Source organism: Acomys russatus, chromosome 26 (genome assembly GCF_903995435.1).
Source record: "Acomys russatus chromosome 26, mAcoRus1.1, whole genome shotgun sequence".
In the NCBI taxonomy this organism is placed as follows: Eukaryota; Metazoa; Chordata; class Mammalia; order Rodentia; family Muridae; genus Acomys; species Acomys russatus.
The window spans coordinates 5,836,618-5,975,107 of NC_067162.1; the positions used below are offsets into that span (position 1 = coordinate 5,836,618).

Consider the following 138,490-nt stretch of genomic DNA (forward strand, 5'->3'; position numbering starts at 1 on the left):
CCATGTAGACAAGGCTGGTCTCAAACAGAGATCTGCCTGCCTCTGCCTCCCCAGTGCTGGGATCAAAGGTGTTGGACACCATGCCTGGTTTTAACTATCATTTAAAAAAATATTGTGCCGAGTGTGGTGGTGCACATCTTTAATACCAGCACTCTGGAAGCAGAGGCAGGTGGATCTCTGTGAGTTCAAGGCCAGGCTGGGCTACAAAGGGAGTTCCAGGACAGCCAGGGCTACACCGAGAAACCCTGTCTCGGAAAACTAAAATAAAATATATATTTTTTTATAGTTAGTTTAAGATTGATGCTCCAGTTTAAACTGATCGTTTTATGTGGTGCTCATCTTAGCAAGCATTAAAGCTTGCTTCAGATAGTAACACCACATTAGGGTGCTAAATATGTTGGTAGGCATCAGCGAGGAGGGGTTCATCTTTAGAATTCATTATTGGTGAAAGCCTCTTTTGGGAGACATAGTCTCCTTTAAAGTTTCCCAATGAAAACAATATATAGCTATTGTTAGTTTTTTGTTTTGTTTTGTTTTTTGGGTTTTCAAGACAGGGTCCCTCTGTGTAGCCTTGGCTGTCCTGGAGCTCACTATTTAGACCAGGCTGGCCTTGAACTCACAGAGATCCACCTGCCTCTGCTTCCGGAGTGCTGGGATTAAAGGTGTGTGCCACCACCACTGTTATCATTTTTTTAAAAAAGGAGTTGTACCCAAACGTAGCCCCCGATGACTCTCTTTAACACCCCATAGACGTTTAAGTTATTCCTGTCAACTTATAGCACGCCATTTTAATGTTCTGCGTCTTCAGTATGACTCCCCCTTTTTTGATGAAAACGTCTATTTAAAAATTGGTAGGAAAATATTTAACATAATATGATGATCAGTCAAAAGGTTTTTTTTTTTTAGTTCAAAAGGGAAGATGTAGTTTAAATAATGCACCTTTTTATTTTTTAGCTCTGACTCATGACATATAATGTATTCCACCAAGTTCAAAGTTTCCTCTTACAAAGAGTTTTATGAAACAGCTCTTCTTCAGGCCAATTTTTTTACTTCAATTATAGTAGCAGATTTTGGAGTTTTAAATCATTAACAAGCTCCCAGTGAACTTCTATCCACATGGCTTACTGTAAGAGAGGGAGAGCTGCTCTCCTCACTGGGTACCTTTTGTGTGGAGACGCATCCTTTTCTGTTTTTCCTCTTTATGTGTCTCTTTGAAGCAAGATGTGTGATTTCTAAAGTAATGAAAGTATACGGCTTAATGAAAACTGCTGTATGAGCTCAAACTGCCCACTGGAATTCCTTCAGGGTAAACCTCAGCTACCTGTGTTCTAGGAGGGGTGGGGGCGGGGGAGTCAAGATGCTATGTGAATTGCAGGACTATCACCTTGGCAGTTAACCCTCAGGAGTGACCTAATCTTATTTTCCCTTTTTTCTCAAGGGTCTGTAATTTTCATTTGTGCTGAGTTTTCAAGTGTTAACTCCACCGGGACCCTCCAAAATTGGGCATTCATCCCACTCAGTTACTGATCTTGAAGGTGCTATCTTTTAATTTTTAGAAAAAAAAATATTTATTTTTCATTGGACTGTTTTAAGAGAGTGTGTGAGACTCTGTAACCTCTAGACTCAAGGTGATGGGGTGAAAGAGTGAATCTTCCAGTGACAAAAGCCTGGAGAATTTTATACAGAACCAAATGCAGTTTAATACACAAAAGAAAGTGGCTAGTGCAACCTATTTCCTTAAAAAATCCGTAAAATAATGTTCCAAGGGGGGGCACTTTTTCACACACCCCCTTGATTGGGTGACTAGTGGGATAAATTCGAAGAAGTCCATCCCAGCCCCCCCCCCCCCGCACGCGCGGCCCCCATTCTTTCCAGACGGAGCAGTTGTAAAAGCAAAGCCGAGTCCGCCCTGAGAGCCTTAGGGCACCTTCCTCTTTGCTCTGTGTGTGTGTGTGTGTGTGTGTGTGTGTGTGTGTGTGTGTGTGTGTGTGTGTGTGTGTGTGTGTGTGTGAGCGCGCGCGCGCGCTCGCGTGTCTAGCTCTTGCTCTTTCCCTCAGTCTCTGTATGTGTGTGTGTGTGTGTGTGTATGTGTGTGTGTGTGTGTGACAGAGAGAGAGCGCGAGAGGAGAGCGAGAGAGCGAGCTGCGAGCTGTGCTGCCGCCGCCGCTGCCCTTTGATCCCGACATTAGTGTTAGGGGCTCGGAGACACAGCGCGCGGCCATAGACACCGCCGCACCGGCGCTCATTTATTTATACCTCCCATTACACGCGAGCACAGGACACACACACACTCACACCTATTAGATCCGTTTCCATTGAAGAATATTACGCTCGGGGACAAGCCAGGTGCACGACCAAAAAATTAAAAAAAAAAAAAAAAAAAAAAAAAAAAAAAGGAAAGAAAGAAAGGAAAGAAAAGAAGAAAACCCCTCTTCTGGCTCCAGGAAACAAGCTTCAACCCGTTGCACACACCGGAGAGAAGGGGTTTCCCCCTGCCCGCCCCCCAACTACCTCCCCGCTCCTGCCAGTGTCTGCCTGTCGGCCCCCACGGGGGTTTATTTGATCTCACATTAACCAAGGAGGAGAATGTGAGAAAAGGGGGAAAATGCCCAGGAGGAAGCAGGAGCAGCCCAAGCGCCTTCCCTCACGTAAGTCATCCCTTCTCCACCTCCTCTCGTGCCATTTTCTCGCCCTCCCTCTCCTCTTTCCCCTCCGCAGCCTCCGCCGTTGTTTTCTGCATTAGTTTAGGGTTACAGAGGTGAAACTGACAAAGACACAGCCCGGGTTACTCCTCGTTTAGGTCTATGCCGAGGCAGCCATGTTGGTGATGATCAGCCCCGTGCCCTTTCTATTCTCTCTCTCTCTTTTTCTTTCTTTCTGTCGCCCCCCTCTTTTTTTTTCCTTGAGATCGGGCTTTTCTCCCCTTTCCCTCCCCCTCCTCACTCCGGGTTGCGGGGGAGGGGGCGAGAGGAGGGAGGAGGGGAGTAGTGTGGATGCCGGGTTTTTGTCGCGGGGGGGGGGAGGTGGGAGAGGTTGCAATCTTGGGCGAAAAAAAAAAAAAAGAAAGAAATTCCGTGTGGATCCCGGCGCCCGAGGGTACGGGGTCGGGGCGCGCGCCGGACCGGGGCTGTGACATGGCGATTGGGGGTGTCGGGGCGAGGGCGCGCGGCCGCCCGCCGGGCTGGGGACCGGAGAGGTCGGTCTCCGGCTAAAGGTTGCGCCGGGGTGGGTCGGCCCCGGAGCCGCGGGCGGCTGGAGCTGGAGGCGGAGGTGGAGGCGGCAGCGGAGGGGGAGCCGGGGGCGGTCAAGGAGGGTGTGGGGGGGCGCGGGTGGCCGATCGGGGGGCGAGGCCGGGCAGCCGGGCGGATGTGGGGTGCGGGAGCCGCGCCGAGGCTGAGGCGAGGCAGCCAGGGCGGCGCGCGGCGCGCGAGGTCCCTGCAGAGCCGAGGGGAGGGCGGAGCAGGGCTCCCGGCCGCAATAAAATGCGGGGTCAGGCGGAGCAGACGGAGCCGGGGCGACGCGGGCTCGCAGACCCCCCTCCCCGGCCAGCCCGAGCAGAGTCCGCGACTAAAGTGCATCCCAGCCCTCCTGGCCGTAGCCACACACGCCAACTGGAGACTCGCGCCGGGCTGCGCGGCCGGGTCCCGGTCCCCTCCTCCACCCGCGCCTCGGGTCCCTCTGCGCCGCCCTCCCGCTTTTCTTTGCGAGACTCTTAACTTTTCCCCCACTCCCTCTCGGGCTCCCCCCTCGTCCGCCCCCCCACCCCAAGCTCTCTCCGCTCGGAGTGTTCCGAGATGCTGCTGAAGCTAAAAGTGAAGGAGAAAGAAGCAACTAAAAATATCCCCCCGGGGCCGCCGGGCTCCTTGAATGCAGGGGAGAGGGGGCAGGGGAGAAGGCGTGGGGCGGGGTGGCGGGAGGAGGGGACGCGGGAGGCGCCGGAGGGAGGGGTCGGGGGAGACGGAGGGTCAGTTTCTCCTCTTTCCCCCCTCTCCGTGCCCCCCCCTCCTGTTCCCCTCTCCTGGGCGGCTTGGCGCTGCGCGGAGCCCGTTCCTGCAAAACCCGGGCTGGGGGCGGGAGCGGAGCCGGAGCGCCCGCCCGCGCGGGTGTCAGGCCGACGTGGTCGGTCACCTGAAGTTCACGGAGGGTGGGGGAAGGGTTAAGGTTATGGTGTCTCGGGTTGTGTGTGAGCGTGTGTGTTTCCGCCGCAGACGGGGCGAGCGCGATCGATCTCCCCCGCGCGAAATCTCCGCGGCGGTGCCCACGCGAGGGGGCTGCTGTGGCCCGGGAGGGCGCGGTGGCACCCGGGCCGCGGCCGGAGTGGCGAGGAGGGCACGAGCGGGCAGTCCGCTCCGCAAACATTCCTCTTTTCTTCCCCCTTCCCGGTACGCAAGGAGTCGACGCACAGGGCTCGGGTTGTGCTCTTTTTTTCCCCCTTCCTTTAGGGGGAAAAAAAATGCCCCCGTGCAGTTCTTTCTTCGCCTGCCCGCTAGAGGTTCTGAGGATAATATCACATATGTAATATATATGCACATAAAATCACTAGCAGGCGGCTGCGAGTGTAGGAAAATTTTGTGCGAGGAGGAGGAGAAGGCGGCGCAGTCGGGGCGGGAGGCTCCGCGCTGCGATTCACAGAAAACTCGCAGCAGTTGGTGGAAGTGTTCGTGCACATGGCCCGGCCGGGCGCCCCTCTGCTCGGACGCGCGTGGGCAGGCACGGGGAGGCTGGTGTCCCGGGCGGGCGCCACCGCGGGAGGCTGGCCCTGCTCGCACAAAATGGGCTTCAGTGTTCTCTGCGAACTTGCCCTTAGATGGCAACTTCGGGAGCTGATGAGCTCGTGTGCGAAAACCAGGGCGGTGAGGTTACTTGGTCATTTCCCTTTCTTCTCCTTGCTTAAAAAAAAAAAAAAAAAAAAAAATGTTGGCGGGGTTAGAGGGAGGGTGGGAGAGGAGAAGGGATTTATCTGTTTCGGCTGAGACGGCTGGAACGCCGCCCCTCCCGGGTGTGCAGTGCAGTCGGGCAGCTGCAGCCTGCCCTGCCGGTGACCTTGACCCTGACCTCCTGCGACTACCCTCTTGTCTGAGAGGAAATTCAGGCTCCATTTTAGCTCCGGTGTCTGGTGGGCCTCTCCCGCGGCTTGCTGCCTGTTGATGAAGTTTTATTTTGAGAGTGGGCTTCCTCCTCGTTCTCTGATTGAGTACTGTTATCTACTCATTTAAAAATATATATATATATATCGCTCCCCTCTTGCAGTTACATCAAGCCACTTTTTACCTAAGTAAGAAGCAATTTACTTTGGGAAGCACAGAAAACCGTCCTGCCGTCACCCCTCCCCCCTTCTTTTTAAGGGAAGCCTTAATTTGTAAAGCGTTTCCACCTCTTTTTGCATTGAATGGACTTTTTTTGTGCGTGTGCTTGTGTGCTGCCTTTTCTAAGCGGGGTTTACACGTGTTTTATAAGCAATTTACATTTTGACTAAGAGCAATTTCTGGGCAAATGGTGTATTTTGCAAGTCAGCCATAGTAACCTAGGGCTTGCTGGGAGCCCAGTGACGATCCCAGAAACTTGAAAATGATACGTAGACACAAGGCTTAACAACTTGGGTTAAAAAAAAAAAAAAAAGAACGTTAATTTCTATTTAGTACAGAATATAGTTGTAGATCGACGGCCTAGTTTTCAATACTGAACTATTTTTTATTTATGTGTGAGAAAAAGGCTCCTTCCCTGGGGGAATTACGCTCCATCAAGGTTAAAACGCAGCTGAGTCTGGGGGTTAAAGGAGCCTGGTTGAAGCCATCTTGGAGTTTTAAGAAGTTATATAGGGACAGATCTAGAAGTTGCCACCACCCCACCACACCCCCCACTTCTTCCCCAAAAGAGTGATCTATCCTGTAGGTGAGGCAAGGAGGTGATTAAAGGAATGAACCGGGGAAATTTAAATTGCTTTTAAAGTCAAAGCAGAAGTGATTAAAGCCACTATTGATATGTTGATGTAAGAATTGATAGAGCCTGTAAACATTTAAGAAGTGTGGCTCGCGCGCACACACACACACACACGCACACACACACACACACACACACACTTTCTGTTTGAATTTGTAGAACAGTTGAAATGCTTTCCACGTCTGCCAGCACTCTGCTTTTGCACCCCCGGCAATGGGACTGAGTTTTACAGCACACACTGTTGCCACATGCAGATGGTTTCTGTGAGTGGGGTCTATTTCTCACAGCAAACAATACTATCCAAGAACAGTCTGGCCCTGCAAAGCCCACTGTCTTCCCCCTGGACAGTACAGACACCAGGGAACCTGGACGGTCCATCCTAGAGTGGATTAGTCCTGGAAATCCAGGCGAGCACTTGGTATTATCTGATACCAAGTCTGGGGTGAGCCTTGGCTCCTGGCACGGAGCACTAGCAATTCCCCAGGCTGGGCTCCGGCCTGCTAGGGTTTCCTAGCGCCTTCTGTTCAGCTAGACACCCCTGGGACTGTTCAGAACCGAATTAGCTTTGGAGATGGGCGAGCCTTTAACCTGACACTACTAACCTTAGCCTTGGGTTTCTGATTTAAAATTCTACAGTCATTTCCTCCTGGGTCTCAAAAGTAAGTGTGTGTGTGTGTGTGTGTGTGTGTGTGTGTGTGTGTGTGTGGTTGAGCAAGCACCTGGGCATATGATGTGTGTATATTTGTTTATGTTACATGGGCCTCCTCATGCATACTCAGGAAAAAAAAAGTGGTGTATTCTATGGAGGTGAAGTGTTCCTTTCAGCTACACCCCATAGGGAAGTCCTGTAGTAACTTTTGGAGGCCCCACCCAGCCAAGAGTGTTAAGCCTATATTATATTTGAGGGATCAGTTAAACATTCAAAATAAAGACGTCTATTTCTTGCCTTAACGCAGTAAATTTCATTTTGGGATTTAAAAGTTGACTCAACTTCTGGTGATGGCTCTCTCACAAAAGTTAATTCGTTACTAAAGTGCAATGCCATGTTCAAAAGACTGGCCTAGATGTCCTTAGAGCTGTGCCAGGCACTTATCTTCATCAGAATCCCAAACAGTGTAACTTCAGAAGGCCTATCAGCCTAAGGAGGATGTGAGGGACCCTGGGGTGGACCAGGGACCTTTTGAGCATTATCACCCTTTGGGATCTTGAGGCCAAGAGGGATGGGCTCAGGAAGGTGGCTTGGATGCACGTTACCATGGTAACCAACACTTCACAATTTTACCATTAGCATCAGTTTACATGCCACCCCCCCCCAACACGTATGAGTTTACACCCTATTACACTTATTATTGGGAATTGGCCTGTGGTACCTACTCCCCTGGGGGAGCACGGAGGAGAAGTTAACAAAGCAGTGGGCCTACTATCCCAGTGTTTCACTGTAAATCAGTTGTGGGTCAAGACCGGAACAAGTTATTGTGTTCTGCACTAACATAACTTTAGCAAACTTCGCTCTCTAGTAAAAACAGAGAAGCAAGATGACTGAAAAACAACCTTAGGTTTTTATGTCTGTCTGTCTGTCTGTCTGTTCCCTACCTCCCCTCCACCCCACCCCCCGCGCTCTGTGTGTGTGTGTGTGTTCAAAGAAAAGCATTTTAACTCTGCTTTTATTTCTTACTAACTCTTGCAATGACCAGGCACTATGTCCTGACTAACCCATGGGGAAACATCTCAGTCTGAAGTGGCAGAGCGTTTTACAGCTCTTGCCAGGCAGGCCTAATGATTCTGAGGATCTTTGCTGTCTGTTCCCAAAAAGAGCATCCTTGCATTCCTGGGACAGCAAGGGGACCCATTGCAGGGGCTTCCTGCTAAAATGCAGAGGACGGCTTAAAAATCACATCCCCTCTAATGCTTCAAAATAGTTTCTAATAAAAAAATTGATTTTTAATTTATCTGTGCTGCCATCTCGCTCTCGAGACGACACAGCTGGTGTGAGTTGACAAGTCTCTCGCACAAAGTGTTAATAAATCATGCTGGAGAAGTCTAAATTGGACAGCTTTCTGCTCGCGTGAATGCTGCTGCACATTTCGTAGTTGAATGATCTCTGTCAGAGGGTTTTGGGGAAAGTTTCGAGACAATCTCTGCTTGGGGAGATGTGCAGAAGGCACCCATGGCTGTCGTGTGTGAGTTGGGATACCCAGGCAGGGTCCTGGGATCACAAGTTGCTTTACAATCTAAGAAGTCATATTAGTTACTGTCCACATGGATTTATAGATAAAGCTATATTAGAAATAATTTGTGATGCTGGCCTTGGTCGGCAAAGCAGTAGTTTGGATTCAGATTGGGTCTGGACACATAAGGTTTTACAGGAGGGAAAACACTCTGTCATCTGCTGCTACCAGCTCTGTCCACTCACATGTAAACTGGCTGAGCCAGTGCCCTAGTTGGTTGAGGTTGCTCTTACAGGATGCCTTTGCTCCGGTACTTTATTAAACAACACATAGTTTTTCTCCTTATAGTAGTTGAGGCTGAGAACTTTGAAGTCAAGGTAACCACAGATTCAGTGTTATGTGACAAATAGTCCCATCTGCCCTCAAATAGTGAGATTTTTTTTTTTTTTTTTTTTTTTTTTTTTTTTTTTTGGTGTTTTCACATAGTGGAAGGGTTAGCTAAGTTGCCTGGGGCCTCTTAGACCCAAGGATTGGCCATGTGCAAAGACCTTCCTCCTGACACTTATCACAGCGGGGATGAAGTTCCAACGTAGAAATTGCTTGGGGAGGTGGATTTAAAGATTCAGACTATGGCCCAAGATCTTCAGGAAAGGATGGAGGTGCCCACATTGCTGCGCTGGGACAGGCTTGCTTAGTGCCCATGATGGGTTGCCAAGGCCCTCAGCGGAGGCCAAATGGCGCCACCGTGCTGCGATGAGATTAATATATCCCTTAGCCGTAATCTGGAGCAGCCCTTTGTGGTCTCTTCTTCATTTTCAGATCTCTGGTGGAGCATGAAGGTTTGAGATGCAAAAAGAAAACAGGACAGCCTGGTGTTGATCTTCCTATTCCGAGTGATGTATTAGTAATCTTCTCTAATTTAATCAGACTGGTCGTGGACCAAGATAATGAGAGTATGACCTACAAAATGGGACTTTAGGGTATTTTAAAGGATTTCTAGCACAAGAGTTTACAAGGCTGTGGGCTTTGCGATAAAGCAATAGCTTTTGAGTTTTTACTGACTGGAAAGACATCCAGACAGGGCCTAGTTCTAGCAAGATGTGTTTGCGCGTGGTTGTGCACACATGTGAGTGTGCATGCATTCCTTTGACTTAATTTTGGCCTCGGTAATGTACCCTTAAAGTCCCATTTTTGGGGTTCAGCCTCGTGAGTGCTGCCACTGCCCTCCTGGGCTCACTCTTTCGTGCCCACTCCTTTGGAAGGCGTGGCTTAGTAATTCACACCATCTGGGGCTAAGGACACAGAACACTCTAGGTTCATAGTAGCTGAGGTGTCTTCTCTCATATTTTATAAGAAAATAATGGTGCAAGGCACAGACCTTGGGAACAGCCGAGAGTGTTCTCTGCTGCTGTCTCCCTTCAGTGGAAAAGTGAGTTTGGTATTTCCGCCCTCTGCCTGAATTATGTTTTCTGTGGTACTGGAGAACAGTGTATGAGGAGATGCTGAAGCAGGGGTCCTGTCGGATGGCTCCTGTCATCCGTTTACAGACCCGCCTTGGGTAGAGCCGATGCAGATGCAAAGGAGGTTCATAGATGTAAGACAGACTTTTGCTCGATGCTAATGCTAAATCAGGTGTTTGTGTTTTAAAAGTTGGCCTCATGGTACACACACACACACACACACACATACAAACACACACACACACACACACACACACACGCATATATTGTACTATGGCTAACTATGAAATGCACAGTGATACCCACCCATAGTCTGAGGTCAGAATGTGGCCATTAGCAGTTTTGCTTTTCAAATAAGGTGACCTGGGGTTATATTAAATGCAAGTGGAGTCTTTGTGTGTACAGAGGATATTTTCTTCAACTGTTTAGTCTTCCTAATTAACAACAACAAGAACAACAAGACAGCCTTTTCCACCAAAATTCTGTGTCTGTGTTTCTTACACGACCAAGTGCTCTTTGTCCCTATTTTAAAGAAAATCCAGGCATTGAAAGACGTAGTTCAGTAGTGGAGAGCCTGCCTGGCATGCGTGAGGACCTGGGTTCCGTTCCCGGTGCTGGAGCGGGAAACCAAACTCAGGCAAGTTCTCTCTACCATCAAGGAACCAGAGCCACAGGCCTCTGAGCTTGAGAAACCAAAGCCTAATAATTTCTGTCTTTTTCTGCTAATTTCTACATAGGTCAGAAAAGTGGTTAGACCTCATTAGAAGCAGGGTGTGAGGGTACAAAAGAAAGGTGAGAGAGCGGTGTGGATCTAGGGGTGAATTGTTTTGAGTTCTCTGAGGAAGTTGGCCTTCAAAGGGGCCCGAGGAAGGCCAAGAGAAAATGGTCTTTCACGTGATTGACCAGCAGGACCCAACTCATCTGAGCCTTTGAAACAAGCTACCGTACTCGTGGAGGGTGATAGATTTTTCTCAAGTTACAGAGTCTGGTGGTGGGTTTTTAAAAAGCTCTTGTTTTGTAATGAGAGAGAGAGAAAGAGAGAGAAAATCTCCTCTGTGACTTTGGCCTGCTTTCCTTTTGCTGTATACTGAGTGAGTAAAGTTAAAAACAAAGGGCTCATGCTCTTTTGAAGTACACAGGGGCTTAGCGATCAGGTGCACAAGCTCTCCTGCTGCGTCCTTCAGATCCCAGCCTGGCTACTGGCTAGCTGTGTGACCTTGGGCAAACGACTCACCCTCTCTGCCACCCATGCTCATCTTTAGAGATAACAGTGCCTATATCTTCAGAGCCATCATTAGGATCCCTGAAGTCCATGTAAATAGTATCTGCATGTACAAAGCCGCGCCAGATCGGTGCCCAAGACATAGAAAGAGTAAAGTAACTAAGCTCTGTATATGAAACATGCTTCTTTGTTTCGACTGTGATTGGAGCAGCGTGGTGATCTCGAACTTTATGGTGGCTTCAATGCTTTTCATTTTTTGTTCTTTTTTTTTTCTTCATAGATCTCATTAGTGGGGTGAGTAATAACAATAAAATACAGTAAAGTTCATTTACGAGGCTTGACTAACATGTATTCTATAGGCCAACAATGTTATAATAGGCCATTGCCAAAGGAATGAGTTCCTTTGTGATTTGGCCGAAATTGTATTTAAGTTGTGTAACAACCGTATGAATCCTGACCGGATTTTCCTCGAAGGGAGGGACAGTGTGTCCTCTCACGCTGACCTATGATGAGGTGACAGGAGGCTAGGTATTTAGTGAAGGTTTGTCAGTCAGTCATTCAGTCAACAGGCCATCTACAGAGTGAAATGGCTGAGAGGAAATTGATACTGGGTTTTCCATATGTTGTACGGGTCATAGTTCACACTTGGCGCAAATTGGAGTAGGGAACCAGTCTGAGGGAACATATCCCATGGATCTTAAACAAAGTCCTGAGGGGTGTATGTATGTTGCGTGATCACTCATGTCGAAGGTCACAGACAGGTGTCACACTGGTATGTTCCGCCCCACACAGTATGTTTAAAAACTTCAGACAGAATTTTGGATATTGGAGATTTTACACACACACACACACACACACACACACACACACACACACACAGAGAGAGAGAGAGAGAGAGAGAGAGAGAGAGAGAGAAAGCCACATTTCCAGCTTCTTTTGAACACTTAGAAGAGCAGGCAGCACTGGCCTACCTCCCCACATGGCTGCAATCTGCTCTAGTCAGTGGCGGCTGTCTCCTTCCCCGGGCATGTGCTCTGTCAGTCTGCCACAGTCCCTGCCACCCGGCCACCATGTCCCCATATGCATGCACACCTGCCCACCTCCCCCATGTCTCTTCCCCAGGCCATCCCTGAAGGCATTTGGATTAGAAACTGTCCCCCATTCTCAAGCATTTTCTGATCTTTTAATTTAGCACCGTGTCAAAGGTTCTGTGAACCATATTGCAGGGTGGAGTCCAAGCAGCACTACAAGGCAGGGGTTTGAATCCTGGCTATGGCACACTTTAGCTGTTACAGTAGCAAATGGCTCTTGTCTGTTTTTCTCACCTGTAAAATGGTTGAAAGCAAGCCAGGCATGATGGTGCATGCAGGGGCCCTCGGGAGGCAGAGGTAGGTGGGTCCCTGTGAGTTTGAGGCTAGCCTGGTCTACAAAGCGAGTCTAGGACAGCCAAGGCTACACAGAGAAACCCTTTCTCAGAAAACCATACACTGCTTGGATAGTCTTATTGTCCTCCGGGTTCTGACCACTGTCAGGAAGCTCCGTAATTCTCATCCATGGCTGCACATTAGATGTGGGTGTCTACAAGACAAGACACCCCCATGCTTCATTCAGTCAGCTTGGAGGGAACCTTTTTAAAAATTAGATTCCCAGACACCTGAGTGAATAGCCAGAGTTGAGGATCCCTGAATTTAGCCAGGACTATGCCACTCTGGGGTGATGTCATGTCAGCCACCAAGACCTGAGATACTGAGCCCAGACAGGTTAGAGACCCGTACTTTGTTAGATGCTAAAACTGGGGCTTGAGTAACCAGCTCCAACTTGTCCAGGCTGGAAAACAAAGGTCGGTGGAAGGATCTGTGCTGGTCAGAAGAATGGATTCTTGTGTCCTCCCTCATGAGTGCCTATCTCCACTCCTAGACCAGAGGCGTCTCACTGTTTCTCTCCATCAAAACTTCTCATGGGCTCTGCAGCCTTGGGAAAGTCATTAAACTTCTGCATTGCTTAAGTAAGTCTGCACTGTAAAGTGGCTAATACTGTGTTACCTTAACGTTTTCTTTATGCTGTGCTCTGGTTCCTGAAGCCACTTTGATGCTATCCTCTGCATATAAAGCAGGGGGATGAGAGAAGTTTCTTCCGGTGATTGGCAGAAAGGGGGAAACTGAGTCAGAGAGAGGTTAACTGCCTCTGTGCAGCCAAGGATGGGACACTGATGGGCCCAGAGCGGCGGAGGGCCATGAGAGTTCCCTGGGTCTCACTGTTTGAAGGAATCATCTTGGCACCATCACACCAGCCCAGAAACCATGCCCTGTGTGGTCCTCAGGTGCCGATAGAACACTCCGCAGCGGATTTGCATGATTCATGAAAATTGTCACCGACACCATTTCTTTCCTTGAAGATTCTCGAGATGGGCTTTTGCCATTTCACAAAGTGGTGTATGGTGCATTTCAGGGGCCCGATCTGTGTGCTTCCTAGAACATGTGTCACTTCTGGGATGGGCTAGAATTGGGCTCTCTTCAGCCCTTGTTTGGCCCTCCCCACTGTCCAGCAGGCCTCTTGAGAACAGGAACCACAGCACTATGTGGGAGGGAACACTGTTAGGGAGACACCACGCTCCAGAAAATGCTACTGAACTGTGCCCCTTGAGTCTCCCCCTAGAAGAAAGTGAACTTCAAGTAAGAACTCAGTGAGTTTTAATCTGACCCTTGGAAGAGAGAGATCAGCTTATAGTTACTTGCTTTCTGGTGATTGTGGGAGGAGAAATTTCACAGTTCCAAAGTAATGTTTAGGGTTGGTTAGACTGCTGGATTATAGAAGTGGCTCGGGCATGTGGGCTGTTTGATTGGTTTTGCTTTTGAGATACTGGCTGGCTCATATAGTCCGGACTGACTGACCTTGAACTCACTACATTATTCTGGCCTTGAACTCATGAGCTGCCTGCTTTAACTCCCCTAGTGCTGGGACCCTGCGTGTGCCCCACCATGCCCAGTTTACAAGAGATCTAGATAGGAATCCCATGGTCTTGATAAAACTGGCACCAGAGAACTCTTTGACAATATGAGGACCTGTTGAATATGAGGACCTGTTGAGTGAATCAGTCAATCAATCAAACAAAAAGCAACCCAGCTCTGACACAGGAGCTCTCATAAGTGTGAGGAAGCTGGTTCAGCCGCCTGCCATGGGCAATTGCCTAGAAATGTCCAGTAATTGAGAGTGGGATGGGAAGAAGTGTAGACTTAAAGGCTTTTAATAACTGTATTGGCTTTTGAGGGGTTGGTGCTGGAGGTAGAGCCCAGCGTCTCGTGTACCCCAGGCCTGTGTTCTGTCACTGAACTCCATCCCTTCATACCCACTATTTTGAAGATATATTTAATGGGTATGAATGCTTTGTCCTCATGTATATGTGTATGTATGTGCACAAAGGATGACCCATAGAGGTCAAAAGAAGGCCTTAGGTCCCCTGGAAGAGGAATTACAAATGGTTGGTTGTGAGCCACCATGTAGATGCTGGGAATTGAAGCTAAGTTTTCTGTAAAAGCAACAAGTATATTTAACTGCTGCACTATGTCTCTGGCCCATTATATTGGCTTTTAATGAAAAGTAGCACATGCTTAATATAATTAGTTAACACTAGATATAAATATTTTAAATATTTTTAGTTCCCTTCTTCCAACTTCTATCCCCTCTGTAATCAAGAAATAATATTTAAATTTTAGCCTTTTTTTGAAATGTAATGCATTTGCACATAGTTTGCCTTATTTAAGGACTGCATTCAAAACAAAGGCAGCTTCATCACTCTTGTAAATGGTTGGACTCATAGCTGTAATCCTGAATCCAGAGTGGGTAGTCTGATTTAAAGCTGAAATTGGTAAACCACTCACCAGATGGGAGGCAAAAAGATTGTTGTAGACTCTTGAAGTCATCACCCGAGGAATTAGTTTTTGAGGCAGTTGGGAGTGCCTTATCTGGAGAGAGGAGTGGGGATGGCTCAAAATCATGTCTGGCATCTACAGCATGAAGTTCTCTTGGCTCCAAAGGGAGTGACATTCTCTGAGTTGTCATCTGTATTCAGTTGTCCGCTCAGATGATAACTGATGCTCTTCTTGTACAGTGCTTCCTTTGGTCCACCAGTAGGAAGGCAATATTTGTGTCAGGGACTTTGTAAAGTTTATTTTGTAGTGTGGGGTACCTGGTCTTAAGAGCCAAGTGGATAGAGAAGAAGATGGGGAAATTTTTCTCCAATTCAGCTTGAATATTGTTTTCATAAGCAAAGGATCAGGAAAAAAAATGTTCCAAGACCAATAAAATGGAAATTACCAAAGAAGATACTTTTTATTTGATTAGATGAAAAGCGTATTGAAGCTAGGTGGTGGGGCAGTGGAGGCAGGGCATGCCTTTAACCCTAGCACTGGGCGGGGTGTGGGTCCAGAGGCAGGCAGATCTCTGAGTTTGAGGCCAGCCTGCTCTACAGAGAGAGAGTTCCAGGACAGCCAGGGCAACATACAGTGACTCTGCCTCAGAAAGCAACAGAGACAGAGATGGAGTGTGTGTGTGTGTGTGTGTGTATGTGTGTGTGTGTGTGTGTGTGTGTGTGTGTATGTGTGTGTGTGTGACAAGTGTATTGAAAACAAAAAACAAAACAAACAACATAACCCCTGTTCCAGTGGGTGTGATAACATGGAAATATGTCTGTAATCCGGGGCTCGAGAGTGTGAGGCAGGAGGGTTATGAGTTCAAGTCAGCCCGTTAGTCAGTCAATTATTATGCAAGACAAAACCAAAACCTGCCTCCTCCCAAAGCCCCAGCAACTCTCCAACATTGAAATAAATCCTGTGTGTATGGAGAAGTTGACTTACCTTGTCTGCCAGGCATGGATTTCTAAGGGCTTCTGTTAGTTTGGGGCATAGTGGTCAGAAGCATTGACGTCTCAAATAATCTTGCTTTATGACAAAGATTCCTATAAAGCACATGCTTCTCTGCTGCCATCCTAGAATTCGTTCTTTCCTTGGGGACTTCTCCTTCAAGAACTGAACTGTTAGCTCTTAGGAGTTTGGATGAATGGCGCCTGACACAAGGTAGCAATGTAGTGGGTTTGAGACCCAGTTGGAGCTGAGTCCCTGCCTTCAGCTGACTACTTACCGTTAAGGCATGGCCTTAAACACAGATGTGCGCCCTGCCACAGTTCTTTCATATGTTGAAAGCATGCAATCAGCAGACATACAAATAGACATTTTAGCAAACGTGGGGTGGTGTTCTGTGACTTTGAGGTGTAGATATTTGTGGGGGCAGAGAGTCTAAGAGGGACGGATAAAAGACTCCTGTGATGTAACATCAGAAGGGCCCACAGGACGTGGTTGGTACCTTTTTAAAGCGGAGCGATCTCTGTAGAAAATGCTACTCGGATGAACGGCTGTGGGTGCCACCACTGGTGGGATCTAGGCCAGAGCCCTGTCGCAGGAGAGGGCTAACATCTTTCCTTGCCCCCTTTTGCCTCTGCCACATGTGGCCAGAAACTTCAGAGTGCAGACCTAGGACGATGGCTCAGTGGATGTACTGCGTGGCATTTAAGCTCGAGCACCCGGCATTCAGCTCCCCAGCACCCACATACAAGCTGGGCAGGCGCACTTTGGGAGACTGGACCTTCTAGGCAAGCTGCTTAGCTAAAGGAGCCATGTTTGTGAGCGCCAGCTTCAGCAAGGGACCCTGCCTCAGTGGATAAGGTGATAGAGCAGCAGGAGACACTTGGCGTCAACTTTTGGCTTCCGCATGCATGTATATATGTGTGTATATGTACCTGTACATGCATGCTTACACATGTGGGGAAACAGACTTCTAGTGTAGTGCCTTCTACACGAGACGACAGGTCTAACTTACACGTATGTAATGAAGCAATGAAAGCAGACTGCCCGTAAGCCTAGTGGAACAAGTGTCAGTGCAGTGAGCCTGCCTGGGAGCATCTGACCTGTTGTTACCCACTGCAACAGTTCGTTCTACCCTAGTTTGAGCTTCCTGCCTTCCTGCATTCCTCCTCTCTGTGGAATCTGTAAACGTGGCAGCGTTAGGACAGCTTGCCTTCTGCACCTCGGTGCCCTGGTTCCACGACTGCCTTGCTAAGACAAATCCAAGTTGGTGGATGTATTGGGCTACATTTTCTTTTCAAGGCTCTAATAGAACACTGTAGAAACATACCAGGGGCCTGGCTTTGTTTCCACTCTTTGCTGTTCTGAACAGTGCTTCTGTGGACCTGCATGTACAGATCATTATGGCCCAGGTGCTAACATTGCTGAGACACTAGTCACAGGATTTTCCTTTTCCTTTTTTTATTTACTGAAAATAGGTTTTGTTTTGTTTTTTTTTTTTTTCTTTCATGGTCTCAGGTTCTTTCTAAACCCCCTGGAAGTTAATGAGTGCCCCAAAGAGCTTTTATATATCATCATATTAAGAGATGCTAAATATATTTATTGCTAAAAATAACAAATCTAACCCTGCATATGTTAATTATAAACAGCATATTTTTAATGGGGAAAAATGTATTTTTCCAAAAGAGAGTTGAGTAAAGTAAGTGGTGTATTTTTGTATGTTTCTGAAAATCTGTGCTATCTGGCTTCCTGGAGAACAACTAGAGTCCCGGTTGTTGGTGCACTCACTCTGTCCCATCAGGCCCGGGAGACAATCTTCCTTCATGCAGATAGGTCATCAGCTTGGCAGGCAACTGTGGTAGTCTCTGAACTACACCACGATCTGGAAGGTTATTTGCAGTGTTGACTCAAAACATTTCAATAGGTTTTTCATGTCTGCTACATTCAAATCTACAGAGCTGGCTGGCATGCTGACCAGATCAGCATGCACTAGGCATCTGTACTGGACGTTTTGGGAATATTGACTTGCCGAGTTCCATAGATCTAAGAAATGTTGGTATATCTCATTGTAAACGTACAACAGTGTTTATATCTGTAGGAATGCTATCTGAAAAAGCCTTTAAGTACGGTATTGGGAATCTGTCAAATTCATAGTGTAGTGAGCAAGTTTTCCAAAATTTTAATGGTTGCTTGAAAGCATGAATCTTATCACTGGCTAGAAATACTGTCAGCCTTTCCTTGAAGTATCAACTTGACTTTGCTCATTTCCAAGAAATAGTCTGCCAAAGGCTCACATTTGAGTAGCCATAATTTGTCAGTTATCCTTTCAATTAAGAGTAATACGCCATGAAAAAGTGGCTGGTTGGGCTCCTAAGCAAACAGTAATATCTGTCCTTTTCTTAGCATAGCCACATACTGCAGCAGTGGCAGAAAACCCGCTATTGCGTTCAATATTACATCACTGACAACATCAAAAAGTTATTCCAGGATCAATTTTCAATAAAATGAATATTTTTTACTGCATTGCCAGATATTCTTAAGTGAAACCAGCCCAGATTTTCTGCTCCATCTTATTTATTTTATTTATTTACTTAATTATTTAAATTATCTCATCAGTTAAATTACCTTTCTTCTATAAATACAGATGTAATATTGTTGGTCTGTGAAGATGTGTCATATTTAGCCAATGACTTCCCAGCTCCTCTGCTGGAGGTGAACGCTACTGTCCTGGTTAGGTTTTTTTGTTTTGTTTTGTTTTGTTTTTTGTTTTTGTCAACTTGGTGGAAGCTAGAGTCATTTGAGAAGAAGGACACTTGACTGAGAAAATGCCTTTTTTTTTTGAGACAAGGTTTCTCTCTGTAGCCCTGGCTGAACTATCTTTGTAGACCAGGCTGGCCTTGAACTCACAGAGATCCACCTGCCTCTGCCTCCCAAGCGTTGGGATTAAAGGCATGCGCCACCACGCCTGGCGAAAGCCTCTTGTTGATTGAGCTGTGGGGCATTTTCTTGATTCATGAATTGAGACTTGGGAGGGCCCATGCCATTGTGGGTTATGTTGCCTCTGGGAAGGTGGTCCTGCGTGGTTTAAGAGCGCAGGCTGTGGGAGCCGGGAGAGGCAGTTCAGCACGCAGCACTCCTCCATGCTTCTGTCCTTGCCTCCAGCTTCCTGCCTCAACTTCCCTCAGTGGAATCAGACTCAGGGTATAGAAGCAAAGTTAGCCCTTTCCTCCTGCAGCTGCTTTTGGTCATGGCCACGCCACCCAGCCAGCTCATGTACCTTAGAGTCTTCCTGGTTACGTAGAAGAGATGGCTAAGCTCGGTCCTGTATGGAAACCAAGAACACATCTGGCTTCCTTTCATCATCTTCCCTCCCGGGTTGCTGTCCTCACAATTCAGATGCACCCTCCCATCTCACCACCCACCAGGCTTTCTGGCTCTACTTCCGGAATAGTTATGGAAGCCCTGTTCGTACCGCCTGCCGCTGCTATAGTGCGTACTCTTATTTTTTTTCCAGGTAAATTGAAGTAGTTGCCCCTCCCATATATTTTTATTTACCCTCACTCTTACCGCCCCCTATTTCAACATTTATAACCCACCCTTCATGCGGCCACCACAGGTAGCCTTTAGCCCTTTTAGGCTTCCACATGAAAATGAAATTTGAACGTCTAAACCCTGAAGATCCGGTACCGGTTTCTTGTGTAACGAGTGATCTCCCATCACCTTGGCATATTCATGTTCCTTTTGCCCGTTTTTAGCATGACTGGGTGACTGCTTGGCCTGACAACGCGTGCCTTTGCCTTCACATTTCAGAGAGGCTCTTGGTTTTCTCCATGGTTTCCTCAGCTTGGCAGATTCAGGCGACTGCTTCCTTGTTCACGGAGTGTTGTTTGCTTGTTGATGTCTTCAGTGACTGGACTTTTTATGAACGTGGATCGCGTGTTCATTTAAAAAAAAAAACATGTTTCTGTATGTAACAGTGCCTGGTCTATAGCAGGTGGGTGGTAAATAAATGAATCAAAGGAAGGGTTAAACCAGTCACAGTCAGTCTGGTTTGCAAAGTGAGTTCCAGGACAGCTAGGACTATTACACAGAGAAACCCTGTCTCAAAACCCTACGTGCCCCCTCAAAAGAAAAACAAAGTCAAAGAGATAGAAAATAATGAGTAAAATTGTTGAAAAATAAAAAGAAGCCAGACAGTGGAGGAGCACGCCTTTCATCCCAGCACTCGGGAGGCAGAGGCAGGAGGATCGCTGTGAGTTCAAGGCCAGCCTGGTCTACAGAGTGAGTCCAGGACGGCCAAGGCTACACAGAGAGACTTTGTCTCTTGGGGGGAAAGAAAGAAAGAAAGAAAGAAAAATGAAAAAGAAAGAAAGAAATAGGGAAGGAAGGGTGTGGGAGGAGAGGAGAAAAGAAGGAAGGGAGGGAGGGACAGAGGGAGGGAGGGAGAATAGAAAGCCACAAACACAAACATAGAAAGTGTTTTATAATGATTTTTTGAAGAAGTTATTGTACAGCTGAGTTGGGAATGAGGTGACAAATAATGCCATGTATACTCTTCTATGTACTTCCATGTTACTCCCATGTATACTCCCATGTATACTCTCATGTATGCTCCCATGTATGCTCCCATGTATGCCCCCAGCCATACTCTCATGAACATGGCCTAGAGATCCCTGGAAAAAGTCGCGCGCTTCAGGAGGAAGCTAGGACAGAAGAGCTGAGGCCATGGCCCACAGCACAGGACCACTGAGGTCTCCGTGCAGGAGGGCACGCCTGTGGTTGGGAGCCTCTGGCAGTCTGAGTTGTACATCTCCCTCCACTGTAGGCTGCTCCTGCCCCTTGGTCCTCCAGATGTGCAGGACTGTGAGACTTCCCTGATGACTGGGCACATTTGGCATCTGGATCCGTTGGTTGCTAACAACCAACGTTTCCTGCCTCCTTTGGTTGATATGACCATGACATAGTGCAGGGAGCAGCATCAGCTGCTGGAAGCCCAGCGCTCTGACAGAACGTACACTCAGATGCCTGGGTGCCTGGGAAAGGGAATTCTCACAGGATCAAGTGAGTCTGATACCCAGCAAGCTGGGATTCGATGGAGAACCTCCGGGTTTTGTTCGTGGGGCACTCTTTTTCATACTCTGTGGGCGCTTTTAAAGCTATATAAAACTTTTTGTATGCCTACTTGGTCATTTCTTGAAGTTGTGTGTGTGTTTTATTTTATTTATTTATTTATTATTTACTGAGGAAAATCTGCAATTGTCCATTGAATGTTATTTGTCCTGTTTTGGGGGCTCCTTTTTCCTAACTCTAGGGCCAATGTGGATGGAGGGCAACCCAGGTCACCTGTACACTCTGAGGCCTCTCATGGGCCTGGTGCTTGCAGTTTTAACAGTTTATTCAGGGCTGAGAATGTAGCTTGGTGGATAGAAGGAGTGGACGCACATAAAACAGGTGTGCTGACATGTGCCTTGAAACCCAGCACTGAGGAGGGAGGCGAGAGGATTGTGAGTTCAAGGTCACCCTTGACTCCTTATTGATGCCAGCTTGGGGTGTGTGAGACCATCTCAGGGGAAAAGGGTATTTTGTCTTGTTTTTTTTAATTTGTTTTAATATTAACAACAATGACAAATGGAATATGGAAAGAATGGCTGCTCCTGGAAGCCTATATAGTAAACTTGCTTATCTTGATCTGAATGCATAAACATCCAAAACAGAACAAGCCTTCTGCCCAGGAACTCTAAAATGTGCATATTTAAAACAAAGCCTGATCAGGTGAATGTATTAGTGTTGAATGGCTTTTTTTTTTTTTTCAACTCTGAAGAGTGACCACCCTCTGTCCAGTGCTTACGGCCTTCTTTTCAAATGTCAGTTCTTCATGGTGTATAAACTGGCCAGCCTGAATCCGACGCAACCCCTAGGCAGTGCAGTTGGAGGATTGCAGGCAGTTCTAAGTTCTGCGAGACGAAAAAGAGATGAGGTGTGCTTCTCCCCACACAAAACAAGGGTATTTTATAGATTCTCCAAAGGTAGTGAAGAGAAGAAATTGACATGGGCATAATATGGGTGTTTACCATGTGCTGCACACACATGTACACACACACACACACACACACACACACACACCAGAGGATGCTCTGGTTTGCTTTTGGAACATCTGCGCTGTGGCTGAAGCTTATCTAAGGCAGCAATAAAGCTCACTCCCCAATCTCCAGTCCCCCTTGGTACATTTCCAGAAGCATCAAGCTTTGTTGGGAAACAGAATAAATGCCCCTCCCCCAACATCATGGCCAACGTCAGTGAACTTGAGAACAGTTTCAGCTTTCTATCGGGTGCATACAGCAGAGCTGTCTCAGTGAACACGCCAAGTTCTAGCTGGCCTGGAGCTCACTATGTAGACCAGGATGGCCTTGAACTCACAGAGACCCGCCTGTTTCAAGATGTGGACTCCTATACCCAACCTCCCTAGACTTCTTGAGAGGATGAGTCAGATAAAGTCGTTGGGCCTAGATGTGCCAGCACAGCTGCAGGACCTCCTGGCCCTCGCAATCACCTCAGCTTGTCGCCTGGTTGTAACTTTTGTTGATTTTCATGGGCTTTTGGCCTTTCATCCTTGACGCCACTGTGTGTGCCAGGAGGTGAGTGGAGAAAATAAAAGCAAACCATGAGTTAAGAATCCATTTGATTGCTTGATAGTGGCACTGGCTCTGAGCCTGGCCTGAGTAAAGGTTAAAATTGTTGGCCTACCTCATTGCTTACAGTCAGGTTTGCATTAGATGTCCTTGTGATCCGTTGCCCGGTGCCATGGATTTTTTTTTTTTTTTTTTTTTTTTTTTTTTTTTTTTGTGCCCAACCAGTAAAAATATTTTCCCACAATCAATGGTACTGGTATATTTTCAGGCTGGTGTAGGTGGTATGCTGTCTCCTTTGAGTCTTGTCTTTGTCTTAGGTTGTGTTTGTTTATTTATTTATTTATTTATTTATTTATTTATTTAGGTTTTTCGAGACAGGGTCTCTCTGTGTAGCTCTGGCTGTCCTAGACTCACTTTGTATACCAGGTTGGCTTCGAACTCACAGCGATCCACCTGCCTCTGCCTCCCGAGTGCTGGGACGTGCGTGTTTTTAAATGCAAAGTACAAAGCAATGTTATCTCTTCTCTCTTGCTAAGCTGCTTGTCCCCTGTGGTCCTTTCTGTTTTGAATGCATGTATATCTTTAGGAAAGAAAGGTGTAGAGTGTGATGGGTCCCTTCACTGGACTGAAGGGCTGGGAGCGTGTTTCCATATAAGGTGCGTCAGGCCCCTACTGTTGGGACACGTCCTGCAAACAACTCGGTCATTTTATGCATAAGCTGACTTCAGTGCTGACCCACTGAGCTATCTATGGGATGATATTTCTTAGGCTATGGAGTGCTTGATTTTGTTACTAGGGTATTTTCCTTCTGGTTAAGTTCTCTATCTTTTTTTTGATCTATTAAGAATTTCCTGGTGATTTCAGTCATTTTGTAATTTATAGCTCATCTTATACCAGGTATTGGTAATATTAGGATGGAAACATTTATACAAGATGAAATAAAAGTCAAGGAAGCAGGTAATTGACCGATTTATCAGCCTTAGCAGACACTGTTTCTGATAGCAACATGGCAGCCATGGTAAATTTATTCCTGATTGCTTAAGGGGACAGATTCTATATGCTTTTTGTGCATAGAGGCGCACGGGAGGGCAAAGGAGAGAGCAGTCTATCTGTGGATTAATCAGATCGGTTGGGTTTCTGGACCAGCCTTTTGGTGAGTGGATTCACACGGTGTTCTAAAAGATCCCTCAGGTACATGTTTGCTACAGTCTATGTCAGCCTGAGTTCACTTTCTGTTGTTGCTGGTAACACTTACTGGTAGCAGGAGGCGTCGCGTGGGAACGTCTTTTTTCTAGATCCTTCACTTGGGTGATATTTGTGTGTGGAGGGTGCTGTTCATCTGTCCACATCATTGACTTTCTGGTGTCAGTGGTTCAGTTCCAGGCAAAATAGCCACCTTAGCAGAAGATGACATTATTTATTAAGCATGAAGGTTTGCTTTAATTGGCACCTTGACACAATCTGAGATCACGTGGGAAGGGAGTCTCAGAGGGGTTGTCCAGATTAGGTTGGTCTGTGGCTGTACCCCAGAAGGATTTTGTTATTTGTGTCAATGAGGGTGGGAGACCCCACCTGAATGTGGGGAGGCTGGATCTGCCCTGAAGGGAAGATGGGGGTGGGGGTGGGGGAGGCGGCAGGTGAGCGCCAGCAGCCATGCGTCCTTGACTGTGTGTGTGTGACGTGACAGCTGTTTCAAGTTCCTGCCACCTTGACCTCTCCACAGTGAAGGACCATAACCTGGGATTATGAGTCAAATAAACAATCTTCCGCGAGTTGTATCTTCCGTGAGTTGTATTTGTCGGGGGATTTTATCACCGCAATAGGAGGCAAAACGGAGACCCTGAGGGTACAGCTTAGATTCAGAAGTGAAAAAAAAAATCAACAGGAACATCTATTTTTAAAAAAGATTTATTTATTTCTGTGTGCACGAGTGTTTTGTTTGTATGTACCTATGTGCAACATATACATGTCTGATGCTTGCACATTGTATCTGGAACCGAAGTTACAGACAGTTGTGAGCTGCCACCTGGATATTGGGAACTGAACTTAGGTCCTCTGGAAGAGCAGCACGTGCTCTTAACTGCTGAACTGTCTCTCCAGCACCCAGAGGAACGCCATAAAAGTGTCCGTTTTCTAGGGCTGTCATAAACAGGGAATCACAAACTGGTTGCTTAACTTTCAACTTTAAAAAAATTTGTATTTTATTTATGAGTGTGTGTGTGTATGTGTGTGTGTTTTAAGTGTATTCATAAGCACACACATGCATTGGCATGTGTGTAGAGGTCAGGACAGCTCTCAGGACTTCATTCTTTCCTTCCACCCTGCAGGTCTGGGGGAATTAACCTCTGATCACCAAGCTTGGCAGCAAGCTCCTTTGTCTACAGAACCACCGCGTCAAACCGAACTAGTGTTTTACACAATAAAAAGAGATAAATTGTCTTCCAGTTAAGGAAGTTGAGCGTCCACGCTCAGGGAGTCAGCAGGGCCGTGTGCATTCTGAAGCCTGTGAAAAAGCTGCTTCTTCATGATTGTCCTCAAGATTCTGGGGGCTTCTGTGGCTTGTGAGAGCCTATTTACAGCCTCTACGTGGTGTCTTCCTGCGCACAAGACTGCCTCAGTGTCCAGACTTTCTGTTTTTAGGCGGGCCTCAGTCATTTTAGATCTGGGGGTCACCCTGATGACTTCACCTTAACTTGATCATGTGAAAAGCCCTGGTCATGTGCACTGGGGTTGGTGAAGTGCCTAAAACATCCTTTGAACACAGTCTAGCCTGTGACATTAGGTCTTTATCCCTGGTTTGCACTCAGTTTAATTTTTTATTACAGTGAATTTATTTATTGTGCGTATGTTGTGTGTGGGGAGGATACGTGTACCTTGGCATGTCTATAGAGGTCAGAGGACAACTTTTGGGAGTCGATTCTTTCCTTCCGCTAAGTGGGTCCCAAGGATCAAACTGAGGGCAGCAGGCTTGGTGGCAGGCTCCATTACCCCCTGTGTCATCTTGCTGTGTCTATGATTGTCATCTGTTTCTCAAAGACAATGACTACACACGTAGAAGAAAGGGCTTCTGCATTGGATGTATAGATGACCCCCAAGTCTTCAAAACGACTATTTTTTTTATTTTTATTTATTGTATATGAGTACTTTATCATCAGATCACATTATTGACGGTTGTGAGCCACCATGTGGTTGCTGGGAATTGAACTCAGGACCTCTGGAAGAGCAGACGGTGCTCTTAACCACTGAGCCATCTCTCCAGCCCCCAAAAACGACTATTAAAGTATGAATCGTAACTTGAAATCCACAGGTGGGGGGCTGGGGAGATGGCTCAGTGAACAATGCACTTGCTGCACAAACATGAGGCCCTGAGTTTGAATCCTCAGCGCCCACATAAAAGCCACAATGGTGCTTGCTTGTAGCCTTGGTGCTGGGCGCCAGGGGAGGGACACAAGAGCGTCCCTAGAATGCCCTTGTCAACAAGCTTAGCCAAAGCACCGCCCAGCTCCAGATTTAGTAAGAGAAACTTGTCTGGAAGAATGAGATGGGCGGTGAGGGAGGAAGCTGCTCATTGTCACGCTGTGGCTTCCACGCCTGCGTGCCTGGCCGTGCGAGCACACATGCACACCTACCTGCCTCCAGCCCCCACAAGCCCACAAGTGCTCAAAGCCAACTCATTAAGATAGGGCCAAGACGATGATAATCTAAGCAGCTCCCAACAAGGCACACCTGTGCATCAGAGACACAGCAATAATCTCAACCTGTTAATGCTTCTGCTTGTAGCGTGCACATTCTAAAATCCCGCCTAAGTGAAATGTGAAAAATACTGTCTAATTGATGATCTCCTGGTAGTTTTTCAGCTCCTGAAAAAACTTATTTTTTGCCACGGTGCTCGTGAGGTTTTGTTTTTCTACTTGGCTTTGTCGCTCAGTAAGAGTGCCATGTGTTAAGCTGTTACGGTTTTGGAACCTTGGTTGCCTGTGAAATTTGCTGACAAATATCAAATGTTTACCATGGCAGCAGGAGTATCTTCAGGCCTCTATTCATTCACTCAATGGGTCTTTATTGGGAGTGTGCTGTGTGCCAGGACTTGTTCTAGAATCCACCCAGTCACTTAAAAATGATGGAAAGGCACCGTGTTGTAATGTGATATGAGTTTGGTGGGGACGCCGGAGCTCCTGTCTTGGCTTTGCTGGTCTGCTGTGGGATCTCAGGTACACCAATGGCCATCTCTGGTTCTTGCCATTAGAACTGGGTTTCCACAATCATAAACAAAATTTGAACTCACAGATTGTTTCTGAAGTTATACTGGACAAGCCTGGAAGCTTCTCTGTGCTTTAGCTTTGGTCTCTGAAGGTGGTGGTCACAGGGCTGGCTGGCAGCTGTCTACTTTCTGGCTGAGAACAACAGTGGGAGTGACGTCATCTTCACTGAACGTGCGACTCTCTGCTGTGTGTTTCCCTATGTTCTCGGCTGCTGTTCTGTGTTTGAGATAGTGTTTTAAGCAGCAGGCTGGCCTGGTACCCTTGTCTCCACCTCCCGAGTGCTGGGACCACAGGCTCACACCACACTCAGCATTTTCTATGTTCTTGTTTTTCCAGGCAGGTGGGCGTCCACAGACACATGTGGCATCCCGAGAGGGTGTTTTCCTTGGTGGTTGTGGCAAACACCCAGTATTACCAAGGAAAGAGACAGAGCTCTGTCTAGGAGGCAGAATTTGTAGAAATGCTAAGTAAAGACATTTAGGGTTTCCACAGAGGCCTTCCATGTCAGTTCTTGGACCGCCTGGGATCGGGGTGCTGGGCTGGGACCTCCTGGGCCTGGGATGCTGGGCTGGGACCTCCTGAGGATGGGGTGCTGGGCTGGGACCTCCTGAGGATGGGGTGCTGGGCTGCCTTCTCTTGACTGGGAAGGAAACTTGGGTGGAAAGTATGGAAAATAAGTTCTTTTCTTTGTTCCATGTTTGACTTACATGAGGAAACCAGTATTGTGGATTCTAATTTTGAAAGTGGTTTTAATTTTTGTTATCTATAGTTATGTCTCTAATCTTAAGGCCATTCTTCCTTTCCACTCATGCCTTTGAGAAATAATAATTGAAGGCCTACTTTGTACTTGGCACTGAGCCAAAAGATGGGGTTGGGGGAGACACAGCTACAAATGAAACAAAGACCTGTTTTCCCAATTTTTCTTTGAGGGGTTACCTGAAGACGTGAGGACGTCGGATGTCTGAGTACTTGGGAGGTAAAGTGTTTCTGACAAAGACACAAATGGTCACAGAGGCCACATGGCAGAGCGTACATCTTTAGACTGAGTGAGTGGTTGGAAATGGCTTCGCGGAAGGGCAGGTCACACCGGGCTTTGTGGTCCGGGATTGCAGCCTGACGGGCACAAGCAGCCTGTGGAGCCTTTGTGGGTGGGAATGGTGGAGTATGACATATTGTTGAAAACGTTATTCTGGCTGTTGTTGAGACTTCCAGCTAGAACAGACTGCTTCTGCGGCCCGGGCAAGGAATAGAGGTGATGCCCACCAAGGCGGTCTTGGCAGATGAAGATAGCCAAGGTGGGGGCCTGTGCACACAAGAAAGAACCAATGAAATCTGTGCATGAATGAGATGCGTGATACGAACAGGGGGGCCCGGTGGAGGCCCTAAGCCATTGTGTTGGAGAGATGGAGGGGTGGCCGTTTCTGTCGTGATGGGTGTTTTGACGGAGGAGCTGTCTGATTCCTTGGCGATGGGAAGATGTGCCCGCGCTCTTTATCTGAGAACGCTGGACCTGGTTTACGAGCTGAGTTGGAATTCATTGCAAAGACAAGGAGTGATGTTTTCGGGTTTCCGTTACCTCTTTTCACCATGCCCTGGCCAAGGGCTCCCCCCTTTCAGGGCCGCTTGGCTGGGGAATGTCCTAAGGCTCTCGGGCCACAAAGGGACAATTTAAACTTTGGCAGACGAAGGCAGCCCAATTGCAGATGTGCTTTGTGCTCACGTCATAAAACTAGTGGCCAGCAGTTCTTGCTCTACTGTAGCCTATACATGCTAGGGTTCGACTCGGGCAGGTGGATTCGGAGAACATTCCCTTATGTAGTTCTTGTGCTAAATCAGTATTAGTAGGGACTTGGCTGTCTGTAGAGTGTCCCCCACTTTAGTCCACATGAAGCCCCAGTTCCATCCTCAGTACCACAAACTGGGTAGGATGACTAACATCTGTAATCCCAGCACCCTAAAAGCGGAGGCAGGAAGAGGTCATTTTTGGCTACCTAGCAAGTGTTCTACTTTCATTTCTCTGATAAGATACCCTGATCAAAACCAGCTTAAGGGAGAAAGGGCGTATTCCAGTCACAGTCCCATGTTCTAGGCCGCTGTTGCAGGGAAGCCACAGTGCACATGCTTGAGACAGTTGTCAGTCATGTTCACAGTCAAGGTCAGAGAGAATGAGGGAAGGCAGACATGTTTACTTGCTCTCAGCACGACTTCCCCACTGACACACAGTTCTCTGAACCCTCTGCTAGGGAATGATGACGCCCATAGTGGGCTGGTTCTCGCATATCAATTAACTTGATTAAAACCACTCCTGTAGACATGTCCACAGACCGGCAAATCCATGTAGACAAATCCTCACTGAGACTGTCTGTGCAGGTGATTCCAGGCTGTGTGGAGTGGACAGCTAAGCCTAATCATTGCGGTGGATTTGAGGTCAGCCCTGAGTGCCTGAGAGCCTGTCTTAAACAAACAAACAAAAATCCCTAAAAATTAGCATTGGCATTGGTTTTGCCAATAGCTTTTGAGTATGGCATCTTCAACTTTGCACATCACTTTTGTGTAATGTTTCATGTAAAAAAAAAAAAAAAACAACTGGCTGTTTGATTTACAGCAAGTATTACAGGTAGAGTGGATGGTGCTGATAGAGGCGTGTAACCTTGAAATGCAGGTCTAGTATTTACCTCAGCTGTGTATTAGGTAGGGACTTGGATGGTCTTTATAGGGAAGTGAGCTAGTTGGTAGGCAGAGGTGAACAGACCTGTGTGTTACAGAGACATTCACTAATGGCCGGTCAACCTCTGATAGTCCTAAGAGGCTGGTGGATCCCTGTGTCTGGACCCCTAATGGGAACGAGAGAGAACTAGATTGAGAAACGGAGCTTGCAGGTTCCTATCTGCCCTTGCTTTACCCTAACTCAAAAGGATGGAAACTAATAGGGAGTTTGTATCTATTGTTTGTCCATCTGCACCCCGTTCTTCTAAGTGAGGGTGTCCTGAGTTGAATGTCAGCCCAACTAAATGCATCTGATGAAGACTTTCCGACTTTGAGAGGGTGAGGTGCGGAGACAGTCTCTTCTGAGGACACCGAAGGGTGCTGGATATCAGCTTACCCGATTGCTGCTTGAGGACTAAATTATAAATAAATGTGAGAGGTGCTGGAAGTTTGTTTTGTTTTACTCAAGAATTAAGTACTCACAAGGTAGAAAGAAAAACATATTTGGTGTTCTTTCACTCTGTAATTTCACTATTTTTTCTTAATTCTTTGAATTTCTGATTTTTAGAGGGAACATGCGCGCACGTGTGCGCGAGCACGCGCGCGCGCGCGCGCACACACACACACACACGCGCGTGCCCACACACTTGCGTAAATCAGACAAGAAACAGTACAAACCTCACAGTCTAGTCAGAGATTGCTGAAAGAATAATACTGGAAACATCCTTTTTTTTCCCCTTGGAGGTTAAAAATAATGTGTTTACCAGAGTTATTTGCATTGGCCATTTAGAGGCTTCCCCAGGATGCCTTGGTTAAGAAAGCTGTGAAAGCCACAGGAAGCCTTGCCAGGACCTTGTGCTGCTCTGCGATTTCCTAGGCTGATTTCATGCTGGTTGACGGACAAGAAGATGGAGATGTCTTGCTGCCGGGGGCCTTGTTGGATTCCGAGAAGTGAAAGTCAGGAATTACATGTCCTGTACTTTGTGGCATCCAGCGGGTCCCTCTTCTAGACTGCAGTGGCACAGTGTGACATGCCTGCCAGTGGGAGTCTGTCCTTATGGTGACCAGGACAGAAGTTCCTGCAGCTGGACCAGCACAGTCTCCACGAACCCATGTGAAAATTGAGAGGAGCTTGCAAACAAAATCATAAATGATAACAATTTATATTTGTGGGGGAAACCACCCATAGTCTTATAAACAGAAAGTGCGTTTTCATTTTCTCCAACCTCTTTACATCCTCACGTCTTATATTTATGTTTCTAAAGGCTTCCTGTACTTCTCATTTAACGTCAAGGATGTCAGAATAATTTTAGCCATTTTTCCTCTCAAATATCTGTTCTTTATCTTTTGAGGGCATGTGTTCAAATTCTCTGGTTGTTTGAATAGCTCAGACTTCAGAACTGTCCGGGGAAGTTGGTTGTGTTGTAGGACTCAGTTCTCAAGGGGGAACAGAACCAACATAATGGTTGAATATCACATAGGTGACTTATTAGATGTCTTGCATGGCACTTCCTGGGAAGTTCAGCAATGGCTGTCTTCATATAGGACAGGCTGAGAAACCAGCAGATGGTCAGTACACAAGGCTGGACATCCCAGCAGTCCCCGTCTGTCACTGAAGGCCTGAAGGACTCTAGGAGCATGGAGCATCACAAGTTTTTGCTCCATACTAAAAGGCTAAAGAAGCTAGGGCCCATCACCAGCCAAGGATGGCAGCAGCAGTAGCAGCAACAAGGTCAATGCAGCCACCAGCAAGGGTGAAGGCAGGCAGGCAAAACCAGCCCTGCTTTTCCCTCAGGCCTCTTCCATGAAATACTCTCACAGACAGCCCCCACCCCCAAACCCAGAGGTGTATCTCTTAGTTTATCCTAGACTTACTCAAGTTAATGGCAAAGATTGGCTATCACAGTGATTAATAGAGTGCTATGATCTTTGTATCCCAGCTTTTGGATAGTTCAGAGGACCACGGATCTCCGTGACGGCATCTGCGCATCTGCTGGGAATGGGGATTGGAAGCTTGAGAAACACACAGGCACTGAGGGGCATACAACACTGTGAAGTTCTTTGTTCGCTTGTAACATTGTTTGGGGTCACGCTTTGGCAAAATTGGGAGGATGGCCTTATGTGGAGATAAATATTAGCTGTGCGTCTCATGTCTCATTTGAGAGTCTTTGATGTTGTCTTCACTGTTTGAGAGGATTAGTCTGATTGTTTAACTCCCTCAGCTTCTGGCCTGCCCACCTGCTCCAGGAGGGATATTCCACCACCCTGAGGATGTGGAGGGGTTTAGGAAACATCCCACGCTTTGGCCCCTTGCCACTAGATGCACTAAATTCCTTAGGTCATTGGGTCAACTTCTGCCTGCTGTTAAAAAAAAAAAAAAAAAAGAGTTTGAAAGGGAGTGGAGAGAGTAAAGTATAGGAGGAAAGGATCCTTTCCACAGGATGACTATCTTTATGTGGGATGACCCCTTTCTGATTTCTGATTCAACTGATGCAAGGATGGCTGAGGGTGTAAGGGAGGGCAGCCAGGCTCTAAGAACTTCCTGGCAGAGCCATCCCAAAGGCCCTTGGTAGACTCTGGTTAGCAGAGAAGCTCTATAGAGGAATTTTAATCAAGCAACGTGGCTACTCTGGCTGGAATACAGACATGCCCTGAGTACACACCATTAATCTCAAACAATGAAGGCAAAGCTAGTTTGTAAAAGGAAGCACTCATATTTGAAAGTGGTGTCTAATTGAGAGGCAGACAAAGTGGTGAATCAGAGAAAGATTTGACAGAACAGGATACGCCCAATTCTCACAAGAACAGAGAAGAAAGAGAAGCAACTTAAGAGAACAGCACAGAGAGGGGGCGGGGCAGAGGCTGCAGTTTTACCGGGAGAGTTTTACAGAGAGAGGTTGAAGAGAGAACAAATTAGACACGGGTGAAGACAGAACAAGCCAGAGAATGGGAAGGAGCCAGATGATTAGAACAGATTGCCAAAGTTTAGTATGAGACCAAGCAGAATTTAGTCAGAAGCTGAGAGAAGCCAGCTTGCATCAGTCAGCTTGAAGAGGAGTTGGAGCCAGAACAGCTGAATTGAACCCGCCAGCCAGAGTTCAGAAAGAGCTAGAAAGGGTGAGTATATTCAGCAATAAGTCTCCAAGACAATAATTACATCAGGAGAAGAAAAGTTACTTTTACAAAGCCCTGGGCCAGGTGTCCTGAGACTCGGGTCAGCTTTGGTGTTAGCAGTTGATAGCCACATGGTATTAGCTGGCCACCTTTAGTGTATTTCCTGGGCTCATTTCTTGCATCTTCTTAGTTAACCCTTAAGGCACTGCCTCGGGACCAGGCTTGACTGTCTGGTGCCCCCCCCCCCCCATGCCCAGTATGACAATATAACCCAAAGCACTATATTTTGGATCATGTATTTTTTTCTGTTCCCTCACATAATATGTGTAATGATCAAAAAAGAGCCAGCTAAGTCTCACTATAATGATTCTTCAAACAGTTCACTTTTCTTACTGTTTATAGTTGAGATCCCATATTTTTTTTGTTTTTGTTTTGCTTTGTTTGAAGTATAAAGTATTTAATCTGAAATCAAAACAAGTGGTTTGTGAAAAACCACATAACATTACCCTTATCATTGGGGTTGATGTTGACTGGTTGAGGTTTGGTAAAAAGCACCCCCAGTGCTGGGAGCCATGGGGGAACGAGGAGAGTTCAGGGTAACCACATAAGAATCAATCAAGAAAAGGAAAACGTGGCAAATGGTGAGGAACCAGACTGGTTTTAAGAGAGAAAATTTAATTTTAGCTTAAAAAAAAAAAACCCAAAACAACATCAACAACAACAAAAAACCTAATCCCATTTGATATTTTACATTTTCTTGATAACTTAATAAAGTGCTTGGGAAAGGAGTTGCAGAACTTTTACCTAGTGGGGAGTTTCGTCATTTGTGGCGGCTCCTCTCTGAGCGGCACGGGAAGATCAGTGTGTTCGCTTGTGTAGTTATCATCCTGAGAACAAACAGTGTGTGATGGTGCTGGAGCTTAGCGCCAGGAGGAATGTGGTACGGTTTCCAAACACTGATGGAACTCTGCTGGAGACCAGGGTCCCTCTTGGCTCAAAATGGGGTATGTGGATAAGGAACTACAACCTGCCTCCAAGGATACACTGTTTAGAAAGGAGGCTGAGAACAGGTCTCTTCCAGCGATGCAAAACAAGTCTCAACAAAACATTAAAAGTGCCCTTGGAATCTGGACACGGCTGTCGCCTGAAGCCACTTCTGTCCCTCCCTGTGCCTTAATCCCTGAGGTGGCCTGCTACTTCACTCTTATAGCTGCAGCCTGTTTCCCATGAGGCAGTCAGAGCCATCAACACTTTGGCGTCACAACCCACGAGGCCTCTGCCCATAGGCTTCCAGTGGCTGCCAGCTTCAAGTTCACAGCGCGTTACAGGTCTGCATATGACAGCCATGACAACTGCACTCACTGACAAACGTCCTCTGAAGCAGGCACTGCCCATTAGACCTCCTCTCCCTGCTCCGCACCCCCAGCACTCACTGCCCACTACATGCCGGCCCCTCAGAAGCTAGCTTCCTTGGAACGCTGCAGTGGAGAATGTTGTGCTGCAAATCACATCCCAGGATCACTCTCCCAGCCTCCACATCTCTTTTATGTGTTTGCTCAAAAGTCAGCATCTCAGTGAGGGACCCTGCCACCGTGTGTAAAACTACAACTTGCCTGCGATCCTCTTTGTCACATTCGGCAGCTCGCCCATTGTGCTTCCCGCCCTCCTGCCCACACGCGTCATCTGTTAAGTACAGTTTAGAACAGTCTAGAATAATGTCTGGCACACGTTAGGCACACCACGATTGTTTGTTGAGTGAGTGAGGGAGTGGGAAGGAGAGACTGACTCTGTGGGATAGTTTTAAGAAAAGAACTTTTGGAGCTGGGCATGAAGGATTATGGGTAGACTTTAGCCACCAGCTTTTCTGGGAAAGGGCCTTCCTTGATGAAACGTCACAAAGGTGAAAATATGGTGGCCCTCACCAGCATTCCTGGAACGTGAAGTTCCATGTGACTGGCTTGTGGATCTGTATAGTAATGGGTAGAAAAATAACTTCTAGTAGCGTAAAGAGCAGATTCCTAGTCACTGCCCTTAAGTTCGTGGCCAGAAAGCTGACGAATGAAATCAGAACACTGGCATGTGAGTGGCACACATAACCTGGACACACTTACTCGACAAGTCATTAACGCTAACAGCATTTGCAAATGAGATCTGATTTTTATGGAGCACCTTTTTTTTTTTTTTTTTTTTTTTTTGGTTTTGTTTTCTTTTCAAAACATGGTCACGTGCTTATTGGAACCAAAGCTTCAAGAGAGAGTGTTTACATGCTCAGAGAAGCGTTATTAAAAACTGAATTGCACTTTGTACTGGAGGAAATGGCACCTCAAAGCACCTAGGTGATACGCCTGAAGTCACTAGGCTGGGACAGGGGGCAGCCGCTTGCTGCCTGTGCCAGGCTCCTCTCCAGTTCTGACACGATCCAAGGGGTCACTGTGCTTGGCGTTTGCAAGGCTTCTTTCTGGCTTTATTTAGTTTCCCCATTCATGGGCAGCGGCGGGGGTTTTTACCTACACGTATTTGCTGGTAGTGTTTTCCCTCCTCTCTTTTCTCTAGTCACTGCTGAGAGGGCAAGTTCGTAACAGGCCGGTGTCTTTTGTCTTTGCCTGTTTAGCATGTTTAGCTTGAATCAGCTCTCGGTGCTGTCGGCTCTGGTGCGGTTCTTGGGCGGAAGGGAAGAGTGCGCATGTCACGATCCCCTACCCCACCCCCTTTGAGTGTCTCAAACAAACTGGCTGTTCTCTTTGGGAATTAACCCGGTCTTCTTGATCCCCTCCAGATGTTAGTAGGCAGGACGAGGCCGAGGGAGATTTCAGCGAAGGAGAACACTGGTATGGGAACTCCTCTGAGACTCCATCGGAAGCATCCTATGGGGAAGTCCAGGATAACTATAAGCTGTCCCTGGAGGACCGGATCCACGAGCCGTCCACATCCCCCGACACCTCCCTGGGCAGTGCCACCCCCAGCAGCCACACCCTGGAGCTGGTGGCACTTGATGGTGAGGTCCTTCGAGACTCGCTGCAGTGTCAAGACCACCTTTCACCTGGAGTGTCCTCTGTGTGTGACGATGACCCACCCAGTTCCAATAAACCTCTGAGTAGCAACTTGAGGAGACTGCTGGAGGCTGGGTCCCTCAAACTCGATGCCACAGCCAACGGCAGGGTGGAGTCTCCCGTGAATGTTGGCCCCGGTCTGTCCTTTTCCCCGCCCTCCCACCATGCCCAGCAACTCAGTGTCCTGGCCAGGAAGCTGGCAGAGAAGCAGGACCAGAGTGACCAATATACCCCGAGTAACCGTTTCATATGGAATCAAGGTAAGTGGTTGCCGAACTCAACCACCACCTGCGGCCTGTCGCCAGACTCGGCCATCCTCAAACTGAAAGCTGCAGCCAATGCTGTTCTGCAGGATAAGTCCCTGTCTCGGACAGAGGAGAGCCTGAGGTTTGAGTCTTTTTCCTCGCCCTTCAGCTCCCAATCGGCCAGCTCCACCTTGGCAGCTTTGTCTAAGAAAGTGAGTGAGAGGAGCCTGACTCCCGGTCAGGAGCATCCGCCTCCAGCCAGTTCTTTCCTGTCACTGGCTTCTATGACCTCCTCTGCAGCCCTTCTGAAAGAAGTGGCCGCCCGGGCCGCGGGTAGCCTCCTGGCTGAGAAGTCATCCTTACTACCCGACGACCCTCTACCACTGCCGCCTTCTGAGAAGAAGCCAGAAAAAGTCACCCCGCCACCTCCGCCACCTCCGCCCACACAGCCTCAGTCCTTGGAATTATTGTTACTTCCGGTTTCCAAGGGACGAACCTCCAAACCCTCCAATTCAGGTATGGAATCTTGTTCAGCCACGCCGCGGGTCTCTTTGACTGTAAACTGCCTTTTTCACTGGGGCTCCCCATCCAAGACGAGGCAGAAATCAAAAAGCAAGAATACAACAAAAATCCTTAAAACGGACAGCATAATAGTCTTTCATGTGTGTGCCACACAAAGCCTTCACAAATAGCTGTGGTTTTGAAAAGTAATGAATAATCTTGGCGACATGCAATACTCCCTCTCTTTCATGCATACCCCCACCCCCACCCACACCCCTCACCAAGTTCAGACCAGGCCCGTACCAGATACATTTAATGGGGGGAGATCAAAGCGTCCTTGTCAGAGTGCAAGGCGTCAGTGAACACAGAGGGGGGAAAAACACTGCTTTAGTGGGCAAGGGGAGGCCCTGCTGCCTCTATCACAAATGGACTTTTGTGTAATCAGTAACTGCTCTGCCCTAATTGATCACAGCACACGCCTTTATGTTAGTGTTTTTATTACCTTTCTGTGGAATTTAAGCTTTGTTCACCTATCCTGTTCACCTGCAATTTCTTGTCAAACAGAACACAAGAATTTCTTGCATGGGCTTCATTTTGCCCAAATCCACTCGCATATGAAAGACTGTGTGTGTGGCGGTGTGAGATGGTCTTTTCCTGGGACATCACTATCCCACAGAGCCCTGGCATTCACAGCCAGATCCTTGGAATGAGGGGTTTAACAGTACCATGCCACCATGGCAATGTCTACTGGCTTGCTTTGAAACAGCATTTGTGGTAAATACCTGTGCCCTGCGTGGGGGTGATCCCAAATGTCTCTCAAGGATATCCTGCCAAACTGGGACAGGGAGTAGTAGGCCATGTCACCTCATCATTAATACATATGACCATTGTGTGCCCCAACATCTGTCAGTCATCTGCAGCTGCATTGGTGAAGTGTGCCCGAGATCCCCCTGAGCCATCAGAGTTAACATCAGCTTGGTATACGTGGCACATTGCCGCCAAAGTTACTGAGTGAGCCAAATGCCATAGTTGTGATCACAATCAGACCTACGCAGGGCCAGCAGGTTAGCTCTGTGGGTAAATGCGCCTGCCACCAACCTGAGTTTGATCCCCAGAACCCAAATGATAGGAGCAGAACATGTGCTACACACCTAGATGTATACACACACACACACAATCAAGCAACAACAACAACAACAAATTTTGTAAACAAGTTAGGCATAGGGACCTGTCATCCCAACACTCAGAAAGATCACAGACTTAGACCAGGCTGGACTCATAGTGAGGATTGCTGTCTACAAACCAGCCAACAAAAAACCCCCACGTGAGCAGCAGAACAGACCAAGGAGAACGGGACACTGGGATTTGGACTCACGGGAGGCAGGTGGTCCACTCCTGAGTTTCTGACGTGTCCTTAGAGTAACTCAATGCTTACTCAACTTGGGGTTCGTTTCTCCAGACTCCCCCCCTTCTTCCTTGTGATGAACGGAGGGAAAAGGCTGAAGCGAGGAGAGTAAGGGGAGCTGGGTACTTTCCCAATAGGATAAATCGCTTTCGGCTTAGAGTCCTTTAGTTTAGGGAGGCAAGGCCGGATGCGACATGCGGTTGTATAATTGTTCTCCTTTCTGCCTATGGAGGCTGTTTATGAGTGATGTTTATGTTATGCGTCAGACTGGCATCAGTGACTTGGAGAAGCCCACACACATCGAAGAGGGAAAGGTAGTGGAATGGAGGCCTGGAAAGAAAAGTTTGGTAAAGCCAGCCTCCTGAAGGCACACTGTCTCTCCGTTATTTTAAAGTGGTCTTGGCGACAGAAGGCAAGAACTGCGAAAGAACGCTTTGTCACTGAACTAACAGATGCACTGACAAGTGAGAAGGAAGTCACGAGTATCCAGGGCCAGGTTGGCTCCTTGCTTGTTTTGCTGTAGGATGTGCCTCTGAGGAGAGAAAGGTGTGCTCCTCTCTTGGTTTAAGGGTACTTAGCCTTGCTAACATCTCTGTGGGCTTTTTGCTAGAATTTAATGAAGGAGACCTGTAAGACACGTTTATTATTTCAGTCAATGAACATTGAGATGTTCAAATGAAAAGCAGTGAGAGGGCAGCGAAAATGAGTGTAAAGTTGCTTTCCACTAAGCCTGATGACCCCCAACGTGATCCCCGGAACCCACTTGATGGAAGGAGAGAACCCTCTCTGCAAATTATCCTGACCTCCATCTGTGTCTGTGCCACATGCGTGCACGCAAACACACACACACACACACACACACACACACACACACACACACACACACACGAGAATCGTAAGTGCAGGTCTTACCACACTGTCATAGTGCTTTTCAGGTAACGGAGAACCACACCTGAATCCAGGTTGCCAAGAAACCAACAGTAGACTGATGTATATAATCCTTACTTTGGAGAGATAGAGGCAGAGGGATCAGACGTTCAAGGTCATCCTTGGCTACGTAATGAGTTCGAGGTTAGTCTTGGCTGCAAGAGACCCTGTATGGGGGTGGGGGGAGAAAAACAACTACCCCAAACAAACAAATACCATCCCTACCTCCCATCTCTGGAAAGAGGCCACAAAAATCACACACCACCCTGATTTCAAGGAGGTTCTTTTTTTAAAGTTGTTTCTCAAAATGTTACCAAAAAAAAAAAAAAAAAGAGTATAAAGTTGTCTCTGGAGTTCCAAAGAGCTGTGTGCTAAGGAAGCTGCTCCTGTATCAAGTAATTTAGACACCAGACATTGCTTTGACCTTCTTTAGGTCAAGGGAGTCCAGATCATGAAAAAAAAAATAGTGTCTTTTAGGTCTGGCTTTATTCTTTATTGAGCAGGATTCTGTTGTTGCCAGGTCGTGGTGTGTTGAATTCCTTGAGAGTCCAGCACTCGGTAGCCTTTCCGCCCCTCCGGAGAGATGTGACACTCGAGGGGGAGGCTTCTTTCAAGTGACCTGCGCCCTTAGCACATGCTACACCGCTCCTCTGAAAGGGGACACGCTGGAGGAAAGACGGTGTTCATTTGCTATAAAGATAAATGTCACACATTGACTCAATTCTCTTTGAAGCCACTGTTCTCTCACACAGCTCAGAATAAAATAAATGGTTTGATTTTTTTTTTCAAGACAAAGTTTCTTGTAGAAAACCAACTGCAGTCCCAGGATGCCAGGCTCCTGGTTAAAGAAATAACAGGTGGTGTTTTCAGAGCGAGGGTCTCTAAACCATCACCTTGTACTATGTAAAATTTGCTTAGACTTCAAAGCACCCTGGCCCCCAGAAGCTGACAGCTAAGGCTATTGGCAGGGTTGGTCCATAAGGATTTTCTGGGCTGCTGTTCCTTTTTACCTTTATGGGGTGCTCTGAAAATCATCATGGCAGATGCTCACAAAGTGGGCAGATGACCTCTCCCCATCCTCCCATTGGATCCACAGTTGCAAGAGCCTTAATCCAGAATGATTACATATACAGACTTGCCTAGAAAACTCACTTTCTAACAGGAGTCAAATCTGTGGCTGGTCTCAAACGTTTTCAAGGTGACTTAAGTATAGAATGCTAGAGGTATCAGGCTCCTGCCTTAGTTCTATTCAATGCTTGTTAAGACATGCGTTGATAATGTCACCTCCCTAACAGTCCTGTTAGCTGTAGCCAGTTCCACCTCAACCTCTCATCCTCTGAAACAGCATTTGAGAGGCACGCTTAAGAGATTTCATGAAAAGATTTAAGGTCTGGCTGGGGATGGAGGTGGACTGGTCCAGGGCTCGCCTCCGTGCCTGGAGCTGTGGGCTAGATTCCCTGCACCACGTTAACTGGTTGTGGCGATGTGTAACTGTTAGGCCAGCACTCCAGAGGTAGAGGCAGGAGGGTCAGAAGTTCAAAGTCTTCTTTGGCTGTATAACAGGTTTTCAGGCAGCTGGAGCTACAAGAGACCTTGTCTCACAAACCAAACTCAAACAAACAAAAAGAATTTAAAAATCTCTACATGTTCTATGTATATTGTAAGAGAGGAAGATTTATCCTACACATATATGCACCAATCAAGCTCATATGTCTAAAGTGCTGGTGATAATGTAATGTGCATGGATTACACACACCTAGGGTCCCCTGGCACCTATAAACACCATCTGTGTGCTTGGTAAGAGCTGTGTGAGCGTTTACTCAATTGTAATTTACTCAATATCTTGACGTCCAGCACATCCTAGCGTGGGCTCTAGCTAGGAGCCTACGAAAACTTGAAATTGCTTTAATAATACCTGAAATAATAAAACCTTTCATGCTTTATTATCAATTTTACTATTATTTAGCTCTGTGAAATTCCGTTTTTGTTGTTTTGTGGATTTATGTGTTGACAATAGAACACCAAACTGGAAATTAAAAGGTGTGTTCTGGTCTCAGCCCTGTCTCTAGGTCTCACCCCTGCACGTGTGCACTCGGCTCTGCTTCATTGTGTGCAAACTGGAGTGTTTAGAATTGTCACTAGGCTCCCTTCCTGCTGTGACATCCCATGCACTTACTTATAATTTTCTAACTCTGCCTACTAATTCTCAACAAGCTTTCTTTTATTATTATGGTTGTTGTTGATGATAAAAACATGGCATCTTTCCTTTCAAAGCTCCCACTCAAGACTCCTGTAAGAGCATCTCCGTTTTGTGCAGAGTCTGTTCATTTTCATAGTTCAATGTGTACCATTCAACTTTAACGGTGATGTGAGGTCCAGTTCAGCTGCTCTCCGTTTGCTCTTGGAAGCAGCCGAGGCGTAAATGCTTGAGCACGCGTCTGCTGATCCATCCATTCATCCTGGGCCGTTTCTGGGTGTACCAGGAGAGGCACACACCTGTGGGTCCATGCTGGCCCCGTCAGGGCTACCCTGCAGCCTGCCTCCTCTCTCCCTTCTATTTCCAGCACTTGCGTATTCATTTCTCACTGCGCTCTCAGCCCAGCCCTTTTCACTGAGCCTCAATACAGTGCAGCACGCTTATTGGGTCATGTGTTGAAGCTGGCACTATCTGCAGCTCTGAGGAGACACAGGTAGGGTGCCTCAGCCACATGTCCCTTTGCCCACATCTCTGTAGCTCTGAGGAGACATTTGCCCACATCTCTGCAGCTCTGAGGAGACACAAGTAGGGTGGCCAGCTGCATTCCCCTTTGTCCACATCTCTCCTCTCTGATCTTCTTTCTCTCTGGGACCCAGATTGGGTCATCTAGAGCTCGAGTAGGCGGAGCTGCACAGTGGGCTCCTGGTCCTGACCTCCTCAGGGCTCTGAGCTACATATTCACAGCTTTTATTTGCATCTGCTCTGAGGGTGGGCTCTCTGCCTGGGAGGGTGTGTCTAGGGCATCGTCATCCCTCACAGTCTAACCTACCACTGCTAAACACTTCCCTTGACCTGCGTTGTCTCCTGTCTCATTGTTATTGTCCGGAGGGTGAGCATGTTTTCTCCAAAGGCGCACATTTGCAGCCCCTCGCCCCACAGCATCCTCAGCATCAGGTGGAATTTTGTTTTGTTTGCAGTGGTGTATTTGAGGGGGCGTGTTTACCAGGCAGTTGCAGGCTGGGTCAAGGCATGAACACCACCGTCCTGGTGCTTCCCTGAATGTGCGCTTCATCCCAGGGAAGTGGTCGTCCTCCCCCCCCCCACGCTCTAAATGCAAGCAGTTTGGCATATGAAGGAAACTTCATTCTTCCTCCCCATCTCTTGTCGTTAACGGCGTCATGTACCCATGGGAGGCGTCCTAAAATGTGAAGTTGCTTCCTTGAGCACATACATATGCAAATGTCACCAGGAGCTGATCACTGGCACAGTGCATTCTGGTGACTTTTGTCACATGGCTTCTGTCTTCCATTCCTTCCAGGATAGCTTAAATTTTCCAAATGGAGAGCTGAGGAGATGGTTCGGGTAAAGAGCTTCTTGCACAAGCGGAAGGCCCTGGCTCACCCCCCAGAACCCACATAAAAGTGTATACCTTTGTAACCCCCATGCCAGGGCCGCTGAGACTGGCAGATCCCAAGGATTTCCCGATCAGCCACTCTATCGCATGGGCTAGATCCAGGTTCAAGTAGAGACTTAGTCTCAAAAAAAAAAAAAAAAAAAAAAAAGTGGGGAGTGATTGAGGAAGTCACCTGATAGTGATAGCTGGCCTCCACAAACATGCTCACACATACAGACATAAAAAAATCCAAATAGTTGTGAGTGTAGTTATTTTTTCAGTCAGCATTTTCTCACTGTTATATGTTCTTCTAGTCTATTCAAGGACACCCTAATTTGGGCACGATTCATGTGTATTTTGGAGCTAATTAAAACTAAAGGCAGCATAGTTTAAAGATGAAATAAATGGATTTATATGGAGTGCTAATATGTAGGGCTTATTACATTTATGCATTATTTATTTGGAATCAATTGAGTTTCTACATGCCAGGGCTACTTACGGACAACACAAGGAAGACCCTGGTACAAGGAAGCATATTGCATGCAATACACTTGAAAGTGCGGAATCCGTGATTAAGATGGTGGCTGGGGAGGCAACTGAAAGATCAGAAAAGTTGTTGATCGTGTAGGCAAGACACAGCACTAGGGGAATCTGCAATCTGGCAGTGTTCGTTTTCCAGTTAGTGCCTTCCTCGGGTGTGCCATGAGGTGGCCTCTGTGGCGGAGGTCTCAGTGTCTCTTTCTTTCCTCTGCTCGCTTTGTAAAATGAGTTTCTGGTTTCAGTAGCGGGAAGCACTCCTGGAAGACAGGGGGCATGTCACAGCCTATTTGTGCATGTCCTCCATATTACTCAGATCTTCTTCTGACCCAGAATAGACATCATTAGCGTCTCCGTCTCTATTGTGTAACGACAACCGCACCTAGAGGCGCTGTCCAGGCTTTTTTTTTTTTTTTTTGACAATCTGTTGTTCAACATGCAGCCTTTGGGGACCAAGATATCAGTGTGGAGGAAACAATGACAGAGCAGAAGAGTGATGCAAAATCGGGGATGGGATGAGATGAGGCCAGATAGTCAACATGGACAGAGGGAAGCTCTGGCCTCTCATGAGTGAATGGTATGGGACTGTCCAAGGTACTTTCCTTACACTAGAAGAAACACTCAGTTGTCCTCACCTGCTGTAAATCCAAACACCAGAAGTTGACTTTCCAATGTTGAGGGCATATTTTCAGTTAGAGGATGCGTTTTTCAAGTTGCTTGGTTAAGCCAACTAGTATTATTAAAATCATTTTTTTTTTTTAAATCTCCTCACCTTATTTCAGAGCCTTTTTGGTTTCATCCATTTTAAGTGGCTCTTGGCATGTAGGAACAGAGTTGACTCAATGAATAAATAATGAGATTATCTTCAAGTATGCACTCGGGAATGCTCCCTTTAAAAATCACAGAAGTAATGTTTGTATTTAAAAATTCAAATAGTACAGGATGGACAGGGAACATAGTCATTCCCCCACCCCCGCACATGTGCCTTGACTCCTTCCCCTTAGCCCACAGGATCCAAATAAGCTTCACACTTTCTATTTGTTTTTGTGTATTCTTTTTAACCATAATTTCTTCCCGTGTGTGTGTGTGTGTGTGTGTGTGTGTGTGTGTGTGTGTGTGTGTAAACTTCTGAGGGTGCACATCAAGGCCAGAGGTCTCTGCTGCATGCCTTCTGATATGCCATCTACGAATTATTGTCATAAAAATGCAACAAAGCCTCAAACTAGCAGTTTATCAAAAATAGAGGTAATCATAATAACTTTTTGAAAAGAGCCAAACATACCATATGGACACAATCAGCCATACAGCATGCGGAGGGGTCTGCGGGGGAGGGGAGCAGGGGAGGATTCCTCAGGACAGATGAACCAATTTCTTTCATCATAAATTGTACAGAGGGGCCTCAGCCTGTAGAACGCTTGCTCCTAAGGATGAGGACCCAAGTTTGGATCCCCAGTACTCCGTTAAAGCCAGGCACAGCAGTGCATACCTATAATCTCACTGCTGGGTAACTTGAGGCAGGAGGGTCTCAGGAGGTCACTGGCCTGGCTGGAATAGTGAGTTTCAAATAAAATAAAAAGTAAAATTAATCTATGTCTCTCAGAGGAGGCCTGGGTTCTACCTCAGGGACACACACACACACACACACACACTCACTTACACACAGAGACCCTTTGTTAGCACCCATTTTTATTCTGCACACCCCTAAATTATTCGGATGGGTCAGAATTTCAGCACCAGTATCATAATGGGCGCTTCCTTGGAAGAACGGCGCAGGAGACAGCAATCCGAGCTGTGCTTAGCGGAAGCAGTTGGTCTGTTTGCTTCCCTGAAAATTGGAAGCGTTTGTGATGGCCTAGTGTGTCCCTTGCTGCAGTAGGCAACCAGACCCCGTGCAGATCAGAGAAAGGCAGGACACATTACTAGAGGCAAGCAGAGGGACAAACATAAGAGGAAAATAAAAACCGAAAACCCCTGACCTGAGGACCCCCTGACGGCTAAATTGGCAGCCGCCTCTGTCTGCACAGCCACAGCTAAACAAGTCACCAGTGGCGATGCTGAGTTCTGTCTCCGCTGGAGGCCAGCATGTGAGCTTTCTGCTTGTTGTTTGGTTTTCTGTGGGGGAACAGGGCATTATTCCCTGTCCCGTGCAGCGCGACCGCCGTTATTTCTCACTCATTTCCAAGTGGGAATTTGGATATAGACTCGGGCTTCCCTGCCTGGGGGCGGGTGCTTCTGGGGCGAGGCTCAGTCCTTCTGCAGATGCCCTCTCAGTATGTGACAGCCTTTGGGAGTAAGGCTTTCCCAGGCGGGGTGATGGGTGGTGGCTGGATGGAACCCCAACAGAACGTGGCCTTCTTCCTAAAGAAGAGCAGCCGTAAGACATTCCCCATAGTTATAATCCTAGAATTCCCAAAGGAGGCGGCACCGAAGATGCGTCCAGTGCTTCGGTGCCTCGTGTGATTTACTGTCAGATGCAATGTGCCTTTTCAGTTTCCTTAATGTTCCCTTTCCTCCCCCCTCCCCACCCCTTTTTCAAGCCCCGGAAGAAGAAAGCGGAAAGCCTTTCCAGTGTCCAATATGTGGTCTGGTTATAAAGCGGAAGAGTTACTGGAAGCGCCATATGGTGATCCACACAGGCTTAAAAAGTCACCAGTGTCCCCTCTGCCCGTTCCGGTGTGCTCGCAAGGACAATCTCAAATCTCACATGAAGGTAAGCCATTTGTAGGTGGCATGGCTGGGCTCCCCTCAGATTACCTGCTGCAGGAGGCCTCTTGGCTGACAGAGAGCACTGGCAGAGCAGGCCCAAGAAAGCTAGCACTGTGTCCTGAGTAGAGTGGAGGGGGTCGTCCTCAAGGAGAGACCCCAGTCTTAGCCTCAGGTCCCTAAGACTGTCAATAGTTGAGCTAGCATCTCTTGGGGTGACACCAAACATCTGAGGACGTCATTTTCTTTTTCTCCTTTTCCCTTTTGGTTTTTTTGGGACTGTAGATCAGACTGGTCTTGACCTCAGAGCTCCAACTGCCTCTGTCTTTTGAGTGCTGGGATGAAAGGTGTGTGCCACCACCACCTGGATTACATGAAGTTTAATATCCTGTGAAAACCAGTTGTGCGGTCTGTAGAGGAGCTCAGCAGTTAACCACTTGATGGGTTCGCATGAGACCAAGTTCCCATTCCCAGAAACCTTTGTAAGAGGTGGGAAGGGGCAGCCCATGCCCTGTAATTCCACTCTCAGATGAGGGAGACACGGTTCCTCGATCAAGCTGGCTAGCTCAGACTAGCCATATTGCCTAGCTCTGGTTTGATTGACAAACCTTGCCTCAATGAATAAGGTAGATGCATGATCAAGGATGATTTCTGACATTGCCTATGGCTTCTACATGCATGTGCACACATGCATACGCTTGTGTGTACAAACACACATGTGCGCCGATACACACGCAAGCATAGCTACACACGGGACACCGCACACTTTTTCTACTGAGGCTTTGCTTCAGCTTGGGGGTGGGGGTGGAAACTCATGAGGTCTCAAAAGCTTGAAGTTTTGATTTTGACAAAGACTTGAACTGAAATCTTCCCAGTACTTGGCCAAGTAACATTGAGACTCTGGGTTTTCTAGTCTCCCTAATGGGAAGCAGCCGCGGCAGGCGCTGTCCTTAGTGCTAAAGGAAAAAACAGTGGCAGTGTGCCTGAGCCAGAGCTGGTCGCCACCGTTCCCTAACCCCGTGAATGTGATGAGGAAAACATTATCATGCTGATAACTCTCAACGTGGCTTAGATGCGACATTGCGTGTAAAGTGTCTCTTCTGGCTAACTCTAGTAGACATTTGCTTATGTTGAAATCTTGCCTTTGAGTCTTTATGCATAGATCAGAAATTCCTGTTCAGACTGAAGATCTAGAAAGCGTGGTCACACAGAATTTCTATTACTATAGAAAATTCCTTAGGAGACTTTTTAAAAAGTAAATAATATGATGTAATTTGTTTCCTGTAGTTGGCCTTTTTCTCCTGGGGTCAGTAACGACCCCTTCATCTTCAGAATTCACTTGGGCACAAGTTCTGGTTGACCGGACTTTACCAAGTCCTTGGTTATTAACTTAGTGCTCCTCATCCGGACTTTACCAAGTCCTTGGTTATTAACTTAGTGCTCCTCATCCTCAGTCTCTTTTTCCCTAGGTAAAACGTCATGCCTGTAGAGACGAGACTTCAAAAGGAATGTCTTTTTAAAACCAGAACTTGCGTTAGTGACTGCGGCCTAAGCTGTGTTTAGAAATCAGGTCTGGCGAATTTAAAGCTTCAGTGGGCAGAAAACTTGCATCTACCCTGACGCCTTGTAAGCTTGGTTTCAGCTCAGGGTCACTTAAAACAACCTATTTATAAACCCATGGGAAAAAAAAAGGCTGGGTTTCAATAGCAGGAACTGCTGACCCTGACACTACAGGGAGATGAGCTAGTGCCTTGATGACAGAGGCAGACGGCCATGACAGTGTTGCAGATGAGAGCGGCCAGGGCTCGGCAGGTCGCGGGGTCCTGAGTGCTTTCAGAACAGATCAATAACCACTACAATAAAGCAGTTGTGTGAAATCACTGCTTTATTCAAACTCATGGTGTCCTATCCTGTTGAGCTGTGACTTGAGCTTTTGATAGCAGAAGTGTGAGAACAGCTTATGCAAGTTCAATTTTATCAAAGGTGTACCTTCTTGTCCCTGCTCTCCTCCTTCTCCTCTTGGCCTTAAAGCACTTTTATTTTATTTTATTTTTTTATTGAATAGAATTTAACTTTGCAAAACTTGGCAAATATTTTCCCCATAGGACTGTTATGGCATACTTTTACGTATGCGTTATGCATATCCATAATTCTGTTACTTTTTACCAGACTTAGAAAAGAAAGATAATTTTTTCTAAAATGATTTTTCTATGAGAAGTAGAGGCGGTCTGACTTAGCTTCATGAGAATCTCTGACTTGGTGATCTTAACTTGGTGAGAACTCACGGCTTAGGAGCCGTGAGCGCTTAGCAGTGTGGCCGAAGCCCTCTAAGCCTCTGTTACCACTAACGGAGAAAACAAGCATATGGCCTTTCTCACCGGGTGAGAGTTAATGAGATCATGGGCGTAGAGCCTTAACACAGAGCCCAGTGTGGAGAAGCAGCGTCGGTAAATACAGCCAATACAGCGGTCATCATCTGGGAACACATCAACATTTGCAGCCTGCGATCATAAATGGGATGCTCGAAGAAATTACGCCAACATGAGTTTTATGGCTTCTCTCTTTGTGATGTATCTTTAGTGCTAAGAATTGACAAAAACCCATACAAAGAATATGAAATTGGCCATTTATCTCATCCTGCATAAGTAGCTGCTATCTTAGGATATATAATCTCCCATATTGATTATATTGGTTCCACTTTATTTGTTCAACAAATTCAGTACTGTTATTATTATTATTTTTTTGCAAGCCTTCGTTTCCTCCATAATGTGTTGTGCAAATGCGTTTGATGACCAGCTATACCAGGCACTTGAAATACCCCTAGCTTCCTCAAGGTTGGCTTAGAGTTCATGACGTCTTCTCCAACTGTCCCTGGTGAGTGAGCATCCAGGACTCGTATGTGGGACTCATGAGCTCACACTGAATGGAAACGGCAAAGAGAGCTGTGCAGATGGAGAACACACGTTACGTCATGGAAAGAAACTGGGCTAGAGGTCACGTGTGAACACGTCACGTCATGGAAAGAAACTGGGCCAGAGGTCACGTGTGAACACGTCACGTCATGGAAAGAAACTGGGCCAGAGGTCACGTGTGAACACGTCACGTCATGGAAAGAAACTGGGCTAGAGGTCACGTGTGAACATGTCACGTCATGGAAAGAAACTGGGCCAGAGGTCACGTGTGAACACGTCACGTCATGGAAAGAAACTGGGCTAGAGGTCACGTGTGAACATGTCACGTCATGGAAAGAAACTGGGCCAGAGGTCACGTGTGAACACGTCACGTCATGGAAAGAAACTGGGCCAGAGGTCACGTGTGAACACGTCACGTCATGGAAAGAAACTGGGCCAGAGGTCACGTGTGAACACGTCACGTCATGGAAAGAAATTGGGCCAGAGGTCACGTGTGAACACGTCACGTCATGGAAAGAAACTGGGCCAGAGGTCACGTGTGAACACGTCACGTCATGGAAAGAAACTGGGCCAGAGGTCACGTGTGAACATGTCACGTCATGGAAAGAAACTGGGCCAGAGGTCACGTGTGAACACGTCACGTCATGGAAAGAAACTGGGCCAGAGGTCACGTGTGAACACGTCACGTCATGGAAAGAAACTGGGCCAGAGGTCACGTGTGAACACGTCACGTCATGGAAAGAAACTGGGCCAGAGGTCACGTGTGAACACGTCACGTCATGGAAAGAAACTGGGCTAGAGGTCACGTGTGAACATGTCACGTCATGGAAAGAAACTGGGCCAGAGGTCACGTGTGAACACATCACGTCATGGAAAGAAACTGGGCCAGAGGTCACGTGTGAACACGTCACGTCATGGAAAGAAACTGGGCCAGAGGTCACGTGTGAGTTCTGCCCTTCTGAGGTTGCCATGCAGAGAGCTGGGACCACTCACGAAAGCCTCGGCTGGCTGGCCTGGTCCCCTAAGGAGGTTGAGTATAGACACTGTTCGGACTTCCCCCAAGTCTTGAAGTGTGTCGATGCACGTGTCCCATGTCTGTTTACCCAGGACATGGCCTTGATGTCACGTCAGTAATGCCTGTCAGTAAATCTAGTGAGACTCCCATGCTACAGGCCAGCATTTCTTCTCATTAGAGGTCCATGAGGTACTTCAAAGCACATACTGGGCTAAAGGGAATAAAAATTATAACAGAAAAGCTCTTTTCTGTCAGGAGAGGGAGGAGACATCGCCACCGGGCAGTGGGGACAGTGCTTCTCTCAAAGGCCACATGGACGCTGCATTCCAGATGGGGAGGTGTAGCGCAAATAAATTCACAAGTGTCAAAGTGAGCCCAGTTCTGTTTTGCCTTAAATCTTATAACAAATATCCTAAAACTCAGTACAACAAGGCCCGGCCGAGGTGGAAAAGGAGGCACAAGAAATCTGACGCGTAGTGTCTCTTTTCATTGAGTGCCAGGCCCCTACCTACCCCCACACACCCATCTGCTCTTGGTTTTGGAATTTGGGCTCATCCGTCCCATTTCTTCTTCCGGGGTGGCTTCTGTTGCTTCTGTCCCTGGATTAGCTCCTCTCTGGGGTCAGTAGATGTGAGGACACTTCTGAAATGGAATCTGCCCCGTGGCACTGTGCTCAGGGCCGTGGAAGCTTCCTGACCAGTGACCTTTAGCACCTGCCTCCGGGCATGCCAGTGTGGATACCTGTCAGGAGTCCTTGAGACTGTGACCTGAGGCCTCCGAGGGGCCTCTTCTTGAGAGATCTGGGCTGAGGAGCTGGTCTGGGAGGCTTCTGGAATCTGCTAGAAAGCGAATGAAAGGATTGGTGCCCAGACAGGCCCTATTATGGCAAAGAAAGGAAGGGGTTCTGTTGCAGGGAAAGACGCGGTATTTCCTCACCTCTTCCCTCTCCTGGGGTACAGGAGAAGCCTTTAATGGGTAGGACTCCCATCACAACTGGGTTTAAGTTTTTATGGTTATTTCTGTTAAGAGACACCGGCTTTGAGGGCTCAGAATATCTTTTGTTGTTTTTTGCAGAAAACCACAGTGGGGTGCTGTGGCAGCAGGATCTCACGATTAACTTTTAATTTCTTTGCTTTTGTTGGTCACTTAACATTATTTAAAGTGTGTTTTGGCTGGTGAAGAATGCTTTTGGATTTCATTCAGGAAGCATAAACAGCTGTAGTAAAACTTGCACTCTTGGAACGGAGAGCTGAGCAAAGTGGCCAGGTGGTTCAGAAGATGGACAAATGAGCCTCTAACTTTGCTGAGACCCAGGTTCAAATCCCTCTCAGGTCACCTCTGACCTAGGGAGTGTCAATTTTGTTTTGAGTGCCAATTGCTTTCGTGCTTGTTTGCTCAGGGCACGCAACTCTGCTCCCTCCCCCCGGCCCCCCCCCCCCCCCCCGCCCGCTGCCCTCGTAGATCATTTGGCTCAGATCTACACCATTGGCAGTTCCACTCAAGGGAGGGCCAGTCCTGAAATAGCACAGTGTAGCAGGTCAGTACTGAGGCACGTTGGCTAGATGAATGGGGAAATCACAAGTTTATGAGCACCTGCCAGCTCGAAGCCTGGCTTGGGCCAACACAGTGATTTCCTCAATTTTTCCAAGCACTAAATTTGGTAGGGACGGGAAGGAAGAAAAGTTTATCGCCTTTTTTTTTCTTACAGGCCGTGGGTACAAGCATGTTTGGGGCTGAGTGTGAAAGGCTGGCCTCGCTCTTCACTGTGGAACACCTTTTTCTAGACCCTCTAGTGACGTTTTAACTTGGTCTCCTTCTGCCCAGATGGCTTTTGTTTTTCCTTTCTTCATAAGAAACTGGGTCCAAGATACTTCTTGGGGTTCAGATGTTCCATCCCATCATCTGTGAAGCTGGGGTGCCCTGGAGGGATTTTTATTTTCTTTTTTGTGTTGGCAAAGTAGCAAATTCTCTGGGTGGCCATTACTGGATCTATACTCAAGATTATTGTTACGAGAACCGCACGAAAGGTTGTGTCTTCCGATCCCTAAGTTTACAATGTCTATCAAGTGAGATCAGTTGACTAGCTCATTAGAAAGATTCTACCCAGCCAGGTGTGGTGGCGCAGACCTTTAATCCCAGCACTTGGGAGGCAGAGGCAGGCAGATCTCTGTGAGTTCGAGGCCAGCCGGGTCTACAAAGTGAGTCCAGAACAGCCAAGGCTACACAGAGAAATCCTGTCTTGAAAAACCAAAAGGAAAAAAAAAAGATTCTACCCAAGACAGAATTGAGGCTTCAGGATAGACATTGAACCTCCATTTCATGTTTCAAACTGACTTTATTTTGCCCAGTGCATCATGGGGATCACCCTGTCTGGTGCTTCTCTTCCCTGGCCCTGTGTGGGCTGAGGGACTTACTGATGAACACCTGGCCACACAGAGAGGCATCTTCGGTAAGCGTACGGCACCCAGTTCAACTCTCCCTGTTTCTCTGCAGGTTCATCAGCATCAGGACCGGGGAGAGACCTTTCAGTGCCAGCTGTGCCCTTTCACATCCTCACGCCACTTCAGCCTGAAACTGCACATGCGTTGCCATCAGCACTTCCTGAGGACAGAGGCCAAGGTGAAGGAGGAGATCCCAGACCCAGATGTCAAGGGATCTCCCCACCTCAGTGACAGTGGCTGCCTGGGGCAGCAGAGGGAAGGAGGAGGGACAGAGCTAGTGGGGACCGTGATGACGTCCAATACTCCAGAGAGGACTGGCCAGGGTGGGGCTGGCGTTGCACCTTTGCTGGTGAAGGAGGAGCCCCAGGAAGAGAACAGCCCGCCCACCTCCTTTACCCTGAACGCTGCCGACAGGCCCGCCAACCACACAAAGCTGAAAGACCCCTCCGAGTGTGTGTCCAACAGTGCAGCAGCATTGTTCAGCCAGGACATCTCGGTTAAGATGGCCTCCGATTTTCTCATGAAGCTGTCAGGTACTTGCCTGGGGTTGTGTTCTCTCTCTCTCTCCTCACCTGTGCAATAAGATGGCAGGATTAGGTGATTTCAAGGGGCCTTGAGCTCCAATACTTCATACACTGATACATTTTCTTTTCCCTTCCCTTCATTTCCCCCCCTTCTATTTTTTTTTAAATAATATTTTGTTTTGGTACCCCTTTGAAAATAGACATGGCTTCTGCTTGGGTCTGCAGACAGTTGGGAGTGCCCCTCCTCCTGCCCGGATTTGGGCTGACACTTAGGAGGCACGGCAGGGGAGTGCCTAGGTTTGTGTCTTTCACTTCCTGCAACCTTGGGTCTAGTTACTTGGCTCGCTTTTGTGCTGGTGTCTCTGAAGTGCATCTGCGTAGATCTCCCATTTTTTTTTTGATACTCAGATTCTTTACTGTTTTAATCGCAAAGCCTTTTGAAGAACATATCCAGAGTCTACCCTGAGGAATTACAGACTTTTCTAACTTTAAACAAAGGTTAAAGCGTATCATGAGTTATCAGGATCCTTGTATTGGGGTAAAACAAACAAACGTAAGATATCCTGGTTTGGGCTTTTTTTTTTTTAGGTGTGCATTTTAGTGGCATTAACATTTACATTGCTGTGTAACCATCTCTGGAAATGTGTCACCCTTCCAAACTGTACCATCACACGACAAAGTTCCTGCCAGCCTTTTCCTCAGCCCCCACTAACTAACCACTATTTTGCCTTCTGTCTTTATGAATGTGACCATTGAAAGCATCTGCAGTAAAGTGGAATTTAAGAAAATAACTCAAGCATCCTGTCCCACCTGCCCTAATGCTCTTGGAAAAGGGGCTGATGAATAAGTTAGGAAAATGTGCCTTGCTAATAGACACTGTTTTCTATTGCCGGTGTGTTGTACATGTTTCAGTTTCTAATGACTTTGATGAACTAGGAATATTACACTGGGGCAGAGCGTTGGTAGATGTTTTTCTTCCTTTCTTGAAGCAATACCATGCATAGGCCTATGCTGTTTTTGAAAATACGATTTTAAATTTTAAAAGCATTGTAGAGGGTGGAGAAAGGTCGGTTGAGAATGGGTTCTGCCTGTCAGTGAAGGTGGCAGTCCTCAGGATGATTTCCAAATGCCATTTCAGCTCTCTGGAGATTGACAATACCCTTTAAATGGAGAATAATTGGTCACCGCCTTCCTTTAAATGGACCATGCGTCGTATTTCACTAAATGTCACTGCCAGGTGAATGAGAGGCTTAGCTTCACTCTGAAGTCTCTTTGCTCCGTGACACTGGAGTCGGGTCTTTCGGAGTGTACCTTCTCACCCTGACCTTTGCCCCTCAGCGGTGGGAGACATGAGTAGGAGGAGACAGAAGAGGGAAGGGTTGAAAGAGAAGGCATCCAGGAAATGATCCGAGACAGAAGGGAGCAGGGAAAACTATAGGACACTGTGTAACACTGTGAAGGGGCTCCAGGCCCTCCATCAGCCTTGGGCATTTATTCCGTCCTGCCCAGGCTCCAGTTCCTCGCCTTCTTCTGCCCCCTTCCTCACCTCAGTCTCAAGGAAAGCAGTATTTTGCATACTCTGAGCTTTTTGAAGGAAATGGGCATTTCCCTTTAGCCTTCCTGTTTCCTTTAGGATGTCACCTGTAGGCGACCCACACACGGTGGTGATCACCTGCCATCCCAGTACTCAGGAGAAGGGAGAAAGTTGGACAAGGCTCCATGAAACCCTGTCTCCCCAAACCCATAACATAACAATGAAAACAAACAAACAAAGACTTTTACCTACTGGCGACCCTTTTCTGGGCTCTTATAGTGCTGTCCCAGGAGACAGAAGTCAAATGCTACATTCATTTAGTACAACCTAGCATGGCAGATGCTTCCTCACTTAGCTGACAAGGACGAACTGAGTAGGGGGCACACTGCGCATGGTAAGGGGCTATTCCTTTCCCTTGGCTCAGAATCCAGATCCTTAGCAGATCTTGAGGATGAGGGAGGGGCTGCCAGGCCAGCTTGATCAGCAGTGTCCGATGCAGGGCTCCTGCTGGGCTCAGCTCTGAGAGGCAGGGCTTCCCATGCCCCTAGACACTGGGCTGTAATTACTAGCTCCAGTGCTTCCCAGCCAGCATGAGAGAAAGAAGGCTTCTTCAGCCCCTCAGAGCCAGAGCTTGGAACAGCAGAGCCAGAGGGAGAGGCAGTTTGTAGGTTCCGGTGAAGCATTGTGTGCCAGAGCCTTATATACTGTGGTCTGTTGTTTTCAGTTGTTGATGGGGGGGGGTGGGGGTGTTGCTTATGGTCTGGCCATGGGAGGATTTACTGACTGATCAATTGGCATAAGAAAACAGATAGCAAAGGCACACTGTTTATGCAAAAGGCCCGTGCAGCTATTTTATGGTGGCTTACTAGAGGTCCTGAATTCTGACTTGTATGCACTGTTACCTAGCAACCTGTTATAAAGTCACCAGGGAGTGAGATGCATCAGTAATTTTTTTGTGTGTGCATATTTGGATGTAAATGTAAACTTGGTGACTGTGGCAGTGCTGCCCACGGGAGGAGAAGTCATGCTAAAGGGAAAGAAATATGCTTTTCTGCAGAGACTTAATCCCCCACCCCCACCCCCAACTGTGTCTTTGGTCAGGCAGGCACTGCTGTTGGTAGCTGTGCACTCTCTACCTGCCTGTCGTGGTGGCTGCCTTTCAAGGACACAGTCCCAGGGAGCCATGGCTGAATTTCCAGCTCAAATGGTGTGAACTAGTGGTTAGCCCCAGGCCCTGTCCCTTGGTGTCATAATGGCACCATTGTTCTTGCGTTGATGGTGTGTTTTTCTTCCCCCTTCAGTGCTCTGTCCTTGCACCTGCTGGTACGATAGGATGCAGCTGTTTGTGGGCACTGAGTCTGGGAGTCTCTGTGCCAGATCCCAGTCTGCAGAAAACGAAGTACGGTGACAAATTCAAGTGTGGAGACACCTACTTGTTTCCAGACGAGAGAGAGAGAGAGAGAGAGAGAGAGAGAGAGAGAGAGAGAGAGAGAGAGAGAGAGAGAGAGAGAACACTTGATGCTTTTTGCTCCATGTCAATTAAAACCAAGCATAAAACTGACTGAATAGAGCCCGCTCACTGGGTAAGACACAGTTTTAAAAAGGTGCTAACCCAGCCATTCTCAACCTGTGGGTCTGTGGGTCGTGGGCCCTTTCAGGGTCAAACGACCCTTTCACAAGGGGTCACTAAGACCATTGGAAAACACAGACTTTCACATTATGATTCACAACGGGAGCAAACATTACAGCTAAGGAGCAGCAACAAAAAAAACATTTCATGGCTGGGGGTCACCACAACACGAGGAACGACACCAAAGGGTCGCAGCGTCAGGAAGGTTGAGAGCCCACTGCAACCCTGCCCCAGTTTGGACGTTTCCTGGTTACACACTTGGGAAATAAAATCCTGTCTGTGAACCACCAACTATTTTTCCCCCACTCAATTCTGACTTAACAACCCTCAATCCTTTGAGGAGGGTGTTGCTCCCTAGACTCAGGCTCACAATCATTGTTGGTTCAGCCCAACTGCTAGCTATCTGCGTTGGTGGGATGCTGCTGCTGCTGCTGCTGCTGCTGCTGCTGCTGCTGCTGATGGTGGTGGTGGTGGTGATAATTTTGTGGACTTTGCTCTGGGTTTGGAGCAGGGAAGCAGGCGTTCTAGGGCTATAGCTTTGCTGTTCATACAACTCTTTCCTGGAAGACATATGCAAATTGTTGTGTGACAGAGTGACCTGCCTCTGGTCAGGTGACTGGGAGTGTTCCTCGGAGGGGTGCCGCACTCCCAGCCTAGGAAGCTACTACTGTTCCAGCTGACCCTGGGCCTGTCTCTCATGGCCGGCAGCAGTTCTTAGCCTCCACAGCAAGTTAGACTTACCTAGAGAGTTTTATTTTGTAAAATGCCAGAGACCCCAAAAATGATGATTTAATTGATTGGTCTGGGATAGGGCCCAGACTTTGGTATTTTCCTTGCATTCCTTGGGTGACTCTAACAGACAGCAAGGTCAAAATTCAGCTGATAGGAGATAGAAAGTGGACACCTTGGGGCTGGAGATGCAGCACAGTTGGTAGCATGCTTGGAGTGCACAAAGCCCTGGGTGCTGTCTCCCGCTCTTCGTAGAGTGCAAACGGGGATACACGCCTGTAATCCCAGCACTAGGGAGGTGGAGGCAGGAGGGTCAGAAGTTTACTCTTCAGTGACATAGAGAATTAAAGACCAATCTGAAGGAAAATGACAATTCCTAAATTGGTACTCGGTACAGTAATTTTTAGTATAGCTTCAACACGTCCTTTCATTCTGTCCTGGCCTATGAAAAGGGCTTGATGCTGAGAGCTGAGCCTGTGACACCTCACTGTAGGTGAAGGTGAGGCCTGGCTGAGTCACACTCATGGAGCCCTCTGACTCCACTCCAGAGTGCTCATGGCAAAAGATGTCCACTTTGAAAATCCCCAGACTAGATTAGCAGTCTCCAAATGCCAGGAGCCAGAGACCTGGGGAGACAGTGTTTATCAGAGCAAGCGTGAAGCCACAGCTTAATCCTCAGCACCCCATGTAAAAGGCAGGTGTGGTAGTACAGACTTGTAATCCTAGTGATAAAGAGAGAAAGGCAGGTGGATCCCTGAGGCTCACTGGACCAGCCTGTCATAATTGTCAACTCCTAGGTATGGTGAAAGCCCCTGTCTCAAAAAACAAGGTGGACAACTCCTAAAAGTGACTCCCAAAGTTGACATCTGAGCTATATGTGTGCATAGGGACCCTCACCAACACATATACACAGGAGCACATACCCACACAAAGAGCTGTGGGCATCCTCATTAGAGGAACAAATTACAAGTTGCCTGTAATAGTCTCCTATCATCTTTTTCTTCAAGATGCCATTTTTTTTCCAAGATACAAATTTAATTCTAACTCCCCAAATTATAACCAAGCAGTTAGTTGACAGAAACTTGGCACCTCACTTCTTGGCAAGGGATATCTTTTTTGTCCCTGGCTTTCCAAAATAAAAGATAGAAGTCATTTTAACTATTTTTAATCTGGAAACTGACAAAAAAGTTTTGTGCTGTCTCCCACAACCTATTAGCTCCATAAGAGCGACAGCAAAATAATTTTAAGTAGGAAAGGTGGGACTTCTGTGGGATCTTCTCAGCCTCAGCCTCGGAGTGAGGGCGTGTGAACAGATATTCACTCGCTCAATGCTTCTGGCTTCTGGGTGCCCCAGCCATAGTTTTCAAGTAGAAATGAAAGATGCCCACAGAAGTTTCTGTGTCATATCCTGTCGTTTTCCAGCAGCCTTTGTGCTGAAAGCTCCATCTGTGGCTCACTATGTTGATGCATTTGGGAGTAACAGTCAGGCCTATGTGTAAGTGTTAGGACCCCTGCCGGATGGAGAAGGGTAGCTGGAGATGGCCAGTGAACCAGGTCAATCCTCCTGCCTGATGCATCCCATGGCTGCCTCGGCAGCATCTGAACAAGTGGGTCTTCTTCCACGTAAATGCCAGCCTTGTGCCATTCATGCCCCGAGCGAGACTCAGTGCTGGTAGCCAGGGACTCACCCATCACCGTGGGGGCATGGTTCCTGGAATGGGCTATTTGACAGCCTGCTTTTCAGACTTGGTTTAGCCGTTCAGGCCTGCCTAGCCACTCTCGGGCCACGTGACTGAATTCCTCATGTGAGCAGCTGCAGGAGGGCCGTGCACGAGTAGATTGCATGAATGCCCTTTTTTAAAAAATTGAATTTGGTCATTTCTCAGAGAGAGAGAGAGAGAGAGAGAGAGAAAGAAAGAGAGAGAGAGAGGCATGTGTTGTTTTTAATGACTTTTTAATAACTTGCTACTGCAGGGAACAGCAGGATTATTAGCAAGCAAGTGGAGGAGTAGGAGCCTGGAGTTGTACACACTGGTGTTGAAATTTATGTGGATGGTAGGTAACCCGGAGGTATTTACTCACTGCTGCCATATCTGTACCTATGGTACCAACTCTGCTGGTTTCAGCTTCTTGAAACCTTGTAACATCCCTTTCTACGAGTACTGTTATCATTCCATCTCACAGAGGAGGAAACCAAGAGAGGCTAAAGGTCGCATTCACACCCACACAGCTAATAAGCACACAGACTGGAGACGAAACCCAGGCTGTGTACTTCCAGCGTCCCCTGCCCAAAGGAGTTCACTCTCCAAATTACAAGGTAAAGGGGTAAACCATACAGCACGTTGGCTCTGCACTCTGCCCTTCTCAAGGTCTAGGGTAGCCGGCCTGTCCAACAGAGCCTTCCCCTGGCTACTGTCCATCAGGAATCTTTGACGTTCGATTTTAAGTTCTTGTGTGGGACTGGGATGGAACCAAGGGCCTTCTGCGTGCTAGGCAGCCTCCCTAGCACGAAGCCACGCATCCAGCCGTAGCAGTTGCATAACTATTTTAGACTTCTACAAATAGAGCCGTAAGAGCTAGCGAACATTTCCATAGACCTCCACCTGTCGGTTTCCGAACACGTTACATTGTAACAGTGGAAAAGAAAAAACAAACAAACAAACAAACAAACAAAAACGGTCACAAGTATTGTTCACATATTTCTTTCTTTCCTGTGTTGCAAATGGGTATCTGGTTCTATGATGGTCAAAAACAAAACAAACCAAAACAAAAATGCCACCTCATTACATTTTATTTATTTACTTACTTACTTACTTACTTACTGTGAATGTGTGTGTTGGGGCAGGCACAGCTTGTGTGTGGCGGTCAGAGGACAATTTGCAGGAGCCAGTTGTTTTGTCCTGTTTTGTTCTGAGGGTTCTGAGGATTGAACTCAGTTCGTCAGGCTTGTCGGCGGGCCCCTCTACCTGATGAGCCACCTGACCAGCCCTTGACAGAGCTTTGGGAAAATTTATCAGAGACCATTGAATCCAATAGAATCCAATAGAGACTATTATGTCCAATAAAACTGAAACCCAGTCATCCCCTTCCTTCTCACTGTGGACACTGTTGCCACGCCTACGGCTGGTATAGGCGCGTCATTAATCAGAAGTGTTTCCTGGGAACTGGGCACTGGGCCAGCCACTTTATGCAACTTCTCTCTTAACCCTCTGCAGCCCCAGAGGGTCAGCACCACAAAACCTACCCTACAGACGAGAAGGCTGAGACTGGAAGGGTTCGGCAGTAAGAACCACCAGCAAGGATCCAGCCCTGGCTCACTACAAAGCCTTGGCTTGTGACCACTTAATTAGCTATTACCTAATTTTTATTTCTCAGTTAAGTGAACTGTCTTTTGACCTCCGTCTGCTCCACTGTTTATTTTCCTTGGCTTCGAATCATGGCATTAGTTCTAATACATGTGCTTTTTAGTCTCTACTCTGGTTATTTTTTTTTCTCCCATTTTCTTCAAAAATGTATCTATATAGTCCCTTCTTTTCTGGGCAGCCTTCACTTTATCCCTAGACATCTCTCCCCTCCTGCTCCCATCACCCAGTCCCCCGACCCCAGACCAAACTCTCTCTCCAAAGCAACACTAATGATTCGGCTCCAGTACTTTCTATGCTGGTTAGACTTTGCTTGGTCGCCTTTTTTTTTTTTTTTTTTTTTTTTTTTTTTTGAGGTACCATCTCTCATGTTCAAGTATGATGCTAACCCTCTGACATTCCTGCCTCATCTCTTGAGTGCTAGGATTACAGGCATGTAGCACCGCATTCAGTTTATGTGGTAGTAGGCTTCCAACGTAGGGCTTTGTGCACGTAGGCTAGCACTCTACCAAGAACAGGGTTACACCCTCTAACTAGTTCTCTTTCTATTGGGTAACTGCCTTTCTATTGCTCCCAGGGAAAAAATGGGAGCTCCTGCACCACGTGTCTCACGTCCAGCCTTGGCCCTCTCCTCTACCGTTCTGCGGTCTGGTCACTTGAACCACGAAGTTCCAAAGATCCTCTTCCTCTTCCGCTTTAGGAGGAGCTGGGCTTACAAGGCAGGAGTCACTGCCAATTTCCTAGCCCACTACACACTCCAGTTCTTTAGAGTCTCCTGGTGACTTAGAGTGACCGGGATCATTTACAAACTGGTCTAGGAACTGGCTTGTCTCTGTGTTCATTTAATTTAAGATGGCAGGTGCAGAAGTCAAGAGGCGATACTCCTGGAGTAGGCCGTCCGTCCAGGAGGCCATGGGAGGGACGTGGTCCAAACTGGAGTAGGCCGTCCGTCCAGGAGGCCATGGGAAGGACGTGGTCCAAATCGTGGGTGTCCTCTCTCGTCATCATCGTCTCTGTGCAGATGACTCCAACGCTCTCAAGGCACTTCATTCTTTGAATGTGCTAACAGCATGGACTTTAAATACAGCTTTCTTTCACATTTACTCAAGGCTTGAGCGATTTTCCAGGACGAGTCCTTCCTGCTGTTGACAAGAGAGACATCCTGTCTGTTAAGACGATTACTGCAGATGGTCACTCTTTCTCATTCTATGTGGGATTTGTTTTGTTTTGTTTTGCTTTAGTGAGGGTCTCATGTACCCAGAGTGTCCTCCTGTTCTCTCCGGAGTTGAAGATGACCTTGAGTCCAGGCCCCCTTGCCTGAGTGCTAGATGACAGGGGTGCACCACCCTGCCCAGGTCCACAGGCTGCTTTTTAAATGTAGTGTAGCCTGTGGAGGGAAAGAAAAAAAAAAGCTCATTATTCATCATTGCAGCTCCATTGGCTATCGCTACCCTTGACCGTGTTCTGTGCGTCCATCATTGTATCTGTCACTGGGGACCTTTGAGGACTTCCTTGGTTTGGGTGCACAGACCCAGAATCCTGGCCAAGGATTAACCCCTGCACAGCTTGATGGGAAATATGAGACCTTAAAACTTTCGCTAAACGGGTTATAAAATGATTTGGGACTAAAGAAAAAGGTTTAAAAAAAGCTTTTAATTAATGTTTAAGAATTCCTTATGCATCTAGTAGGTTTAATATTTAAAAGTAGTATTCAACTGTTATTGTTATTTCATTAAATCGCAGCCTTATGCTTTCAGAAGATGATTTATTTTTCTCACCTAAAGCACATCAAATCGTTGGAAAGTTCCAGGTCCCAAGTCTGTTCATATGTTGCATAATGCACCCGGACAGCTTGACAGATTAGATCTGGGGTACAGTCCCCAGAACTAAGTTTTAATTACAATTCAATCATTGACAACTGTGACTTTTAAAAAACAGTATCGTCTTCTGAGCCCATGTTTTCTGATCATAAAAGAAGGGAGTGGAAACACTGTTGGCTTTCACTTTGTTGTATTGTAAACGTTTAATTAATTTAATTTTTTCAAAAATAATACTAAATGCAGGCTCTCCATAAAACACATAGAAATGGTATTTTAAAAAAATAGAACTATTGTAGGAGTTTCCATTTGCTGCATTTATTTAAAAACCTAAGCAATTAGACGTGAGAGTCACTCTGGTGTTCTGGAGCAGTCTCTATAACAATATTATTGCTTGTTACATTTTCAGGTTTATTTTCCTAACTGAAGCCTTGTTAGGTAAGAAGGCTCATGCTTGCAATCCCAGCATCCGGGTGATTGGGGCAGTTCAAGGTCAGCCTGGGCTGAATATAGAGGCCTTAACCCCAAAACAAAGCAAAACCAACAAAAAGAGGTATGGCTTTGTGTAGAGGCATTGTGGAAATGGGAAGCAGTGCTTAGCAACCCACCCTATAACAATGTATATGTCCCTTCCCAGTAACGAAGTTTCTTCTCCAGAGCATGGCGTCAGCACCTGCCCTCATGCTGACAACCCCATCAGAGCTGCCCATGAGTCTCTATTTGCCACTTGGTAACTAGTGACCCAGTGTTTGGGAAAAGTTTTTACTCTCTTTGGGTCTCAGGCTTTTCATCTGCAACACGGAGATGGTATTAAGATCCAAAGTGTTGTCGGCACGGTCGGAAAAGCTAATCCTGAGGAACGCTTTGTATCCCCTGGACTGTGCACTGTGACCCCCCACTGACAGAACCGGTCGCATTTATGTATCTTTGCATATCTCTGCCTTGTTTTGTCTGCTAGCCATAATCAGAGGCCACACCCAAGCAAGCACTTGTTCTAGACCTTACCCTGGCATTTAACTTAAGGCAGGTATGCCCCGGGGACAGCTGGGAATGTCTAGAGAAATATTTTTGCCTCCAACAACTGGTAGGAGCTACCAGCACCTAGTTGGAGGAGGGTTGTGGTGTGCATGGCAGGCCCCTTCTCCAGCAGACGATCGTGTGCTCACACTGCTAAGGTTGAGGAGCTGACTTAAAGCATGCACACAGACTCTGGTGGCACTGTGTTTGTACAGTTTCACAGTGGCACTTGCACACAGGCCTATGGTTTTACAAAGATCAGCAAGCCGCTTCCTTTTGTCTGTTTTGTTTTTTGAGACCAGGACTCTCCGGGTAGCCCTGGCTGTCCTGGAACTCTCTTTGGGGACCAGGCTGGCCTCGAACTGACAGCAATCCATCTGCCTCTGTCTCTCAAGTGCTGGGATCAAAGGTGCGCGCCCCCACACTTGGCAGCAAGCTGCTTCCTTATCGTGAGGTGTTACTACATGTATAACAATCCCATGGTAGCAGGAGATGCCGATTAACCAAAGCTAAACTGACTCATCAACACCAGCAGCACGTTAGTGGTCTCTGATGATGCGACATTTCTGGTGTCGTCCCGACAGGGATACACATTTCAAAATCACATGTTACATGAATTCAGAGGCAACTTTAAAAATTACATTTGAGATGAACATTAATTGGAGCCCCTGAAGCGTGTCCCACGGTTCTTTGGAACATTGTTTGAAAATCAAGTGGATGAGCTTCTCTTCTCAGGCCCGCTCTGCCTTAAGATGATGTCGTGAATGTAATTCCCAGTGGCCAGGCTTTTTCACAGAGCACCTTAGCACTCATCAGACTGCCAGACAGGAAACCAGAGAGCTCTGTCGTCATCTTACACAGGTCCCTTTCTCTTAGCACAGGGGACCAATAGCACAGGGCCAAAGCACCCGTGTCTCAGTCTCTCTCCTCTTGCATCCACTCAGGCAAATGGTCCTAGGATCCCATGATTTCAGGAAAAGCCTCAATGCTTCAGACAACACTCACCTTTCCCTCTGTCACTAGTGATCCCTGGCTCAGTGCAATCGATTACGTATTCTCCAAGGCACATACTGAGCTGCCTTAAAGGAGCCTGGGTGTCTTGGTGAGGAAGGAGGGGCAGAAAGAGCTCTGCCTCTTCAGTGGATGCTCTGGAGCCCAGCGCCTTTGTACTTGAGTTCTGTGGCTGGGGACAGGTCATTTTGCTAACCTTTCGAATTTCCTCACCTGCAAATATTCACATCCTTCCTTTGTGCTTGAAGATGACTTAACCCCCTGTGATTATTTAAATGTTTGTTGTGCTCAGTATTAAACCAAAGAATGCTCTTTTTTCCCTTTTTTTTTTTTTTTTAATTTACTTTCGAGACAGGGTTTGTCTGTGTAGCCTTGGCTGTCTTGGACCAGGCTGGTCCTGAACTCATAGACGTCTGCCTCCCAGAACACCAAAGAATGGTCTTTGTGTGTGTGTGTGTGTGTGTGTGTGTAGGTTAGAGAAAAGCTGAACAACTTGTGAGACCCATCATGTGGGTTCCAAGGATTGAATTCAGGTCATCAGACAGCACCTTTACTCCTGAACCGCCTCACCCACCCAATAATTGTCTTTAAGTAAGTTGTATGGTGCTTTTCTTTGGGGACCAAATCTTAGAAGGAACCTCCCTGTGAACTGAGGATGCCTTTACGCATTCGTTTGCACCTCACCAATGCCCACCACTGAGGACTGAGGCTCTGCAATTATTTTGCCCATTGCTTTCCTGCATTCGTCTTTATCTTGAGTTGTACATCTCATGGAAACTGGTCTGATTCCTTCAAATGACTGCCCACTCCATCAAGTCCACAATATTGCATATGTACATGATGTTAGACTTTGAATGGCCTCTTGATTAGGGAGACGTTCCCGTTGGGCATGGATCATCTGCCAATTTTAAGATGCGTGAACAGAAGTCAGGACAGGTGCCGTGCAAGCCTTTATGAGCGTAGTTCCATGTGTGCACAGGTCTTTGTGTGTGTCTAACAGGAACGAAGTAGAAGTCAAAGCAAGTCACAGATCATGGCGTTTCTTCTAGCGATGCCCATGACCCCCTGCCCCCCCACCCCAAAGGAAAACATCTTTAATTTTACTTTTCTCTGCCTATGTGGGTCTTTAAAAAAGTAGCGTCATTTAAAAGTTGATAATTATGTGGTTATATTAATTATAAACTACAGGCCTCATGTACCAGCCTCAATGAACACATTTCTGATAACTGATAGAGAGTAACCCAGCCTGTGCACTTTCATTTTCACGTCTTCTCTTTAGGTCCAAGTACCTAGGAAGTAAAGCTTGACCAGACAAGTGTTTTCCACATGTTTTCCTGTTGTATCATTAACAACATTTATGCCTCCTCAACAAACACATTATTATGCTATGATATTCTTTTTCTCCCCTGTTTTTCTAGACAGGGTTTCTTTGAGTAGCCTTGGCCTTACTGGACTCACTTTGCAGACCAGGTTGGCCTTGAACTCACAGAGATCCACCTGCCTCTGCCTCTCAAGTGCTGGGATTAAAGGCATGCGCCACCACGCCTGGCTTGTTATCTTATTCTTGATATAGTCAGAATGAAAACCAGGTTGGTAGCACCATGGAAGCTTATGTCACAGCAGCATCGCCACTTTACAAGTGCCTTGTTGAGGGCCCATGAAGTTACGGTTTCGCTAACAATGCTGGGCGGCTTCTTCTTCTTCTTCTTCTTCTTCTTCTTCTTCTTCTTCTTCTTCTTCTTCTTCTTCTTCTTCTTCTTCTTCTTCTTCTTCTTCTTCTTCCTCCTCCTCCTCCTCCTCTTCTTCTTCTTCTTTTTCTTCTTCTTCTTCCTCCTCTTCCTCCTTCTCCTCTTCTTCTTTTTCTTCTTCTTCTTCCTCCTCCTCCTCTTCTTCTTCTTCTTTTTCTTTTTCTTCTTCCTCCTCCTCCTCCTCTTCTTCTTCTTCCTCCTCCTCCTCCTCTTCCTCTTCTTTTTCTTCTTCTTCTTCCTCCTCCTCCTCCTCTTCTTCTTCTTCTTCTTCCTCCTCCTCCTCTTCCTCCTCCTCCTCCCCCTCCTCCTCCTCCTCCTCCTCTTCTTCTTCTTCTTCTGACTAACCTTCCTGGAGGGTACTTGTGAATTCCACCAGCATCCGCTCAGTGTGGTTGCCCTCTCTGAAGTTAGGATCCTTGCTCAGCCTTTTACCTTTCCTAGTCTTCTAGAAGGTTAAACACGTTTGTAAATAAAAGGACAGCGGTGAAGCAATGCTCACTTCCTGTTTACGGTGCTGTGACTGAGCAGGGTATGCTGGGGAAAGGGTTTAGGAAGGTTCTGGAAGGAAGGAGTTGGGGAAGGGCAGGCACCTTTAGGTGCTACCAGTCGCCTCCCAGGACAGAATTTGAAAAAGCAGCTGAGTAAACGAAGTCAGTTAGAGCGACCTGGGATGAGCTAGGGACCGCCCGTGGGAGCCTTGCTCTAGAGGCTGTCATTGTTCCCCTTGGTTTAGATTTGATAGCTCTGTCCACAAAGGGCTAGGCGGCCATTGTTAGTGATGCTAGAATCCACGGGTCTTCAAAGGATGTATTCCGGTAAGCCCATGGTCTAGTGAACTTTACCTCAGCCATGGAGATACGTCCAGGGAAAGCACTTGTGACTGCTTCGGGTGAGAATGCCAGAGTTCTTCACTTTTGTTGACCATGAGCTACTACTAGAACGCCACCAACGTCACTGCTTTAGAGCAAACACATCTTATCATTCAGCTAAGTGCAGATAGGGCTGTTGCGATGTGCCAGGCACTGTCCTCGCCTCCTGACATCATCAACTTTAAAAACAGGTTAGTGTCTTTGTGAAGCTGACCCTGGAGGCAGAAGAAGAGATTGTCAGGGCTCTCCTAATATGTCGAAACACGTTATACAATACTTGAGTAGCAAAGCACCGTAGCCTGGGTGTCTTAACACACAGATGTGTATTTTTTATAGTTTTGGAGGCTGGAGGCCCAACGTCAAGCTGTCAGCAGGTTTGATTTCTCCTGAGGCCTCACTGCTCAGTTTGTAGATGGCTTCTTTTCCATGTCCTCACGTGACCTTTGCCCCAGTGGAGAGACAACTGTGGTGTCTCTCTTCATAAGAAGAGACGGAGACAAAACAGTTCTTAGAACCACTGGTACTAACACTGGACTATGACCCTAACTCTATGCTTCATTGAACCAGCTCCAGTGTCCCCTCAAAGCCCAAATGCAAATGCTCGCACATTGGAAAGTTGTTGCTTCAACGTTCATAGGGAGTGGGGGAGGGGTGCGCTCCTGCCCCTAACAGTGTGTTATTCAACGGTAAGTGTTCATGTCCAGGAGGGTAAAAAGATAAGAGCAGAGTGAAAAGATGAGGAGTACAGTCAGGTGAGGGTCGCACTATCTTAAACAGGAAGGTCGGTGCACACCATACTGAGCATGTAGGATTTGAACCAGGGCTTTAAAGCTTGCTTTCGTCACAACCCAAGGTTCCAGGTGGAGATGCAGTGTGGTAAAGGCATTCAGTGACACAGGGACCCAGGTTCAAGTCCCAGCTCTGACGAGTTGTAACTGTGAGACCTGGAGGTGATCCTCTACCCACTTGGTTTGCAAATACTCTGAGCCAAACTGGTGTTCTACAGTAAGCATCCTTAGAGATGGGAAAGGAACTGTAGGTGCTTGTGTTGGGGGCTAATTTTCTTGTCTTGTTTGTTAAGATAGAACGGGCTGGGCTACTTTTAAGAAGAGCGGCTAAGAATACAGGTTGGGATGAAACAAAAAAACTAAACACATCCCGTGTGGCACAGCCACTATTGGTCCTATGTGGGTCTTTGAGGGGGGTGGGAGGGATAGTGGGGTGGGGAGGGGGGAGCTGCTTCTTACCTGTAGCCTCTTCTGTGTGGTGTGCCCAGGGGAAAGGCCTAGCACAGAGCAGCCAGCTCACAGAAGCCATCCCATGGCAGGCTGGTTAGGTCAGGTCTGACCAAGTTCTCCACACCAGCTGCCCATGGTTTCAGAAAAATTCAAATAGGACATCAGTGAACAAACTTGGAGTTTGGGTCATAGCCACATGAATTTCTTAGTTCTGATGACTGTGATGATTAGACATAATGAGACGTTACCCTTAGGGAATGCCAGGGACATCTACGTGGAAATTCTTAGAACTATCCTTGCAACTTTTCTGTAAATCTAAAATTGTTCCAAAATATTTTTTTTCTAAACAAAACAAAAATTCCAAAGCCCATTTTGTTTGTGAAGATGACCTCTGAGGCAGGCATAGGTTTACTCATGGTGACAATACAGCAAAGCGTATGGCCTTTGTGCATGGGTCAGTACTGTCCATTGATAACGAGGTGAGAACAGTGCATCTCTAGCCCCTGGTTTCCTTCTGGGCAGATTCTCCATTATCACCTTTCCAGCCACCCCAGCGGTTTAGTTTTAGATACTGCTGCTTACTCCTGATTTAATTTCAGTATTTGACAGCAGAATAATGTCGTGAGCCATTCATTAATGATAGAATTAGCTGGAGAATGTGCTAAAACTCCAGGAAGGCAACAGCATGCCCAAAGAAGATGTTTAGAGAAACCAAGGAGAAAATATAGCACTTAAAAAAAATACTCCAGGTTTATATGCTGAAACGGATACCCAACTGACGCAAAGGCTCTTGGGGCACACTGTATAAAGGTACAGTGAAGTGTGGGGCAACTTAGAGGAGATATATAGATATATCTATATATCTATATATATCCTTCCCTTTCTTTCTGTCTCTCTTCTTTTTTCTTCTTCTTATTTTTTTTGACAGCTGCAAACCAGAAGGAGCCCATGAATCTTAATTTTAAAGTGAAGGAGGAGCCCAAGGAAGAGGAGTCCTTAAGCACGCCTTTGCCTCGGTCCAGCTACGTGTTCAGCCCGGAACCAGAAGTGGCAGCGCCCAGCATCTCTGAGGACCCACTAACTCCCCAGGAAGGCAAGGGGAACGTGCTAAGGCGGGACATGTCGGCCAAAGCTGCCTCAGAACTTCTCATGAAACTCTCAGGTACCCGATATAGTCTTAAAATATTTCCATTCTGGTCATTCCACGTGCAAGCCAGCCGGACCGTTTCTTGCATGGCTTATAATTAATCCGATGGTGCCGATAGCGTGAAAAAGGCGAATTAAAGGAGTGATCAGATTCCTTGGCTTCAGTTTCGCTGTTACATGCACGAATTTGTTCGTTTCTATCTATGCTGTACCTGGCTAGACAACGGCTTCAGGTCTCGCGTTAGATGTGTGAGCGTTTTCGCTTCCCTTTGTGCAGTGCCTATCTAGATACGGCCTTCTCTTACTGAATATTATTGGAAATGGTCAGAAAACATTACCGGCATCTGAGATGATCTAAGCAACGGCTTTAAACGGATTGTAATAATATCCCCAGGATTCCTTCTAATTGATCAAAATATCTTCTCTTAAGTGAGGCTCCCATGTCTTTTGGACATTTATACTACAGTCTTTAAGGACCATTGAAATGTTTTCTTTGGCTTGGTGAGAAGTGGAGGTAGCACTCAAAGTAATTAACAATAGAGTAGCAGTGAGTGATTGTAAGAAGAAAGACCTTCCTAATGGAAGACCTGTTCTTTTTTTTTTTTTTTTTCCGAGACAAGGTTTCTCTGTGTAGCCTTGGCCATCCTGGACTCACTTTGTAGACCAGGCTGGCCTCGAACTCACAGCGATCCGCCTGCCTCTGCCTCCCGAGTGCTGGGATTAAAGGCGTGCGCCACCATGCCCGGCTTGGAAGACCTGTTCTTAAGATGAATGGATGACACCACTAATATCTAAATGTAATCATATAATCTCATCTTATTGGGTATAAGAAAAAAAAATAGGGCTGTAAACTGAAGTTAGTGTATTTTGGATTTTTGGTACAAGTATCTACCTGGTCCTCTACAACAGATGAAAAATATAGTGGTGTGTTTTTGTTGTTGTTGTTGTTGTTTTTTTTTTTTTTTTTTTGTGGAAGGGTATAGCTTTCAAAACATGGAAGAAAAAGCTGTATTGGTGATCATACCTGTCAAGTCATAGCTCTGCTTAGCTCACTGACTCCTGAAGGTAATTTTTGGGAACTGCGTTTGAAATGCTAATGTGAATCAAAAGCTATTTTTCATTGGGAACTTGCTGTGCTCGGAGGATGAAAGCAAGGGCCGCCTTTGCGGGCCTCCTCTCTGATCTGTAAGTTCATCAGCAATTCTGACAGTGTTTCGGGTTGACTAGCAGGTTGGAAGGTAAGAGATTACGAGCGATTTACTTGGAGTCAGCATCTCAGAACACTTGAAATCCCTGTATCTGCCGTTTGGTGGGGTTAGGAATGCTTGTCTTTGATGTTAATTCAAAGCACACTGGAATTTGAGGGGAACACGGTTTGCACTGGCAGTAAAGCACCAGAGTCAAGTAACTATGGTCTTATTGTAACTCTATTTCCCCAGACTTTGCAGCGTTGGTGTAGTAGTAGCACGTGTGACATTGATGGAGGTCTAGCAAGATCCCAAAGCTGCTCAAATAGTCATGGTTGAGCCAATATAATTTAGAGTAGCTCTGTCTTCCTTCTTTGCAAAATATCTCAAGGTTGAGGCTGCCCTTCTGTTGCTGTTGCTCAATCAATCTGAAGAGGTCACCCACCTCTGTTTGTTCTCCCGAAGGTAGCTCTCTACTTAGAAGGGCCTAAACTCTCTCTCCCCCAGTGGTTTCTGTGCCCTCCCTGATAGGAGATTCTGCCGGGCAATAGTGCTGATTCAGAACTCACTGTATCCGGTATGCAGAGCAGCAGAGCTGGACCACACTGACAGAGGTTATGAGAGCAGGGAGTGAGGTTTCTGGACAGATGCTCTTCAAGGAAACTATTTTATCTTAATCCTTTCGGACAGTGTGACTTGAGAGCCTTAAACAGGTAATTACTTTTTAAATAATAATGAGATTCCCCCCCTCCAAAAAACAAATGCTTCTGTGAAGATTTAACTAAGTTTGCGGGTTACTATGGCTCCTTCTAAGTGTGTGCCTTGACTTTTATTGAGTGCATTACAATGGGGTTCAGTCGTAGCTGAATGGATGCCACGGTCCTGTTTATGAAGGGCAACCGTCTTCCTTCATGATGAGGAAATAAGCTTGCATGAAGACTGATAGCTATATTATTGTTTTTTTCCTCCTTAAAAAACCCACCACCAACAACAAAACCTCCTATGTACATGAGACTTGGGCCAAGGACGCGTGCATCAAAATCGCCACATTTCTGTGCTCTCACCAGCAGTATTTTACATTGTATTCTTTCAGTGCATCGATACTTTTGTTTTTCCGGGATAGGATTTCTCTGTGTAGCCCTGGCTGTCCTGGAGCTTATTCTGTAAACCTGGCTGACCACACACACACACACACACACACACACACACACACACACACACACACACCGCCCTGTCTCTGCCTGGGACTAAAGGCGTGCACCACCACTGCCCAGCTAACCCTCTTTTCCCTCTTAATTTCATGAGCAGGTGAGCTGGCCCCTGAAACAACTACCAACAGAACAGCAGCAGGCTGAAGGATAGAGAATTTCCTAGTGGAATATTACAGTAGGTCACATGCCCTTAAGATGGCTGGAATTCTTTACTGCTGTCTGGCAGCTGTAGCCACTACCTGTCCAGTGTAGGGAGACAGGCAGTGACATGCATCCAAAGAACCGTAGCCCTGCGTTGCTCTAGCACACCGTGCTCTGGTGAACATAAAAGTCCTAAGGGAGGGGAGTGGGTTAAAACCGAATGGCTTTTCATTCCAAAGCCATGAGGTAAGAAGGGCTTTCCCTGCTTAGCAGTAAAGTGGTTATTAAGCCCTGTGGAGAAGGACATGCCTGTGATTCCAATAGGAGAAAGAGTAGCCCACCTGGCTACAACAGTGTATTATAAAACAAGTTGTTCAAACCTATTCTTAGTTTGTTGTGGAGTTATCATTCACTATTTTGGGAGCACAGTTGACTGAAGTAACTGACAATACAGAGGATGGAAACCTCAGCTAAGGGAGGGAGACAGTAGAAATAGTAATAATAGTGCGTGGGCGATGCTTTTCTGTGTTTCTGTCTTGGCCCAAAGAACAGCTAAGGAGAAGATTTTTTCCTTCTGCTTTCTTTTTTTTTTTTTTTTTTTTTTTTTTTTGGTTTCTCTGTGTAGCCTTGGCTGTCCTAGACTCACTTTGTAGACCAGGCTGGCCTCGAACTCACAGCGATCGATCCACCTGCCTCCTTCTGTTTTCTTACGTAGGTTTTCAGTGAATTAACAAGAAGAAACTAGTCAGTGGTTTGGGCTATCTCATGTTTCCATGTTTAAATGAGCTCAGGCCGAGGGAAGAATGGCTGGCACGTGGCCTAGCCACATACCCCGTGAGACCCCGTGGAGGAACCTGGGTAGGGAGGGTGCTTTCCAGGCACACAGCTGGCTTCTCTAGGGGAAATACACGTCATCAGTCAGAGCCAGGCTGAAGCGTCCACAGCCTGCGTGCTGGCAGCATCTGAGTTTTCTTCTTCCCTGGGCTTCAGATTCGCTTTCCAGTTGTTAATTATGAAGGTGAGTGCCTGACCGCTGGACCCAGGATGCCGGTCACCATAAAGAAAAGCAACCCGCTTTGAGGAAATGGCTGGACACAGCAGCCAAAACCGTGAAACTTCCCTGGTAAGCCTGTGCTTGCCAAAGATAATTCCCAGAAGCCTTCATGTAAAGAGGCCTCAATCTCAGTGTTTAGCACATTAGGGACGTGTGACGTGAGATGCAGTGGGAACCAGTCAGGGTACCGTCAGACCGACTTGGCAATGTCTGGTCACCTTGCCGGCTTATGTCATAAGTGTGGTCACAGATGCGACTTGCTGCCAGAAGTGATGGGATGTTTACCCACGGCTGTGCTTTGGGAAGAGTAGGTAGGTCCAGAGAGAAGCGGAGGCCTCCCCTCTCTCTGTGGCATTGCTCACTGAGTGGGAATGGATGTGCAGAACGTACCGTGCACAGTTTGGGCAAATCTAAAGGAGCAGTTAAGAATGACATTTCAGAGTGTGGATGCTGGGGCTGCTGGAGAGATGGCTTGTTGGTTAAGAACACGCACTGAGGACAAGTGTTTGGTCCCATCACCATGCTGAGCAGCTCACAGTCACCTGTAGCTCCAGATCTGCAGGCATCTGGCACCACTGTACTTTACAGGCACCTGCACTCCCTCCCCACGCACACACACTTAAAATTAGATTTTAAAAAGGAAAGAATAAGAATTCCAGGTTGTGGAAATGGCTCACTGGGTAAAGTCCTTGCTATGTCTGGAAGCTTGGACACCTGAATTCAGATCCCCAAAACCCATGTAAAAGGAATTGCAACACACCTCTCTAATCCCAGCTCTGAGAGACAAGACAGGAGTGTCCTGGGGCCAGTCAGTCTAGCCCGTCACTGAGCTTCAGGTTTGGCGAGTGCTCATGTCGCCAAAACTGAGGTGGACTGTGATGGGAGGCATCGGACGGCAATCTGGCTCTCACTTGCATAGACACGTTTTAAATGACATGTATGTGTGGGTGTATGGGTGTCTTTGGAAGCCGGAAGAACATCAGATCCCCTGGAGCTGATGCTTATGGGCCACCCGAAGGGGGTTCTGGGAACTGAAGTTCAATCCTGGGCTAGCACTCTTACCCATGGGGTGTCCCTCCAGCCTTGGTCTCTCTAAGCCATACAGCTAGCTTTTGATTCTGTCTCTGTCTCTGTCTGTCTGTCTGCCTGTCTGCCTGTCTGTCTCTCTCTCTGTCTCTCTCTGTCTCTCTCTGTCTCTCTCTCTCTGTCTCTCTCTCTGTCTCTCTCTCTCTCTCTCTCTCTCTCACACACACACACACACACACACACACACACACACACACACACACACACACGTTGATTCGAGGTAAACCTGAGAAAGATGAAATTTTAAAGTAATTTCACCTTTGAGGTGGGCTCAAGCAAAGAGGAAAGGGACAGAGGGAATGACTTCCTGGACATTTTAAAATGGGGGTCCTTTGCTTATGTGTTCGAAGTCCCTTTCAGGTAATTAGCAAGAAAAGAAGGCAACAGGACACTCAGGAGTAGCAGTGCCTTATGGGTCCCAGGCAGGATGCAGCAGGCTCCCGGAACCCAGGAGGCCCCCCACTTCCTCCCTGTACCCCTCTAGGCATACAGTGGCAGCATTCCTCAAGGGGTTGGGAGATTACCCCTCGTTAAGAAGGGCCAACAGCCTTCTTGGTTTCAGTCCCAAATTCCAGCTGGCTACGTCAGCTCAGATGGGGGCTCACCAGTGGACGCTTCTATGACTATAGGTAAGGAAGGGCGTATTGGCTGGCATGTCTGCCATCTGTCCTGTCACCCTGTAAGACTTCTGGGAGGCAGAAGAAAGTCCAGAAGTGAGTCTTTGGGTGGATAGGACAAGGAGGGTCAGGAACCAGGAAGGTACAGCAACATGCACGATACCTCAGACTTGGAGGAACAGCTGTGCCAACTGCTGTTACTTCAGCGCTGAGTAGATGTGTTTAGGCCTTTGAACTGTTTTTCCTTTCCTTTCTGGTAGAGGGTCAGTGGAAGCCAGCCCCAACTCTCAGGAGCCACTAGAGCATGGGACACTTACATTCTGAGACCTGCTCTGGACTTGGCTGGAACTCTGAGGGTGAGGCCCAGCAGACTGTGCTTTGATAAGCCTTCCAAGGGATCCTGACAGCTAAGGCTTTAGCCCAGCCTGCTGAGGACATGGCTACAGGAATGAGTTTGGTCCATCTGAAAAGAATGTTTCAGGCTGAAAGCTGGTGGGGAACAGAGCTCTATTAAATGTCCCCGTTTCCTTTAGAAAAAAAAAAAAAACTCAATTCTTCTGTGGTGAGCCCTTTAATTTATTATGAAATAATGGCATCCAGAACCTTTTCAAAGAAGGACATATATCCCCGACAAATCAAGAGCATGCTGTTCGCAAGCCTCGGATAATACCACTTTCTTCACATCCATTGCAGTGAAATTTCTGAATTATTTCTGGGCATGTTTGACATCTCTCTGGAGAATGTCCCTAACGCCACTCTAAACAGCATCAAACACCATGTCTGTTCTGAAGACTGTCTTGAGCTATATGAGAGATTTTAGCTGAACTAATTTTCAGGCTGCAAACTATTTGCTCTTCTATCTGTTTTTTCTCCTTTGGAAAGCAGTGGTGAGTTTTTGGTTTTGTTTTAAATATATATATAAGCCCTTATTTATTCTTTTATCCTTTTGAGCTTTCCATGCCTGAGGACACTGTATTTACATGTAACACACTTTCAGCAGTGTGACTTTAGTCAGTCAGCTGTCCTTCACTCTTACAAATATACAACATAGTCAGTTTACAAAGGAAACAGGTTTATTTTGGCTCAGGGTTGGAGGTTCTAGTCCGTGAGCAGTCAGTTGCATTGCGTGCGGACCTGTGGCGAGCTAGCAGCACACTGCAGCAACAGTGTTTCAACAGAGCATACTCAGGAAGTAAAAGAGAGGAAATAGAACCCAGGGTCTCACAGTCACGTGGAGGGCACACCCAATGACCCGCAGACTCCCCTAGTGCCCACTTGCTTAAGGTGCCCGCCTCCCAGAGGTGCCACTTGGGATCAGCCTTTAACACATGGGTGTTGGAGGCACCTGTACAATAGATGCCACAGCGTGAGACACCAGTAATAATCTCTAAGAATGAAAATTATTCTGTTTTATCATCACAAAACTTGCCTTCATCAGACTTATAAGTTGCTAAATTGAGTAGTGGAGAAGATATGAGACTTTTTAAAACACTCTTTTTTACATTAAAAAAAAATTTTTTTTTCTGAGACGGGATCTTTCTACATAGCCTTGGTTTTCCTGGAACTCACTATGTGGACCAGGCTGACCTTCTACTCACAGAGATTCACCTGCGTCTATCTACTTAGTGCTGGGACTAAAGGTGTGTGCCTCCTCACACTGTCCTAAAACATTTTATAACCTGATTTTACATAGTTCCAATGCTTCTACTTGCCTGCAAAAGCTAACTGTGACTGAGGAGATATCAGCACATTGTGGAAAGTGCTCAAGGGTTGAGCTGGCGAGATCTGAGGGGGTTGGCTACCAAGACTTGTGTTCCATCCCTGGAAGTGCAGGATGGAAGGGGAGAACCAACTCCCCACAGGTTGACCTCTGACCCCTGCCCATGCACCATGGCACAGGCATAACATAGAAATAATGCTAACTGATTTAGAACTGTTAATAGGAAAGTATTTGTCTATTTGTTTTATTAATTCATTTTACTTACCACATTCTCAAAACTCATGCTGCTGAGGTATTTGACAGTATAGAAAATGGCAGCGGCACAATCAGACTAAGATTGGAAGGTGCTTTATCTATGCCTTTCTGAACACATGGAGAAGTTATTGAATGTGGCGTGGCATTGCACTGGATACACACACACACACACACACACACACACACACACACACACACACACACATATATTTCAGGCTATGCTTTAAAAAGGATCCCAGATTTTTTTAAATACTATCTCAATAAAAAGGATTTTTATTTGTGGCTGTCCAGGCCTGTCAACATAATTCTCTCTGGAGGCAGAAACAAGATGGAGAAGGACCACGAGTTTTTGGCCAGCCTGAGCATCCCTGCAGCGTGGGGACATGGCTCTTTCAGTGAAGAGGAGATGATTCTGACCCCAGAACCCACAGAAGCACAGCAGGGTGTGCTGGTGTGCACTTGGCATCCAGGCACTTGGGAGGCAGAGAAAGTGGCTCTCTGGGGCTCAGTGACCAGCCAGCATTCACTATTCCCACTCACTAATCTATTGTCAGTTTTAATAGATTACCTTACGCGGGACCCCTTGTGTGAATGAATTGACGTACTATGTGGTTTTTTTATGTCTGAGTTTTCAGCATGTTTTTGTGGTTCATCAATTCTATTTGTTAAATGGCATTTTGTTTATTTTGGGAGTGAAGTGCACCAGTGTGGAGGCCAGAAGACAATCTGTGGGAATTGGTTCCCTCAAGTGAATCCAGGGGTTGGACTCAAGTTGCCATGTTGGATGGCAGGCATCTTCACCTGTTGACCCATCTCTCTGGCTCCTCTTTCTCAGCTCTGTATTCCGTTTTATGGCTGAATAGTGACACTTGTATGGATACAGTGGATTTTTTCCCCCTTTAACAGAGACATGGTTCGTGTTTCAGTCTTTGCTCTTATGGATGTTCCTGTGCAGGTTTCTGTGTGGTCTCAGGGTTTTAATCTTCTTGGGCATATCACTGGGTACTGTGTGCTTGGTGGACTAAAAGGGAACTCCCTATAACACTTTGAAGGACTGCCAAGTGGTTTTTTCCCCCGATCACTCTGCATCCCTTGTTGTAATGTATGAGCTTTCAATTTCTGCACATCTGTATAAAAAGTGTTCCTGTCTTGACTGTTGCAACCACCATGCTGCACAACCTAGCATTCCACTGTCATTTAGGCTTGTGTCTCCCTGTGAGTGATGAAGTCTCACGCAGTTCCACGTGCCACGTAATGCTTGCATGTCTGAAGAAACATCTATTTGAGTTCTTTGTTCACTTTTTACTTGGGTTACTTTTTATTTTTTTAATTTTGGCTTATTAAAGAGTCTCATATTCTGGACATAAGCCTTGTGAGAGAGATGTGTGTCAGTTTATTTATTTTTTCTCATTTGGCTAGGTTTTCACAGTTTGTAGCACTGAACTGTTCGCCTGTGATAGAATCTGGTTCCATTTTTATTCCTTTTGTTGCTCATGAGCACCATTATATTTTCTGTAATTCTACAAATTAACTAAATGCTGACTTGTTTAATACTAAAAGGAAAACCCATCTTCACTTATTAGCGAAGTGCCACTTAATTTGCAGGTATATTTAGCTTATGAAACCTAATCTATTGGGTTATACTTATCCAATTGAGCTGATTGCTCTAACTTGTGATTTTGTTGTTGTTGTTTTGTTTTGTTTTTTAGCTTTTTTTAGTTAGGGTGATGACCAAGTGTGTTTGCACGTCAACTTTATGAGTGATGTGTAGTGGATGCAATCAGCAGTGGGCTTGTAACTAATGCCCAAAATACGTATCTCACTGCCATGTCCACTGCTTGACCCTGCTTCCACATATATGTTTGTGTGTATGTATGTATGTTTGTATATATGCCTGTATGTGTACACGTACTCACATAGTACATAAACTGGAACCAAAATCTAAATAAGGACTTACCCTTTTAAAAGCATCTATAAACTCATAAATGCAGCAACATGGCATATCGCATTTATATTTTATATAAATAAGGAACCAGTCACCTTAATGGGACAAAACGATGTGCTTTGTTGGATGGCTACAGATCTTGCTGAGCCCATAGGGTGCACAGTGCAGTGATTACTCTGTCCGTTTAAGCAGCACTGAATGAGAAGCCGCTGTCTGCAGCCCTGGAAGGCTGTCCCCTCTCAGCTAAAAGGAGAGCGGGAGAGCCCTGCTTAGACAGTCAATTTCAGTCAGTCTCCAGCCAGAAGAGCCCTTCTGTTATTTTATAATTCTACACAGTCCTTATAGATTCTTAGGCTCCTGTGCCTGCGTGGCAGTGGCGGCTGCCGGGCCCCATGGGGAGCTTTGTGAGCTCAAGCCCCCAGGGCCTGTACTCAGCACCTCCCTCGCCCCGGTTTAGCCCTCATGCCTAGGCCACCCTTTCTGCTTTCTTAACCAGCTTCCTCCTGCCTCCCACACTGAAGCCTGGATTCAGAAAGTCCAGACTCAAAAGGGCTCTTGTTTTATTATCATCTCCCTCTTGCATAGCTGCATATGTTAATAGAGCCTCGGAAATTTGTATTGGCTGGCATTCCCAGAAAGCAGGCAAGCCCTCGACGAGGAATTTCATAAGCTACGCCTTCACACTGGATGCCTTTTCTGTTTGGCTGTCTCGGAACTGGGGCCGGATTGGAGTCTGGATACTGAAAGGTCGAGGGGGCGGGGGGGATAGAGTTGCACAGTAGAGGCAGGGGTTGATCGGTGGTGGTTGGGCGGCCGCTCCAGATTTTCCTATGGGATAGTAAACAAAACATCTAGGAAGCGTGTTTGTAGGCTAATGGGCCCGCTTACACGCTGTTTTCCTTATGTACCTGGGATAGATGGCTACAGACGTCTTATCTTACGGCTGACAAACTGTGTCATCAGCAGTCTAAATACAAGCCGTTGGCAAATGCTATCTTATGGTGACGGCACTAAGCAATGTTTAGTTATCTGAAGTTTCCCGTTGCAGTGTAGCTACGTCATACTTGAGTATATACGAGAATACTGCTGGCGTTCTTTCTCAGAGGGCACCCTGCCGGGCCAGTGGAAACTGAGTCCAGTCCTAGCCCACCCTAGGCCCTTTCCCCTCACGGTCTGGTGAGGCAGAGACGACTCCTTATTTTCTTCAATGGGATAAAGAACATTTTTATTCTGCGGCCGTTTTCCTCCTCACTTCCATGTTAACCTTCCCCCTTCAGCTTATTCGTGTCAAAGAAGGGGCACATCTGCATTTGTAATTAAACCCTGTGGATCCCATGTTCATCCGGGTACTTGCTGGCAGACCTACCTGGAGAAGGGAGCCCTCACTGCTCAGTGCCTTGCCCTCTGCCAAGGAGCTGAGTCACCCGCAACAGGGGCCCTCCTGAAGTCGGCGCGGGACCTTCTCTGCGCATGCTCACTCCAGAAGTTAGTCCAGGCCTCCAAGATAGGAAAAACCCTTCCTGAAGAGATGATTCTTGCTGCAGCTTCTGTTATTCTTTATGACAACAAATGATTTAACCGTGGTGTTTTCTCCTGGTCAGAGTGCAGGGACTGTGAGTTCCCTCTGAAGTGACCTTTGTGTTCCTTCCTAATAATTCTCTTATTAACTTCACCCCTCTATGTTTTCCTCACATAAATCGCCCCGGGGTTCTGCTGTCGGTTGATTTACTTCCCTGTTTCTAACAGCTGGAATCCGCACATTTCCTGGTTTCCTGTGGCTTGCCCTGTGCGTGTGCGCCGTGTCTCCACAGCTGGCGAAGTGGAGGCGGCCACCGAATAGATGCAGGGGCAAGCACACTTTAGTTCAGGATCCAAGTTAGGTGGTGAGGGCCCTTGGTTAAAGCCTGGCTTGTGAGCCCGTTTCTTTCTCTCTCTCCCGGTGCTGTCAGATCCCTGTAAACTCACCCATGGCCCAAACTTATGCACGCCCGTGGTTTGAATTCCAGAAACTCTTTTGCTCTTGGGGTAGGGAGCATTCATGGGAAGGCCTGATGGAAGTTTCCAGTGAGCCACACGGAGAATGCTAAAGGTAAGTAATAGCTCCTGTGGTCAGGCGCGAAGAGGACCAGGCACAGCCCAAGGACTGAGGATGGAGAGGGAAGTTGGACCGCCTAGGACGGCGAAGTCACGTGGCCTGCGGGGAGGGTCTCCTTTGTGTCCCTTGTGCTGAGCACACAGCATTTACGCACAGTGTTCTGTTGGGTTTTTTCAGGGTGCTGTTTATTGGTCCCTGAAAGCGTTGTTCCTTCTGGAAACCCCTTTCCATCTGACATAGTGTTTTCTGGGCATTCCCAGACCTGGTGTTGATTTAGTGTGTAACAGCAATTGTTTGGCTTTAGGCCTAGGTGGTCCACCCCAAAATCTGATTCGCTGCCCCCCTCCCTTCAGCCCCAGCACCAGAGAGAACCCAGAGAGAGGACACAGGGACCAGAGAAAAAGGAAATGACAGGGAGTCACTTGCAGCATTTGTAAGAAGGTTTGATTTTAAAAACACTTGGAAAGGTTGCTGAAAGGGAGCCAGGGTTCCACAGCCACAGGGAACCAAGTCCTGGGGGACACCTGCAGGCCCACGGTGCTGTGCTAGGGGCCTGCCAGATAAACAAGAGCTGAGTTTTGGTTGTTAGGGCTTGGATTTTGACAGAGTAGGTAAAGGTTTCTTAGCATTCAGTGAACCCTACTCTTTAAGCTCCTCTGCTTATCATAGTTTTCCCATTTCTTTTTATGGTTCTTTTACGTCAGTGCTCTTTTATCTTCCGGGCCTGTGTCTCAGGGCCCTGGTGGACTCCCAGTGAAGCCGCAGACAACAGCAACCCCTGTAGTGTGTTATCATTACCGTGCACATCTGTGATCGATTTAAAATTACAAATCAGGCATAGAAGGAGACTAATGACAACAACTAATGATAAAAAGGAGCAATTAAGGCAACATACTATTATAAAGGTGTGTGTGGTCTATTTCTCTCTCTCTCTCTCTCTCTCTCTCTCTGTCTCTCTCTCTCTCTCCTTCTCCTTCTCTCAAAATACCATGGACATTGTAGTTAACCTTCCTGTTGACCACAAGTAACTTAAACTTTGGAAAGTGAAACCTAGAACACAAAACCACGGATAACAGGGAGCCTGTACTTCATTCGTTCATCATTCATTCATTCATTCATTCGTCATTCATTCTACCAACTATTTATTGAGTCTCTTCTATTTTCCAAGTCTAGTTTTGGCCACTGAAGACGCAGGTGAGCAGGATGACTCCCTCACTGGCGTGCTCTTCTTGTGTATTCCCCACTCCGCCCCCCACTTTATTCTAGTCTCAGTTGTCACAGGATGCACTATGAACTACCCTCTGGGTCATGGGTAGCCGCTCTGAGCTGTTGGGACAGTGGAGGCTCACATTGTGTGTGTGTGTGTGTGTGTGTGTGTGTGTGTTCATTATTATTTATACCAACAGTATTAGCATATTGTGTGCTTGTGTATATAATATTCTGCCATGGATTAGTAGTTTTTTTTTTTTTAACACTATTGAAGAAAAGAATTTTAAGCTGATTTGCACATGCTAAAGTTTGCTGACAAGTTCCAATACAAAGTAAGCTTTGTGGGCTGGAAATGCTTGCCGGTCAATCATAAGAAAAAGTAGACGTGGCTGCACGTGGATCTCAGCACTTAGGAGGCAGAGGCAGGTGGATCTGCATGAGATCGAAGGCCAGCCTGTTCGCCATAGTAAGATCTAGGCCAACCACAGCTACAACAACAAACCCTGGGCGTGGGGGACACACTTGTAACCCCAACTCTGAGGAGATCTAGACTAGCAAGTGCCTGGGGCTCACTCACCAGCCTGTCAATCAAAGCTTCAGGAAGCAGTTTAATGGCTCAGTTTTTTTTGTTTTTTTTTTTAAGTTTTCCTTTCTCTTAAAAAAAAAAAACGAACAAACCTGGGTGTCACTTCTGGAACAAGAGCTGTGATTGGCTGCTGACCTCCACACCCAGGTACACACGCGAGCATGCTCATGCCTTCACACATGTGTTTGTGCACACATACAAATGGAAGGAATTTGATGAAATGCCTTGTCATTGAAATAAAACTCCACCTAATCCTTTATCTCTTTGGATAAGAAATTCTGTCCTTCTCTTGACAATTTGTGCCTAAACCAGTGGCCACTCATCCCAGAGGTAGCCATTGTTTCTCAGTAATTTTTTTTTTCAGCCCGAATTCTTTTGACTCTTCAGGAATTCTGTTTAAAAATCTACGTTCACGTGCAATCACAGGCATACACATACCATCCCACGGACACACAAAGCCCCATTAATCCCAACAGAGGAGGTGGACAGTGCTCCGGTTTATTAGATGGCAAAGGATAAAGACTTTTAATAGCTTTGAGGTGAAGTTGGACACATCTGGTGACACACACACCCTTGCCGCTCTTTCCCCTTTTGCCTTTTTAATGTGCAAGAAGAAAAAGCACATTCTGGACATTGATGAAAAGTAGGTTAATATTTTTTAGATGAGATCATTTGGAGTGTTACCAAATGGTACGTGTACAGTTTAAGTGCACCCCTTCGGCTAATCTCTAGTGAAATTACTAAATGAGATGGAAACAAGGCAACCGAGGAAGGCTGCTCAGAGCTGAGGAGATAGTGTCGTGGTCACTCCCTGTCTCCCCCTGGTTTGGCAGAACTCACTCCCCGAGCCCCTGTAACTGAAGGATTTTAATCTTTGATTTTGGCTGGGTCAAAAGTGAAATCAGGGGTAGCATTTGCTGGGCTAGATGGATGGAATTGGTCCTGTGGTCACCAGAATCCAGTCAACACCTTGCGCTGTAGACATGGGTGCTGTACGGAGCCGGTCAGAAAGCATTTGCGGTGTCCAGTTGAGTCACCTCAGGCCGGGCCTGTGACAGTGATGGGTGGGTGTTGCAGTAATGTGACTAAAGACCACTTCAGTCTGTAGGAGAGTAAAGCCACGTCTCCTTCAGCTGCCAGAGGATAGTCTGTTTCTTACTTCAGGAGAGCCCCTGTGCTAACTCTTTCTTAACCTTTACAGTTTGGACTAAACCTAATAATAGTATTTTTGAGGTTTGGTTTTAATGTGTACGAGTGTTTTGCCTGCATGTATATGTGCCTGGTGCTCACCAAATCCAGAAGAGGCCATTGGATTCCCTGGAACTGGAGTTACAATTGTGAGCTGCTACGTGGGTGTTAGGAATTGAACCCAGGTCCTCTGGAAGGCCAGTCAGTGCCCTTAACCACTGAGCCATCACTCCAGCCCTCGAACCAAACTTTCCTAGGGTATAGCTGTGCCTTGAAATTTTGGAGCAATTAACAAAATGGAACAACTGCTATCTTTGGAGTGTGTGTTGTGTGTGTGCGTGTGTGCGTGCGTGTGTGTGTGTGTGTGTGTGTGTGTGTGTGTGTGTGTCTTGGTTTTTTTCAAGATAGGGCTTCTCTGTGTAGCCTTGGCTGTCCTGGACTTCCTTTGTAGAACAAACTAGCCTCAAACTGACAGTGATCCACCTGCCTCTGCCTCCCAAGTGCTGGGATTAAAGGTGTGCTTTTAATATATTAATTCCAAGCTTATCCTCCACTCCACTCTGTGTGCCTGTGAGTTCTTGTGTACGTAGCTGATTCCTTGTCTGTGTGTTTACTGTGCCCTACTAACTCTCCAGGTACTGTTACTGATGAAGGGGCAGTGCATCACCTAAGTTAATCCATAATTTTTATGATTAAATTTAGAATCAAGATGTACATACGTAGGGGAGGGTGGGAGGAGTCCTTTATACAGACTTAACAGCTATCATTTTAACAAAATTCTTAATGTTTGTTTTACTATGAAAGGTGTAACTTAATTAATGAATTAATTACTTAATTTGACACATATTTTTAGTTACCTTTCTCTAAAGCATTGGCTTTCTTGATCATTATGTTCAGTTACCCTTGACTTAATGATTTGCGCATGTGTAGTGTGTGCTAGAGGTCATTGTATATCCCTTGTGTTGGCAGTCTTTGTTCTAGAAGTTTTCCCTGTATTTATGAGAACTGGAGAGAATCTTCTGTGCCTCTGCTTCATAGAGAAAGACTACTCTCTTCCCCCTTGGAAAAGATGGCCAGTATGCCAAGCCGGGGAAGGAGCTCTGTCGTCAGACCCTCACGTTTCCCTGGGGGGTGACTGCAGCCATGCAGCCATGGGCAGGCCCCTGTCTCAGCATCTGAGAGGCCCTGTATGCTGGCCGTTGTGGCCATAAACCCCAAGGCCACAGCACAGAGGCAACGAAACAGCTCGCAGTCCCCGCAGTGAAGAAGGGCGCAGCAGCGAAGTGCTTTAAAGAGCGAATGTTGTCTCAACCTACACATGTGGCGGCCTTCTCCAAGGCAGAGACACTGGGTCGGTGGGGGGGGGGGGGGAAAGGTGGGAAACAGGAGTGAGCACCCAGGCCTCAAGGTCCCCAGCCTGTCAGGAGGATCTCACAGACCCATCTGAAGTTACAGTGAGAGAGACAGGGCCAAGGGGCTCACGCCTGTTTCACTCCTGCATTGCTTCTTTCTGAGAAGGAAAGTCATCCTGTTAGTGTCCAGGGTCTGTGAAGCCACTTACACCTCCACCCTTGGGCCTCTGCTGCAGTAGATGCGGGCTTCATGCGTCTCTATGCAGCCAAGAACTTCAGCCTAACTCCTCACACCATTTGGATTTTGGCACGAGCAGGAAAGCAAAGGCAGAGCAGTTCATCTGTATCAGACGCCAGCCTGTGCCAGGCCCCGTGTGGCGATGTCATCTTGTCATCTCACCCCGGCTTCCTGGTCATTTCTTTTACCCACTTGGGGCTTTCGGTTGTGCGGTAATTCACAAAACTCTAGTTACAATCACCTGAACCCAGGCTTCATGTCTCTGAGACTGGCAAGCTGGAGATAAAAATTTTGGAGTTTGGGTTTGTTTTTTCACCTAATTGGATTGATACACCTTACTAGAAAGGGAATGGTTTCAGTGTGGCATTGCTCTGTGTGTTTGCGTGCATGCATGCATGCGTGTGCATGTGTGCGCGTCTGTGTGTGTGTCTGTGTGTCTGTGTTTATGTGCGCTCATGTGTGCCTGTGAGTGTACATATGCAGGCCAGATGTGAACGTCAGACAAGGTCTTTTGAAGTCGGCCGGCCGGCTGGTTGTGAAGCCTCGGGGACTGACCCCACCTCCCGTACACTGAGATTGCAAGCTCATGACAGCACACTCAGGCCGTTTAGAGAGTTCTGGGGAACCAGACTCAGGTCCTGGCTTTCAGGGCAAGTCCTTTACCATCTGAGCCTCCTCCCCGGCTTGGGGTTCTTCTCCTAAAGCACCTTGTTCTGTGCAGCCTCGAGAAGGAAGCCGTGCTTAACACTGTCTATTTCCGCGCCCTTCCCATCCATCTGTTCTTGTTCTCAGTTTGCAGTGCAGCGCGTATGCGTTTCCGCTGGACACTGGCATCAGGAGAGGGAATTTAGCAGCACACGGTTGCTGTGCCTGGCCTCAGGTGATGCCCATGAGGATGGACTGTGTGGGAAGAGCCAAGCCCTCCTGTGATCTCAGTGCAGAGGGCAGGAACCCTGTGAGGGAATTTGAGGTGGTAGACGGTATCTGCAAGGTCTGTGTGCCTAGACAAGTGCAGAGAGAGGCAGCCAGTCGGGGAAGACATGGGGCCATCTAAAACCAGACTTGCAATCTGAGCTTGTTTCCTTTCTTCAGGTGTTTAAGAAGGAAAGAACACCAAAAAAGTACAGGGCAGGAGGGGTGGGGCCTGTTCTCTTGTTGTAAGGGCGGGAATAGAAGTCATCATCTGGGTGCACAGGCAAGGCCAGGACGCGGCCAGATGAGGACCAGCTGGGAAGTGGGGTGCAGAGCTGGTCTGGTGCCCTCAAGTCTCTTGGGGCCGCCCAGTTACTCTGTCATGCTGGATGGCCACGTCCCCTGTGCTCCTGGCTTCTAGGTTACTGCCCTCTCTTCACAGTAGGTAGTAACAAATTTTTTAAAAAGATTTATTTATTATGTATACAGTGTTCTGTCTGCATGTATGCCCGCAGGCCAGAAGAGGGCATCAGATCTCATTATAGATGGGTGGAAGCCACCATGTGGTTGCTGGGAATTGAACTTAGGACCTTTAGAAGAGCAAGCAGTGCTCTTAACCACTGAGCCATCTCTCCAGCCCTGGTAGTAAGAATTTTATCTCATCCTCTGCGCTCTGCTTTCAGTTCCCTTGCCGATGTCGTATTCCCTTGGGCTCAGCTGACTTCCCATCCTCTGTAGGAATGTTCTCGTCCTGCTGTAAGCCCTCACCACCTCTGCTTCCCAAAGCCACTGTCCTCCAAACACAGGCAAAGCAGGACTGAAGCCCTTCTTTCATATTTCTCCCTGGCTCAAGCCATTTTCTCTGTTTTCCTTATTCCTCTCAACACTGCCATCTGAATCTTAAAGCCTTACCTGCCTCTTGTCCGGTCCCTGACCAAAGGCCATTCATAATTTCTTCCACATTCATTTCTTCTTTCTTAGTTCAACTGTCAACTGTCATCAGTTGTTGCCCATTTTATTGTTGGAATATGTCAGTGAATCTTTGGTTTATTTTTTCCAACCATCTTTGAGACCGAGTCTTGTAATGTAGCCCAGGTTGGCCTGGAACTCAGGGTCCTCTCGCAGGCTCCTCATCACTGGATCACAGCTGAGCACCGCTGTGCCTCAGCTTCAGTTCGGGCACCCATCATTCCTTGCGTGGCCCTTTGAGATCAAGCCTAAGGGCTGTCCCCATTTCTTCTGTTCCCCTGCCAGGTGTCCTTTGACCTCCCCACATCCTGTGTGAGGTCACCATGGCTGGCCCATCACAGACTTGCCATTCCATAATGACCTGCTCATCCAGGATGATTTTTCCAGATTTACTTCTCTGGAGAACACCCCAATAGTCTCAGAATGTTAAATAGAAGATTAGGCATGGCTACCGGGAATCTAGCCTGAAGAGGCCTTGCCTTACAGACTGACTATTAAACTCTTAGCATTGTGATAGAAAGCCTGAGCTGGGAGGGGAATACGGTTGGTGCCTCATGGGTACAGTTGCCCTTGGGGAAATTGCCAAGCTTGAACATGGGGGGGGGGGTGGGTAGTGGTGACGCTTTCCCAGCTGTGGGAGTAAAATGAGTGTTGATGAAGTGTACCTTTTAAAATGGCTTCCTTGGGGAAGTAGAGAAAGGATTGCACAGTCCTGGAAAGTGCCTGAGGACCTGAGCTCCGGCCTGAGCACCCACAGAAAGAGCTACGCTCACACTCACAGCATGGCTGTTGAAGGCGCAGGCAGACAGGTCCCTGGTGGGTGGCCAGCCAGCCCAGTCTAAGTGGTGAGCTGTAGACCAGTGAGAGACTGTCTCAAAAGGAGGCAGCTGGTATTCTGAGGCCGATACCAGAGGTTGACCTCTGACCTCCATATGCGCACACCCTGGCACAGGCATTCACACACATACACACAGCCAAGCATAAATGGAAGAGAGAGAGAGAGAGAGAGAGAGAGAGAGAGAGAGAGAGAGAGAGAGAGAGAGAGAAGGTCAAGATGATAACTTCAAAAGAAGGGAAGACAGAGTAAAACACAAGTTGAAGGCTTTCCCGAACTGCAGAACAAGTCCACGCTTAGCTTGATGAGGCCCCGTCTTAACAATCTTCTAATGAATGTCTAGTGCTAGAGACGAAATAGACGATGTGACAAGGGACTGCTGATGTGGCTCAGGGGTGGGGCACTTGAGGAGCACGCACAAGGCCTTGGGTTCAGTCTCAAGGACGGAAAGAAATGGAGAAGGCCCAGTTGACTGTTGAACTCTATGTAACCCAGGCTGCCTTGAACTCAGGGCCGTCTTGCCTCAGCCTCCCATGTGCTATGGTTTCAGGCATGCACCACCTCACCGCCCCTTCCAGAGGAGATTTTGGTGGCTTCATTGCAGGTGACTGTGACGCCTCTGTCTTACACAGAAGTGTTCGTTCTCACCCAGGATGAGAGTATGACTTAAGGGACTGTCAAGTGTGTCCTGCATTTCCCACACCTAGCCTGGTATATGACATTTGTCCCTGATGTCTAGAGGGGAGAAAGAAGCTGCACACTGCTCTGGTGACAGGGTCTGGCAGGAGTGTATTCACTAAACTTGGTCTCTCTAATCCTATAAAGAAGTAACTGTTTCCCCTGGCCCAGTGTCAACCAATTCCCACTAGAGGCCTGAGTGAATTTTATCTTAAATGTTGCCCACTGTTAAGTGTGTGGGGCCTTGGCACAAGGAATATGGAGGGCCATGGGTAGAAGCAGGCCAATAGAGGGACAGAGTGGCCCCCCAGGCTTTTAGAAGTTTACCCTGGTAAAGGCAATTCCAGGAGAAAGAGATGGGGGGGTAGAGAAAGGGAGGAAGAGAGTCGTGGGGGGAGAGAGGGAGGGAAGGAGGGAAGAGGGAGCAAGAGAGAGAGAGAGAGAGAGGTCTTGGCTATGTTAAACCCCTTTCTGAGAGGAAAATCCCTGTGCAGATCTCTGCTGAGGAACACTTACTGATCCAAAGATGAAAAACTGCTGTATAGCAGGACAGTGAGGGACCTGTCCCATGGCCTCTCATGTCCCTCCCCCTGCTCCTCTGGCCCATCTCTGTGAGAAAGGGAAAGGCAGTTCCCATTGTCCCTCTCCTTCAGTGGACTGCTGAAGACCCTTGCAGGGCCAAGAGAGGAGTCACCCTCTGAGGAAGTGCTCTCTGATGCTCAGCGCCTGGAATTAGGCCTTCCAGTGTCTGAATCAGAGTGCTTTGCTGTCTAATGGGCTGGAGTTCTCCTATTAGCTGAGAACCATCTGGCTATAGGCCTTGCCTGACTTTTCACCCAGCAAACGGGGCGAAGCAGATTCAGCGGGACAGTGGGAGACAGAAGTCAGCGTTGCTTGTTTCACTCTACGAGTGCGCTTGTGGGGGCACCAGCTCTTCTGTTTCACCGTGGAGCCCCTGAGGCCAGACCACAGGCTATCCCAACAGCTCAGACAGAGCCCAGGACCTCCTTTGGTCTGGGTTCCTGGGCGTCTTTGCAAACTATATTTTAACTTCTCTTTCTGTATTAAAGAGATACTTCTCTCCTCTTAAAAGTCATCTAGATTTACCCTGCCTGAGGACAAGCACCTTGTCAAAATTACCTCACTATCTTATGTGTCATCAGTCACAGTTCTTAGTACAAGGATTGTAGAGTACCAGAATGACTGACCACTGAGGGGACACACAGTGGGGTGGCTAGTGGAACACACAGTGGGGTGGCTAGTGGAACGCACAGTGGGGTGGCTAGTGGAACATACAGTGGGGTGGCTAGTGGGACAGGGTTACCCCTATGGACCTTCTGTTACCAAGCGAGGTCTGAGCGAGATCTATCCAGTTCACCTCTCTCGTGCTGTTGGGCATCAACGGGCACGCCACTCCACACTTCCAATCGCAAACTGGACAGCCTCGCCTTTTTATAGGTATATTTAATTGGCTGCCATTTAAAAAATAGGTATATGACACTTCATTAAAGGAAAATTATAGGTTTAAAAAGGCATTTCTGTGGATGGTCACACACAATCGCGTGCATCACAAACTGTTAACACTGTCTTTCGTGTGTGTGTGTGTGTGTGTGTGTGTGTGTGTGTGTGTGTGTGTGTGTGTGTTCAACCTCAGGTGTTGTTCCTCAGGATCTTTAAGCCTTGTTTCTGAGCCAGACTTGAGGCGCGCACACATAACAGAGATTACCTGGCATTTACATGGTGTTAGGGCTCAAAGTCAAGGCAAGCACTTTACTGACAAGTGTGCCCCTAGCCCCCTTTCAGTGGTATAGATCACTTAGGACAGACATCAGTATTTGTCCTATTCACTGAGGAAGATTTTTAAATTATTGCTATTGTGTGTATAGGTCCTAGAAGTGAGCACTATCCTGGTGTGAGTGGACACTAAGAGCCAGTAGAAATGATTAATTTAACCATTGTTCTAAGAGAATGCTCGAGGCAGAAAGCTGCTGAGCTAGGGACACAGTGGTCTATGGTATATGTGTACCCAGGGCAACCTGACCTCTGGTCCTAGGCCAACTTCTTCAGGCCACCTGGCTGGGCTTGAGGTTAGCATGGGGCGGGTCCCAGCTGGGACAGCACAGGAGCTTTTTCTTGCTTGTTTAGCATGACGTTTTATATTTATTTGTCTGCTTTGGTTTGTTTCTGTTTGTTTGTTTTTAGACAAGAGTCCTCTGTGTAGCCCTGGCTGTTCTGGAACTAGTTCTGTAGACCAGGCTGGCCTCACACTCAGATGTCTGTCTGCTTCTGCTTCCTGAGTGCTGGGACTAAAAGTGTGCACCGCCATACCTGAAGTTTTAGTTCTTGTTGTTGTTTTGAAAAAATAGAATGTGGTAGAAATTTCTTAAGAGTGACTTTCTATCGGGGTTATTTGCTTTGTCCCTCCCCAAGAAAAGTGGGCAATGGTGTGTGTGTGTGTGCGTGTGTGTGTGTGTGTGTGTGTGTGTGTGTGTGTGTGTGTGTCCATCTGTCTCTCTGTGTGTGCATGTGTGCACATGTGGATGCCAGAAGTTGACCTGGAATCTGTCACTCTCCATTTACTTACTTACTTACTTAGGTATTTTGGACACAGGTTGTTCTCACTGTGTAGCTCTGGCTGTTCTGGAATTAATTATATAGACCAGGCTGACCTTCAACTCACAGGAATCTGCCTGCCTCTGCCTCTCGAGTGCTGGGATTAAAGGTGTGCACCTCCCTGCCTGCTTCCACCTTATTTTGTGAGACAGGATTTCTCAATGAATTCGGAATGCATTAATCCAGCTATGTCCGCTCCCTCTCTCTGTAGCATATTGACCTGTGCCGCACACTCAGTGCACACCAACATGTAGGCCAAACACCCATGCACATTTTTTTAAGTCAAGGGAAGTCTTGGTAGCATTACATGGGAAAGAAAGACTGATCATGTGATGTCATGCTTAAGCTCATGTGATGTCGATCTCTCTCAGCTCGACTGGGACCCATCCATCAGGGAGTGATCGGAGGTCAGTGTCTCGTGCACTTTCAGAAGGCTGTCATAAGAAAGGATAGAAAAGTACTTCCGTGCAGGTTATACTGGAAACTACCTCAGTCAACCTGAAAAAAAAAACAAGTGTTCTGTTCAAGTCAGTGGTTCAGATAAGTCACATGGGTTCAATCCAGGGTCAAAGGTGGGGGCCTGGGTGTGGGGGAGGAGCCGGACACATTGTGAAACCCACGGTCCAGCTTCAGTCTTTATGGTGTTGAGACGTTCCCTCTCAAGTCAATGAGCCTGGTGTGTTGTCTTGGCTTTTTGATCTCTGTGTCCTCAGGAGCTGGGGTGAAGGTCAGGACCAGCACTGTGCACCTGTGGCACTGACCTCGCTGTTTAGTTTTGACATATTGAATACTTGGGGGGACATGAAGAAGGGACTGTATGCCCTGACTCCTCATGCGGGTGGGGGGGGTGTCCAGCTGGTCATCAAATCCCTAGGGTGGGTGGAGCCAGCACCCCAGAAAGCAGCTGATGGCTGATAAGGGAGCTATCTGTAACTGAAAAAGCTCTCAGCTCTTATCACTTGCTCCCTTCCTCCCCCTCCCTCCCTCTGTTGCTCTCTCTCCCCCCTCTGTCTCTGTCTCTCTTTGTCTCTGTCTCTCTCTGTTTCTCTCTCTCCCTCTCTCTCTCCTTCCCTCTCTTCTCCTTCTCTCTCTGTTTGTTTCTCTCTCTCTCCCTCTCTCTCTCCTTCCCTCTTTTCTCCCTCTTTCTGTTTCTGTCTCTCTGTCTGTCTCCGTCTCTCTCTGTCTCTCTCTCTCCCTCCCCCCCCCCCCCCTCCCCCTTATTCTCCAGTTCCTCCTCTGTTCCTCTCTCTCTCCCTCCTCCCTTTCTTCCTCCACTTTCTCCTTTTCATGCCTGACTATGTCAGGGAACTTTTTATGAGCTGCTTCGTTTACAGAGGGGAAAACAGTTTGGCAGGAAGAGAGGAAGGGGGAACAATCTAGATGAAACATCTTGTTGTCCCAAGTTCAGCTGTTGACAAAAGAATGAGCCGATTTTTGTTTGTTTGTTTGTTTTTCATGAGACTCGTGTGTAATACATTAGGAAGAGAAACGGAAACCTAGTGCTCTTGGTACCTCAGCTCCTATTGGTAGCAGGAGATTAATTTTAATGGCTTAATTTGAAGTGCTCTTCTCCTGTTTGTGTGTGTTTAACTGCCGGTGTGTGCACCAGGCACGCATTTGACTTTGGTCCCTGCGGCGGTGCTTGAGAGGGATGCACCGTTCTTGACCAGCGGTTTCCAGCAACGATAGTTCCTTCCCTGCTGCTGGAGTGACTCAGGCGTCAGTGCACGCTGTAGACCGTGTCTGGCAGTGTCTCTTCTGTGCGTTTTCTAGCTCTGCGGCATGGCACTTTGAGAAACTCGGTAGTTTATTGTTGTTGTTGTTGATGATGGTGATGATGGTGATGGTGATGGTGATGATGATGATGATGTCGTTGTCATAACCTGCTTCAGGAGTTTCATGTCCAACAAAAGCCTTAGTGGGAAGGATCCTTCCTTGCCTTGTCCGGCTTTGGGCAGCTCTTTGGCCATTGCGTGCACATTCTTTCTTGATTCCATCTTTGTCCTGTTCTGTATCTAAGAAGAACCTTTGTCACTGGTTCTAGGCTCCCTCTGGCTTATCCACAATGACGTCATCTTGAGATCCTTAGCCACATCTGCAAAATGCTTTTCCCCAAATCTGATCACATTCCAGGTTCTCAGGGCTAGCATGCAGACATCCCTCGTTGAGGGTCACTGCTCAGCGCTGCCCCATTGACTGTCTTCAAGGGTACTGTGTACTCAGTAGTTACTAATCAATGTTCACCAGTCTGAAAATGTGACCTTGTTTTTAAATGGCCCGAATTCATGTCCGACTGAACTATCCTACCCTTGTTCCAAACGCGTCCTGCTCAAAGGAGTGTATAACCGCAGACGCTCAGCCTTGCAAAGAAAATGCATGCTTCACACTAATGATAGGCCATCAAGAACCTTGAGGGAGGAGCAGTGGGGAGTCGGGCTATTGTTCTGGTCTGTGAGATTGCTGTTTTCCTGGGTGTTCATCTGGGCTTCCGTTGACTTGAGAAATGACCTCAAGAGTTGTAGTTTCCAGAAGGGTGGAAATGTCTCCATTGAATTGGCCCATTTGTCCTTAAACTTAGATGCCTCCTTAGAGGAAAAAAAATAATGTGGTCTTTAAGGCAGGAAAGAAGTTATCTTATTACTAAGCTCTTGCCTGGTTTGCTGAAACTGACTGAGCCATAAGACCAGAACAATCGCTGGCCACGCTCTCTGTTTGGTATCAGCACAGGACAAAAGAATGTTACACAGGGCCTGGCGGGAGACCCCCTAGCCAAGAAGCCAAGGTTCTAGGCAGCCTGGCTGTTAACTCTGTGACCTTGAGCTGGCCACTTAATTTCTCGGGCCATCGAGTTTCCGGCCTTTTCTGTAAGCCGGGTGGGCGGAGCCATGGGTTTCCCACCGCCGTGAGCTAGTGTCCATGGCCTCACTCTTCTGGACTCTGCGAACAAGCCACATCGCTTTCTTTGTGATTAGCAACTGAGCTGGCAGGGGAAGCATCTCAGGGTGGAGCATGCACACCCCTCGCATGCAGCCGGCCGTGGGTTCAAGTCCCAGGGCAACAGAAAGACAAGAAAGCAGCAGAAATCTGGGTTTGCTTCAGACTGAAGAACGGCCATGTTCTGGTTTCTCTCCCCCACCTGCCCGCAGCGGAAAGCTACAAGGAGACGCAGGCGTTGAGGGTTAAGGAGGAGCCCATGGAAGTGGATATCCAGGACTCCTCAGTCTCCGTGTCGCCCAGCCGGAACGTGGCCTACAGCACTTTAGTGGGGCGAGAGAAGACTGAGCCCTTACAGAAGCTTCCAGAAGGTAGAGCTCCCCCAGAGAGAAATCTCTTCAGCCAGGACATCTCCGTGAAGATGGCTTCGGAGCTTCTTTTTCAGCTCTCGGGTAGGTGAATTGTGGGAAAATGTTGCCGACTGAAAGGCACCTGGTAGCAAAGCCCTTCTTAGGAAGGGACGCGTGACCCACATGACAGGGTGTTTTGGAGGGGTCTGTTTTGTACATACCACATTAATGGTTAATGAAGTGTTGCCAAATCACATGCCTGCCGCACTTTTAAAAAAAAATTGCTGTTACCATTTTATTTATGTGGAGTCAGAGGACAGCTCCTGGGAGTTGTTTGTCTCCTTCTACCACGTGGATTCCAGAGATAGAACTCGCGTCCTCACGCTTGGCGGCAAGCCCCTCTGCCTGTTGAGCCATCTCACCCGCCCAGCGCTGGCTGTAGCATAGCTGGGACTAGAACCCTGTGCAGTTCTCAGGTGGTTCCTTTGACTAAGCTCGAACCCGCGCTTCTGGGAAGGCTCAGTCAGTGTTGACCCTATTAACAGCTGTTCTTTCTAATGTACAAGAGATAAACCTCCATGTCCTCCGAGAGAGCCTGCATTACTGGGAAAGATCATACTGTGTGAATTAACAAAGCTGTAGTATGTCTTACTGGAAAAAAAAAAATTAAAACGAAGAGAAAAGCGAAGAGTCGGAGCATGAAGGCTGCCTCCAGTTGTGGTCTCAGGGAGTGTTTCTGTAGATCAGCCTTTATTCCTTCAAATGCTTAGAATCCAGATGTGCAGGTATTCAGCCCTGTAAGGCATCTAGATGAAGTAGCTGAGGGGCCAGGCACCTGAGTGTTGCCTCTGTCCACCCTTCCCAGCCTCACACCATTTCCCCAAATAAATTTAATGTGCTGTTCCTCCTTGACCGCCAATGAGAACTGTGTTTTTATACTTTTGAGACTGGTGTTTTGGTAGACACACATAGTCCCTTCCCTCGGTCTTTATGAAATCCATCCATCAGTCATTTCTGACTAACGTTTGATAAAGCGGACACGCATCAGGCTCCTGTTATTTAAGTTATTAAATTGTTCCCCACCCCTTAGAAATGGAGCAAGAAGAAAGCCCAAGTCTGTGGGCCACCCCGATAGGCCGGTCAGCTTCTCTTTGGCCTGATGGCGCCTCCACATCTGTGTGGCTCTCAGATGACACCAAGACCCTCTACAGTGATGGAAACCAGTAACTCAGTCAGCTGTATGGAGTCTTGTCACATGGCACATCTCAAAACAAGACTACACTGATAGTGACTTAAGAGCCCAAACCAGTTGGAGCCAGCCCTCTGTGGCTCTGAGGGGTCTCACCCTGGCACAGTCACAGCCTAGGCGACCCCAGACATGTCACCTAGGCCAGGGTGTACACACTCTACCTGGATGCTGGCAGGCAGTCCAGTTTCTCTCTTGGTGTCATTGGTGTAAGGAGGGGAAGGAGGTGCCCACATAAACACATATGACTTAGCTTTAGACCAGTCAGAGGCAGGTAGGAAAACCTTATAAACCTTGCTTGCATTTTGCAAAAAATGTCTCCAAGACAAGATGAGGTTTTTTTTCCTTCCCTTTTTTTTTTTTTTTTTTTTTTTTTTTTTTTTCCTTTTTTTTTTTTTCTTTTTTTGGTTTTTCGAGACAGGGTTTCTCTGTGTAGCCTTGGCTGTCCTGGACTTGCTTTGTAGACCAGGCTGGCCTCAAACTCACAGCAATCCTCCTGCCTCTGCCTCCCGAGTGCTGGGATTAAAGGCATGTGCCGTCACATCTGGCTTGAGATTTTTTTTTTCCTTTATCTAGTTGTAAAATCTGAAACTGTTGTAGGCTCTGCCAGGTTTTCTATAAATGTTTCAAAGAAGCTGTTGAGAGCTGTGATGGCCAGGCTAGAGTCCTCACATTTGTACTGGGTCAGCGAGGCTATGGTTCAACTTGGTGTTCTTGAAAGCTAATTAAATAATTTCTGACAGCTGGCGGATGCAGACCCCAGGACGCACGAGGAGAGGGCTTACCTCTTGTCTAATGACATCGTTCTGTCCCTGGTGACATTTATTAGAATAAGCACTCCATGACAGTACCAAGAGCTCTCCAGGCATTCTCTGGAGGGGCCTAACAACACAGACTGACATCAAAACCAGGGGGACAGTCACCACAACTGCAGTTTGAGGGCTTAATTGAGGAAAACAGAAATTATCAACTAAGGAGAGATGGGTAGAAACAACTTTTCCGTGTGTGCACCTGTCTGTCCGTGTGCCTGCTTGGGTGTCTGGTATGTGCTCACACTTACAAGCAGGCAATACTTAACTATTTGATTAGTGTTTATAGTTCTGCTGTCTAGAAGAAAATAGGTGTTTCTGCCTACAAGATGGAGGTGGACTGAGATTAACCAGAGACATATGTTTCGTTCTGTCTCCTTACAGAAAAAGTGAGCAAAGAACACAATCACACGAAGGAGAACACCATCCGGACGACCACCAGGTGGGCCCCTGCGCAGTGCTGTCACCTCTGTGGTGACCTGTGGGGTCAGCAGACCTGTTCACTCAGGCGCTGGACCTGTTCTCTAAACACTATGGACGGAAAGGAGTTAGGGCTTTCTCAGCATTTTCTCCCAGAATTCTCAGCTGGTGAAAACAAGACAGACCCCTGGGATAAACAGAAAGACAAAGTTTAATATGTATTAGACGTCTTCTAGGAAGTGTCAGCTTGCTAGGGAATTTTCCATATGTCATTGTTTTTTATTTCTCACACTAGTTTTGTGGAGTAGATATTCTTATCACCTTTGCAAGGCTTTGTCTTTGTTTTCGTACTTTTTGGTGCTCGGATCTGAACGGAAGGCCTCTTTGATGGTGAGCGATGCATTCTGTCACCAAGCGCCTCTCAGGCTGTCAACCCGAGAGTTCAGAAGGGAGGCTCCGCGACAAGGTGGCTGTTCCACGCCACCCTACCTCTGCAGCTGTGAGCTCACTGCTGACCACTAAAGCTATCCCACCTTTGTTACCGTGAAGGGATTTTAAAGCAAGAAGACAGTGCTGTTTAAAAGTTGCAAGAGAGCGAGTGGGAAGGCTCGGTGGGTAAAGGCGTTTGCTTCCAAGCTTGACGCCTGAGTTCCGTGCCTGGAACCCACATGACAGGCGAGAACTGGCTCTTCCAAGTCGTCCCTTGACCTCCACATGCATGCTGTGACATGTTCCCTCCCCATAAACAAATAATCAAGTAAATGCTTTTTTACGTTGCAAGAGCTGGGCACCATGTTGTATTCTGTAGTCCCAACTGTTGGGAGCTGAGGCGGGAGAGTGGCTTGAGCCTTGGAGGTGAGGCAGCTTAGACAACACGGTGAGACCAAATCTTTAAAAAGAAAAGCAGGCGCGGGGATCTGAATTACATTGTAGAGAAGAACATTCCCTGTTTGGTGAAGCTGGCGAGTGGTGAATGGTGTGGGCTGCCCATCGTTCTGCCATCAGGAAGAATAGAGGAACAGTCATCATGGGTGCTCACAGAGGCTTGGAGGACCATTCCCCCCCCCCATTTAGAAAGGGTGGTGGGTAAAGAGCCAACAAGCAAATCTACAGAAAAGGAGCTTAAGAAAAGCACGGTCTTCCCCTGTGTGGAACTACTCCACACTGTTAGATTGCTTGATCTGTCCAGGACAGGGACTGTATGAAGGGAGCCAGGGGAAGTGAGTTTATAGGGTGGACAATCAGATCAATCAGGAGCATTGCTTTCCCAGGCAACCAGACTCGGAGTTCTCCTGGCTCATAAGATGACTGTTTTTGTATTTTTCACTCTTTGTATGTATTGATCTGTGTGCGTGTGTCTCTGTGTGTTTGTTTGTGTGGGTTTACATGTGTGCATGTGTGTGGAGGATGCAGGACAACTTTGGAGTCCTTCAAATGCTCATCCACTTGGTTTTTTTGAGACAAGGTCTCTCATTACCTTTGCACTCAGCAAGTAAGCTAAGCTGGCTGCCAAGTGAGCCCCAGGGGTCCCCTGGACTTTTTTTTTTTAACATGGAGAATTGAACTCAGGTCCTCAATGCAAGTACTTGGCCAGCTATGGTATCTTCCAAGCCCTGTGCTTTCAATTCTTGAAACAAATGTTAAAGGAATGATGTTCTTTTTTTTTTTTTTTTTAAGATTTATTTATTAATTATTATGTATACAGTGCTCTGTCTGCATGTACACCTGCAGGCCAGAAGAGGGCATCAGATCACATTATAGATGGGTGTGAGCCACCATGTGGTTGCTGGGAATTGAACTCAGGACCTTCAGAAGAGCAGTCAGTGCTCTTAACCTTTGAGCCATCTCTCCAGCCCCCGGAATGATGTTCTTTTAGGCATGCTATGAACTGACCTCATTGCGCCACCAGGGATAGACAGAACTACCTTGGTTTTTAACCTGAGATTTCCTTTTCTGCTCAGTATCAAAGGGAAGCAAATGCCAAGCCAACTTGCCTCATCTCGGCCTACGTAGTCCTAGGGAAAGATGGTCCCCAGGTTGTCTTGGAAAATGAGTCTGGGTGGAAAGCCTGTTTTGTCTATGACCTTGGGTGTTCAAGCAGGAGATATGAACTGATGTCAATGTGAGCTTGCCACCTCCACTTTATCCTAACCCTGTGTCCTCTAATGGAGTTGGTTTGATCCACAGTCACTTAAGCACAGCAAACTCATGGTAGCATGCTCACTTTACTTCGCTTCTATGGGATTCTTTAGAGTGATAGCTTGGGTTCCCTAAAGTAGAGTGGGACATGGGTGTTCTCTTGAGGTGCTTTTATGAGGACTTGCTTTCAGAAGGGAGGGAAGGGCAGGAGTGAGGGGAAGAAGTCTACAGAGGTTGTGGTTTGAGCTGTGGTTACACAGCCCTGGACTATGGTGTGCTCTACAGAGTCCAGGCTGCCTCCAGGTACAGGGGCCATCTCCTTGTACCCCAGAAGCTATGTTTGCAAGTGGAGGCTTCCATTGGGAGGAGCTGTCACTAATTATGCAGAAGAAAGGAGCTGCCAGCTCCCCACACAGCATTCACATGGCGGCGTCTAGATCATTAAGAGCATATGGTAAATACTTATATTACAGAAAGGTGTGTGAGACCATGTTATTTTATGCTTTTCACATGTTCTAGGAGGAGAGAGGAGGGCTGAAATATGCCTCTAGTCTAAATTGTGTTGGCTGGAACGGAAGCATAATTATAGGCTAGAAGAGATTTTTATTTTTAAGCATTCAGGAAAAAAAAAAAAAAGTCCCAAATCAATTGTAAATTCTTCTCTTGCTGGGAGATTATTATAAGGGAAAAAAAATCCTACTCAGATCTGTCTGAAGCGAAGGAAAAGCCGCTTCATGGGAGCCCCGACCAGACACAGTGTTCAGAAGCCAGGATCAGACCCCTTGGCTTATAGTCACAAAATCATGGGTGTGTTTTTATTTATTCTTGTAGATACCTCAGCCAAATCCACAGGTTTCTCTTTTACCCCTGCCTCATGGCTTGAAGTAGAGTCAAGCTGATCCAAGGAATTGTCTCCCACCAGGCATAGTAGAAGATGCCAGATCTCTGGAACCCCCTTTCTAATTATTTATTGCTTTAAAAGGACCTTGGTTTGCTCATAAAATGTCAGGGTGTGGTTTGTATTTTAGGATATGATTTGCAGTATCCTTCAGACAGATTCACATTAACTCTTCATTTTCACGTCTCTGTGTTTTTATGTACTTAGTGGGATATTTGTTTAGTTACTTTTTTTCTGAGTCAGGGCGTCACCATGTAGCTTAGTTTGGCTGGAAACTTTCAATCCTCCTGCCTCAGCCACCACAAGTGCTGGATTACAGCGGTACAGCACCTCACTTGGCTTAGTTACCCGATTTCTAGAGTTTGTTTCCTGGAAGAAGATAGCTGTTTAGAACAGTGGCTGGCCATGGACTCCAGCAGTCACTCAAGAGTCACTACGTTGTTTGATGATGAAGGAAGGCCAGCTGGCTGGCCTGTTCACACAGTGCAGAGCTGTGGTCTTTCCCTGCCTCTTTTATGTGGATGGATGCCCATGTTCCTCCACTTGGGGTGTCTCCTGCTCCCACGCTTTGGGTAGTTACAGGACATGGTGGGCAAAAAGACACAGTATTGAAGAAAGCTGCTGTCTGCCTCCTATCCTACACAGAGCCAAAGCTCCCCCACACATGTTTGTCACCGTTGATTTCTGTGTTCACTGCATCCTCAGAGCCTGTGGGAAACATAGTCACCAACAAAACGTACCGTGGCTTGCCATTCTCACGGGCCAGTTCCCGTGCCTGACATCTGATGCCCAAGAAGCCGCTGGGCTGCGGGCCCTACACTCTGGCCCCATCTGCAGAGCCGCCCCTCATCCGCAGCTCTGGTATAAAGCATCAGATGTGGAGAGCAGGAAGTGACTGGGGACAGTAGTCCTCGTTGGCGGTTTTTAAAGAGACTTAGATGACGCCAGAGGCCGAGGCTAATCGCTAGCAAGCTTCTGGGTCATTAGTTCTGAGTTCACTTGTCCGTCCCCATCACCTCTGTGATGGAAAATTCCAACGGCACGCAGGGGTGGAGGGAAGTGCTGATGGGCATTTACACCACTATCAGCTCCCGACCTGTGTCACTTCGTCTCTTTCCTTCCCTTCGGCACCTCTCTCCATAGGTTGCTTTGAGTCCGTGTGTATTGTACGTGTGTGCATGTGCGTGTTCATGTGCATGTTTGTATGTGTGTGTGTGCGTGTGGGTATGGGTGTGTGTGCATGTGTGTGTCTGCTTGAGCTCCCTGCATGTACAGATCATGTTTCTTTATCTAATGGTCTTCACCTTGAGCTCAGCTTACTGCTCCCCGCTTTCACTTGGGTACCAGAAATATGAACTTGAGCTTCTGCAGCAAACACTTTTCCCGCTGAGCCATCTCCACCTTCAGACATCATTTTTTTCTTTCTTTTCTTTTCTTTCTTTCTTTCTTTCTTTCTTTCTTTCTTTCTTTCTTTCTTTCTTTCTTTCTTTCACAATAAAGGGTCTCTCTACATAGTCCTGGCTGTCCTAGACTCACTTTGCAGACAAGGCTGACCTCAAATTCGCAGAGATGCACCTGCCTCTGCCTCCCTGAGGGCAGACATCATTTGAAGACCTGATTTGATAGCTCTTGTGTCATTTGATTTTGTTGTGGTGCTGCTATTGGAGCCTGTGGTGTCAGGCAAGCTCAACCAGCGCCCTACCAGTAAGCCCGTCCCCAGTGAGAACCGGTTGGATAACGCCCTTTGGTTTTATTTTTCCAATCCTAAGGATTTAGACTAGCCACCTGTATTCTGTAAATTAAAATTGTCTTCCCAGAAGTAAAGTGTAACTCACCAAAGTGTACCAGATACGCAGGCAGAAAAATCAATTTACTTAGCAGCTGGAAAGATTGGGTCATGTGGCTCTGCCTTGACCTTGTCTCTCTGCCCTTGGAAGGGCACCTGCACCAAATGCAGCCTGTAAATGCTAAAGCCACCATCCTTCCACAAATTTAACCTTAAAAGTCTAGAAAACTCAAGTGTAAAGAGACCTGTGTGTCTCCTGGAGAGCGTGTCCTGGGTGCGCCTAATGCCATCTTCCTGACAGACAAACTGAGGAGAAAGTCCTTGTCAGACTTAGGAAGACAGAAGGACAGATCATGAATGAGTTCAATAAAACCCTAATTAAATGTTTTTTCCCTTTCCCAGCACAGGCCTAGTTTCTACAGGGAGCAGATAACCAGCCCTCATGGTCATTTGGTAGATGAAAACACATGAGGCGTGATACCATAGCCAGATTCCAAAGTCTACTAATACAAAGAACTGACTTCCTCCGCCATGGCTCCATCGCCCGGCCAGATGCTGCATAGGGTGGAAGTAGGAAATGGAACCGCAGGGTACACATCACACAGCTCCCGGCAGGTGCACTGGATGCGCTCAGTGTTGAGTAGAACTGTGAACTCTGAACAGTGGCTGCCAAGAACCCTGTCTTATCCTTTATTCCCTCTCCTCCCCATTAATAACCCAGTGTCCGTAGAGGGAAGGTAGGACTGCAGGCTGGAAGGCAGGGCTGCACGCACCTGCCTTACTCCACGTCTGTATGTCTATATGTCTATATGTCTGTATGTCTGTCTGAATCATCCTCTTTCCCATTACTGGACAAAAAGTGGAAAAATCAGAGAAAGACAGACTCGTATTGTGCCATGCAGACCAACATTTAATTTGCCCTATTTTCCAAATCTGAAATGCAGGCTATTTTTCTATGATTTAGAAAATGGCAGAAAACATTGTTTACTAAAAAGACACAGTCACTTGATAGTGTCCAATGTAGAATTTTCCTGCATGATGGCTTAGATGCATGCCCTTAAATATTTATGATTCAGTAATAGAAATTGCACAGATTGGTAAAGAGCGCCATGTGCCACCTCCGCTCATGCAATTTTCCCTTCTCATTTCTTTGGGGAACCTAAGAGAATAATGGTGTTATTACTTTAAAAGTGAAAAATTACATGGGAACACTGAATGAGACAGAAGCAATTAAGAAAAGAAACAGGAAACAGTGAATGAAATTGGTGACTTTTTAGTCTCTCTCTTTATATTCTATTTACTGTTCATATTTTGTGACTTTAAAATTAAATGCACAGAGGACACCAAAGCCTTTAATGTTACTTCGCTGTTAATTTCATGGAGACCCAACTAATTGGGACAATCTAATTTATTTCGGTTTTTTAGTGAAGTTGTTGAGGAGCCATATGGTTATCTCTACAAATGTTTAAGATACTCTTTCTGTATACTCTGTTATCTTTCAGCATACTGTTCCAAGAAATGTTTACAGTTTCGGTGTCTCTGATGTTACTTTTCCCCTTCTAAACATGATGCTTATGTGCAGTGTACAGGCTGAGACCCTGTGCGCAGCTGCCTTGGCACATACGGCGGCTAAGAAGCCTTGTCATTGGGAATACTTCTTCGGCTTATCTTTAAATTTTCATTTCTCAAAGAAATTGAAATGATCCTTGAAAGTAGTTTGTCATAGACACATGAACCTCTTGGAGTACTTTGCATTGTGGGGGCGTGGCTCTGAAGGGGCGGGCTGGGAGTTCCTTTTAGGATCTGAAGAGGTCTCTGGTCTCTTCATTTCCGTGTTCCGGTGTGTTCTTCCTGCTGACTGGCTTTGCCTCTGTCTAACCCAGAGTGTTTGGCATGAAGGTCAGTGCTGAAGTCTCACTGAAGAGAAAGCCAGACACGACAGCACCAAAAGGCAGGGCAGTTCGGGTGCTGGCCAGAGCCCCTCCTCTGGTCTGGGGTTACTAGACATCCAACCAATAGGCAGAAGGTGACCTTTCACAGTGGGACAGCTCTCAAGTGACAGCAGACCACAGGGGCATCCGTGTTGCATGGCTGTGGTCCACGGCATGGACATGACCTTGCACCATTGCAGGGAGGACAGAGCCCCCCTTGTCCCAGTTTCTGTGTGAAGTCACATTCTCCCTGGAGACCTTGTCGTCTGGGAGTTGACATTTCATGCATCCGGGTGTGCTGGGTTCCCTTCCTTGGTCTGCCGTGGCTCGGGTTGCCCTGATCTGGCCTCTTTGCTTCAGTGGCCCTGACAAAGCCTGCATTGTGCTCCCTTCCCTGGGAAGTTTCTTGGCTTTTTGTGGACGAGTGCTGGAGCCCAGCCACCGGAACCTGGTCCCTGAACCTTGGGATTAGGTTCTGTGTATTGGCCCACCTCTAGGAAGACCAGAAATAGATGCCACTGGACATTCAAAGAAAGTAGGAACCACTCAGTGTGTGTGTGTGTGTGTGTGTGTGTGTGTGTGTGTGTGTGTGTGTGTGTGTGTGTGTGTTAGCCTGGCTTTTCTCCTACCACGTTTTTCTCCTGCAGCCTCCTTCCCTTGCGTAGTGTCTAGACTTAGGAAACCTGTGCTGAAGGTTTTAGTGTTGCCAAGTTGTTTCTGTTTCTGGCTATGTTTGGGGTTGTTGCTGTTTACAACTGTCCCTCCTACTGATGCTTTTAAAGCCAAGTCTTTCCAAAAGTAAATGATCTAAACAGCCAAAAGGCAGAGTTCTTGTGAGAAGTTTTCATGATAACTGACTGTCGGAGTCCATAGAATATACACTTACATAATCATTGTTAGTGATAATCCTTCCACCCAGAGAGCCCACTTCTAAGCTGGCAACGGGTGTCTTTGCAGAATTTATTTTTATGTATGCATAGTTTCTTATAAAAACAGGATCCTGCCATATATACAGCTTTATAATCTAGCTCACCCACACTGTGTTATCCAGTATTTTTGAGTTAGTGTAACTTAGGAGTTTTCTTTGACGATTAGTCCGCCTGTCATAACTTACTTAAGCAGCCCGTTATTGGCCCTCCCTTTCACCTTGTTACTAATGTAACTAAAGTTACCAAAAGTGCTGAGTTAAAGTGACTCCTCACTGGCCTGGGGAGGTGGTTCAGTGGGAGACTTGCCTGTCACGCCAGCCTGAGGACCTAAGCTTGGGGCCCCAACACCCTCCTAAAAGCAGTGTACTTATGCGACTCTAGTGGGGAGCCAAGTGGATCACTGGGGCTTGCTGGCCCCCTGCAACTGTAAGTGTAGGTTCAGAGAGATAGTGTGCCCCCCAAAATAATAATTAATATGGTGGAGAGCAATGGACGGGGACATGGGAAGCCAACTCCTGGCCTCACACGCTCACATGTGTGCCCAGAGACAAAAAGGCATTACCATCGGTCAGGCCTTGGCTGTAAATAGGCAGACTGACTTGCAAGGGTTCAAGCTAAAATTCGACAAGGAACTGATGAACAAGATGGAGAGACCGAGGCAGGCCAAGATTATTTGAGACCTGGAAAGCCTTGTACTTTTCATTTACAACTTAAATTGATTGATTGATTTGTGTGTGTGTGTGTGTGTGTGTGTGTGTGTGTGTGTGTGTGTGTGTGTGTGTGTGTGTGAACGTGCATGCACATGGAGGTCAAAGGACTACTTTCACCTTACACCATGTGAGGTCGAAGAATCAAACTCAGATCCTTAGGCTAGGGGTCAAATGCCTTTCCCCACTGATCCAGCTCACTAGCTCCACTGCCTGAATCCTTTTAAAAAAAAAAAAATGAGGCTACTCCTCCCACCATGCCATTTCACACTTTATAAAACGAGCAACATCATTAGCTCTTCACTGCTGAGACGTTTCTATCGTCTGATGACCCGCCCCAGCTAGAGGCCACCGATGTCTCTAAAACAGAAGGAAATAGTCACAGCTTCCTTCTCACTGTGTGTGTGTGGGGGGGGGGGTGTGGGTGTGTGTATGTGTGTGTGTACAAGTGTCTGTGCAGGAATTGGGAGAACAGTGTGCTCATGGTTCCTGTCAGCCACAGCCACAGAGCTGCTTACGAGCCACCCCCAAACTGCAGTACCAGCCTCAGCTGTTAGAGCTAGCCTTTGCCAATATAGAGATTAACTCCAATTTTGCTCTAAAGTCTCTCTTTGAAAATGTGTACAATATGGTAGAGGGTGGGACTCCCAGAGCTGTCCTGAGGGCCTAGGAACTCGCTCTTTATTAGGTATCTTTTAAGTCTGAATAAAAATGTTCATTCTCCAGGAGTCAGGGTGGGAACTCACAGCACCCAGTCTTGGATGCTCTTCTCTGAAATGGCTTTTGGCTGCCATCCATGGTTCTTTTATTAGCGAATATAGGTGAGCTCTCTCAGGAGGAGGGGGTTCTCCTTTCTGAGGTCCTAAGAAGAAAAGGATGGGGTTCCTCAGTTCCGCTACACCAGTGATCTCTTTCATTTAAAGTTATTATTTTCATGTTCCATCACTTACAAATGTTACAAAACAAACATACGCATGATATGTATATGCGGACACATGTGCTCATACACGCTAATTATCTCTCTTTTAAAACTATTTTATTAAATTTTAACTTACGTGCATTGGTGTGAGAGTGTCAGATCTTGGCGTTACAGACAGTTGTGAGCTGCCATATGGGTGCTGGGAATTGAACCTGGGTCCTTTGGAAGAGCAGGCAATGCTCTTAACCACTGAGCCAACTCTCCAGCCCCGCTAACTATCTCTTATTCTAAACTGTTAACAAATAAGTTACTCCGAGAATGTGATAGTCAAGGATGATGAAATCAGCGCTCCCAGGAAAGAAGAAGGTTAGAGTGATCGTGGAAATGAAGCTGAGGCCCCCATGTGCCCAGCCCATTTGGGAGATGGTTTGATTAGCAGCCATGAAGCCCCAGATCCCTGCACCAGCATCGCAGCTGGGTGTGGCCCTGCTTGCCTGCAGTCCCCATACTCCTCAGCTGGAGGCAGGGGGATCCGAAGGTCATGGCCATCCTCAATTACACAGCAATTCCAGGCAGCCTGACATCTATAAGACCATGTCTTGAGAAATGGTGTTAAGTTGAAAATTAAATACAAGTTAGACAGTCAGAACTCAGAAATCTGAAATCTGGACCATTACACAGCTCAAAAGTTGCGTGCACCAGCATAGCACCATGCACAGAGCATCCACGTCTGTCTCTGTGTGCTGGATCGCCATCAAAACACGGGTGCACCAAGGTTACTATGTGATTGCCTTCCCATATAGGACATCCGGGACACAAGGATTTCCTATTTAGATTTGGGTTCTGTTCCCAAAGTACCTCTCTCTGTACAAAGACACTCTGCAGCACAGCCCATCCCAGGCAATTCCAGGAACACTGGGCCTCCGGTATTACTTAATCCTCTTCGTTTTAATGGAAAAGCAAACAGGTGTGTCAGTGGTTCTGTTACTGACATTTAAGCATAATCTCACGCAGCTGTTCCCCATCACAGGATGCTTCCCTCGCCCTTAAATTGGATGGGCGGATGAGGAGCATCATCAGGAATCCAGAACTTTCCCTCATCCTTTTCTGTATAACCTCATCCTCCAGATCTGATATAGTTCAGAAGCTTTTAGAAGAAAAACCGTCTCACTCTTCAGCAAAGCCTGTAGTCTGCTATTCTAGCAAGCCGTAGCTTTCATTTAGACATTTCCAGACTGTTCTTATTTCTTCCAGTTTTTTTTTTTTTTTTCCCCTAGACATGGAGATTCCATAGGGGAGCTACCTGGATCCACTTGCCTTGCATCATAGCCACTTCCAAGTGGTCACAAAGTCTTTGAACCAGGTTAATATACATCCTTGGGATAACTTTGGTCTGTCACCTGTCTCTTGTGGCTTTTGGAAACATGAGATTGTTTTCTCAACTACAGCTTCCTGATCCCTTCAGAATGCCAGTACAGGGTGGGTGTAACATCTAAGGGATTTGGAGAGCAGAGATTTTAAAAATATCAAATCAGTGCTTTTAAGTAACTGTTTGATGTCTCAGTTCCCTAAAAAGATAATGTTGGCCTGAAAGTGTGTGTAGCTCAGTGGTAGAGTGCTTGCCTAGCATGTACGAGGGAGGTCCTGGGATAGGTCCACGGTACAATGAAGAAGGGGCGTGGGGGAGTGAGCAAGCATGGTTTATCAATATATAAGGTGATGGATAGATGGATGAATGGATAGGTAGGTTGGTAGGATGGATGGATGGATAGGTAGGTTGGTAGGTGGATGGATGGATGGGTGAATGGATGAGTGAGTAGATGGATGGATGGATGGATAAGTGGGTGGATGGATGGATAGGTGGGTTGGTAGATGGATGGATGGATGGATGGATAGATGGATGGATGGATGGGTGAGTGGATGGATGGATGGATGGATGGATGGATAAGTGGGTGGATGGATGGATAGGTGGGTTGGTAGATGGGTGGATGGATGGATAGATGGATGGATGGATGGATGGATGGATGGATAAGTGGGTGGATGGATGGATAGGTGGGTTGGTAGATGGGTGGATGGATGGATAGATGGATGGATGGATGGATGGATGGGTGAATGGATGAGTGAGTGGATGGATGGATGGATAAGTGGGTGGATGGATGGATAGGTGGGTTGGTAGATGGATGGATGGATAGATGGATGGATGGATGGGTGAATGGATGAGTGAGTGGATGGATGGATGGATGGATGGATGGATGGATAAGTGGGTGGATGGATGGATAGGTGGGTTGGTAGATGGATGGATGGATAGATGGATGGATGGATGGGTGAATGGATGAGTGAGTGGATGGATGGATGGATGGATAGGTGGGTTGGTAGATGGTGGGTGACTGGATGAATGGGTGGGTGGATGGATGGATGGATGGAGGGTGAATGGATGAATGGGTAGGTGGATGGATATGTGGACAGATGGGTGGGTGAATGGATGAGCAGGTGGATGGGTGGATGGAGTGAGTGAGCATGGCACTTCCCTAGCATGTGCAGCCCTGGTAGGGAAGGAAAATAGAGTAAGCATGATGTATTAATACCTAAGGCAGTGGAAGGATGGACAGACAGATAATAGTGAGAATGGCATATTACTACAAGGGAGATGGATAGATAGATAGATAGATAGATAGATAGATAGATAGATAGGTAGATAGATGATAGAAAATACATAGATAAAAAGTATGTGATATCATGGGGCTCAATGGACAGGAGGAAGGCATGCTCACAAGAGGAAAGGAAGCTCTCCGGTGAGACGTCCTGGAGCTGAAGAACAGTCACTGGCTCCCAAAGAGCTCTGCACCCAGGCTAGGTCAGCTGTCCCATTCTGCAGTGTACAGCTTCCCAACATAGCCAGGACTGTGCTCCGCAGGTCTGTCCTCAAGAAGAACTCATTATAGAGTGCTCCTCTCTCCTCAGTCTTTCTGTTCTCTGACCTTCCTGGTTCAGAGCTGTGAGATTGTTTTCATCTCTTAGGAGGAGCAATAGTAGTCTCTTTATTTTGTGCTCTTTTTTAAAAAGACTTACTCTGTGTGTGTGTGTGTGTGTGTGTGTGTGTGTGTGTGTGTGTGTGTACGTATGCACTGGTGGGCATATGTGCACATACTTGAGCTTATGTGTGGAGCTCCCTAGTTTGGCAAGGCTCACTGGCCAGCAAGCTTCAGGGTGACTCCACCTGCCTCTGCCTCCCCGTGCTGAGATTGCAGGCGCCTGCCACCACTCTGGCTCTGTGCACAGTTACAAGTGGTCTGACCTGAGATTATCGTGATTGCCTGAGCAAACACTTGACTGGCCGAGTCACCTCCCTGAGTCCTTGCGGCTTCTCTTCTGGTCTGCGTTCAGCTTCCTTTCCTTCCTTCCTTGCCTCGCTTTGTCATTGCAGTCAAAGTGGGACCGCTTGTGATGCTGGGATCAGGGAGTGGGGCTATGTACCCATGAGAGCTTTCTGTTCCGCATGAGGACAAGCTCCCCGCTGGCCCCCAGATGTTAAAGGTGGAAATATTTGTGCCACAGCCCAGCACTTAGCAAAATGTATCACTGTTTAGAGCCATAATCTCTTATGGACTGCTTTATTATTTATTGTAAATCTTTCTCTTTGCAGCCCTGTGCTGTTGACCCCGTAGCCTGTGCTATCTGAGGGCTGGCATTGGCCACTCCGGATGGCAGGATTGCCACTTCCTATCTCAGCTCTTAGATTTGCTTGGGGGTGGGGGCAGTGATCAAACACAATAAAACTGTTTCACTTTTATCCAAAAAAGAAACATGAGATGATAAATGTTGGGGAGATGTCTTTCCTAAGTAACAAAACAGAAGAGTGGCGGGCTGGGTCTCCTGGAAGTTCACACACTCTCACACGTCGGTGATCACTGTTTCTGCACTGTTGAGATGGATGGAGCAGGTAGCCTGTCTGCATTCTGGGTCAAGAAGAACACAGCAGGTGGAATGTGATGCTGATGAATAGTGATGTGCCTTCCATCCACCTTCTCATCAGCACAACGCAGATCTGCAATCTTGCTTGCTTGCTTGCTTGTATTTCTTCCCCTAGATTTTTTGTTTGCATGTTCATTTTCACTTTCTTAAACTTAGCTTTTTGAGAGTCGCGGGGGGGGGGGGTGTCAGGATCTCCTATTGCCCAGGCTGATCTTGAACTCCTCCTGTAGCTAAGGCTGATCTTGAACTCCTTCTAGTGCCCCTGCCTCCACATCCCCTGTGCCGAGCAGGCCAGGTGATCCACCACGCCTGCCCAGCTGCTGCTTAGGACCGGACTCAAGGCTTAGTGTACGCTTGGCAATTGCTTCGCCAAAAGAACCACACCTGTAGCCTCGCTTGGCTCACCCTCTGATGATGGGCCTCATTATAATAAAAATTACAAAAGACCCAGGAGCTATATCAGGGGGAGGTAGCCTCAGGTGCCTTCGGACTCACCCCTACCAACTACCAACCTCACCGTCACTTAACCATGATGTCTTTAACACCAGAGTCCAGTATCATTGAGAGCTGCCTGGCTTCTGCACTTCACAGGCCACTGCCCTGTGCAGCTAGATGTTGCCAACATAGGGCTGGCCCTCAGTACATGGGCAAAAGTAAGATTATCTAGTCTTGGAGGTCCGAGCCCATGTGCCTGGCGCTGTTCCTCTGGTGTGGTGAGGATATGAAGATGGTGTGTGCAGCCACAGTGCCCTGGATACCTTACCACCTTTCGCTTTCTTATTTGAGACAGGCTGTCATTCTGTCCTGCAGGCTAGCCTGGATCTACGTAGCTCAGACTAGCCTGGAGCCTGAGGTCATCCCGCATTGCTGAGGTTACAGGCCTGAGGCACACGATGCCCTTCTTTACCCATCTCTCCTGTCTGAGGCCCAGTTGGACCAGTTTGCCTTCCGAAGCCCTGGGTACAGGCAGCGGACACAGCCCAGGGGCTGCGGGAGAGTTAGAGAACAGGGACACGGCTTAGCTTAGTGAATGTCAATTTCACCTCCCTCTACTTCTCAGCTTACAGAAACACAACTTGCTCCCGCTATACAGCAATCTGCATCCTGGGACGGGCTCTCTCTACCATTCCTCCTGCTGTCCCTTCCCTTACACACATTCAAAAAGAATCCTGTCATTCTGGATTCCTTAAGGGTTCAGAGACCCGGGGAGGTTAGTTAGGAGGCAGATAATGAAGGCAGCCTGGATTCAAACTTAGCTCCCCAGGGACAGCGCCATCACTTCTGTGGTCGGGATGCAGTAATGACGGCCATTCCCACCTGAGTCCTCGCTGGGGACCGCGTGGGCAGGTACTAGATTCTCAGAACTGTTGGCTGTCTGTGTACCTCGCCAGCCCTCACAGCACCACCAGAAAGATGGCAGATGTGGACTGCATTCTCAGCGATGAAGCTCGGGGTACAGGGACGGTTTGACAGAGGTTGCTTAAGAAGCCAATATGGATGCCAACCCACCCTGTAGGCTCATCTCTGTTAATGCACTGAGCTCCTTCACCTCTCATCAGCACTGCAGAGAACGGGGAATGGGCTAGCCTGGGGCTAGTGCTCTGTTGACCTAGCTCCTCTTCATGGGTAAGACCCTTACTACCTTGACTTCTAGATGTTTCTGCATTGTTCCTCTCACCTCATAATGCATAGATGCTCTTTTGGGTGCATTTTTGGTGTTTGGCATCACATGTTTCATATCCTGTTTCCTCCGAAGAAATGTTTCTTTCTATGCAGGATAAAGCTGCCACGAAGGGAGAAAATCTATTTGGAAAGTAGCTCTGACCCATGATCACTTTCTTTTTGACTCAGTTTCTTCTGAGCTTCTCCACAGGAGTGGGGTTGCACTCATCCACTCGCAGGGCTCTGCACTGTGGAAGAAACTGGCGAAATGCGGTGTATGTTCCTCCGTACAGCTGCAAAACCTAACAGGCTCTCTCCTGGGTGGAGCGCAGTAGCCTGTTGCCCAGTCCTAGGAATCTTGGGGCTGTTGTATACAGCCGTGTTGGCTCACCTGCTCTTCTTTATAAAGCCTTCTCCCATCCACAGAGCCCGCCAACGTCACTACTTCCTGTATGTACATGATGGTGACCACCTGCTTGGTCTTCTCAGGCCCCTCCTGGCTGTCTGCTACCACCAGTGTGTTGTTTTTAATTATCAATAGGGCCTAAGGATTGTTTATTATCTGGCCTAGAATTATTATTACTTCAGTATGCTCGGATAGCAATCAGTCAAGACACAGACACCTGTTATATTTTAAAATAGCCTTAGTTAACCTGGGGCAGGGCAGATATCAATCCTCTAAACTACTTTCCATGGTATGGAATACCTGCCCCAACCCCATGCCATCTGCTCTTAATAATTTCTATCAAGCTCCTTCCCATCCATAATCCCAAATATTTGCTAATGTTCTTCATCTGGGCCAAATCTTCTATCCACGCCAGCCATGAGTTTTTCTTCCACCTAACCCATGATAGCGCGACCTCCTTCTCCTCCTCTCTCCTCCATCTCTCTTCTTCTTCCCTTCTTCCCAGGATTTCTCTCTCTCTCTCTCTCTCTCTCTCTCTCTCTCTCTCTCTCTCTCTCTCTCTCTCTGTCTCTCTCTTTCAAGCCTGGGAACCTTAGCCACACCTATCTCATCCACCCTGCCCAGGTGATGGCCTTTGATTGGCCAAAAGATGGGCCACTAAGACAGCAAGCAGTAATTAGCATCAAAATACATCAGACCATCCCCCAACACCAGTGACTGAGACCAAAGTCTTGGCCTACCTCACTTACTAAGACACCGGAAGTGCATCTGTTGTTAGGGCGGAGCCATACTCCCAGCTCTGAGGTCCCACTCATCTCCATGTGGCTTTCTTGCCATTCTTCCATCCTTGCTGTCCCCAAGCCATGTTCCTTGGGCTTCTTGGAACCAGTGACGTCACCCTCCTTAGGGTCATCTGGAGCATCTCTGACCAAGCCCTCCACCCTGTCACACAGTGCCATTCTCCTGCATTGCCTCAGCAACCTGTCCCTCTTTCTAGTGAGTTCTTCATGGCTGATAGGTTAGCACAGGCCTCTCATCCAGTTCTACTGACAGGTTCATCTCCCACAGCCATGGTGTGACTCATGTGCCCAGGCCACTCATCATAGGCTCTCTGAGTAGTTGCTGTAACTGAAGGAGGTGTCTGGCCAGAGCTGTGATAGTTATTGTAAAATGAGAGCAGGGTACAGTTCTCAGTGGTGTGGATATTTCTAAACACACATTCGAGGGCTGCTCTTGGGATTTGGGGTTTCCCAGAATGAAGTCTCTACTAGCCTCTCATGAGCCCTTAAATTTCAAGGTGGCTCAGCCAGGTGTCATGCCATATGCCTGCAATCTCCACACCTGGGAGGTGGAGGCAGGATGACCAGGAATTCAGTATCATCCTTGGCCATGAAGCAAGTTCAAGGCCAGCCCGGAGACCCTGTCTCAAAATAAGTAAATAAAATCAAGGCAGTTTCTACAGACAGAGCCATGGAAACATGATGGCCTACTGCAGACTTTTACTTTCTACTCACCTTTCCCCAGGCAGTGTTAGTGTGTGTGTGTGTGTGTGTTGATAGTGCTGGAGCCCAGAGTCCCATGCATGCTCAACAAGCACTCTACCACGGAACTGCAGCCCAGCCTTGGCCTTAATTCTCATTCAGAAATTTAGACACAACAAGATAGGAAAGATGTTTTCTACAAGTTTGACAAATACAAATAGCCAAATCACTATGAATGTAACATTTATATACCTCATGATGGTCTCAAGGTTCTTCGCTGTATGAAGTTTATTTTATTTGTGTGTAATAATATGAATGTATATGTTAAAATTAATAAAGGAAAAAAAGAAAAATGGAAGAAAACAAAAAGAGCCCTCATGCCCCATGTCTGACCAGGAGTCCCTTAAATGTTCTTTGCTTCAAGAGCAGTCTTCTTCATTCAAACGGCTGGACATTAGCCTATTGAATGAATATTAGTATTTAATATTAAATTATTATTTTAATGAAATCAGCAGTTACTCCTTAACTAGCTTTATACCCAAATAACCACATAGAGAGACCAAGATCTATTTAATTAGCCTGGAGCACAATGCTGCGCACTCACTACTCCATCCTAAACCTCCATGCTAGCATAGCTTCCTCCCATTCAGGTTTTCCACACTATAATTGCTTTTAAATCATCTCCTAGGCGTGGTTCATTTCTCTTGATGTTTCCTGGTCTTCTCTTCATAGCCCCGTCCTCTCCTTCCTTCTCTTTCTCCTCCCCTCACTCAAACAAGATGTCCCACCCTATTCTCTGTTATTGCTCAGCATTGGCTAGTTGGCTTTTGTTGGCAATACAAAAAACAAATGGTGACAAGATTACACAAATGAGACAGGGGATACTCAGAATAAACATCACAATGCAGTGTCTGGATTGAAACCAGACAGTGGGGTAGAGAAGTCAGCATCTGAATGCACAAGGGTGAACTGCGCACAGTCCACAGGAACATTAAGCCAACATTAGCCTACTCCCTATGGTTAACTAAGATTCCCACATCAGAATGCTTCTTCCTTCCTTGTAATGGCTTCTATGCAAAGGGAACTTCCCTTTTTGTTAACTTGCATGGAAAAGTTGGTTAATTTATTCTCATTCAGGCTACACATTAAAAAAAAAAAATAACCAAACCATAGTTCCCATTTGTAGAGCACTTGCTGTGTGCAGTGGAACTATGCAAAACACAGTCCTTGGACCCTTCTGTTAAGTCCTCACAGCTGCTGGGTGATAACTCTAGACAAGAAATGGAGACTTAGTTTTTAGGCCTAGATAGATGTTTTAAGTTGATAGAGATGAGATATGATAGATATTTATTTACATTCAGAATTTTAGACGCACAAAGATAGGAAAGATGTTTTCTTCAAGGCTGCCAGATACAAATAGCCAAAACACTATGAATGTGACATTTATATAATTCCTGATTGTTTCATGGTTCTTCTTGCTGTAGGTAGTTTATTGTATATGTGTGTAATAATATAAATGTATATGTAAAAAGATAAAAACAATTTAAAGAAGAAGAAAAAGAAGGAGAAGGAGAAGGAGAAGGAGAAGGAGAAGGAGAAGAAGAAGAAGAAGAAGAAGAAGAAGAAGAAGAAGAAGAAGAAGAAGAAGAAGAAGAAGAAGAAGAAGAAGAAGAAGAAGAAGAAGTAGTAATGGTAGTAGCAGTTAGGAAGGTTTCCTGAGGTCATGTCATGGCCAAGTAGAGTAGCTATGGTTTGGATCCTAGAGCACAGGTACTCAGCCACCAAGTGCTTCTGTGACCCACAGTGTATGCACTTTTAAAGCTGGTTTAGACGGTTCACTGTTTACAATATAAATACAAAGCCTGTCACCTAGAGATGTGGTCAGTGTGGCCCAACAGCTATGCTAGAACCCTATAACCCACCCATACGTACCTCCCTTTTTAAAAATATTCTCTTCCACTTTCATCTTTATACTGTCTGTAGTCCAGGGTCCAGCTTAGAAAGGCAGCACCATGTGTTTCTCAGGCCCTGAGATCTGGTCTCTGTCCTGGCCAATCCCAGGCTCTGCTGGGAGGCAGGGGACGGGCCTAAGGAAAGGGTCAATTTTGTGGGCACAGGCTTCTGCTACAGCTTCAGGTTTACCTGCCCTCCAACTTGCATCATGTCGCCTCAACCCAGGGGTTTCACTGTTGCCTCCATGTCTGTCTTCTTTGTCCCTCCAACCCCAGGGTGACAGCAGCTCCCTGCTCCTCCCATGTGGAAAGCAGGCTCCTGCCCACGGCCTCGCCAGCTCCTTGGTACTCAGTACATCTGGTTGAATTTCTTGTGATGCACACAGTAGGGCTTTCTGTTTCCCAGGACGGACCTGGATGCTGTGTAGCCCCCGTGTGATCACAGGACTTAGGGCTTTTGTTGTTGTTGTTGTTCTGGGTTTTTTTTTTTTTTTTTTTTTTTTTTTTGGAGAGATTTAAACAGTGGATGTGGTCACTGGGTCAGAACCCGAGTCCTCACTATGGCAGTGCTGTAGAGGAGAATCTTGGGAGTTCTAAAGCCCAGTTGTGCATCCAGCTGGGTCACAAGAGGGCTCTGTGCTGTCCAGGTTGATACCGTCCTTTTCTGTGATGCTGCAGCCTGGGTCCTCAGCGGCATGGCTTCCCAGCTGTGCCTCTTACAGAACTAGCCCAGTTCCACCTTGAGCTGCACTTTCTGAGGGCCCAGCCAGTTGTTGCCTGCAGTTCAGTGGCCCCAGGCCCCAGTCTTGTGTGCCTCCTATGTGTGCTGCTGGTCTCTAAGCATACTTACATTGCTTAAACATGGAACTAGCAGGCAGATCCCATCTCCTCCACTAGAGAAAGCACAGAGAAGTTCTCTCTGATTCTGAGCCAGCAGTTATCTTTATTCGTGCCCAGAAAGCATGTGAGCAAGAGAAAACAGTTCCAGTCACCAAGCTGGCCTGGGCTAGAGTCTCACTGTGTTTCAAATGCAATGTTTTAGGGGCTAAAGAGAGGCTCGGAGGTTACGAATGCTTGCTCTTGCAGAGGACCCAAGTTTAGTTGCCCACACTCATGGCTCAAGCCACCTGTAACTTCAGCTCCACTGCATCCAACATGCTCTTCTGGCCTTCACATGTCACACACACACACACACACACACACACACACACACACACACACACACACACACACAGACACACACACACACACTTTTTTTAAGGTGATGTTTCATAGGTGGACCCTGAGAAGAAAAGCGATGTCCTTGTAATGCTTGTCTGAGACAACCCTGTTCTCTCTTCCTCAGTTACAAGCACAGTCCTATTTATATTGCTTAAATATGATTGAAAACTACTGCTCTATATAGTGGTGTGTGTGTGTGTGTGTGTGTGTGTGTGTGTGTGTGTGTGTGTGTGTGTGTGCGCGCGCGCGCGCATGTGTGTATTTGGAGCCAGATGCTCTGGGTGTCTTAAATAACTTTAATTACTAAACCTCACTCCTCCTCCTCTACCCACAGCCCTTTCTTTTCAGAAGACACATTTAGACAATCACCATTCACCTCCAATTCAAAAGACCTGCTGCCCGGCGAATCTGTGCTGCACGGACGAGTATCAGCTCCAGGTAAGGACACGTTGTTGACTTTGCTTCCACTGCTGGGTGCTTAAGAACGGCTTCTCTGAAATGTGTGTTCTCAGATGCTCGTGCCTTAGGTGTTGCAGCTGTTCCTGTAAAGGCGGCTTTTAGAAAAGAGGAAGAAATGCCGTTGGAAGTGCCACAAAAGTTTGCTAGAACAAAATGCAGGCTCTGTCTCTAAGATCTGCTCGTTCTTTCCCTGCTGATATTTTGTCCATGTGGAGAATTTCTTTGTCTTTAAAATGGAGAACTATAAGGGGAGGAAATGGTTCTAGTCAGTAAAGTGCCTGATGCACCATCATGAGGGCCTGAGTTTGAGCCCAGCTCATACATACACTGAGCATGGTGCTCACAAGTTCCAGGGCTGCAAAGACATGAAAAAAGATCCCCACAGCTTGCTGGGCAGCCACCCTACCCAAATCCAAGCTTCCAGTTCATCAAGGACCTCGGGTCAATAAGTAAGGTGGAGAGCGGTTGAATAAGACAGTCAATAGATACTGCTAACAGCTAGTTCAAACTAATCTGCTCTTATGTGCATTTATCTGCTTTTGTGTTTAGGGAAGGCAATGAAACCAGAATTCACCTAGTGAGTGTAAGGCCAGTTGGGGATACATAGATGGGACTGTATTAACCAAAACAAAAGCAAGTGTGTTGCTGGGAGTAATTTATTGATCTCTAGGCTCCTTGTTAACTGCTATTGTATATCAGCTGTTTGACTCTGATCAGTTTTCTTTATTGTATATTTTACATATTTCTGTAACATGAGACCCCACTGTACCTTTTAAATTATTGTTACCTAAAGTTAATAAACTGGAAGTCTAAAATTTGCATGGCAAAAAAAAAAAAAAAAAAAGAAAAAAGACAGTCAATGTTGAACTCTGCCTTAACCACATGCACACACACATGCATACACACATAAATTCACACATGTATGTGCACACACACACACACACACACACACACATGGAAGGTGTAACTTGAAAATGACTTGTCTCATACGTTGTCAACATTTAAGGCAGGCGTCGAGAGCTGGGGGAGGTTGGGGTGAGAACTACTTACTACAGCCTGTGGCCTCCACAAACACCACCATGTGTATAGAAGCGACGCAGCCTAGCCAGGAGACCTCACCTCCTGAATTCCATCTCTCTTCTTAGCCTCAGCACCTGCGACATCCATCCACCTGACCCTCTTTGCAATCTCAGCCACCAACACTCAACTTCCCACAGTCCTCTATTTCTCTTTTCTAGAATAAAAGAGAAATGTCTTGTCCTTTTAGCATGGCACAGCGATCCCTCAGGACACATGTGTACATGTGTGTGTGTCTGTGTGTGTGTGTGTGTGAGTGTGTGCACGCATGTGTACAGGACTTCAGACATAGCTATTGGCCCTGTATCCCTTCCCAGGATCAAATCCAAGAACACTCCACACTTCCAGGTGTCCTGTCTCACAGAATGTTGGAAGCTGAGTAACTTACAAGGTTGAGAGAAGTTGAGTGGCTCCTTCTGAAGTACTGCGGTGGGCACCCCAGGGTGTGCCACACAGAGAGGAAAGTCAAGTCCGTCCCTCTTCAATCTAGCAGGGGCAGAGCCATCTCTTGTCCTCACACTGCCAACTGGAGTGTAGCCAGCAACGTTTTCTTTGGCTCTGTAGGTGAGGCATTCCCACTCAGCCCCTAGAAGAAACATGGCACTTCAAGAAGACATGAGATAACATTTGATTCCAGTGATGGAAGAAACTTCTGCGTAGTTTCCTGTCTTCTCAGGCAGGGCCTCATGATGAAGCTACTGTTTGTTTCCTATGGTGTCATAATAAAGAGCTGTCACTCTGGTCCCCCAAATTATTGCCCTGCTGTTAAGTTGATGGATTGTGACTTTCTGATGTCAAAATAACTGCCTAGGATTTGCCTGTCGTAGTGCTGTGGCCCATTCTGCCAGGATCCCAGGATGGATATATAAACCCTGCACTGCTGGTGCCACATCTGGCCCAGCTGTGCTTAAAGGGCCTTTGCTGGTGGCGGGGTTTGGAGGAGCCAAACCAGCGATGCTTAGCTGTGCAGTGTGCGTAGGGGCTCTCTGTGGTGCTAGGACTGCATCACGTGTTAGGTAAACTCACACTTTACAGTTCGTCCTTATTTTGGGCGGAGATGGGTGAAAATCACCAGGGATTTTAAACCTGCAGACAAGCCCTCATAAGCAACAGACAAGTGGCTGCTGAACAGAGAGTGCTCCTGTGGGCAGCGAGAAACCAAATGATTCTCACGTGTTCGTGTTTTGCCTGAGTACATGAGAAAAGGGAGCGGGCTTGGCTTTCATGTGCGGAAGGTGGAAATTCTCTGGAAATAGAGGTAAAATGAAAAGATTTAAAAATGCCATAGACGTGATCTTAAAGTTCTCCTCACCTGAAGACAGTGACCCTCCAACCAGAGAGGACCAATTTGCATGAGCCAAAGTTTGCAGTGTGGCGACACTGAACCAAAATGCTTGTTCTTCAAGTCTGTGCTATGTAAAGGGACACTTGTGCCAGCTCCCCGCTCCCTTCACACAGCTCTGAAAACACAGAAGCCTCGCCAGAAATGTGACCAAATGCCTGACAAGAAGCAGCATCCAGGAGGGGTTGCTTTGGCTCGTGGTTCATGGGGTACAGCTGCTGTGGAGCAGAAGGCCCAGAGCTAGGAGTTGCTTGGTCTGTAATGCCCACTTCCCCCTTTACCTCAGCTCCCAGCCTATGAGAGGCTGTGTCACCTCCTCAGCTAATGCTTTGTGGAACAGCCTGATAGACACACCCAAGTCTATACTAATGCCCATGAGGTCACGGGCACACCAGCACACATGCGGGGGTAAAGAAGCGACTTGCAGGAGGCGGTTCTCTGTTTCCACCGTGCAGGTTGCAGGGAGCTTGACAGCAGGTGCCTTTTCTCAGTGAGTCATCTCGCTGCCTCTGAAGGCAGTTCTTAGTCCAGTCACGTTAAAAAATGGGAGACAACAAACAATCATAGCCACCAACCAGTGGTTTTGAAAGAACTATTTTTTAAGTTATTTAATTTTTTTTAAATTTTATATGCATTGGTGTTTTGCCTGCATGTATGTCTGTATTCGGGTGCCAGGTCCCCTGGAACTGGATTTACAATAGTTGTGAGCTGCCATGTGGGTGCTGGGAATTGAACCCAGGACTTCTGGAAGAACAGCCAGTGCTCTTAACCGCTGAGCCATCCTTCCATCCCCCAGAATGAACTGTTTTTAAGTTGTCTCCCATTAGACTTAGGCTGTATTTGTATGTGAGAAGGAGGTAGTCCAGGTACTTTGTCCTGAAATATCTATATGGCTGTCAAGTCTTGTTCTTTCGCTGCTGTTGGGCACTACTGTAAGCAGCGGTGGTGTGCACTGCCCCACCATCCTGAAAGCAGAAGATACGTCTGGACCCAAGGCTGTCGGATAGATATTCCCAGGTCACTCCCAGGCTCACTAAATTCAGTGCTAGGAACAGAGAGATTGGAGCTCCAGTTGAGGTTCTTAACAGTTCTAGAATGAGTCATGGATGCCTCTAGAAAGCACTGGAAGACATTCTAGCAGCAGGTTGCTGAATCACTGGGGAATATGGGACTTAAAAAAGAAGCTGGACAGGGGTCTTGTCATCCTAGGATGGCCTTACTAGTTAAGAGCCTGGATAGAGACAAGGGAGAAGGGCTAGAAAGTTGGCTGATCTTGAAAAGTGGTCAGCTTTTTAGTCGGCAGAGTGGTATGGCGACTGTAGGTAGCTGTGCAGAAACAGAGGGGCCAGGAAGGGCATGGCTGATTGGGAGGCAGTGAGGGAGACAGTTGATGAGGAGGCCAGGATAGGGTGTGGGGGGGCTGATGAGGAGATAGGGGTGAGGATGACTGATGGGGAGGCAGGGGTGAGGATGGCTGATGGGGAGGCAGGGGTGAGGATGGCTGATGGGGAGGCAGGGGTGAGGATGACTGATGGAGAGATAGGGTTGAGGATGGCTGATGAGGAGATAGGGGTGAGAATGACTGATGAGGAGGCAGGGGTGAGGATGGCTGATGGGGAGGCAGGGGTGAGGATGGCTGATGGGGAGGCAGGGGTGAGGATGACTGATGGAGAGATAGGGTTGAGGATGGCTGATGAGGAGATAGGGGTGAGGATGACTGATGAGGAGGCAGGGGTGAGGATGACTGATGGGGAGGCAGGGGTGAGGATGGCTGATGGGGAGGCAGGGGTGAGGATGACTGATGGGGAGGCAGGGGTGAGGATGACTGATGGGGAGGCAGGGGTGAGGATGACTGATGGGGAGGCAGGGGTGAGGATGACTGATGGGGAGGCAGGGGTGAGGATGGCTGATGGGGAGGCAGGGGTGAGGATGGCTGATGGGGAGGCAGGGGTGAGGATGACTGATGGAGAGGCAGGGGTGAGGATGGCTGATGGGGAGGCAGGGGTGAGGATGACTGATGGGGAGGCAGGGGTGAGGTGGCTGATGGGGAGGCAGGAATGAGGATGACTGATGAAGAGGCAGGGTTGAGGATGGTTGATGGGGAGGCAGGGGTGAGGATGACTGATGGGTAGGCAGGGGTGAGGATGGCTGATGAGGAGGCAGGGGTGATCTGTCATTTTAATGGACAGGAACAAAGCAGCTTGTCAGAGTATCAGTGAAAGCTTCAGGGTTCTTAGAAACCTCTTTCTATGTCATTTAAATGCCACCATTAAAATATTATTTCTACTCTTTATTTCCTTAGCAAACTTATTTCCACAGCAAATGCAAGATAAATGTCAGCCCTTTGGATTTTCTTAGATTCCCAGTTGGTGAGTAAGGCTCACTGTGGCAAGTGACAATCAACCATATCCCTGGCACCTGCAGCAAACACAGCAATAGTTCAACAGTGGACTTCAGTACGTCCCTGTAAACTGCTGTAGTTGAATTTGTAACACCCTACCAGCCTGTAGAAGGCTTGGTTCTCAGCTTCATGGTGCTGGGAGGAGGTAGACCCTTAGCAGATAGGGCCCAATATTAGGTCAATGGAGAGCTGTGCCAGGAGGGCCCGTGGTCAGTGCCATGTGTGTGAGACTGCATGTGGAGCAGTGAGTTGCGGTGGCAGAGTAGGGTGAGACTGGTAGGAACTAGGAACTGTGAAGAAATCGAGAATAGCACAGTTTGCCCTCAGCAGATGGTATCTGCAGCTCACAGCTGCCACCATTCTCTCAGACATAGAATACGCACGGGGCCTCCCAGCGCCTTGGCCTTGGTTGGTGCCAGTTTTCTAGTCTGGCTTTCCTGAGAAGCAGACCCGACATTCTCACCTGCTGTGAGCATCTTCGGCAGAGGTTAATGCTAGGAATCCTTAATGATCGTGAGATTGAAAATCATAGTCACTTTCTGCCAGAGTAGTCTGGGGACACGGCCCCCCTGTAAAGCCATGTGCGGATGTACCCTGGTTGGAAGGGCTTCTGGTGGTGTCTGTTCAGAGGGGCACAAGCAAAAATCACAGGCGTGTGTAACTCGGTGTACCTTGTCTGATTTATACTGTCCTCACTAGTGCAAGGTGTACACACTAGCAGAAGGGGACTGATAAGACTTTTTTTCAGGGAGGACCCATTACAGGCATACCCGGCCCTGTTTGTTCCCTTGTCGTCTTGCAGCAGGCAAGGGCCACTCAGGAAAAGCCTCAGTACTGCTTAGAAATAACGTGGCACTTCAGTTTGGAATCGTTATGGTTTTGGAATCACAGCTTTGCTCCGCGTCAAGCCAAAACCCAGAAACACAAGCACAGTGGGTGTGAGGGGAAATGTGGTCTCTGCGGGCTGTTGTGTTTGGAGGTTCCGTGCTTCTGTTTGTTATTTCAGATGCAGCCTGGAATTAGATGATGTACAACACTGGTAGATTCCTCCCCCTATTGTCTCTCACTGTAGAAAACGTTTTGTTGTTATTTATAATAAATAAGTAAGAAGAGAAAGCGGAAAGAGCGTTAACGCACCTCCAAAAGTGACACTTTTCTGAGCCAGCAGTGGGGAAATTCAGTTTCCTCCCAGACTTGGTGTGACAGTCAGAACTGGATGTTGGTGAAAAGATTGGTTTAGAAGTTGTCTGCTGGCTTTGTGAAAATGGTTGGCACCCATGTGCCTGCACGCGAGCATGGACTTGAGTTCATGTCCTCAGCACCCACATAAAAGCTGGGTATGGTGGCACATGTCTGGGCGGCAGATCCCCAGAGCTCCCTGGCCGGCCAGCCTAGCCGGTCAGTGAGCTTTGGACTCACTGCCACCACCATCTCAAAACAAACAAACAAACAAACAAACAAGATGCCAAATTCTGCCTCCCACATCATGTGCACACATATGCCTATACACACCCGCGTACACATGCCACACCCAAGCAGGCATCCACATGCTACCCTACACATAGAGATACACAGAACCACAGACCAGAAGGAGAGAGAGGGAAGAGAGAGCTGTGGATTGATTGCCTGTCCTCAGTGCAATTCTAGACCCATTCCTTGATCTGTGCCCCGCCTGTCAATCATATAAAGTGGAGCCAGGTCGTATGTGCTGGGTTCAGCTCTTCTGTGCCCTTTAAAGCACTGTGTGCTGAAGACTTAGTTTCTAGTTGATGCTCCCTTGGGAGGCAGTAAGAACTTTAGGAGCTGAAGTGACGTCACATTGAGGGAACTTTGGCCACTGTAGGCGCGCCTTTGAAGAGGCTATTGGAAGCCTGCCACAGCCTTCTCTGCCCCCCCCAACCCATACCGTCCCCCCACCTCCCACTCCCCCACCCTGCAGGGAAGCAGCTGTGTCTCACCATGGTGCTTTCTCTCCATCTTACCACTCAGCCAAACGACAGCACCAACTAGCCGTGGACTGTATTGCTGATCTGGGAGATAAAATAAATCTCTCTTTTTTATAACATGCCTCTCTTAGATATTTTATCATAGTCTGAGGAATCTATTAATACTTTCTGAACTCTAAATAAACGCTCAATTGTATGACAGTACCACCTTCAAGTCCCCCTTGCCTGCCGTGCCACTGGCTGGATCAGAATGGTTTCTTTGACACAGTTGAAAAGATACATTTAAAGATGCGTGTGCCGTTTCTCTTAATGTCAGACCTCATGTGATGGAGAGATGGAGGTAGGCAGATAGAGGACAGACAGACATACAAGGCTGTCCTGGATTCTAATAAAGAATCTCCTTCCATCTTCGCAAACACAGTAAATTGTTTTTAGATTTGACCAAGTCATAGACAAATAGTAGGACATGGGGTATTAGCATGCACTCTTTTTTTTTTTTTTTTTTTAAGTTAAGTGACTTTTTGATGAAACAGATTTTTTCTGTACGGAGAAGGAAACAAGCAGATAGCAATGCTCTCCTTAGCCAGGTATGGGGTGTGTATCCTCTCACCTGACTGGAACAACTCACCGAGACATGAGGACTATCCCCGCCATACAGAGGATCCACTGACTCATTCCATGGTGAGGTTGCTGAGGGTCAGCACAAGGATTCAAAGCCAGATGTGTGACACCAGTAGCCAGCAAACAGAAGAACTCACTTCTCCAGCATTGACCCGCACAAAGCCCAGATGTCAGCATTACACTCGTTCAAGGACGGCCTGCTCTCAGTTAGAACCAAATGCAATCCTTTATTCAGATACTTCGAGGAGCTGACATGAGTTCTCACTGTTTTCAGTAGAATTCCAGTTTTATGCTCTTTTGTCTCCATCTTTCCTCTTTGCTTTTAATACCTAGCAATGTCGTTAGTCACTTGTGTGTCTTTCATTTGGGACCTAAGTAATTACTTCGTTACTATCACCACTGCTGCTTCCACCACCACCACCACCACTATTGCTGCTGCTGTTGCTGCTACCACTGCGGCTGCTGTTGCCATGACTACCACAACCACCACCAGTACTGCTATTACTGTACGATGGCAGGGACTGAGCCTAGAGCCTCACGCATGCTGGGCAAACACTCTCCAATGGAGCTTGTTGCTAGTCCGACTCGCACATGTTTGAATGCCTCTCCCAGCTCAGGGAAATGGCTTTCTGAAGTCATGCCCTACGTCTCTGGTTAAAGCATGTGTATGGAACGCTGGCAATCTGCTCAGCAGCGCGGAAAGAAGTATTCTAGTCCAGGGTTCAGGAAAACTAGGGTTATTCCCAGCCTGGTTTCCTGTAGGAAGAAGTTAGAAGGTCTCCACGGTCCTTCCGGCTCTCGTGCAGTTCAGATTTCTGCCATAGCAGGGGTGCTGTGCACCGGCCAGCTCCAGTGTCTGTTCTTTAGAAGGCCCAATGGTGCTGAGGCAGGGGAAACCAAAGCCTACTGGAGGGTGGGAGGAGCTTTCTCCTAGGTTTTCTTCCCTCACTGATCACTGGGAAGAAGTTACCACCCTTGCTCTCGAAAGTCACAAAGAGGGGCTTGTAGAGGTGGCTGGGAGGAGCAGAGGGAGCTTTTAGGAAGCCGCCACATGCCTTTTCTCATCATGTGATTGATACACATGGCGTTCTGCGGGAGTGGGCGGGGCTGGAAGCCTAAGACATTATTTGCACATCTGCAGGTCACGTGGCTCACTTAGGCATAGGTGCCATGTGCCCATCTACAGGCTGTCAGCGCACAGTCACTTCAGACTTGACAGTGAGGAAGGGCAGTGGCCGTAGATTCCAGCCTTACCACCCGTCGCTGGTTGGTTCTTGCCAACTTGACACAAGCAAGAGTCATCTGGGAAGGAGACCTAAGCTGAGGAAAGTCCTCCATCAGGCTGGCTTGTGGGCAAGACTGTGAGGGCGTTTCCTTGATTGGTGATTAATACAGGAGTACCCAGCTCACAGGAGGCAATGCGCTCCGTGGCCAGGTAGACCAGGGTGGTATAAGAAAGCAAGTTGACACACTCAGGGAGGCAGAGGCAGGCAGATCTATGTGAGTTCGAAGCCAGCCTGGTCTACAAAGCAAGTCCAGGACAGCCAGGGCTACACAGAGAAACCCCGTCTCGAAACCAAAGCAAAACAAACAAAACCAAAGTAAGTTGAGCTATCGTGGGCAGCAAACCACCAAGCAGCGTCTCTCCATGACTTCTGCCTCTGTTGACTCCCCTGGATGACGGACTACCAGCTGTAAAGTGGGGTGACCCCTTTCCTCTCTGAGAAGCTCTTGGTCATGGTCTTTATCTCAGCAACAGAAAAGTAACTGAGACGCAGCCTAGCAGCTTCAGACCATTTCTGTGGAGAATGCGTGGGTCAATGTGCTCCCTTTGGGCTGCAGATCTGGAAACTTCCACACCACATGAGCATTTCAAGGTGCGGGGCTGGGGAGCTGTTCGCTACACAGAGAGAGTTTTATTGCCGTGGATTGCCTTATAATTCAGCTTCTGAGGTAAAAGCTGCGGTCGTGACTAGCCCCGCTGCCTCTTGCCGGCTAGTCTGCCTTAGCGTATGTGTGTGTATCCGGATGCGAACTGTCGGCTCCATTCAGTGCTATCTGTAGAGAAAGGTCTTTCATTAGTCCTTGTCAGTTTGGTGTCTCAGTTGGCCCACTGTGGACCTGTAAGTAATTAAACTAGTTAAATTCTTTGTAAGAGAACAGTTGTGTGTCCATACATGAGGGTACATGGTGTTTTGTGGGGGGTTTTTTGCTTTTGTTTTTTGAGGGGGACGGGGGAAGATAAATTCTCTGAAATAAATTCACATACAGTTTAGATGCCTTTCCTGAGCTGCCCTTAACTTTGAAGCCACAGTGGATAAAGCTTTGGCAAACCGCAGGCATCAGGCATCTCCACCATATGACCTATGTCAGAATTAACCCTTGCCACTCTTCTGTCTATACCTGGTAGAAAATGACAGCACCCAGAAGCCTTCAACACCCCAGGTTGAGGACTTAACTTTTCAGGCACAGGTGACCCTCTTAGGGCTGTGGCCACTTTGGTCTTGGCCTGACACCGTGACACCATGTCCTCTGAGTAGATAAAATACATACACCTCACACACAGTATTGAGAGCACTGCGCGCCTTCAGCGGTGCCCTCTGCTATGTGTCTGTTTTCTCAAAGACTATTTAGATGGCTTGCGAATGAATAGAGCTATAAAAGCCGAATTCTTAAACCTGTGTAACAGATGATGGAGAGGATTTGTTTGAAAATTGCAATGTAGTGACCCTGACTTAGGTTTGGGACTGGCTAATTCAATCTACAAGGCCTTTTATATATATATACGCTCTGTCCTTCCAATTCCTTTGCTATCAAAAATACATATTCTCATTTCGTACAATTTCTTCTCTGTGTTTATTCCTTTTCAGGGCAGCAACTGCCCTCCAGGACCCAGGGCTGAGAGAGAGAGAGAGAGAGAGAGAGAGAGAGAGAGAGAGAGAGAGAGAGAGAGAGAGAGAGAGAGAAGGCATTCTCCTCCCAAACTAGACCATCTATTTTCATTCAAACAAATCCATTCTGTTTTCCATTTGTAGGACAAATGACCGCCTGGCTGTTGGAAGGACAACCCCCACCACAGCACAGTGCAGGGCCCCCACCCCCACTCCCAGCCCTCCACCCTCCCCAGCCCCCCCACCCCCACCACCACTCCCAGCCCTCCACCCTCCCCAGCCCCCCCACCCCCACCACCACACCCAGCCCTCCATTTTCCCCAGCCCCCCACCCCCACCACCACTCCCAGCCCTCCACCCTCCCCAGCCCCCCCACCCCCACCACCACTCCCAGCCCTCCACCCTCCCCAGCCCCCCCACCCCCTGTCCTCACACTGTCCCCTTTTCCCCTTAACCAAGCTAGTTAGCATTTCTTTTCTTAGTTTATCATTCAGAAAAGAAAAGCGTTAGCCCAAACTGCTGAGGGTGGCCTCTTGTGCCTCTGTTTAACTTTGGGTTCATCACACCATGCCTAGGTAGTTTGTTAGGACATCCCAGTCAACAATGTCCCTGGGGCTCTTAAGTTTATCAGGTGCTAAATAATTACACAATTTTCCCAGCCCCTATACTCACCTCCTCAGTTACTCATTTCCAGAGAGAAGGGGGAGGGGGACCTTCCTCTTCTGTACCTTCTGTCTTAGCAGCTGCACCACCACTACTCACTGGGCCATACCCTGTCTTTAGAATGGAGCTCCTGTCCCATGCCCCCCCAGATGCCCTCCCCGCACCCCTCCCCCACCACCCCACCACCAGGTCCTTCATACCCTCACTTCCGTAAGACTCCTTGCGCTCTGCCCAGAGGTTGGCTGTGAGTCTCAGCATCTGCTTTGATCCCCTGCTGGGTGGAGACTTTCAGAGGACAACAGAGCCAACATATCTGTGCCCAGGGTGAGGGTCTGGGCAGCGGAGCCTGACGCACCAACCAAGGATCGTGCATTGAGAGGACCTAGGCCCACAACCCAGAAGTAGCGCATGTGCAGCTCAGTCTCCATGTGGGTCCTCTAGTAAGGGGAGCAGGGGCTGTTTCTGACATGGACTCTGTTGCCTGCTCTTTGATCATTTCCTCCTGGTGGGGCAGCCTTGCCAGGCTATAGAGGAAGAGGATGCAGGCAGTGTTGATGAGACTTGACAGGCTGGAGTCAGTTTGTAGGGGAGGAGGGCTCCCCCTTTCTGAGGACTAAGGGAGGGGGATAGGGAAAAGGAGGGAGGGAGGGTGGGGGCAGGAAAAGACAAGAGAGGAGGCTATGTTCTGGATGTAAATCGAATAAATGTAAAATATATATATATATATATATACATTAAAAAAGAAAAAAAAAGAAAGAAAGAAACCATTAGTTTGGGTTTCCCTCAGAAGCAGATTTTGGTCAAAGATTTGAGTACCTTTTTGTTTTTGTTTTGTTTTGTTTTGTTTTTTGTTTTTAGAAGTAAAACCAGGAAATTCTGTTAGAGGGGTGGGGATGCCAACCAAGGCAAAAAAAGACGGCCAGTAACACCAGCTTTATGTGACAGCTTACCAATGTGGACAACTAGAGATTAATGTCCCTTGGTGTAGTGTGGATCCTGGGTGCCTCCCCAGGCTTGATCCCAGCCTCAGGTGCTGTTAGGAGAGGACTAGTAGCGGAAGGAGGTAAAATCAACAGCGACATGTTGGCTTCCCAGAAGTCCCTCTTCCTCTGTCTGTCTCTTCGCTTCCAGGCACCTTTAGGTGAGCGGCTCCCTCTGCTGTATGCGCTCACTGTGGTGAATGGCTTTTGTGTAGATCTGCCAGCCAAGTCACCGAGGACAGGCCTTCTGACGTTAGAATACATGTCTCCTTATAAGTTGGCTGTCTCGGTTAGTTTGTCCCAGTGACAGAAAGCTGGCTAGGAAACTAGGAAGCCATGTGGACACTCACATGTCACAGTCTTCTACTCAACAGACGTGAGCTGAGGTCTCCTGAGGGGTTTCTCAGTTGAAAGTGACATTATTTCCCCACAGCCAGGGCTAACAAGTAAGTGGGCTCAGAAAGGCCTCAGGAAATATGTGGAGAGGCTGGGTGTGAGAAGTCAGCTAGAAGGCTGAGGGAACATTGAGAAAATGAAAAACTCTAACAGCACACGTGGACTTGAGCGCTTAGCCCTCTGGCTTCTCCCGGAGCTCCTTGTTGGATAAACTGGACTAGGGCCGTTGTCTCACCGGAAACTATGTACACCATAGTTGCTCGAAAGATCTTGGGTAAATGGACAATGCTGGAGAATGGTGTGCTTATTCCTGAACTCAGGAGCCCAAGGCATCGGGAGGGTTGCTCAAGGTCAGGGCAACAAAGCATGACCCTGTCCCTAAAACCAAGGCATCTAGGGGAGTCTGGGCTCTGTTCCTAGCACCTCCACCCTGAGAAAGAAAGAAAAAAGCTTTAATTATTATTGTAAACTACCATAACAAATATTCAATTTTTTTGTTTGTTTGTTTTTGTTTTTCAAGACAGCATTTCTTTGTGTAGCTTTGGCTGTCCTGGACTTGCTTTGTAGACCAGGCTAGCCTCAAACTCACAGTGATCCACCTGCCTCTGCCTCCCAAGTGCTGGGGTTAAAGATGTGCGCAACCACCGCCCAGCTTTATTTCAAATATTTTAAAAAGAGGTTTCAGCAAGACTTCCATTAGGTAGTACATACAGATCTGGCGGGGGCGGGAGGTGCTTGTTTGTTTTGTTTTTAGTTTTACCACAGGCTAAAACAGATCCCTTTGTAGATAGGTGTGTGAAAACACTCTTTTCCGATGTGGTTGATCTTCATCAAATGGGGGTGTTGATGATGATGTCATGGAAGAGCTCCTGAGAAGAAAATGGCGTGTGTTGGCAGGAGTAGGATTGCCTGGCATCTCCCTTCACCTTCTCACCATAGATGCAGAACCAGCTGTCAACCAGCAGCGAAGCTGGAGGGTGTCAGTGAGGCCAGGCCTGGTGCTGTGCACCTTTCTTCCAGCTACTTAAGAGGTCAAGGCAGGGTCATTCTTAAGCCAGAGAGTTCTAGGCTAGCCTGAACAATATAGTGATAACTTATCTCAAAAACAGTTTGAAAACCTAACACTGATTTTGATATGTCCCAAATTTATTATTATTTTTATTATTATAAATTTCCCAGTCATGAAATTCTCTATCATCAATATCCATATAAAAAGGTTTAGATTTATTTCAAGTAAAAATGTTATCATCTTTGAGCTAATAGGAAGTTTTGGTTCTTTTAAAAAAAAAATCTTTTATTCCATGATATTTTTCATGTAAAGCTTCTGTGGTGTAAACAGCAGCCGTTCTTAGAGGAGCCTCTCAGAAACTCTACAGGAAAGTGTGTGAGACAGATTTGAATTTGGGGTGAATTTCTGTAGCGTTTGGACAACCCATGAAATGGTAATCTCTTAAGTTATTTAAAAATTGTGACATTTTCTTCTTGCTTTGAAAATATTTCCCATGATGCACCTGACACTTTCCCAGTTGTCTGTTCCTTCTGAGGAGAGAGCCTCCTGAAGCTGCCAGGCTCTGTGTGCTGGCTCATGCCTCCCTGATCCCTTCTTCAAGATCTGAGTCCAGAGACGACAGGCTCTATCGACTTAATCTAGCTTTTTATTTTCCCTTTTCCTGTCCTAAGCTACTGTGGGACTTAGGGGAGGCGAGTCTTGCATGCGATATACTGATTGAAAGGAACAGAGATCCGGTGCTCCTTGTGATCTCATGAACTCGGAAGCCAGTGTCCCATTCCGAGGCTTAAAACTACAAATAGGCTTGCGCAGCTAACTCTGGTGGCTGAGGCCAGAAAGATGCTTGCAGAATAAAGAGCAGAAACAACCTGGGTATCTGTAGGCTAGGAGCTGCTGAACTTAAAGCCGGAGCTCGCAGGACAACTCCGAGCCATTTCAAGAAAAGGAGCAGCTACCGGAATTTATTTCAAAAGACATATTGTTAGATTTAAAGCAAAAACTGGCTGCAGGAAGCATGTTCCACAAGCCTGGCTTTTTGGGGAGGGGCAGTTGTTTTGCTTTTTAAAGGAATAGCACCTTGTGTGTGTCCATCTGTTTGTGTATGCGTAGGTGATGTCTCTGCAGACGGGGAAACTGAACAGAGACCACACACGCGTGATGCTGATGAGTGAGCATCCTGTTGGTTAGTGCACATTAGCTTGTCCTCTTCCTGAGGTGTTCCTTTTTTTGGCTGCTGGAGAATTGGCTTTTACGTGTGAGAGTGAATAATCTCGAGATTAAAGGAGTCTAAAATTTAATAAAACAATACTTCTACAATTTTTTTTCCCTCAGTGGGCTCCCCCAGCCCTACCTAGAAGTCGGAGTCAAAGGAGTGTTTCTTCCATTGACTGGGAACATAAAACAGGGCTGGGGAAATAGCTCAGAGGGTAAAGAGCTTGCCTTTCTCCCACAAGGACTTGAGTTTGGATCCCAGGACCCACTCAGAAGCTTGATGAAGTGTCAGCCTTGTCCCAGCATGAGTGGATGCATATCCTGGGGCTTCCATGGACAGCCAGGCTAGCCTAAGCTAGGAGTTGTGGGTTCCGTGAGAGACCCTGCCTCAGAAAACAAGGCAGAGGACACTGCAGAAAGTCACCCAGAGGCCTCTGTCCTCCCTGAGTGGACACACAGGCCGTGCAACCATGCACACGGCAGCACACACGCAAAAGAATAGTTACACACCCACAGAGGTGGCCTGACGTCACTGCTGGCAAAACATGTACATATAGAGAGACCAGGAAGGAGAAACAGTGGGAATGCTGTGAGGACTTACATTTTATAATGAGGGTATGTTAGTCCTATAATCAGAACCCCTCAGTGAGTTGTTTCCGTTCTGGACAGCGGGATGGTTGTCTTACATATTCTAATACCAAATGTTAAACCAAGTCTGGACGTCTCCATCATAAGCTTGTGCCTGGAGCTATAGACAAGGTCAAGTTTGTCCGACCCACAGTTAAATATGACCCCAGGAAAAGAATAGTCCCAGAAATGACACAATTTAATTAGCTGTTAGCTGTTTTGAGCTAGACAAGATGATAATATTGGGTTTACCCTCCCCCAAAAAAACTGTATGGTTGATACAAGGAATACAGAATCCATCCATCCATCTGGTATTAAAATACTTCAGACTAAGAGGCATTTTAGTCTGTGTTCTGTATTGGTCGGTCCTACTGTTCCATCCAGAGCTCCCTCGGTCTCTGGGTACCTTCCCCATCCTTGCCCTGTGGGGCTTTCCAGTCAGAATGACTCACCCTACTTCAGAATGGTCTCCCTCCTTGAGTATCCAGGAATGAGTCACCCAGAGCAGCCAGTGCTCGGGGGAATCGGGCTCGGGGGACATGCGGCTTAGGGACTGGAGAATGGATGCTTCCAGGCAAAGGCGCTCATGCAGCTATCAGGGAGATTGTTGCATTACAGAATGGAAGGAAGCCAGAAAACAGTATAATTAGAGAGTGGCATCACCCTTAGGCGGACAAGTCTGAATAAACAGATAAATCCAGTGCCTGGCTGCAAGTCTTCACAAGAGAGTAGAGGCGGGAGCCAACTGGCGGTATGCTTTAAGTAACCATTTGTAGTAAGATGACTTCAAGAAGCAAGATGACTCATACCAATTACAATTATTATTTTCCCTCGCTAATTTTGCATACACTATGTGGGCAGTGGCCAAGAGAAAAGTAGAGAAGTTTACTTTTAAAAGTAAAGAAATATATACTCTTACAAATGCTTTTAACATGTAGGCATGTTTTCAGTATGTGAGGGTTATTTTTAACACTATTTTTGGTCAGATTGTTTTTCATTTCTCTGAAAAATGTTAATTTTTAAAGCATGCCAGTCCATCTCCCAACTGTTACTTTCTATCACTGGAAAGTGTGGTATTTTAAAAATACCACCCCTGTGTGAGTTAGATTGCCTTGGGCTCCATCCCGTCGTAGTAATTACATTTTTTTTTTTTTTTTTTTTAAAAGAAAAGCCATTTGGGCATGGAGTACACCAGAATGTTTGCAGCAGTTGTCTTTGGATGATGGTAGCTGCTGTGGGCTTCTGTAACCCCCCCCCCACTTACCCTTCAAATGCTTTCTGTAATGATTAAAAAACATTTTTATAAAGAAAAGGTAAATGTCTTACTGGGAATAAGAGGTAGAAGAAGAAAGATGAGATTCAGGTTGCTCTCAACTCTGAGCTGTGAGGGTAACGGTGAGTTTGGTCACAGACAGGATGGCTCTCTCCTAGAGGCCCTGAAAGGCCTTGAGTAGCAGTGAGCAAGTTTTGGTGAAGCTTTTTAAAACATCATTAGGCTTCATGTCCTCTGAGTTAGTTAGAAAGAGCTGTGAAACACTCATGAGGTGCAAATATGACAAAAGTCACGTGGACCAGTTTGGAGATTTACCAAGCTCATCCAAGGAAAGATGCCAATTTGAGGGTGGTTACTTATTTTTAACCTTACAAGTATAACCTTCCAAGATGGATTAATTAAATTTACCTCAGGGTACCAGCTATTATACAAGACGTGTATACCGTCTTCACTAACTTGGTGGTCAAAAATAGCATGTTCAGTGGCTCCATCTGTGGTGTTCTTGCATTGCCCTGTCGGTCTCATAAGTATCATTGACTCAGGTTTAATTAAAGGATGGCTGCAGATGGAGAATGTTTTCAGTAGTCACAGAAAGAAGTACAGTGAGCATTCAGATCTCTGTCTATTTAATTTTCTACCCAAGAAGTCACTTAGGAAAACCATCTCGGCGGCTGCAGACCAGTCCCACTGACTCGCTCCTTTCACGGCTTTCGTCCCGTTAGGGACAGAAGATAATGAGACGCCGCAAAATGAGCCAAGTACAGAAGGATCGAGTATCATTGAATATGTGATGAGCACTGTGGGAGGATGTGTGTACACCAGGATGAAAAGAGTTCATTCACTGATTCTATGCATGCCTACATATATGTACTGTCGGGCACAGCAGGGACCCAAAGTCCCTCAGAAGGAAACACCGAAAGTACCGTACAAGTATACACCTCTGATGTCCTTCATTTTCTGTTACTATAACGAAGTACTTGAGCGTGAATAATTTGTAAAGAATACAATTGATTTGACTCATGATTCTTGAGTCTGGGAATTTTGGGACAGGGTCTGGTGAGAACTTCTTGTTGTGTCAGAACATGACACAGGTCTACACAAAAACAGGCAGCAGGGGCAGCTTATGTCTCTTCCCGTCCCCCGACCTTTTTTATTGAAAGGAGAGTCTTCTTTCATGCAATACATCCCAACCAGTTTCCCTTCCCTCCATCCTCCCCCCCAGCCCACCCCCACCATACCTCCCTTCTCCCCCAGAACCACTCCCCCTCCATTTCCCTTTAGACAAGAGCAACCCTCCAAGAGACAACAACCAAACAGGACAAAGCACAAGGCAGTAAGACAACACAAAAGCCCTCATGGTGACACTGGACAAGACAACCCAGAGGAAAAGGGTCCCAAGAGCAGGCAAAGGAGTCAAGAGACACACCCACTGCCATTGCTAGGAGTACCACAAAACCACCAAGCTAACGGCCATGACATATGTACAGAGGACCTGGTGCTGCCCCGTGCAGCCTCTGTGCTTACTGCTTCAGGCTCTGTGAGTCCATGTGAACCCTGCTTAACTGACTCAGTGGACCATGTCCTCCTGATGTCCTCCATCCCCTTCGACTCCTACAATACTCCTTCCCTTCTTCCTCAAGCTCCGAGGGGAGGGACCTGATGGAGACCTCCAATACAGACTCTCCTTGCATACACTGTCTGGCTGTGGGTCTCGGTTCCCATCAGCTGCTGGAGCAGCCTCTCTGATGATGACTGGACTAGGCGCGGATCTGTGAGTATAGCAGAAATATCACAAGGAATCATTTCATTGGTTTTTGAGTTTTGTGGTGGTTGGTTGGTTGGTTACCTGCCATGTTAGGGTCTGCCCTAGGTCTCTGGGCTATCCAGTCTCCAGTTTCTACTGGCCATCCAGGCAGTGTAGGGCATGGGCTCCCCCTCATCGTGTGGGCCCCAAGTTAAATGAGACATTGATTGGCCAACTCCCACAAGTTCTGCTCCACCGTTGCGCAAGCACATCTTGCAGGCAGGACAGAGTATAGGTCAGGGGTTTGTCAATGAGTTGGTGTCCAAATTTCTCGGTCAGTAGCCTGCAGAGTCCCCTCCTGCACCAAAGGGACTAGAATGTAGGGGTGAAGGCTCCATGAAGGCAACAGCAGGACCTCTCTCCAGGGGCCTCACCCTAATACTAATCATCCCCACTAACACCTGAACTGGGGGGACCTGTCCAAATTCTAGCAGATGTCTTAAAAAGCAAAACAAGGAACAAGGAAGGGCTAGGTATTTCCCAAGGAGGTGCACTTCTAGCAGCCAGCCTGCTTTGTGGGAGTGATACAGTGAAAATCTGTCAAGCATTGAGAAGTGAGACCTGAGCAGAGGAGTGAGACAGCTTTCCCTGAAGGTATGCAGAGCCCCCTGGAATGTTCCGGCAACAGACTGACTTGATCTTGCTTTCACTTTTTTTCCTAACTCTTTTTGTTTAATCTTTGAAGCCCAAATAAAGTTCCCTCAAAGAATGAATAGACAGAGAGCAGCTGAGTCACTTTCCTGTAGAGGATGGAATCTGTGTACCCTGTCTTAGTTTGGGTTTCTGTTGAAACACCATGACGGAAAAGCAAGCTGGGGAGGAAAGGGTTTACTCATCTTACGCTTCCACATGGCTATTCATCACCTGAGGAAGTCAGGACAGGAACTCAAGCAGGGCTGGAACCTGGAGGCAGGAGCTGATGCAGAGGCCGTGGAGGGTGCTGCTTACTGGCTTGCTCCTCATGACTTGCTCAGCTCTTTCTTATAGAACCTAAGACCACCAGCCTAGGGGGTGGCTCCACCCACAGTAGGCTGGGTCCTCCACATTGGTCACTAATTGTGAGTCTTACAGCTGGATCTCATGGAGGCGTTTCCTCAGCTGAGGCTCCTTCCTCCCTGGTGACTCTAATTTGTGTTAAGTTGACACAAAGCCAGCCAGTACAACCCCTTTAAAATTAGCTAATTACAGATACAGAGTGCTGCCCAATATTTATGTTATGCAACTTGCCTTATTATTAAGGTATAAAGGGGGCATTCTGTTTTATTAAGATTGGGTGATGTTTAAGTGTTTCTCCTTAATCAGTTAAAGACCTGCAGGGGAGAAAAGTGTGCATAGCTCATTCTGTTATCATTAAAGGGCTCAGAAAGTTACAGAACTTAGATTTCAGAAGAAGACAAAGCCATTGGTTCTTTTAGAAAAGACAATCCCTTCATAAGAAAGATGAACTTAGCGCCACACGGAAATTATTGCATTAGCTCCACAGTGGTCGGTTGGGCAGTTCTGACTTAGCCAAGTAAAACTGTAAGTTTCTGTGTCTGATGCTTTCAGAATGTGCTTAGTGGCAATTGTATACATGTGTTTAGCCAGAACTGCCACGGTGGGGGTGATCCACCATCCCCAAACCACTAATGATGGCATTTTCTAGATGTTACACCAAATTATAATGTGTAAGTCGACAACATCTGGGTACTTGCAGTGGGATCTCCCTTGTGTTTGCTGTCTACGTGTGGCAGGCAGACAGTTGGAGGCCCGCCTGCTGGGCTGCGTGAATGGGCATGTTCTATAATGCGGGTTCGCCTCTGCCTGGTTCATGGCAGAAGGACTTAGTGAGGAGTTGCCTGGTTTATCAAGCTTTGAGAACCACCAAGAACCAAAGCATTAAAGCCCTGGCCTGTGAGGGTGCAGCCCATGAGGCCTGATGAGCTCAGCTCCAGATGCCTTCCTAGCTAAGCATGTCCCTTCCCACCTCCCTCCATAATCTGCAGATTTCAAAACCACCCCTAAAATACTTTATTTGGGGAACTGGAGGTGTGGGGCTTGGATGCTTGCCCAACGTACAACAGGCTCTGCATCCAAGCCCCGCCACAGCACAGCATAACTACATAAGCCGGGTGTAGTGGTACCTGTAACCCCCGCTCCCGAGGGGTGGAGGCAAGGAGGAGCAGAGTTTCAGAGTCCTCAGTGATATTTGGAGTTCAGACCAGCCTGAGGCACATGAGAATCTGTCTCAAAACTAAATTAAAAATTTTATGATGCTTATAGTGGCTGAGAAATGAATTCTTCATAGGCTTTTCAAGCCTTATTTAATGCATTGTTTGGTTAAATTGCTTACATGTGCTTCAGCCACCAGGACAGAGCAGGTAACTGGCTGGATTAGACCCACCTCTGCACCCTTTTTCAGCAAGCCACTCCAAGGCAGTTTGCTGGGGTACATGGGAGAGTGAGAGTAACTCTCCCTGACACAACAGACAGCGCTTTCCACACTGGCTGGCAGGGATTTGACTTCTCAATGTTTAGGTAGTATGTCTGAATTAGTTTCCTCCTGGGTGATGCAAAATTCATAATTCCCAAGAGAGAGGCAGAAGGCAAAGAGAGCATCCATTTTCACTATTCCATGTGTGTGTGCTGGTGTGTGCACACGCATGTGCATCCATTTCCTTGTAACACACTGGTCAAAAACTCTAAGAGAGCTTTGCTATTTTAAGTAGAATTTTCTGGGCCAGCAAGGTGACTCAGTGGGTAAAGGAGCTTGGTATTCATGCTTGGCAATTTGAGTCTAATCCTTGGAACCTATGTAAAGTTGGACGGAGACAACCGAGTCCACAATTTGTCCTTTGACTCCCACATGCAAACACACATGCACAATAATAATAATAATAATAATAATAATAATAATAATAATAATAATAATAATAATAAAAGTAGTAACTAGAATTTCCTATTGAAGATATTTCAAGTCCAAAGGGAAGGAAGGAAGGAGGGAGGGAGGGAGGGAAGGAAGGAAGGAAGGAAGGAAGGAAGGAAGGAAGAAAGAAAGGAAGAGTTCTTGACTGAAACGAGCAGCTTGGTACACAGGGATGGTGACCCGTCTTCAGAGTTGCACAGACAAACGCTAGAGCTAAAACTGAAGGAAGATGACGCTGAGGAGGGAGGCATTCACTTGACAAACCTACTGCTTTTGTGTGGCTAAGTGACAACGCAGATGTTGGTGTGTGTGCTGCACACTGAGTGCATTTACGTCATTTTGGTTTGATTGGGAATCAAGATAAGATTGCCAATAGACTTTTTTTTTTTTTGGAAATGATCACTGCCTCGAGTCCGATGACATCACTTCCGTCCTGGGCATGAGACACTGATTCAGGAGGCCTTTGTCTGCTTGGAAAGAAGGCAGAGAAGGGGCTGCCTGGTTGGAGCAAGTGGCTGATGTCCCTGAGACGGCGACTTCAGCTCTGTGCCTCTCACACTGAGCCCATAACTTTCTTTGGAGCCCTTCCCCCACCCCCCGCCGTGATGTTGTGTTGGTTTGCATGCAGCTGGTGGGGTTGCTGTAGTTTCCTCCTTCTAGTTGAGACCCAGTGCGTTCATTTCCTGACCAGCCAGTGGCTCCGCTCCAGTGAAAGGACCATCACTGGGACGACCAATAAGGAAGTCTGAGGTCTCCCTCCACCCGCCAGCTCCCATCCAGGAGTCGGAACAGCCCTGGAAGCTAACTCCTGCTGGGTACCAGTGGCTTTAGGTCTCATGGTGCCAGCTGGTCTCAGCAGGTTGGTCTAGCACACTCTGGTGGCTTCCATCCCACCGAAGTGTCTGAGTGCTTCCCTAACCAGC

General features: G+C 47.2%; 1 protein-coding gene across 1 annotated transcript; it reads left to right on the top strand.

The window, feature by feature from the left end:
- Positions 1-2,102: 2,102 nt before the first annotated feature.
- Znf827 (zinc finger protein 827) lies at positions 2,103-116,594 on the top strand. Its single transcript, XM_051169298.1, has 8 exons — positions 2,103-2,648; positions 35,134-36,168; positions 45,150-45,322; positions 51,736-52,216; positions 68,091-68,324; positions 93,346-93,585; positions 95,923-95,980; positions 116,296-116,594. Exons 1-8 carry the CDS (start codon positions 2,606-2,608, stop codon positions 116,441-116,443), a joined length of 2,412 nt encoding a protein of 803 aa, XP_051025255.1. The 5' UTR covers positions 2,103-2,605; the 3' UTR covers positions 116,444-116,594.
- The last annotated feature ends 21,896 nt before the right edge of the window (positions 116,595-138,490 follow it).

Excerpts from the sequence above, each read along its gene's own strand:
- Znf827 (XM_051169298.1), top strand. The coding sequence starts at position 2,606 with ATGCCCAGGAGGAAGCAGGAGCAGCCCAAGCGCCTTCCCTCAC. Across the intron at positions 93,586-95,922 it reads GCTTCTTTTTCAGCTCTCGG|AAAAAGTGAGCAAAGAACAC; the intron begins GTAGGTGAATTG and ends GTCTCCTTACAG. Across the intron at positions 95,981-116,295 it reads ACCATCCGGACGACCACCAG|CCCTTTCTTTTCAGAAGACA; the intron begins GTGGGCCCCTGC and ends CTCTACCCACAG.